Source organism: Elgaria multicarinata, chromosome 20 (genome assembly GCF_023053635.1).
Source record: "Elgaria multicarinata webbii isolate HBS135686 ecotype San Diego chromosome 20, rElgMul1.1.pri, whole genome shotgun sequence".
Lineage (NCBI taxonomy): Eukaryota > Metazoa > Chordata > Lepidosauria > Squamata > Anguidae > Elgaria > Elgaria multicarinata.
Window position 1 is genome coordinate 15933886 of NC_086190.1, and position 134683 is coordinate 16068568.

At 46.2% G+C, this 134683-nt stretch overlaps 2 protein-coding genes across 5 annotated transcripts; both read right to left on the bottom strand.

Moving 5' to 3' along the window:
- Window positions 1–5978: 5978 nt before the first annotated feature.
- Window positions 5979–78462, bottom strand: CLSTN1 (calsyntenin 1). 4 transcript variants are annotated; one of them, XM_063145542.1, is made up of 19 exons: window positions 78380–78462; window positions 59541–59663; window positions 46363–46392; window positions 44141–44336; window positions 38451–38659; window positions 37528–37677; window positions 36296–36481; window positions 34994–35242; window positions 32148–32269; window positions 30770–30932; window positions 27497–27547; window positions 24371–24528; window positions 22270–22418; window positions 20473–20699; window positions 19573–19743; window positions 17517–17662; window positions 16612–16753; window positions 7739–7923; window positions 5979–6368 (listed from the first exon to the last, which is right to left on the bottom strand). In XM_063145542.1, exons 1-19 carry the CDS (start codon window positions 78450–78452, stop codon window positions 6171–6173), a joined length of 2928 nt encoding a protein of 975 aa, XP_063001612.1. In that variant the 5' UTR covers window positions 78453–78462; the 3' UTR covers window positions 5979–6170. The 4 variants fall into 4 exon arrangements, with proteins under 4 accessions (XP_063001612.1, XP_063001613.1, XP_063001614.1 ...); XM_063145543.1 differs by lacking the exon at window positions 46363–46392; XM_063145544.1 differs by lacking the exon at window positions 27497–27547.
- A 17545-nt stretch (window positions 78463–96007) lies between these two features.
- CTNNBIP1 (catenin beta interacting protein 1) lies at window positions 96008–134365 on the bottom strand. The gene is made up of 6 exons (XM_063145281.1): window positions 133960–134365; window positions 119440–119522; window positions 116511–116616; window positions 115810–115931; window positions 114758–114848; window positions 96008–97888 (listed from the first exon to the last, which is right to left on the bottom strand). The coding sequence occupies exons 4-6, from the start codon at window positions 115903–115905 to the stop codon at window positions 97830–97832; spliced, it is 246 nt and encodes an 81-aa protein (XP_063001351.1). The 5' UTR covers window positions 115906–115931; window positions 116511–116616; window positions 119440–119522; window positions 133960–134365; the 3' UTR covers window positions 96008–97829.
- Window positions 134366–134683: the final 318 nt, after the last annotated feature.

Consider the following 134683-nt stretch of genomic DNA (forward strand, 5'->3'; position numbering starts at 1 on the left):
ATATACAGACACTTATACCTCTGTGTGTGTATTTGAACACACATGCACTTCCTTATAGATAGCACTGTCTGATAAGTGCATCTTCTGCAAGGCTGTTTCTGTAAGAAAGTGGGTATGTATTCAAATACAGGTCAGAAAGAAGAGAAACGGGTTCTCATGATGCAAAATAGTTATTTTCAAGAAGCCCGACGCGTTTTGGCCTGTTCTTTATTATCGGGAGATGTAACATTAATACAGTAAAGTACACTAAGTTAACATGTAATATGAAAATATATTTTTGCTATTAGGTTAATTTTGTACATTGACACAAGGGTCTATGCATATATGTTTGTTTTAAAAAATCTTGTGGTAATCTGGAATTTTAAACACTCCTGTGACTTAGGAACAATTTGCAAACACACACACCCCTCAAATAAGCAGTGGAAGATCTTGGACTTTTCACAACTACAGAGACACACCTGGCAGAACCCCCAAAAATGAACTAAGAATATAAGGATGGATTTGAGGAATACTCTTTCCAATTGCCATAGATTACCGCAGGAGACAATGATTTTGCTAGAGGAAATTCTGCAGACACTACCTTCTTAACAGGCAACAAGGGAGAGGGCCTTTTCAGCGGTGTCCCCCCCCCAATTATGGAATGATCTCCCCTATGAGGCTCACCTGGCACCAACATTGTTATATTTTCAGCGCCAGGTCAAGACTTTTCTCTTCTCCCAGGCATTTAACAACATATGCTAAGTTCGTTTGTTTTTTATTGGACCCCAGAACTGTTGTTGTTTAAATGGATACTGTTGTTTTAATATTTTTGATGGTTTTAAATTTTGTATACTTTTTAATGTTCACTGTTTTTAACTTTTGTAAACCGCCTAGAGAGCTTCGGCTATGGGGCGGTAGATAAATAAAAAATAAAGGTTTGCATTATTATTCTTTTGTTATAGTCCAGTTTCATAAGACTTTGTACAATACTATGCACGGCTAGCTCCTGCTGGCACGGCGTTATGTTAAAAGATTTTTAAAACAAACATATATGCATAGGCCCTTGTGTCAATGTCCATAATTAACCTAATAGCAAAAATGTATTTTCGTATTACGTTTTATCTTCGTGTACTTTACTGTATTAATGTCACAGCTCCCTGAGGAAGGCCGATAATAAAGAACAAGCCAAAACCCGTTGGAGCTTCTTGAAAATAAATATTTTGCATCGTGAGAACCCGTTTCTCTTCTTTCTGACTTGTATTTGAATACACACCCACATTCTTACAGAAACAGACGTTCAGAATATGCACTTACCAGTGCTGTCTGTAAGAAAGTGTGTCCGTGTTCAAATACTCAAACACTGGTGTAAGTGTCTGTATATTTACACATGTACATACATACGTTATCTGTGAGTTCTCTCTATGCCTGTATAGGTGTGTGATGCATGTACACACGCAGCGTGTGTATAGATATTTGTGTATGTTTTGTGCAGACGCGTATGTGTGTGAGAGCGAGCAAACAAATCTTATAGTTCTAAAGCGCACCAGCCTACACCCACGACCGCTGGCAAAAGCTGCTTTATGCAAAAACAAAGAGTTAAGAGAACTCTCCTATCTGTTACCTTATCCATTTGGGTCCCAAGGATATGAGGTTCACCTGAAGAGCTGCTGTCAGCTGCATTGCCAGTATTTATCTTTAGGGGCTGCAGTGGTTAAGAAATGTTCTAAATGAACTTTTACAGCAGTATGACAATGGAACCCATTACCTAGGGAGGTTGTGGGCTCTCCCACACTAGAGGCCTTCAAGAGGCAGCTGGACAGCCATCTGTCAGGGATGCTTTAGGGTGGATTCCTGCATTGAGCAGGGGGTTGGACTCCATGGCCTTAGAGGCCCCTTCCAACTCTGCTATTCTATGATTCTAATAAAGGCTAGCCCAGACTTCCACCAGAAACAGCCTTCCCTGGAAACAGATACCTGAGCAAAATGGAGAGAGCAAGGTACATTTTTATTATTATTATTTTTACAATTCCACATGGATGAATAAGTTTATTCTATTGCTGCCTGGATAATCTCTTACGTGGCTGTAGCGACAGGGAGAGGAAGAGAAGAATCCAACTTTCTTCGGGATAAATCCCTGCTGCTAGACCCAGATTTCTCAGACAAAAAGTTTTAAATCTTGGGCTGAATCTTTTTTGGTTTTTTTTTAAAGGTGTCTCGGCTCAACAGCCAATTCACACCACCACCGTGCTCTCTCCTTGTTCTAGGGCAGCCTTCCTCAACCTGGGGCGCTCCAGATGTGTTGGACTACAACTCCCAGAATGCCCCAGCCTGGCTGGGGCGTTCTGGGAGATGCAGTCCAACACATCTGGAGCGCCCCAGGTTGAGGAAGGCTGTTCTAGGGGTTTAAATTCAACATTTAACAGCAGAAAACGGAGGTAGAAAAGTAAGGCTACAATCCTATATGCACACTTACCTGGGAGTAAATCCCATAAGCGTCCCAGTGAATAGGTACAGCATGGCAGCTCCAGTGTCTTGCCTAAAGAAAGCGGATTGAATTCTACCTTTCTATGTGGTATATTCTGCCAGTAAGAGCTGCTTTCGCCTTTAAACAAAGGGGCAGGGGGGAAAACCACAGCAACACACAAATCGGGGTTGCACACTCTACATTGGGGTGCTGAAACTCAATTTCAGAATTCAATTTCGGAGAAAAATGGAGGGGGCATATTTTAGTAGCTGATGGGAGCCAGGCTAAAGACGAGAGGCCCAAAATATCACTATATTTGAGCTTTAAAGTCTTAAAAGACAGCAACTAAGATTGAGAAGAGGCATTTCGACATTTTAGAAAGGGGTGGGGAACTGTTCAAAACCGGGAAAACCCCTAAAGAATTGCTGGGAAAAGGAAGGGGGGAATTTGGCGAATATCTGAAAGCCGGTGTGGGATTCAACACTCCTGTTCTACACTCTGACGGTGCAACAATCATGGTGTTTCGTTTAAAAAACAAAAAACCTTGCTCAGCTAATTAATTTATTTACACATTGAGATGCTACTGGATTCTGTTGGTGCGCAAGACGATTCAATCCCAGGCTCCTTACAAAGAGGATAGAGAGCGAGATGGGTTTTTTTTCCTTTCTTTTTTTTAGAACCAGAAATTTATTGTAGCTCATACTTTCCAATCGCGACCTATTTACCAATATACACATCTGAAACGTTAGCTCCATGATGGCTACAAACGGCGTCAGAAAAAGTTTACAACCTTTCAGCATTAGCATTTAAGAAGAGAGAGAGAGATTGAGAGAGAGAGAGAGAGATGATCAGGTTTACAGTCTCTAAAATACAGCCGCTACAGTGACGGTATAACGGGAAAAGGAGCGAAGAGTTTTCTACACAGTGACATTGACACACAGGACAACTTGGACATCAGTTAAAAGTTCCTCCCGGTTGTTATTTTTTACTTAAAACCACCAGGTATGTTACCACGTCGGAGTAGTCAAAACCAGCTTCCCTTGCCCGTTTTAGAAATCTAATTTTTTACAGTTATAAAAAGAGATGGGTACGGGAATATAAGATTATTTATGTGGGCTGAAACTCCCTTGCTGTCAGATCCACCCCTATTGTTAAAAAGGCACTCCTGAGACCCGCTTTCCTCAAAGGACGTCCTGCTGCTAGACTGTATGCTAGGGGTGAGAGAGAGAGCCCGCTTTGCATTTGGGGAAGGAAAGAGTGGCCCTGGGCAGGATGCTTATCCCAAGTGAAACCTTTGGTCCATCAAACTCCATATCGGGGCTGTTCAGACAACACGCTAAGCCATGATTAGGCTGCTAACCCCTTCGCAGCAAATGGTGAGCGAGCGTGTTTAAACCGTGGTTAGGTAGCCAACCATGGTTAGGAATGGTCCATACGACAGACAGAGGGCCTGTTCAGATGGCGCACTGAGCCATGGTTAGGCTGCTCGTTGCCCACACTGGCGGGCAGCAGCGCTCCAGGCGGTTCTTTCCCCAGCCCACGCCTGGGGCCGCTGGGGTGCAAACCGTGCTCCATCACTGAGCCCCGGAGCCTGGCCAGCTCTTTGAGTTCCGTTTTCGGGGGCCCTCTCCCATCTGCCTGTACCCTGAAATCTCCCCCCCTGGAAGAAAAAATAAAGAGAAGGAACAGCACAGCAGTCTGCATTTTCTCCCTTTGTGCTTTTGGATCGGAGCCTCAAAAGCCTGTCCTGGTAGAGGGCGGCCGGGAAGGTTCTTTGCCACATCATCCCATTACTAGGGCGTATTTTAGTTGGCAAAATGGCGGAGGGAGCTGTAGTTTAGCCCTTCCGCACCCCAAGGAATAATCCACTGTTAAAAAAAAAAAAAGCAGCAAAAAGTGACGAACTCAAGGGTCTCTTAAGGAAAAGTTTAAACAGGAAAAAATCACCGCCACCCCCCCTAATGAAAAGCCCTCAGCTCACCTGCACCACCGGGGTCATTGCTCGCTTTCAGTGGCTTTCGCAAAATTGCTTTGGCCCCTCCCTCCAAACCTCGGGCGGCTTTCCCACCCACCCCGCCTCGGGACGCTTCCTGTCCACCCGCATCCTGAAACCGTGCGTCTCGGAATAAGCGATGGTTTGGTGTCGCCGTTTAGAACAGAGGAATGAATCACGCACATTCAGTGTAAACTATGGCATCACTTCCCGCCCGCCCGCCTGCCCCCCGGATCCCCACCCACCCAAAATAAAAGCTTATTAAGAGACCCATGTCCCAAGTTAGCTGTACAAGGAGAGGCAGGGGACGATTCGGAGTGCTTTGAAAAACAGGAACGACGCCCACCCTGCAGAAGTTGAACCGTCAACTTCACCAGCATTGTGTCGGCCGGCGAGTCTTACAGCCGGGCTGGTCCTGCATCGTGGCCGTTAAAATCAACTGAGCCGCCCGCTTGAGAAGCGTGAAACCGGAAAGCACCGAGACCTTATGTTTGTACAAAAGACACCTTGGCCGCAATCCTACGCACATTTAGACGGGAAAAAACGTCCTGCAACTCCCAGCATTCCCTGGCTAGAGTTGCAGGACATTTTTTTAAAAAAATTTTTTTGCCTAAACACGCATAGTATTGTGCCGTTTTCAGTTTTAAATTGCCCGTCCCGGAAACCGAAACGCAAAAGGACCCAAACCGCGAAAGGCAGGAGCCGTCGGGACGCAGAAAAGGGAGTCCATGAAGAAGCATTTCTCTATGCTAATGAAACTTGCCCCGTGCTTCTGCGGCAGGGATTTCAAGAGGACGGGGGGGGGGGGAGAAAGAAAACCTTATCACTACGTCATGCTGCATGATTTGTTTTTAAAACCTTAGCATGGGTTATGTCCCCCCCCCCCCACGCCCGTGTTCACTACCACAAGTGACATAATTACATAATCCCGATATATTTACAAAATATTAAAAAGTCTTGTTAATCTTCTACATAGTAACCTCATTCTGCCACTTTACACATGCACTAGAGTTCGGGGGGAGGAAGAGGAGAGGGGGGGGGGGGAGAGAGAGAAAAGGAACGTCTTTTATAAAGATTCACCGGGAATGAAATGGGTCACAAAACCTGCCTCAAAGCAAACCCCGCCTCAAAAAGAAAAGTTAACCTTTTGTCACTGAATGATCTCGGCATTATATACACACACACACACCGCCCCCCAGGAAAGCATGAGAAAGGAACCAAGCTGAAAGTATAGCACCCGGGCCAGAAATGAAATTCAGGACATAAACACACCCAACAGTCTAAGCGCATGTGCGATGGCCGTCGTGTCCCGTACAGTGAGAGGATGCCCGGAGTGCGCCCACAAGGCAGTCCCTTGCGAAGCGGGAAATAAAAATTAAAAGAAGAAGAAGAAGAAGAAGAATCGTCGTTGTCCAGTCGTTGCAGGAGAAGTGAGGGGAGAATAGGTGCTTAAGCTACGTTTCTAGAGGCCAGGGCTTTGGGTGGGTGTGTTTTTAGGAGACTAGCTGGGAAAAGAGAGATGGAGACATCAGGATGGGGGGGGGTGTCTTGTGTGTGAGGAGTGGGGGTGGGTGGGTGTCAGGCTGTGTCGGTTGGCTCTGCGGGAGCCGAGCGCTTCGCTTGTGCGCCCTGGATCCTTGGGAGCAGTGGAGTGTTTTTGCGGCGGAGTCTTCTAGAACAGAAGAACAAACAAAAAAGGAAAATGTAGACAGGACACAGCGTTGAGACCTGGGATCAATAGGTGAGAGTGGAGTCGTCCCATTCTAGCTGTTGCTGTCTATTAACGTTCTGTTGGTCTTCTTCCTGCTCTCCCTCCTCTTCCTCCTCGCTGCTTTCCGACTCGGCGCTCGTGATGTCGTCCTCTTCCTCGCCGTCTTCGCTCTCCTCCTCCTCCTCTTCCTCCTCCTCGCTGCTGTGCTGGTCCTCGTAGGTCTGTCGAAAGAGACGCCGAGTTAACATGAGCTACCCGGTGCGACCCTGGACTCCTCGTCCCTTCTGCGAAAGGGACACATCTCGGAAGAGGTTGGCAACATGCAGGCCCAACCGGGGGGGGGGGGGGGGGGAGAAGGAATCGAACCTCTGAAGTCTGGTCAGCCTCAGGACTTATAAACAGGCATTTCAGAAAAGACAGGAAAAAGGACCAGTGAATGGATAGACAGAGAGAGACAGACAGACAGACAAACACACAACACAGACAGGGACCGGCTTCATACAAAACACTAAGCCATGACTGGTGGGTTGAGTGTATGTTGTCGAACTGTGGGCTGTCTGTCGAACCATGATGTACTGAACCCTGGGCATTTTCCGCAGGGTGAAGCATGCCGTGTGGCTTCAGCTGTTGGGCGGTATAGAAATGTATAATTTTTTTAAAAAAAATCTCAAACGAGCCACCTTGAGAAACCGTGGCTTGTTGTGGGATTGTTCAGGGTGGTTTAACAAACCACACCGTTAACAAATCACCCCATGGAAAATGTCCTGGGTTCGGACAACACACCAACCCACGGCTCAACAAACAAATAACCCACGGTTCAACACACACACACACAAAAACCTACGTGCAACCCCTGAGTGTGGGTAAGTGTGTTGTGCGAACAGCCGGGTGGGGCTCCCTCTAAAAAGCTGTCGGAAACTCCAGCTGGTCCAGAACTCAGCTGTTAACTGGAGTCCTCCATCCTGAACGTTATCAATCGCCAGGACTTCTAGGTTTCTGCTGTCTTCCAGTTAGCTTCCCTGTGCAATTTGATGTGCCGGGTTTGGCTTATAAAGCCTTCAAGACCAGCCCCTCCTGGGCCGTGCAAACGTCCTTGCCAACGGAGATCTTCATGTGAAAGCTTTCCCCTGGATGCCCCTACTCTGGAAGCAAAACAGGCAGCTTCCGGGCACGGAGCCTTTTCGGTGGTGACCTCCTCACTGCAGAGATTGCATCCTCTCCCCAGAGGCAGTCGCAAGGGGGCTGCACTCTTTTTATATATTTAGCACGGTAAGTGAATGATTTATTTACACACGCAATCAGAGAGCAAAAAGTCGATTTGCCCGACTGCTCACTCTGTAGCGGATATTATTATTTTTTAGCATTTTATATGTTTACATTGAAGTTTTGTTTGTTTTTAATGCAGTCGCCAAAGGCTTCAGATATAGAGCAGTGGTGAAGAGATACAGCTGGCATCTCACAGAGGTCTGGTTGCATGAAGCAAACAGCAGGCCACCTATCAAAGTACAGGGCCGGAGGAAGCCCCACCCCGTCCACTGGACTAGGGCCTTGTCACTTGAAGTTGGAGAAAACGACGGCGTCGGAGCCTTACCTCCATGGGGTTAACGGTAATGGTCAACGCCGAGTCGTCCCAATCCATCTCGTTCTCCTTCCCAGAGTCCTGGTCCCGCATGGTTCTCTGGTGGGCGGCTCTGATCCGGAACACTCCCAGGATGATCATGAAGACCAGGAAGCTGACGCAGACCACAATCACCACTGTGGCGGTGCTGGGGACGACTAGGGATGGCAAAGGGACAGCGAGAGACAAGGCGGCACAATTAGGCGTGCCTTGAAGAGGAAGCGAGGGCTTGAGGTTCCAAGCAGGGCCGGCGGGGTTGGGCACCTGCCGGGGGACCACGCCCCAGCAGGGGCCCATTGAGAAAAGCCCCCTGGACTTGCTCCCCCTTTTCATCATCGCAACCTGCTTGTTCGCCTGCCTCTCGCTCTGGCCCAGGCAACGGTGGTGGTGGTGGTGAGAAGGTAGAGCAGGAGATGCCAAGGCCTCCTGGCTCCCTGGCTCTCTTTGCTCCCTGGCTCTCTTTGCTCCTTGACAGGTTGCCAATATATTAAGTTGATTGGGTATTACAGGGGGTGCAGCAACAAGCACACTTGTTTAAGAACATCAGAAGAGCCCTGCTGGATCAGACCAAGGGTCCGTCTAGTCCAGCACTCTGTTCACACAGGGGCCAACCAGCCGTCAGCCAGGGGCCAACAAGCAGAACATGGGTGTAACGGGACCCTCCCACCCATGCTCCCCAGCAACTGGGGCACACAGGCTTACTGCCTCAGATACTGGAGACAGCACAGAGCCATCCAGACTAGCAGCCACTTATCCCACTTAAATTTGTCTAATCTCCTTTTAAAGCCATCCAAGTGTGGGGGGCGGAGCTTGGCAGCCATGGCGGTGGCAGGTTTCTTCTGAGGCTCTGAGCGGCGTTGCCGGAAAAAGCAATTATCTATTTTTTAATGGGCATAAATCTTTGAGCAAACGACAGGAAATGATTATAAAAGCTATCGGAGCTGGAAAGTGTTGAGAAGAGCCGATGGGATGAGGTGAGCTTGACGGAATGTCTTTATAAACTGCAGAGGCGAAACCGAAAGTAACATGATTGATGTCGCAGTTTGAAAAGAAAGAACTTATGCTTGTTAGACGTTGATCTGATTTACAGCGATCCTCACTTCTCATCCTTTATCTTAAGTTGGAAAGATTGAAATACTGGCTTTGAAGTTGTTTGCTGTAATCTTTGTAAAGTGGAAAGTGGAAGCTGTTTGCGGTGTGCCGAGAAGGGGGGGGGTGAAGGGGAAGAAACAGCATTCTGTGAGGGAGATGTGGGATTTTGAGAAACTGTGAATGATTGGATCTGATCCCCTCTAGTGAATGCTGTTGTGAACTGAATATATTTCCTCCCCCTCGGGAAGAAGGTGGTGTGTTTGGCACATAGAAGAGAAGCCAGTAAAAGTTGCTAAGGAAGTGGGGGCTCTAAGATTTATGCCCTACTCAGAAGGGTCCTATGTCCAACATTAAAAAAAAGATTAAGAAGTGGGAAAAGTTGAATAGACAAAAAAAGAAACCTTCAAATCATAATTTAACCCACCTCTCCCACCTGGAAGATACAGCCCCTGGAACAGACCAGGAAGACGAAGTTATAGACCCAGTTTCTTTGGATACAGTACCAAATAAAGAAAAGAATATGGCTGAAGGGGGAAAAGCAATGGACAGCAACTTTCCCTCCCTAGCAGAAATTAAGGCAGTTATTGTAGAGAATAATATCATCATTTTTAAAAAAATGGATCTGCAAATGAATGAATTTAGACAACAAATGCGTGTTCTTTCGGATAAGACCGCAGAAAACTCGGATAAGATCAAAGAGATAGAGGCAAAAGCGGAATTGGACCAGAAGAAGCAAGAGGCCTTTGAAAAATCAACAAATATTCAATTTAAGGAATGGGAATTATGTCTGATCGCCTTGGAAGACCAATCTCGTAGATCTTCGTTTCGAATAAAGCAGCTGAAGCAGATACAAGGAGAAGATCTTAGAGAAATCATTCTGAACTGGTTCAAAGAGCTGATGCCGGACATCCCAATAGATGGATCGGATCTGGACCGAGTCCACCGCGTGGGGGGGCAAAACTACAAAGGGACTAGAGATATTTTGGTGAAATTTGGTAACTATTATAAAAAAGAGCAAATCATGAAAGAATTGAGATCTTTGACCCAGTTACAATATAAAGGCAAAGCAGTGCAAATTTATAATGATCTTTCTCAACATACATTAAATTGGAGACGGAGTATTAAACCAATAACTGGAATGTTAATGCAGAACAAAATTCCATACGCATGGGGTTACCCGGTTTTCTTAAGATTTACATATGGGAGGAGGGAACACAGAGTAACCTCATTGGATCAAGGTAAAGAATTGCTGAAGAGGCTGGATCTGGATGGGGAAGCAAATGGGGCTGGAGTGGGTGGGGGAGAGAATGAGGCTGGGACATCTGGAGAGTAAGAGAATTGTTAATTATGTTTGGAGATAATTGCAAATAGAAATGCTAATATAGAAACCTGCCGGCCAGGCGCAGCACTGCCTCCCCCCCCCCCTTTAAAGTAGATGGCTGGAGTACTAGACTCACGGGGATATGGGGGGGGGATTAGAGTGGGGGGGTGGGGAGGGGGGGAAGGTAGGAGAGGAGGGATTGGGGTAGGAGGGTGGGGGTTTTATGTATGGAGTTTGTTTTTTTATGTAAGCAAGTTTGAATTGCTGAGCACAAGGGATCGGAAGAGATTTCAAAAGGGTGATTATGGATAAAAAGATAAAGGTATCAACACTCAATGTTAAAGGTTTGGGGGCAGTCGTGAAAAGGAAGAGAATAGAACAAATGTTTAATAAAGAGGGATCAGATATTATAATGGTCCAAGAGACACACCAAGGCTCCGAGAATTCGAATATGATAAAATTAAAGTGGTTAGCCTATTATGAAAAGTCATTAGGGACATCGAAAAAAAATGGAGTGGCCACTTTGATTTCAAAAAAAAGTGGGTTTATATTAGAAGAAGTAAAAAAGGATGATAAGGGCAGATATCTTATGTTAAAAGGTAAAATTGAGGGAAAGGTCTATACTTTGATTAATGTTTATGCCCCAAATGAGAGGCATAGAGAGTTTTTTATAAAGTTGTTTAAAGAAATAGAAGAATTTAAGGAGGGGTATGCTATATTAGCTGGGGATTTTAATATGGTTATGGATAATAAACGGGACAGGTCAAATCCCACTAATGTTGAAAAGAGGAACAATATGACTATATTGAATAAATTAGTAAAAGAAAATGATTATTTAGATTCGTGGCGTTTACTTAACGGGAATAGGCCTGGATTTTCATACTTTTCCCCAGTTCATCATACATACTCCAGGATAGATTATATATTTGTTTCAAAAGATTTTGCAACGAGGATTTGTAAAATGGAAATGGGGGTAATAAAAGTAACTGATCATGCCTTGTTAAGTTTAGAATTTACAGTTAAGAAAGATTATAAAGAGGCATATAGATGGAAGCTGAATACAAAGATATTGAAATATAATAAAATAGTAGATAAAATTCGGAAGGAACTGTCGGAGTCATGGGAAATTAATGAAAAAGGAGGAACAGCTGGGTCAGTCATTTGGGACACCATGAAGGCTGTAGCAAGAGGAATCTGTATTAGAGAAACATGTAGTTTAAAAAGACAACAACGTGCAGAACAGGAAAAGTTAGAGATAGAAATTAAAAACTTGGAGGAAAGATATTGGCGAGTTAAAGATAAATATAAATTAGTGGAAATACAAGCTAAGAAGAAACAATTAGAAAATTTAAATATAGAAGAGATTCAAAAGAATTTAATGTATATGAAAAGGGAATATTTTGAAAACAGTGATAAGAACTCGAGGTTGCTTGCCAAGCTCACACAAAAAGAAAAAGGGAGGAATGGGATAGAAACGTTGAAAGATAGCCGAGGGAATTATTGTCATGCAATGAAAGCTAAAATAAAAATTTTTCAGGAATTCTATCAGGAATGGTATAAGGGTAAAGAAATTCAACAAGAAAAGGTGGAGGAGTATATTGGAAGGTTTATAAAGAAGGGAATAAAATTAGAATATAAGGAGTTAATGGAGTCAGTAATAACTCAAAGAGAAGTTGAAGAGGTTATTGATAAGTTAAAAGTTGGTAAATCACCGGGAGCAGATGGTTTGGGTCCAGAATATTATAAGGTCTTCAAAGACTGTTTAGTTCCAAAATTAATGGAACTTTATAATAGGATATTATCAGGAGAGAAGATACCTGAATCATGGGAACATTCAGTGATAATTCTGATCCCAAAACCAGATAAAGATTTGACTAATCCCGATTCTTATAGACCTATTTCTTTAATAAATCAGGATGCTAAAATTTTTACATCTATTATGGCCAAACGGCTAAATAAATTTTTGGCAGAATATATAGGAGCAGATCAATGTGGGTTTGTGGTAGGAAGGCATATGCATAATTTAGTGGGTAGAGTTTTAAATGTAATAAATGTAATAAAAAAAGCAAATATTAAGGCAGGTATTATGGCATTAGATATTTTTAAAGCTTTTGATTGTGTGAGCTGGCAGGCACTAAAGAGTATTATAGATAAATTGGGATTTGGAAATAAATTTAAAAATGTAATAGAACAGCTATATTCCCAAAATACGGCGGTAGTGGTGGTAAATGACGGACTTACTGAAAAGATACGACTAGCCAGAGGAACAAGACAAGGATGTCCGCTCTCGCCGGTCCTGTTTGTAATGGTTATGGAAGTTTTGGCGAAGGCACTAAGGGAGGATGAAGAGTTAGAAGGAATTGGAGAGGTAAGGGAAATAAAGTTAAACATGTTTGCGGATGACACTTTATTGACCATTAAGAATCCATTAAGAAAATTAGAAAGAATTAAATATCAGTTGAGGGAATTTGAGGAAATTACAGGGTTAAAAATAAATTGGTCTAAATCAGAGATGATGTTGTTTAACTATACCAAGAAGGAAGAAAAGGATGGGGAATTTAAGGGAATGGAATTGAAAGTTAAGAATGAGATTAAATATTTGGGAATTAAAATTACAAAAAATGTAGAGAATCTTGAAAAGGAAAATTTAACGAGGTTAAAGAAAGAGGTATTAGAGAAATTGGAGAAATATAAAAGATTAAATTTATCTTGGTTCGGAAGAATAGCCTTAATAAAAATGAAGATATTAGCTAAAATTAATTTTGTATTTAGAATGTTACCTATAAAAATATCAGAAACCGAGATAAAAAGTTGGCAAAATATTATTAATAAATATTGTAATGGAGAAAAGAGAGCAAGAGTGAATAAAAATAATTGGTACCTAAGCCAAAAAAAGGGGGGAATGGGTCTCCCAAACATAAAATTATACTACGTAGCAAATAGATTAAGACATGTTGTAGAAGCAATTATGGGAGTAGGAGATTTATATTGGATGGAAGAAAAAACCATAAATAAGGTAGAGATGAATTTGGAGAATGTTTTTTTTAAAGACGGAGGAAGAAAGTGGGTTGGAAGTATAGATAATCCACTCCTGAGGACTCAATGGGAAATTTGGAGTAAATTTAAAGGGAAGCTGCTTCCGAGCAACTCTCCCTTAGCACCGATAATAATGTTAAAGAATTTCCCAGAGGATCTAAAGGGTAGATTATGTAAAATATTAAAAGAGAAAAATAAAATAAGATTAAAGGATTGGGTAAGAGATATTAAAACAAGAGAGGATATGGAAAATTTGTTAAAGGAGAAGAAGCTATCTTGGTTAGAATATGGTCAATTAGAGCAATGGAATAAAAAGTGGATTAAAGATAATAGAATGTGCAGAAAGATGACGAGGTTTGAAGAATTAGTAGTAAGTAAGGAGGAAGGGAAAGGAGGGAGTATAGTTTCAAAAGGATTAATGAGTGAAATATATAAAATATTGTTAGAGAAGGAGTTTAGAGAGAATACAGAGAAAATGGTTTGGGAATCAGATTTGAAGATACAAATAGGGCGACAGAGCTGGGAGGGACTATGGAAACAAAGAGTGTTGAGAAGTTTATCAGTAAGAATAAAGGAGAATTATTTTAAAATCCTATGGAGGTGGTACCTAACCCCGGTTAGATTGAATAAGATAAGTGATCAACATTCAGCAAATTGTTGGAGAGGTTGTGGGGAAAAAGGAACGTATTTACATATGTGGTGGCAATGCAAATATGTACAAAGATTATGGAAGATGGTGTTCTCAGAAATTGAAGAAATAGTGGGAATGAAAATAGAACAAACACCAAAAATAGCATTGCTGTCACTATTTGAAGATATAAAGTGTGGAAAAGGAACTATAGAGCTGATATCGAATTTGTTGGTTGCAGCACGACTGATGGTAGCTAGGAACTGGAAGGTCCAAGGGGAATATTCTATTGAGGAATGGTACAAAGAAGTATGGGATATAGCCATTAATGATAAACTGACATGTAATATTAAGTGGAGAAAAGGCGTAACTAAAATAAATGAGTTCGAAGGAATTTGGAAACAGTTCCTAGTGTTTGTGTTTACTAAGGGAAGTGGGAAACCACCAGCAGAAGAAACGATTAGATTTTGGACTCAAGAATGATCCCGAGGTGGGGGGTGCACTTTTATGTTAAGAACGAAGATGTTGTAGTATGATAAGGTATATGTAATAGTTTTTGATATTTGTACTCAACAATCATTCAATATGTATGCAGCAGATATTTGATGTTTTCTTTTCTTATTGTGTTTTGTTTCAGTTATATTTTGGTAATGTATATCTATGTTTATATAGTGTTGAAAATGAATAAAAATTAAAAAAAAAAAAAAAAATAAAGCCATCCAAGTGGGTCTTGCGGTAGAGAATCCCACAAGCTGAACTCCGTGCTGTGTGAAGGAGTCCTTCCTTTGATCTGTCCTGAATCTCCCGCTGTTCAGCATGTCATTCCAGGATGATGAGAGAGGAGGAAATACCCAGCCCCCTCTCCACTTTCTCCACACTAGGCACCATGTTGTACACATCTATCATGTCTTCCCTTACTCAACTTCTTCCAAAGCTAAAGAGCTGTAACCTTTTCTCATGGGGGAGCTGCTAACATCAAGGGAAAGGAAAGGAACCTCTCGTGCCAGCACTGAGTCACTGCTGACTCCTAGAGGGACGCCTGCTTTCGCTGACGTTTTCTTGGCAAGCCTTATAGCAGGGTGGTTTGCCATTGCCTTCCCCGGTCGTTATTACCTTTCCCCCAGCTAGCTGGGTACTCATCTTACCAACCTCGGGAGGATGGAAGGCTGAGTCGACCTGAGCCGGCTGCCTAAGAATTAGCTTCCGCTGGGATCGAAATCAGGCTGTGGGAAGAGTTTTGGCTGCAGTAATCAACTCCTCAAAATTTCCCAAGTACCTCTGGGGCAAAAGCAACTCCAAACGGCTTCGCTCCAAGACACTTGGCAACATTGGCCTAAGAGGTTGCTGACGAGGCTGTGCCAGGCGGCCCGGGATGGAAAAAAATGGGATAACTGCAGGTGGGAAACTTGTAGGCCAAATCATGTGGAGGGCCAGCTTAGCCAACAGTGAGGCATGCTGGGAGTTGCAGGCCCAAACAACTGGAGAACCACAACTCCCAACAGCCTCAAGCAAATAGTGAGGCATGCGGGGAGTTGTGGACCTCCAGAAGTTTTGGCCTACAACTCCCAGCAACCGTAGCCAGCATAGCTGACAGTGAGGCATGATGGGAGTTGTAGGCCAAAGCATCTAGAGGGCAAGATGTTGCTCAACCCATGGTTACTTCAAGCAAACAATGGCCCCTAAGCTGGGGGCCTCCTGAATTGTTGGACTACAACTCCCATAACCCTCCTGCCGGCACGGTTGTAGTCCAACACTTGTGGGAGGCTGCGGGTTGGGGGAGATTTCCATGTGGTTAGAGCTTCCGTTGTCTGGGGTGACCCTATGAAAAGGAGGACAGGGCTCCTGTATCTTTAACAGTTGTATACATTTGTATGCATGCAGCACCTGGTGAAATCCCATCTTCATTACAACAGTTAAAGCTATAGGAGCCTTGCCCTCTTGACTGGATACAAAAGAAAGCGGGGCTCCTGCAGCTTTAACTGTTGTGATGAAGAGGGAATTTCACCAGGTGCTGCATGCATACAAATGACACCTGCTGAAATCTGTCAAAGATACAGGAGCCCTGTCCTCCTTTTCATAGGGTCACCCTACTGTTGTCCTCCTCTCCCAATGGATTCCACCGAGCTCAGCAGGAGGGAGCCCTTCTGCCAGGATCCAGGCTCGTCCCAAAGGAAAAAAGAGCGAGGCCCATCTTAGGTCAGGGCCGCTAAAGGGCAGAAGTGAAAAGGCCACGGCAGTCCCGTCGCGGGTGACGAATGTTCATTCCAGGCAGCCTTCAGCCGCTCGGGGAAGAATTCCGCCCGCCTCTTCCCACTCTCCCTGTTCCAGGAACTGCAGAACAACTCGCGCTCTTGTGCGAGAAACAGGGAGGTGGGTGAAGAAAGCTCAGCCTGTCAGCACCAACTCCACGCAAATCCTTCATCCAAATCCCAGCGGGGTGGCAAGCCACGTCCTCCCCAGGTTTGGGAATCATTCAAAAGGGGAGAGAGAAATTGCCTCCTCCTTTGAGCCCAAAGAGAAATGGGATGCTTTTCTTTTGACATCGCCCCGTTTTTGAAATCTAGCCAGCCGTTTGGAGCTTACGGCGGACTTGGAATTTCTCGTCCCCCAAGACATTAAGTGCTGGGGAGCCAGGGAAACGCCGATTCTATGTGCAGAGAGCGCCTCTCCAGAGGATCCGAACGGATTCAAGGGATGGGGAAGGAGGAGAGGAGAGGGAAAACTTGAACCGGGGGTGGGGTGGGGGTCAAGGAAGGGGCGCGTCCTCACCTGAAAAGCCGGGGTGAGGGTTAGCAAGGTTGTGGCCAGAGAGGTCGACGAAAGAGTGGTGGACGGGCTGGACAAACTGAGGCTGCTGGGCGGCGATGTGGTTGGCGTGGTCCGCGGGGTTGGCTGTGTGGATCACGTTGACCTGGCAAGCGGAAGGTTGGGTGGTAGGGCAGAAAGAAGAGGCAAAATGAAGAACTCTGCCATTGGCGCTACCAGGTTTACGAATGTCACAATGCTCTGCCAACCTTCAATAATGACTGGGTTCAGACAACACAATAACCCACGCTCAAGGGTTGAGTGTGGGTTGTCGTTAAAACATGGGGTTTTGTTGAAACGTGGTTTATCGTATTGTCTGTTAACAGCGAACAGCCCATGAAGAGAAACCATGGTTTATTGTTGGGTTGTGAACTGCGGGTTGATCGTGGTTAAACAAACCATGGTTCGTTATGGCCGCCGGGTCCAGACAACACAGTCTAGCGACAAACGACACTCAACCCATTCTCAACCTTGGAGTGTGGGTTGTCATGTCATCTCAACCCTGCAAGCAAGGGTCCAACGTATTTTTGTGCAGTGGCTTGCAATTTTAGATGCTTTATCAACAATCATGAAGGCTGAGATATTTCGTTGATCAATCGGTTGGATCAGCCCAGACTTCTCCAACTCGGTGCCCGACAAATGTTGAGGACATCAATTCCCAATTGCCCCAGCCAGCCTAATGAGCAGAATGCTGGGAGCTGTAGTCCAAAACATCTAGAGGGCAGCCAACTGGGCAAAATAGACCAAGCGGCTGGACTCTGTGTAGCAGGCAATTTGAACGCAAGTAACTTGCAACTGATGTGAGTCCATTCTGCTGCAGCCCAAATGCCAGTGAATGAACCCCGTTATCATGGAACCCCCTCGCGTACCTCCACTTTAAACTCGTTGCTGACGTAACGGCCGTTGAGCTCCGAACAGACCAGTTTGAACTTCCGGTCAAAGAGGGCGACGGCGTGCCAATTGCGATAGCGTATCAAGTGCAAAATCTCCTCGTAGCTGGCCATGGTATCGACCCCTAGAGGAAGAGAGACACAGATGCTAGTCAGAGCGCTTGTGGGCAGCTATGATATAAAGGGGGAAAAGCGCGGCACATGATTTCTCTCAACGGCTTTGCGGTTTCAACAGCAGCTTAAGCATTGGAAATCTGTCTTTGTGAGCCCCCAACTCAAGGGCCTGGATGAAATCACGTGCAGCTTAGAGCGCAATCCTAGGCGGTTTTAGACAGAAAAACTCCCAGCATCCCCCATGCTGGCTGGGGAATGCTGGGAGTTGTAGGTCTTTCCTGCCCCTCCATCTAAACATGTGTAGGATTGCTCCCTTAAGGGTTATTTCCAAGTGTCCTTTCTTGCTGAAGATTGTGTTGCATCCTCGGCTTTCTGAAATGCAACCGGCAACAGGGAAATGCAGTCGCTTACTTGCGTGTCTGACCCGAGGCTGGCCTCTGCAATTCTGAAAAGATAAACCTCTCTGGTGAGACTCTCATCTGCACGATCTGGGCGTCTCCACAGGGAGGGGCTTGATCTCACCTACAGTTCAGTTCAGGCATCAGAGCAAACCAGCAGACTGGAATTTGCTAACATTACGGAGAAGCTAATTGCATTACTTGATCTCAAATATTTTTTATTCTTTTGCATTTTGATTCTTTTCTTCTTTACTGTTCATCTTTGGGGATTCTTTTTTCCCCCCTAGCTATAGAGCAGATTATAAATTTTGGACATGAATATGAAAAAAAAAATCAAAAAGGTCTAGTTAAGTGGAGAGGGTGAACGCGTCCTGTCCTAACAAAAGCCTGTCCCTCACGCTGGCTGCTTGTGGAGTTTGGCTCATCAGAATACTGTTATAGAAGAAGGGGATACTTGGATTTCATGGGGGACCAACCTGTCTTTTAAGAGAGAGGAAGTAAAATTTCAATTCGTACAGATGCTTTTCTTCAGCCGTGCAAAATTAAAAGCTGACTTGCAGTAACGCAAATACTAGTAAAAGCCAGCGTGGTGTAGCGGCTAGAGTGTTGGACTGGGAGCCGGGAGATATAGCTTCTAGTCCCCGTTCAGCCACGGAAGCTCCCTGGGTGGCTTTGGCCGGTCACAGACTCTCAGAGCCCAGCCTACCTCACAGGGTGGAGACCTAAAGACAGTAGTGCACGCGCTGGTAACCTCAAGGCTTGACTTCTGCAATGCGCTCTACATAGGGCTACCATTGTACCTAGTTCGGAAACTTCAACTAGTTCAAAATATGGCAGCCAGGTTGGTCACCGGTACACCTAGGGGTGACCACATTACACCAACATTAAAATCACTCCACTGGCTGCCAATTAGTTTCTGGGCAAAGTACAAAGGGTTTGGGTCCAGGTTACCTGCGGGATCGCCTTCTCCCATACAGTCCACCCCGCACACTCAGGTCCTCTGGGGTGAACTTCAGTCAGCTAAAACTAGGCTGACATCAGTTTCCCAGAGGACCTTTTCTTCTGTTGCCCCCAGATTGTGGAACGGCCTTTCCGGAGGAGATTCGTAAAATTAACTCTCTGTGTGATTTTAAGGCAGCTTTAAAGACGAGCCTTTTCCGGCTGGCCTACCCAAATCAATGTTAAATCAAGAATTTTTAAGATGTGTAGATTCCTGTTCTAATGTTGTTCTCCGCCTCAATCCAAAGGGAGAGGCGGGTAAGAAATAAATATATTATTATTATTATTATTATTATTATTATTATTATTATTATTATTAATTATGTACGCCTTGGGTTCCTTGGAGGAAAAATGGCAGGATATAAATGTAATAAATAAATAAACAAAAACTTATTACCCTGACTCTAAAACTTAAATACGTTTACGATTTCAGCAGCCACTTGCTATCGCTTGGACCTTTTATTTCGTCAACACAATGTTGGGCGAGCAAAAATGTAAGATCCAGAGGGAGCAAAGGGCAGTACCGGTAATGATCAAGCCAAGATTGGAATTGCTCATCTCCATCCCCTTCTGCTGCAGCCGGACCATGTCCACCTCCAAGCTCTCTTGTTCCTGGCTGAGCTCTTCTCCCACCACGGTGACCTCGCAGGTGTCCAGGTTGTGCATGATCTCCTCGGACACCAAGGATTCTTGGACTGCGAAAAGGGAGGAGAAGGGGGTGGGGAAACAGATCAGGCGGGTAGGGAAGGAGGAAATGCGAGGAATGGGCCCGCTTGGCTCCTAGGATTGTGCTAGACACATCCCCACCCATTCAAGAGATTGTTTTCTTGAGGACTAGAACCTTGAAATGACACAAATGCCTTCTAGATTTCCGACGGATGTTTCCCCATCCCAATTCAGGGTTTGCGTGGGAAGCATAAGAATGTCAAAGCCCTGCTGGACCAGGCCAACAGCATCCTCCTGCCCATGTTCCCCAGTAACGGGTGTACACAGTCCTACTGCCTCTGATCCTGGAGGCAGCGATCAGGAATAGTAGCCACTGAAAGCTTTCTCCTCCCTGCGTTTGGCCATCCAAAAGGGTGGCCATCACGACATCTTGCGGACGGGAATCCCACAGCTTGTGTGAAGGAAGTCCTTCCTTTTATCTGAATCTCGCACCGACCAGCTTTATGGGATGACCCTACTGGGGCCAAATAATCCCTCCACACAACACAATAACCCATGGCGGGTTAAATACCCAACCGTCGACTATTTAAACGACCACTGGTTCTCGTGTCGTCTGAACCCAGACTTCGTAGCCTTCCCTCCTAGGGAGTTTTTCTTCCAACCCCTTGATCCTTTGGGCTCGCGTCACTCCCTGCAGCTGGTCCCCCGCTGGTGCCCGATGTGTCTGAGCGGCCTCCGCAAGGCCCCCAGGCTTTTACCTGTGGGGTCCTCATCCCCGTCCCCCTCCGGCTCAACCTCCCGGGTGATGGTGCTGATGATGCGGAGCTCGGGGAAGAGGGAAACCCCCTCGGGGCTCTCGAACTCCGAGGCCGAGCGAGCGAAGTGGTTGATGCCGCTGAGGCTGATCTTGGGCTCTTCGGGCTGCAGGACCATGACGTAGCCGTCGACGAAGGGGATGGCGATGCAGGCCTCGTCGTTGGAGCATCTGCCGGCGGGGGGGGGGGGGGGAGAAAGAGAAACGGGGTCGGCCGCCATCGAAGTCGGAGAGGCGCACGTCCCAGGAAGACCAATACGCAGCACACACGGGCCAAGGTTCGTCGTGATGCACGGTGAGGAACCTCAGGCCCAGGGGCCAAATCAAGCCCTCCCGATATCCCAATACAGCCCTCTGGCTTTCCCCAGATAGCCTGCCCCCTTTCCCTGGCCTCGCCCCCTTTTCCCCAATCACCAATAGGGTCTTTCCTGGTTTGGGGGGCAGTTCCCCCCCATTCCAAAAGGTTGAAATGCCTCTCCTAAGGCTGAAATTAAAAACTTTCAGTGGAGACATGCTGGTGGTTTTAGCCCCCGCCCCAACGGCGTTCAGCCCCGCCCACCACCGGAATGCTCCCCCTCCCCCCCGAGCTACTCCAAAACAGAATTCGGCCCTTGGGCTAGAAGAGGTCCCCTGCCTCCGTTGCGAGGGATGGCCATTTTAAATCCGGTCAGCGAGCGTCACCCAAGCTTTCTTGCTCTGGTACGGGCACGCGGGATCAGCCCCCGCCCCCAGTGCGTGTTTCAGAGGCATCTTCAGATTGTGCTGTGCCACATGCGACGGCAAGCCCTGGCCTTTGCGTCCGCTCACTGCACACCCGGGCATTGGCCTCTCGCCCACCGCTGTGAAAGAGCCGCCCTGCGGCAGCGCGGAAAAAGCAGCTCCCCGCGTAGAGGTCAGTTCGGACGTAGCGACAAACCGGAGTTCCGACTCGTCGGAAACGATGCCCGCCTGCCCCCTCCTCCCCAGCTTGCTGGTCTCCTAGCAAGCCAGCATTGTAAGCCGGGGTTTGTTCTTGGCTCGTGATTCCGGCTTGTTAAAGGGAGCGAGAAAGCCGGGAATCTCAGTTCGGATGAAACCCTAAACAAACCAGCGTTGAAGGTTTCCCATCGAACTAGCAAAATTGCTTGTTCCCGGGAAGACAGAATGAGGAGGAGGAGGGTTATAACAATAACAAAATAAATGTTTTCCAAATCGCTCTTAGGCCACCTTTAAGAGTGGAATACACCCAAGGCAGCGAACGAGGTTAAAGCAAATACCCAAACACGCAATACGAATGGAAAGGCAATAAAGAAATATCTAACGAAACGCTATAGAAAGCAGATCCCGCCGATAAAACTCACAGCCGACGGGAAGGCCGGCGAATTCAGGGAGGCCTTCAGAGCCTTCCTGAAGCCGTGCAAAGGAGGGGCCTGATGGAAATTGATTCCAGAGGTGCAGGGACGCCACCGAAAAGGCTCTCTTCTTTGTACTTGCCAACCTAACCAGCCTTGACGATGGGGGCAGGCTGGGAGGGGAGAAGGCAGTCCCCAAAACACTGAAGGTTTTAAAGGGTGAAAAACAGCTATTTAAAATAAACCCCACAACCAGCGCTACCCGAGATCTTTGAAGAGGAGATGCCAGGAACGGGGCACCCTCAGGCACTCCTACATCGCCACCGGAATTAGCCCTCCATCCAAAGAGCCTTCTGGGCTCCACGGGGAACCTTTACGGAAGCCGTTTGCCGCCAGCCGACGGGACTCACTTGACCGTGCTCGTGATTTTGATCCTCCGGATGCCTGGCGTGGGAAACTGGCGAGAGTTGACGTAGGCCACGTGCTGCATGGCTTTGTCAAAGCGGTCGATGTCATCTCCTTCCAGGCTCACGGCTGACTGGCTGGGGTTCATGTGGATCTGAAACCGCGGCAAGAGAAGCAGTGAGAGGCGGCTCGGGGCGGCGGAGGCAGAGATCAGGGCCGGGAACTGTGCAGACATCACGTGCTCGGTGCCCTTGGCTCTTCAGGACAGACATAAGGAGCCTTCTGTACTCAGGGCTAAATAGATACTTTATCAGGCCCGTGTTATCGTATTTCTTTGATTCGAAGACGCACTTTTCCCCCTAAATTAACAGCTCTAAAAATGGAGTGCGTCTTAGAATCGATGGCGTCTTAGAATCAAAGCAATACAGTAAGAGGAAAAGAGGAAGCTCCTGCAGCAGCCTCGAGCCGTGCGAGCGAGGAGGAGCTGGGAGGGTAAGCGCCTGGGTTTTTGTGAGTCAAATTTATTCATAAGTCCCATCGATTTCCATGGGACTTACTCGCGTGTCGCACAGACAAGTAAAGAGTGGGACTGGAGAGTTAAGCGTTTTAGCTCCTTAATCGTGTCTTCTCCTCTCTCTCCCCCCGCCCGAAAATATTGTTTACTCTTTGTTTCAACGCCCCCCCCCTCTTCCCGCGCAAACGGCTGTTTCTTCTCGCACAGAGGGGAAAAAGAAAAGGACCCAACCATTAGAAGAAAGAGCGGGGGGGGGGGAGGTTGGCTGGGCAGTGAGAGAAGTAGTATTTCTTCGATTCTAAGATGCCCTTTTTTCCCAAATAAACATCTCTAAAAATGGGATGCGCCTTAGAATCGATGGCGTCTTAGAATCGAAGAAATACGGTAATAGATTAAATGCCGGACTGCCCTTAATAAGCCAGGAATGCAGATCCCAGTGAGATGGGGGGGATACAAATGGGTTCCCCCCCTTTATTGTGAACTTTTTGAATGTTCACTGTTTTTAACTTTTGTAAACCGCCCAGAAAGCTTCGGCCATGGGGGCGGTATATAAATGTCATAAATAATAATAATAATAACTTCGCAAAACAGAACAAAAACTAAATTGTGAAAAGGGGGGGGAAACACCTACAAACATAGGAATGTCATCATTTTTTATTTATTTATTATTTATTTATTTAGAATATTTATATACCGCTCCCCATTGAAAAATTTCGGAGCGGTGTACAAGGTAAAATGAAAATAAAAACAGAATAAAAACAGTTAAAACAAAATTTAAAAAGAAGCAAAAACAGAAACCCAAGGCTGCATGTTAAAGAAAGGCTTTAAAGAGAGAGCTCCGGCTATTGGGCGGTATAGAAATGTAATAAATAAATAAATAAAATAAATTCTTGGAATAAAGATGTTTTCAGGAGGCGCCGGAAGGAGTACAAGGTCGGAGCCTGCCTGACCTCCAGAGGCAGGGAGTTCCACAGGAGGGGCACCGTCACGCTGAAGGCTCTTCCCCTGGTGGATTCCAATCGGAGGATGGATCTAGGTGGAACCACCAGGAGCAGGCCCTCGGATGACCTCAGTGACCGGGCAGGTTGGTAGGGGAGAAGGCGCTCTCTCAGGTATCCTGGTCCCAAGTTGTTTAGGGCTTTGTACACAAGTACAAGAACCTTAAACTTGGCCCGATATATACCACCGGTACATCTTCTTGGGCAGGGTTAGCGCCAATGGTAGGTGTTGTTGGGCACATGCCAATGTCGGAGCCTGCCTGACCTCCAGAGGCAGGGAGTTCCACAGGAGGGGGGCCACCACGCTCAAGGCTCTTCCCCTGGTGGATTCCAATCGGAGGATGGATCTAGGTGGAACCACCAGGAGCAGGCCCTCGGATGACCTCAGTGACCAGGCAGGTTGGTAGGGGAGAAGGCGGAGCTCTCTCAGGTATTTTTTCCATCAGATATACCGCTCATTTAAAAAATATACATAACGGTGAGTGTTATCCCCCTCATTAAAGTGACGGAAGGGGCAGAGAAGGCAGCTCGAATCGATCTTTGCTTTCTAGCGGGTTCAGGGAGCCGCCCCGTCCCGTCCCACGGCAAACCTACCTTCAGGCCTTTGCCGACGCCGTCGGCCGTCTGCAGGTCCAACCCTTCTTTGCAGGTATAGAGGCAGTCAATCGCTTTCTTGTTCTCCAGCTTGCCCGAGCGGATCATCAAGCCGGCGAGGTTGCCTCGGAAGAACTGGGCCATGCGGAGTTCGCCACCTTTTACGGAGCAAGGGAGAGGCGGACAGCCTGAGCATCTTCAGGTGCAGGACGGTTTGGGGTTTGTTAGTGATTTGTTTTCACAAGAAACAGCGGTGCGTCACGCTTGCTCTCAAACCGGCATGCAAGTGAGTTAGTGCTCATTCTTGAGTTAAACTTGCAGTTTTGATCAAGCACAACGAGGGGATAAAATAATAATAATAATAATAATAATACTAACAACAACTTAAAATAAGCTCATTCATGCAATATGGCTATTGAGAGGTGGGAATGGAATGACCCAGCGCAATCCTGAAGTCAAGGCTACGCTTTGCCATCATGAAAAGATGGCTTTCGCCCTTCGAAGGCTGCCTTCCCGAGCCGTCAAATGCTTCTCCTGCAAAAAATGCACCTCCCATGAGATAAAAGCAGAGAAAAGCTGGATAAATGACATGCGAAGTGGCCGTATACCGAACTGAAAGAATGTCCCAATTTTTGGGCCGGTGGGCGTGTGTGGGATGTTTAGAGAAGGTTGCGGGCGCTCTCGCAAAATGGCCACCGTGGCAATGGTGGGGGGAGGGCTCACCTGTTCACAAAATGGCAGCCGTGGCTGGTCACAAAGAAGGCAAATTGGCAAGACTCATTTAAAAAAGAAGAAGAAGACACTTGCCCAAAAAACAAAGTCTCAAGGCAGCGGTGGCGTCTGAGCACCAAAACGCACAAAAATGACTCTTTGGGACCGAAATAAAGACGGAGCTGGAGGGAGGCCCTTTGCTTTGTAGCGGGCAACCAATTGTAGAAAAAATATATATTAAGAAATAAGGAAAGGAAAGGAACCTCTCGTGCAAGCACTTGAGTCATTGCTGACTCCTCGAGGGACGCCTGCTTTCGCTGACGTTTCCTTGGCAGGCTTTATAGCGGGGTGGTTTGCCGTTGCCTTCCCCAGTCGCAGTTCCCTTTCCCCCAGCTAGCCGGGTGCTCATTTTACCGACCTCGGAAGGATGGAAGGCTGAGTTGACCTCAGCCAGCTGCCTGAAACCAGCTTCCGCTGGGATCGAACTCAGGCCGTGGGGAGAGTTTCGGATGCAGTAACTGTCGCTTACCACCCTGCATCACACGAGGCATTAAGAAATAAATCCTGGTCTTATAAAGACACATTATGAGGGGGGGGATCTGGATGCCCTCTTCCCAGCTAAAAACATTTAAGCGTTAAGATTGTCTCTCCAAGTAAGAGGACTGAAGAGATTGGTGGACTTCAAGAAAAGGATGCTGAGAAGATGCTTCCTTGGGGCTAGAAGATCTCCTGAAATTTTTTTCTCCATTTTCCTGCTGAAACGCCTTCTTTATCCAGGCACCTCCTCCCTCAACTGTCGCCACCAGCGGCCATTCCAGCAGGCCGTACCGAGGGAGATGAGAGGGGATATGGGGCCAATCCCACCATCCCTGCTGAAAGACAACCTCATTTTTTTCCCTCTTCCCTCCTCCCTCCCCTTTTTCTCACATGTTGCGACTTTTTCTATTGTAACCCTGCGGGCAGGAACTGTTTTGATTAAATGATTAAGCCACTCCAGGAACCTCTTTTTGAGGTTGGGCTGAGGAACGGCATAAAAATATTTCAAATAAATAAATAACTTTCATCCCTGGCCTTCTCCCCTGGTGGGGAATTTCTTCTGATTCTGAAATTCAATCCCTACTTAAACACTGAACGTAGCTGATTTCAAAGGTGTTGACTTCATTTATACCTGCTGCCCCAACCCAGGCTCACTCCAAATGTTTGTCTACAGCTCCATTATCCCTGGCCAGCATGACCAGCTATTCGGGTGGCTGGAGATGATAGGTGTTGCAGTCCAAGACATCTGGAGAGCACCAGATTGGGTCTATGTCAATATTTGTCCTCTAATGTGGGGCAGTATCTAATGCTAGCCCTACTTAGATTAAGGCCATTCACTTCAATGGGTCTACTCCACATAGGAGTACCACTGGATACTACCCAATGGTGTCCTTCTGTGGCAAACTCTTGTATCCGTGAAGTCTCACATGGATCTACCAAGATTTCTCGTGCTGAATGACAGCTACCATAGCAATCCTAATTATTTATTACTGTGATTTAACAGTGCTTTGAGATGGTTTTTAACTTCGCTGTTCCAAGTTGAGAATAATTACAGGGGATTTTTTTTTACTCTGCACTGCACTTTATCCAAGGTGCCATTTAAAATTAAATGAAAGACTCTGTTTGACTGTCTCACACTGAGATGCTAAATCCACCAAGCCATTTACTAGAGGACTAGAAATATCAATTCTGAAGTCAGAAGAGCATTCAGCCAGATGTGGAACAGACCCATGGGCATATCAGCTAACACAACGTCCCCACAACCCGGTGCTCTCCAGATGTGCTGGACTAGAAGTCCCAGTATCCCCCAGCCAGCATGCTGGGACTTGTAGCCCAGCACATCAAGTAGGGGAATAGTAGAACTAAAAAGTTATTCCCAACCCTTCCTCTCTGGGAGTTGACCCAAGGGGGGGTGATTCCTCTGATTGGCCATTTGGCTTTGGGGGTGGAAGCCCTTGTCCAATCAGCGTGGCTGGAACATGCCCCACCCACCCCGACAGTGATGGTGGAATCACGGAAGTCGCTGATCTTTCTGCAATAAACGCCCGATCCGTCTTCATTTCAGCGCGGCTGCAAACACTTTCTAACCTCGCACAGGGATGTAGATTTGAGAGTACCAAAGGGGGGGGGGGGGAAGAGAAAGACAGAGGTGAACTTACAAGACACAAAGTGGGTTTTGGGGGGGGGGGGTTTGTGAGTTCAATGGAATAAATCAAGTCCCGCAACGCAATGATGCAGTTTCAATGGCCATGAACACAAGGCCGGCATTCCATGCTATGCATGAGATGAAGCAATGCCTCAGCTTAAAAGTGGAAGAATTAAAAAGAACGAAAGAAAGAGGGGGGGGGGGGGAAGGAGAGGAAAAAAACCACCAGCAACCTGCAGGAGTTTCGGTCGCTTTTTCCGTGTCATTCTCATTTCCTGTATCTTCTGCAGAAGAAAGAAAGAAAGAAAGAAAGAAAGAAAGAAAGAAAGAAAGAAAGAAAGAAAGAAGAGAGACAAGAGAAGAGAAGGAAAGGACCCAGTGGTTAGGAGCGGGTACGTTTCATCTGCTGGAGCAGCCTTCGTGGACGTGCTGTGTTTACCCGGGGCGCTCCGCTCCAAACGGGAGACTGCCGGGTTTCAGAACAAGAGCACGTGAGTTTGCTAAACTCTCCGTTTGCCAACCGGCCCCTTTCCTTATTGATTCATCGCCTGAGAGAGCCTGGTGCCTCCACCACGGAACCACGAGCACCTTGCAGGAGCGCCCCCAAGGGCACCTTTCAGGAGAGCCGGATTCAGGCACACTGCGGAGCGAAGTGAGGACGGTGCGGAACAGCCATGGGGACGGGATGGGGATGGGACACCTCCTACTTGGGCGAGGGTTCTTCCACTCCTTGCAGCAGAAAAAACTCCCTGCAAGCAGACAGCAAGAGCAGCAGGGAGAGCTTTACGCCAGGGATCCCCAACCTTTTTGGGGGGGGGGGCGTGGGGCACATTTGGAATGTTGAGAGCGCCGTGGGCACCACAGGATAAAACCACGGCTCGGTTTCACTTCAGGAGATTCCAGGATGCTCCTTACATGAGAACCAGGAATTGTATTTTGAAATAAACTCTAGTTTGTTAAACAAGCTACTAAACAATCCAGGGTTTGTAGCTGGCTTGTTCAGCTGACTTTAAAACCACAATTCCTGGTTCGCACGTCACAGCAAGCCAGAAATCCCTTAAAGCAGCGGTGTTGGACCTGGGGCCGGATTCAATGTTGCAGAAGCTCTCAGGGGCTACATTTCAGATGTGGGTGGGGCCAAAAGGGGTGGAGCCAAAATATCAAAAATATCGTCCAATTTCAGCTTAACGCTCTTACTGCCGGTAACTAAGCTTCAAGAGAGGGATTTTAACCATTTAGAAAGCAAGGAAAACAAGAAACTATCAGTGGCTGGGGTGAAAGGGGCGGAGCCAGGGAAAGGGGGCGGGGCTATATGAGAAACTCCGGATGGCTGGATTAGGAAGGGGGCGGACTTGGGTGGTTTTTTTACACCTCTGTCCTAACGTGAATCTGAACCTTCATCTATTCTCCCCAAGCCATGCAGGAGGATAGCGTGACGCTTTTTCTGGGCTCCTTCCCGCTCATTCACATAGCACGAAACCACAGTTTAGTGTTACCGTGAGAACTCAGCCACTGCTTTACGTTCAAATGGAATTTCAACATTCAGAATATCCTGGAACCTGCCGGCTGAGCCTTGCAGGTCATAGACGGACCGAAAAGTATGAAGACGCTCTGAGAAGAAAGCTACCTTCTACCCACCACCACCGTTTTTAACCTGGATAGCAGGGAGTTCCGAATAAGCAGAAGACCTTTTAAAAAGGTGCGTTGAAACTTGGAAAGGGGGGAACAAATCACCCACTGCAGAGTGCGTTGGCGATCCACGTTCCCTTCCTCCCCTCTGAGATGCATCCGTAGATCCGTTTTCCTCAGGACGCTGACAAGGAAAAGCGTCAGCGGCCTGGGAGGCGATGACTCAGCGTTATGCAGCCTCCACGGAACGGCTGCTGGAACCTGCTTTGCATATTAAAAACCCTTTACTGCTGCTGCATTTCTTTTTACGGCCCTAAGCAGCAAAACCCTCCAAAAACCACAAAACGCTGGATGACTTAACTCTAAATCCTTAACAACAGCACACGCAAACACAAAATGTGATCAGAGAGGCAGACACAAAAACCACAGGAGTGTTGGTTTTCTTAGGCTGCAATCCTATGCGTGTTTAGACAGGAAAATGTCCTACAACTCCCAGGGAGTTGTAGGACTTTTCCCTGTCTAAACACGCATAGGATTGCGCCCTTCTAAATCCTGGCGCCTAACCCAGTTCAGGAGTGCGCGTTCTTTATCCCAGGGTGGGGTTTTAATCTTTTCCTTCCTCGGTGTTCTCAACGTTGTAACCAATGTTTATTTCTGAAGGAAATCCGGCCAACGGGCAAATATTCTAAATCAGTGTTCCCAAAGTGGGCGGCATTGCCCCCTTCGGAGCGGTGGGATTGCATAGGGGGATGTTAAGAGGCAAGGGGGCAGCAGGGGGGCGCTAAGAGGCAAAGGGGGGCGCTCGAGGTGGTCTTTTCCAAGAAGCACCTCTCCAGAAGGTCTTAAATCCCAGGGACATTTTTATGGGAGAAAGTAATTTGGTCCCAAGCCGTATAGGGGAAGAATCCACACATGTATTTCTTCGATTGTAAGACGCACACTAATTTCAGTACCACCAACAGAAAAAAAAAACCTAAGACACACCCGCGATTGTAAGACGCACCCCATTTTTAGAGATGTTTATATGGGGGGAAAAAGTGTGTTTTAGAATCGAAGAAATAGGGTAATACCGTTTAAGAAGAGTCCTTTTAATGGTGAATTGAAATGTTTCAAAAGCACCAAAACACTAATAAAGAGACCTACTCTGCTTGGTGTGCCCTGCCATGCCGGTTGCAAAACAGATTACTAAATGCGGTGATTTAAGACTCATGTTAAGTGACTTTAAACCAGACATTGAGAAACTAGTATCACTTCATCAAGCCCTTCCATCACATTAAGAATTTACAGAATAGTGAAGTACTCTACCGCCCAGAGAGTTTCGGCTATGGGGCGGTAATAAATGCAATAAATCAAATCAAATTAAATCTACCCTAGTTACTAAATGTGATATCTAATATACTTGCTAAACGACTATCAGACTTCGAAAAGATGGTATCACTGGATCAAGTTCATCAATTATGTTTAATTGAATCAACTAAAAAAATGTAATTGGATTTTGAATAAATATTCAATTAATTGTTACTGTTTTGAATTTTATTGTTATTATCTTCCTTAGCGGGTCATTGAAAACCGCTATTCTGGTAGGGAGTGCTGGGCATGAGTTTGTGGAACCAAGGGGGCGGTGACCTGAAAAAGTTTGGGAACCACTGTTCTAAATCATTAGGAATTTTCTCCTGGGCATCTCGAGTTGAAACGTTTGTTGTTCCTTTGCTCAGTCTCACTGAAGCGAAAGTAAGACACCTGCACAAGAACAGGTAATGACGTCCACGAGATGGACTCAAGCAAGAGAGTTGCGGACGAACGGAAACGCCCTTGACCAGGTCAAAACTGTTCTTCCGTCGTCAACGTGCCACAACCGGACCCCAAAGTGCCGTTACCTTGCCAACAGGCGCCGACCACGAGCTGGGATTCTATTTTGGACGGGTGAAGGGGATAGTCCTCGGTCACCGGGAAAGGATCAAAGGAGACGCCGTCAACATAGAGCGTGACCGTGGGAAATTCCACGTTGAGGACGTAGTGGTGCCATTCCTTGTCGCATACCTGGAAAGGTAGAGAGTGTTTAATGTGGCGGGAAGGGGTCAGCCTTCCCTGCACCTCATACTGAGAGAGCCAGTGTGGTGTAGTGGCTAGAGTGTCGGACTGGGAGTCGGGAGATCCAGGTTCTAGTCCCCATTCGGCCATGGAAACCCACTGGGTGACTTTGGGCCAGTCACAGACTACATGTGGACCTTTTGCAAACATTACGGACTTTCAGCTGGAGATGCCAGGAACTGAACCAGAGACCCTACTGCACCTGGGCTACTACAGAGCGATGGGCCCTACCAATAAATTGGGTGAATAAGCCCAACCATCGAGGGAGTCGAGACGCACACGTTCTTGGGAGCTTTTGTGTCCATAGAATCACAGAGCTGGAAGGGACTTCAGAGGTCATTTAGTCTAACCCCCTGTTCAACAGAAGCTGTGAACTACAGGATGCAGCTACATCAACCTGGCAGATGGCCCTCCCGGCTCCACTTAAATACCTCCTTCTCTTAAATACCTCCACTTAAATACCTCCTCCCGGCTCCACTTAAATACCTCCTTCTCTGTAGGAGAACTGGCCGCCTGTTCTACTGTTGAACAGCCCTCACTAGGAATGTTCACACAACATGCTAACCACACTCGGTGGCTGAGTATGGGTTGGACCTGGGTTGTTTGTTGAAGTGTGGGTTAGCATTTGTCTGAATTCAGGAGATTTTCTGCAGGGTGGTTTGTTAACCATGCCATATGGCTTATGGCATGGTTAACAAACCCGTGGTCTGTTGTTGAGTTACTCAGGCCACTCCGCATAAAATGTTTTGGGTTCAGACAACACGCTAACCCACAGTTCAACAAACAAGCCATGGTTCAACAACAACCCCCCACTCAACCACTGAGTGTGGGTTAGAAGTGTGTGTGTACCCAGTCACTGTTAGGAAGCTTCTCCTAATCTTAAACCAAATTCTGCTTCCCTGTGATTTCCACTCACTGATTCTAATCCTGCCGTCGGAAGCAACAGAGAACAAATCTGCTCCCTCTTCCACATGTCAGCCTTTCAGATATTTGAACACTCTTATCGGGTCTTCTCTTAGTCTTCGCTTCTCCAGGCTAAACATACCTGGATGCTCACCTAAACTCCAGAAAACAGGTATGACTTAACATGGCACATCGACAGAACATCAACTTGGACTTGGGTGGCAGCTGAAGAGTATCGAATGAGCCTCCTTTGACACCCACCTGGTTCAGTTTCCAGTGGAACTCTGCTGGTTTGTAACTCTGCCCCTCGGAGGGATCTTGGCGGAAGAGGAAGACAAGCCGACAATTGTGCACGTAGAGGGAGTAATGGTGCCGGTTCATATCTGCACAAAAAAAAAGATCAGATGTGTCACTACTCCATTTTCAACACAGCTCTTAGCTAGCTACTATTTGGATCCTATTAAACTTCTACCAATCAAACTTGTTACAGACACCTCCCTCAACCTGGGTCCCTCCAAATGGTTTGGACTACAACCCCCAGCAATCCTGACCATGGCTAGAGGGATTGTAGTCCAAAATATCTGGAGGGACCCAGGTTGGGGAAGGGCGTCGTCGCAGGTATAGGGAGGTGCTGAACAAAAGAAACGCACAACAGGATGAAGAAAACGGAGTTCGTTTTCTCGGAGAGAAATACCTCCCATTAGGGCAGTTTTACAGAAATTGTTCTTCGACAGCCCAAGGTTGGTAAGGCAGAGCTTCAGAAAAATGTCCTCTTGCTGCATCTAAATTTTACACGGGGGTGCAGTAAGAGGAAAGAGACCAGCGCGAAGCAAAAAAAGAATAAATCAAGGCCAATTTCCTAGCTTGCTAGTTCCATGACATCCTAAAACCTGGACCTTTTCGCACAAACACCTCCCTGTTCCATGTGGAACCGGCATGGGTGGACTTGCGCTAAGCGCCAAGCGCAGGACCGAAAAAGTCCGAATCGTAACCAACTCTGCAGAAGGCGTTATGTCCGACAAGCCGCAAAAAATCCACAGCTTGTTCCAACAAGCGCCAGCTAGGAGGACCAGGGGACGCTGGAAGCCTGCAGGCAAAGTTTGAACACCCAGGTCAAAGCGCACGGAGGGAAATCACCGTTCAGATGAATCCACTTCGAAGCGGCCACCGCCAAGACAGACAAAACCGCCACGTGAATCGACGCTCAGGCATTAAGTTCAGTGGCAAGGTCTTTTGTAAAACCGCATCGAAGACAGTGTGGTTCGAACTGATGATTCACCGGCATTTGAAAAGCTCCCTTTTTCCAGGAAAGGAAAGGAAAGGAACCTCTCGTGCAAGCACTGAGTCATTGCTGACTCTTGGAGGGACGCCAGCTTTCGCTGACGTTTTCTTGGCAGGCCTTATAGCGGGGTGGTTTGCCGTTGCCTTCCCTGGCCGTGATTCCCTTTCCCCCAGCTGAGTACTCATTTTACGGACCTCGGGAGGATGGAAGGCTGAGTCGACCCAAGCTGCTGCCTGAAACCAGCTTCCGCTGGGATCGAACTCAGGCCGTGGGGAGAGTTTCAGCTGCAGAAACTGCTGCTTTACCGCTCTGCGCCACACGAGGCTCATTTTTCCAACCCAATTATTTTTCAGGATCCCGGCCGAGCTCCCTTTCAAATGAAGGGAAACATCTTTAAATTGGCCTTAAACCAATCCACAGAAGCAAAGTGCGCGGCTCTCTGTTTGAAGCAGGCAATTTTTACTCCTAGGGCACTTTTCAAAAAGACCCCGCTTCTTACAGATGTCGCTTGATCTTTCCCTTACTGGAACTCATCAACAGTCGGACGAGATCCTTTTGTTGAGGGGTTTTTTTGGGGGTGGGGGCAGAGTTTTCCCTGCTCAAAATGCCTGTTTCAGCCTCTAGCTGATGAGACACACAATTCTTTCTTCTTTTTTTTGCTCTGTTGAGGTACAAATCACGAAACCCGAGATGCTGTGTTTCCTTTGTATCAATACCATCTCGCAAATTACTGTTTGCAGCGTTCACAGGCTGGCGCTATTTACAGAGAAAGCTATTCACGGGCGGAGAAGGTGCGGTGGGGGGCGGCAGGGGAGAAGGAGAGAAATACACATTTGCTCGGAAAAAAATCAATCGAGCCTTTTGTGCGCTCAGTTCTTCTGACGAAGATACCGAGGAATCGTATTGCAACACCTGCGACGGAGAACTCAGAAGCAAAATCGCCCACGTCTCAGACGGCCGCGAATGTGAAGCATTAGATCTTTTCCCCAAAAGCACAATATCGCAACAGGCTGTGCAGCGGCAGACTCACGGCCATGTTTCAATGAGGGGGGAAGGCAACATTGAAGGCAATGCTTTTAAGATTGTGGATCTTAACAGTGGATTTTGACAGTGGATCAAAACAAAGGTCCATCTAGTCCAGCACTCTGTTCACACACTGGCCAACCAGTGTATGAACAACCGACATGGGTGTAACGGCACCCTACCGCCCATGTTCCCCAGCAACTGGTGCACACAAGCTTACTGCTTCAGATACTGGAGGTAGCACACAACCATCAGGGCTAGTAGCCATGGATAGCCTTTGCCTCCAGGAATTTCTCCAACCCCCTTTTGAAGCCATCCAGATTGGTGGCCATCACTACATCTTGTGGTAGTGAGTTCCATAGTTTAACTCTGCGCTGTGTGAAGAAGTCCTTCCTTTTATTTGTCCTGGATCTCCCACCAATCGGCTTCATGGGATGACCCCATTGGGTTCTAGTATTTTGAGAGTGGGAGAAAAATGTCTCCCTAGCCACATTCTCCACACCATGCATAATTTTGTACACCTCTATCACCTTCTCTAGCATTGGGCAAAAGGCGGGATACAAATAAATATAATAATAATAATATAATAATATCACGTCTCCCCTCAACCTCCTCTTTTCCAAGCCGAACAATCCCTTTTCATGTTGATGCAGTCAAGACCTGCATTCGTGAATTCTCAGCCCCACTCCCCACCGCATCCGGAATGTTTGTGAACGTTCCGTGGCACTACAGTGGCTCGGCCCATGAGTAGGCCACGCGGTGGGTCGTAAAAGCAGGTAGCAGCCCTTGCTCAGCCTCCAACCTGTCTTGTCTGAATTGCAGAGGATGGTCTCCTTGTCTTTGGTCCCAGGCCCGTGCCTCATCCACACCGAAATGACAAACGGCTCTTTCATGTTGACGGTGACGACGTTGTCCGGAACCTTCACCGCTTGAGTGCCGTTGAACTCAAAGACCTGGTCGCTGTCATGGCCATTGTCTGTAGGAAGGCCTATTGTCCAGTTGGCAGTGCTGCTAGGAGGCGGAAGGAGCTCGGCAGTGCCAGAGGAAGCACCTGCAATTCAATCATTAAGAACACTGTGTCAGCAAATCCCCCGCAGGGGAAAACAAACGTGACGACCGGGCTGCGTGTGCTTGTGTGCCTTTGCTAAAAACGGCGAGCCCACGAGCGGTGAGAACCCAGCGCCAGAGGTGCGCTCTGCTTCCTTTACTGTTGCTTTTAATGGATGGTTTGTAACTTGTTTCACGCAGGAGCTTCGCTACCGCTTTAAAACGGTTTATAACCGTATTGACAACCGTTGGGGTCCAAGGACACACGCCGCGGCGTATACAGTTTCCAAACCGTTTTCAACGTGTTCTATGAGCTACGGGTGTAGATCTGGCCTAAGTTAACTTTTAAGTAAGGTTTTGTTTTCAAATCCGTCTATTATTACCGTTCGTTGCTGCGAGCGCCGTTTTTTGACAGAAAGGTGGGAAGTAAATTTAATAAACCAAATAAATGAATGGGAGAGCGCCCCTATGGCCCCTAGACACAGTCCATGGGGGGTGGGGGCATAGGATAGTTCAGATTCTTGGATCCATGGTCAGGGCCAATCCAAGCTCCTGGCTCCACTTCCGCTGCTCCTCCCGCTCTGCACGGGATGGCCGTAAGCCTCCGAATTCAGAGGCTTAGGCCCACCCCAGCGGACTACACCCTAAGCCTGCATGGGTATTTATTGGAGCAGAGCTGGACGGCATTTGCAACAGGTCTAGCCTCCCCTGTCATTTTACCCACGCACTGAGCAGCCTTCCCCCACCCTGGTGCCCTCTAAATGACTTGAACTCCCATCAACCCCAGCCAGCCCGGCCAAGGCTCCGGAATCCTGGGAGTTGTGGTCCAACCCATCTGATAGCGGAAGGCTGAGCTATGGGTCTTTCCTTATTTTAACAAAGGCGGCCGACGTGTCAATTCCCCATAACCAATTCCTACAGTCAATTCCTTTGCTTTTCTTCCTCCCCCGTCTCAACCTTTTTGCCCGGCGGGGAAAAGAGAAGGCGAGATTCGAAAGGGGAGGAAAAGCACAGAGACGCGTGGTGCGACCTTCAACCCAGGCCGGCGAGATCTCACCGCAAAGCCGGTGAAGGGATTTCTCGGAGTACGTGTCGCGGTCACATCCTTTCCCAATGTGGTTGGTCTCCAGCTCCACGGTGGCTTGCACGGAAGCGATGGGCTCGTCGCAGGTCTCCAAATGGATGTTGGGGAAGAGAGACAGCGCCCCGGTCCCGGGTTCGTACTCCATTCTTTTGCTCCAACCTGAGAGGGTAAAGACCAAAAAAGGAAAAAAAAGTTACGGCCAGCTAGCGATTCCTGGCGCATGAAAGCAGCAGAGGTGGGGAGCCTCTCTCAGCCGGAGGCTGAACTGGATTTGGGAGAAGCTCTTGGGGGCCGCGTTGCAGTGGTGCAGAGGTGCAAAAGGGGAGGAGTCAAAAAGGCAAAAGTTACTAGCTTAAAGCTCTTATTGCCAGTAACAAAGTCAAGAGAGGCATTTCAACTTTTTAGAATGGGGAAAAAAATGCACCCAAGCCAAAGGATCGTCTCCTGCCATATGTACCTGCCCGGACCCTAAGAACATCTTCAGCGGTCCTTTCATGGGAGCCCCTGCCGAAGGAAGTGATGCAGGTGGGTACCAAAGGAACAGGGCCTTTTCTGCTGTGGCACTCCAGTTGCGGAATGAGCTTCCCAGAGAGGCTCGCCTGACGCCTACATTGTGCTTTTTCCAGTGCAAGGGGAAGAACATAGGAACACAGGAAGCTGACTTATACGGCGTCTGAGCCTGCCTCCATCTAGCCCAGTATTGTCTACACTGACTGGCAGCTGGGATTTCAGGCAGGATTCTTTCTCACGCCCTACCTGGAGAAGCCGGGGTTTGAACCCGAGGCCTTCTGCATGCAAAGCAGGTGCTCTATTGCACTGAGCTACGGACTCTTTTATTTCCCCGGGCATTTCAGTCTTTTCCTTCTGGGGTTTTAAATCTGCTATTGCATTTTAAATCTCTGCATTGCTGCGAGGTCTTATTTCCGTTTGTCCTTCCACGCCTTAGTTTTTAAACTTTTACACGGCGTGCGTTTTGTGGGTTTAATTGCTGTGGGCTGCCCAGAGAATGGTAGAAAATGAAATAAATAAATGATCGGTGATTGAGGGGGAAAGGGAGTGGGGAGAAGGGGGCCGGGGGCTTTTGAGGAACTCTGGCGGGCCAGATTTGGCCCCTGGGGCCTGAGGTTACCCACCTCTCGCTGAAAAGCATGTCGCAGTATGATGAACGGCAGGCGATGAGGGGCGGGTGGTGGTGGCATACTAACCTTGCCAGCCTGGTTTGCACGTCGGCTTAATACTAATCTTCACGAGCACGTCTTCCGCGGCCCTCTTCTTCCCACAGTCGTAGGCCGTCACGGTGAGCTTATACTGGTGCTCCTTGGCGTAGTTCAGTTTCTCCGTGTTCTTAATGTAACCTGAGAGCAGCAGGAAAACCAGCTTTCAAAACTCTGCCTTCTGAGCAGGGCGGAATCTCGCACAGATGGAGAAAAATGCAGGACACGGAATAATGGACTCAAGTGACAGGAAGCCAGGTTCCAGCTGGACATCAGGAAAAACTTCCTGACTGTTAGAGCAGTACGACAATGGGACCAATTCCTTAGGGAGGTCGTGGGCTCAGAAAAACAACATGATGGCACCCTCACGTTGGGAAGATTTCAGCGAATAGATTCAGGAAGGAACGGGTATCATAGAATAGTAGAGCTGGAAGGGGCCTACAAGGCCATCGAGTCCAACCCCCTTCTCAATGCAGGAATCCACCCTAAAGCATCCCTGACAGAGGGTTGTCCAGCTGCCTCTTGAAGGCCTCTAGTGTGGGAGAGCCCACAACCTCCCTAGGAAACTGGTTCCATTGTCGTACTGCTCTAACAGTCAGGAAGTTTTTCCTGATGTCCAGCCGGAATCTGGCTTCCTTTAACTTGAGCCCGTTATTCCGTGTCCTTCACTCTGGGAGGATAAAACCTAGCTACCTCCCTTGCGAGGTAGGCACATGCTTTGCAGCAATTAGCTCCTTGTGTCTCTTTATTCTGCAGAATAAATGTTGTTTGACCCATACTTCCATATCCTCTCCTCCTTGCGTGATGAATTGGACTTGGTACACCAGGGAACGAGCTATTTTTGCAACACAGGGGCAGATTGGACCCGAACCCCACACGGAGCGAGAGCCAGAAGTCACTCCCCCTGGGCTTACCGTCTTTGTCAATAGCAAAGGGGACGTCCGGCGTCACGATTTCATAACTGCAGATCTGGCTGAACTGGGGAGAGCAATCAGCGTCCACCGCTTCCACTTTCAGAACGTTGTCGTACCTCTTCCCTTCGATAACGGCGGCCTTGTAGGACTTCTCTTTGAACACCGGCGCGTACTCGTTGACGTCGTTCACCTGGATGTGCACCGTCGCTCTGCAAACGGAGAATAGCCGATTGTGGACATTCGCCAGCCTCAAAACTCGTTGCAAGCCCTCCAACGGGTTTAATAATAATAATAATAATTTTATTTCTTGCCCGCCTCTCCATTTTGAACGAGGCGGGGAACAACAATAAACGATAAAATTCATAGTACTCAATTAAAACATAATATACATGTTTAAAAACATCCTAAAAAACATCCTAAAAACATCCTAAAATTCCACTGGATAGGCCTGCCAGAAGAGATCAGTCTTTATAGCTTTCTTGAATGCTAGTAGACCGTCAAGCTGACGAGTCTCCTCTGGCAGGCCATTTCACAGACTGGGAGCAGCAGAAGAGAAGGTCCTCTGGGTAACAATTGTCAATCTAGTTTTTGCTAGCTGAAATAGATTCTTCCCAGAGGACCTGAGTGTGTGGGGCGGATTGTATGGGAGAAGGCGATCCTGCAGGTAGCCTGGACCCAAACCATGTAGGGCTTTAAAGGTGGTAACCAACACTTTATACTTTATCCCAACTGATTTGGGATTTATGGGATACTACAAATATTCCGAACATGTTCCAATTCTCCTCCTCCTCCTACCCAGCCAGCAAATTCTCCCTACCACCTCTGTGAGGCTGCCATAATCTCCATTTTATGGAGACAGTGAGGCTGAGACACACATACGGTATGGGAGCTCCTGACGGAGACGAGACTTCAACCAACCCTGACTTGTGCCTTTATTTTCCAGTGCAATGGAATGGCTAGGAGGATAAAGCAGGCCAGCCTTCTCCACCCCGGTTCCCCCTAGATGTATTGGACCACAGCTCCCATAATTTCCAGGCAGCATGGCCATTGGCCACACTGGCTGGGAATTATGCGAGTTGCAGTCCAACCCATCTAACAGGCACCTAGCTGGAGAAGGCTGAACCAATAAAACAAGACAAGAAGACACAGCCTGGGTACACCACATGCTGTCATGTCTAACCCTACTGCCCCTGTTTTGGGAGAAGATGTTTCAAGTAATCAATCAGATTCAGATTCAGAATTAGAAGACGCAGCGCCAGACACCAGCCAGCCCGTACCAGTGGGGGAGGAAGCTCTCACGGGCGATTCCCCAGCTGGGAGTCAGCCCTCTCCAGAGCTTATCTCCTCAAGGCCAAATCCTACACACTCAATGGGAAGTGAGGTTTCTTCCGGAGGAGAGCCTCCCGACAAGCTAGCTGATGCTAGGGTCCGCCGGAAGCTCAAACGCACAGGGCGGAAGGAAGGTGTGAGAAAGTCGGTTTGATTATGCCAGAACCTGCCTCCGCACCAGGCGCTCTGAAGTTACGGGCATTCTTCTTGAATGGACAACTGTCTCACTTAGTTTGCATAGTTTTGCCTAGGGGGACGTTTCCAAGAGGTTAAGACTCTATTCAGGTAGAAGAGACTTTATTGCTTAATAAAAGCTTTGTGGATTACTTAGCAAGTCTCGTCATTTGCCTCCCATCGAAAGTAGGAGCGTTCTGAGAAACATGACACATGCAGAGTCTTGTGTCTCATGCCCCCATTAGAGGAATTCTCCTCTGACGAGGACCTAGAGTTCTCAGAGACAGCCAAAACAAAGGAGCCACCATGGCAGGAGAACTTGGGAAGCGTGGGCCCTCAGGGGAGAGGACCACTGTTCCGTCCCCACAGGATGAGGCAGAGGCTAAGCAACTATCTTGCCCCTGAGAGAGTTTTTGCCTCAAGAGGCAGGTCAGTAGGGATGTTTTAAGAAGTACTCGAATAGACAGAAGGCTTGTTCCCACTACAAGGCAAAAAGTACATCACAAGCTGCCTCATACGGAGTCAGATCCTTTCTCCATCTAGCCCAGTATTGTCAACACTGACTAGCAGCAGCAGATCTCCAGGATTTCAGGCAGGGTTTTTTCCAGCCCTACCTGGAGATACCAGGGATTGAACCTGGGACCTCCTGCACGGAAAGCAGGTTCTCTACCCATGAGCCATTGCCTCCCTCTAAGTTCTGGGCACCGCACTTCAAGAAGGATGCAGACAGTCTGGAGTGTGTTCAGAGGAGGGCAACGAGGATGATCAGGGGTCTGGAAACAAAGCCCTATGAAGAGACTGAAAGAACTGGGCATGTTTAGCCTGGAGAAGAGAAGGATCAATTCTCAATCTTTCCAGAGTGCAGGGCACGGAATAATAGGCTCAAGTTACAGGAAGCCAGATTCCAGCTGGACATCAGGAAAAACTTCCTGACTGTTAGAGCAGTATGACAACGGACCAATGACCTAGGGAGCTGGTAGGCTCTCCCACCCTAGAGGCCTTCAAGAGGCAGCAGGACAACCATCTGTCAGGGATGCTTTAGGGTGGATTCCTGCATTGAGCAGGGGGTTGGACTCGATGGCCTTGTAGGCCCCTTCCAACTTTACTGTTCTATGATTCTCTGGAGCTTTCAACTTTAACCAATGAGGAGTGATGTTATCGGGCAGCAAATGACGGATCCATTTCCAGATGTTAGGAAGATGGGAAGGAAAAGGACGTGCCTCGCCATCTCCCAGTCGGAGGATTCCAATTCACATTAGATAGCGACGCAGAAGGTTCATAAAGCAGGGAACTTGAACTCGCTGCGCCTGTTTAAAGCTGTTTTACAGATGCCACAGTGACAATGTCAGATACTCGTTTTTCCTACTATAAACGGTATCTTATTAAGCAATGAATTATGAGAGCTAAATGAAGGCAAGGCATTGGGCTTAGTCAGCAAGATGAGACGGATTTTATTACAATTCAAGATTTATTGCGCTGAAGGCCAAGTTGTCTCATTTCTTGAAGGCAAGGATTTAAAAAGGGGTCAGAGAAAGGGGCCAGTGTGTGTGTGTGTGATAATTTGTCATCATAATGACAATCCACCACCCTAAAGTCACCTACAGCATCTTATATTTAGGGGGAAAACCTATGAAGGAATCAGAGACTGTCAATCCTTCCCTCTGCTATATTTCTAATAACCTTCCCAAACGTACGTCCTTTATCAGTAAGCAAAAGCAAAGATCAATGGAAGATCATGTATCAGAAAAGCAAACCCTATCTGGAAAGAAAATGCCTTTGTTCTGCTACAGCATCGATTTAATTCACATGGCAGCTTTGTCTGTGGCCACTGCCCCGTTAGCTAGCTAAACAGATTCATAGAATCATAGAATAGTAAGAGCTGGAAGGGGCCTATAAAGCCATCGAGTCCTACCCCCTGCTCAAGGCAGGAATCCGCCTTAAAGCATCCCTGACAGAGGGATGTCCAGCTGCCTCTTGAAGGCCTCTGAGCCCACGACCTCCCTAAGAAATTGGTCCCATTGTCGTACTGCTCTAACAGTCAGGAAGTTTTTCCTGATGTCCAGCCGGAACCTGGCTTCCTGTCACTTGAGTCCATTATTCCGTGTCCTGCACTCTGGTTGTCTATATGCTGCCAGGCCTGGATTAAGGGTTTGATCCGTGTTTACAAAACCCTAAACAACTCAGGATCAGGACCCTTAAGAGATCACCTGCTCGGTTGCTGCGTTTGCCCTCCTAATGATGCCAAGGTTTCGGAGATCCAGTCCATCATGGTTCAGAATAGACCATTTAATTGTATTCATTACGCTAATTTCGTAGCATCCAGTCTCTGGAACTGCCCACCGCTACACAGCAGACAGGTGCCAACCGAAAACATATCCCCCCCCCAACAGACATTCCTAGAGAGATATTCTTATCCACTCCTCATCACTGAGAAATATCTTCAATAGGAGCAATCCACAAACATCATTCAATGAATGGTGCACAAAACGGTGCATGACGTATTTCTGATTTCTCGAACCTGTGGTTTGTTTTCCCAACAGCAGATGATGTATGGGTCAGCTTTCATGGAAGAGGTCATGGAAGGCTGGCCGGTATGCGCCCAAGGGGAAAAGTCTCATGCGCCATAGGGGAAAATGGTCCCCCAAGGTGTGTTTCCCTATGAGTCTACAATACCAGTCCCCCCCCTTGTACGTGCCAGAAAAGAACACCAATCCCTGAGTGCAACACTGCTTGATGAACAGAACGTCATGGGCTGGGCCCATGGTCCCTTTAAGAAAACATCTTTGCATTATCCCGGAGAGAAGGAGATGGGTTTCTCTGTGTCCGGAAGGGAGTAGCAAGCTAAATGCTAAGGCCGCGCTTTCGCAAGAAGCGCCTGGCACCTGATAACGCCTCCCCGGGCTGGTACCGGGGGAGAGTCACAAGTTGCAGCTGTGCAAAACCTGGGAGCATTCCTCCCTTCAGGTGAGGTGTGGGTTGCTAGGGGGTTTCAATCGGTCAGAGTGGGTCTTTCCTGTGGGTGTTAGAGTCCGGTGTGTGCGTGATGAGCAAGAGTATCCAGGCCGGGCCGGCTGGATGGCGGAAGCCCCACGTGGCCGCTGAGGGAAGGAGTCTAGTTCGAGTGGCGTGGAGACGAGGCGAAGTGAGCAACAGAGGTTGAGTCGCAGTGCTAAGTGTTTATTTTGTTTTAGAATAGGTTTGGGTACAAGTGGGCAAGGGACCTTGCCGGAGTTACGGCTGGTGGGTGGTTAGTGGAGAGCGAGTGCGAATCCAATTGGTCTGAGTGTTCAAAAAGGGGGAGGTATTAGTCCCTGCTGTCCGAAGTGTGTCATTCCTTTGTCTGTGATTTTCCCCCAGACCTCTTACGTGTTTACCTTAATGTGTGGACCCTTATGGAAGTGTGTTTGTGTGAAGAATAAAAGTGTTTTGGTCCCTATCTCCTGTGTGGTGTCGTTCCTTGAGAACCTAGACTCCTAACGGGTTAAAAAGCGGCAGTGAAGGGGCGCGTGTCTGGGCTGGCCGAGCTGGACCCCCCTTCCCCGGCCGGGGAATCGTGGAGTCAAGCCCGGCGGTTCCTTCACACAGACCGCTAGCACCACCCAGTCCAAGCTGCACAGACAATGAACCCCTAAGAGCGGGGCCAAAAGGAACACCTTACACAGGAGCAGGTGGTCTAAGGAATTAATGCGCTTCAACAATGCAACAGAAGGCCAGGTCTGGTCATAAATCCTGGTCATGGGTGACCTCTTCTCCTCAAGTTCTGCTTACCCACCAGATGCTGTGCAGATTTTCACCCGCGCCACCCCCGCTCCAGAGCTGGTTTGGATGCTGGCCTTTAAGTAGCTTTAAAAAAAGCCTTCCTCAGCTGGCCAGCCACTGTTTTTATTGGTCCTTCATTTTAAATTAAATCATTTGAATTTGCTGGGGGTGGGTGGGTTGTAACCTCCTTTCTTTTTACAGTTTAATTCCTACGTGCGCCATTCCGGAATCTATTTTAGATATGGAGAGGTCTATAGATCTAGTAAATAATAAAATAAATACCCCCCACAGCTGGTTTTCATTCATCCATCCAAGAGCAGGAAGGAAAAAAACACCCCACACATCAAGATGCAGAAACCACATCCCATCAGGGAACGATCACGCTTCAATCAAGACTTCCTCTTCCTCTCCACCCACACGGCACTTACTTGTGGGATTTCTTCATATTTGCTCCATCTGGTCCCTTTCCACAGTCGTAGGCTTGGATGGTGAACGTGAAATCCTTCTGCAGCTCACAGTCCAGCTTCTCTTTGGATCGTATCAGCCCCTCTCCGGTGGATTTATCCACCACCACCGCTTCAAAGGGGACATTTTGCCCGTGAATTTTAAATCCGCAAATCTCACCTACGAGATTCAAAGCAGCTCCAGTTAGCGTTTTCAGGCCAGCAAGGACATTAGTTACACGTGCGTGTGTAGTGTGTGTTGGGTTTTTTTGGCGTGTGCGTGCATGTCTGTTTTAAGCAAATATCACTCAACAATTTTGCAGCCAAAGGTTTGTGAGGGTCTGTGGATAAAGCAAGAGGCACTGTGCTTTAAGATGGGTGAATTCGGGGAACTCTAGTTTGTTTGTTTTTTAAAAAAAAGGAAAAAAGAAAGAAAGAAAGAAAGAAAGAAAGCATATGTTTTGCTTTTCAAGCAACTCGGTTGATTTTGCATCCATTCATGCAGGAATACAAAAAGAGAGAGACAGAGAGAAAGAGAAAGATGCAGACAGGCATTTCACAGGAGTACTTGAGAAACTCTAGGGCAAACGAGGAGAGATCTTAGGAGGGCGAATAGCCAAGGCCACACGGAGCATCTTCTAGACCAAGCTGCCGGGGAAATAGCTGGGCAGCTTGTTTGGTTTTTGACCAGAGCAGAAGGTTAAAAATGCAAAGTTACAAAGTTGGGGGAAGAGAGGGCGGGGGGGGGAGGGGGGAAGGATGGAAAGAAAACTTCAAGGTATATCGAAGATTCAGCACTATAATTCACAAAAATTCTGTCAATTGATCAAAAGGACAAAGTCTTCCTGTGCAATGTACCTGGCTTTAAAAAAAAAAAAGAGTCAGGGAATCAAAATGAGGTATTGAATGCGAAAGGTAGAAATACCAACTTTTCAGGCATCCATTTCAACAGCTACCTACTAAGTTGGGACTATGCATTAAGCCAAAATTTCCCTCGACAATTTGCTGCGTTTCATCCTCCGGACAGCGCTACAGTCTAACATCCCTGGAAAGGAACGATAGAGGCCTGGTGCAACCACACAGTGGGCCTGTTCAGACAATACGCTAAGCCAGGGTTAGGCCGCTAAACCTTTTGCAGCAAGTGGTTCGTGTGCATGTTTAAACCGCGGTTATGTAGCCACCAGGGTTAGAAATGGTCCATATGACACACAGAGGGCCTGTTCAGACGGCACACCAAGCCATGGTTAGGCTGCTAAACCTTTTGCAGCAAGTGGTTAGTGAGTGTGCTTAAACCATGGTTACGTAGCCACCAGGGTTAGGAAGCATTCATACGACACACTGTCATGGTTCACATGACATGCTAAGCCATCATGTTTAGCTCAAAACCACCATGGTTTAGCGTGTTGTCTGAACAGGGCCAGTATTTCTAGTATCCTAACCAGGGTTACAAGATTTGGCATGCCACATATACTCCTTCCCTTGCTTCGTCCTGGCAAGCCAATCCCCCATCGCTCCTCCTTTTTTAAAACTGTGGCACAGCGTTAGATCCCCATAAGTATTGCCAATGTGGTGAGTTTCAAACCAGGGTTTTCAAACCCACTTCAAACCCGCAGTTGCACTTTTTCAAAACTAACCATGGTTAAGAGGCACAGCGGTGAAGATGCAACCCTGCACCAGGGTTAGTTCTAAAAGGGGAGGGTGTGCCAGAGTGAACAGAAACATGGGATGCTTTGTAATGAGGAGTATTACCTCCTCTGGGACATAATATTTCAATGCAATTGTATTTCAAGATAATCCACAATCTAGGCTGTGAATCGCTGGTATACAATTCAGAGCTTCAACTTGTACTTGTTCAACTTTTCTTGTTTTCAAAATACAACTAGCGCATCCTCTGAAAAGCAAGTTATTGAGAGAATGCTAGGGAAAACCATTTATTGATCTATTTTTAAAAAGCTACCCAGTTCAAATGGATGTCTGATTTGCAGATATTTCTAGCCAAGGGTTGGTTACATAACATTTTTATATATCAATATATTTTGAGAGAGGGAGCGGGAGAGGTAAGAGGAAAAAACTGGGTGGGTGGAGGGGAGATAAAATGGGGTCAAAAAGCATGACAGGATCTTCTGTTTAAGTGCTGATTCCCCATTTCATAACCAAAAGTTAGTGGGTTAATATTCATAAAAGGGATAGAAAGAACCCTTTATCACCTTCTTTGGTGAATGTCACCTCAAAACTCTCTAAAGGGAGAAAAGATAAACCCAAGTCAGTAATACAGGAAAGACTGGAAAAGGAGCAAATAAGGAAAAGGTCAAAGATGTAAACATTACACAGAAAACCTCTGAACATTTCTTTTTCTTTTGAAAATCAAAAGCCAGTGGTCAGCTGCCATGAATGCAAAAGAACTAGATCTTCAACGTATTTCTCCCCTCGCCCGGTCTCCATTTTCAACTTCAGAAACACGGTATGTGAACGCACACTTTCAACTTCAGTTATCATAGGGTAGATAAAAATATAAATCTCAGTTCCACTGATAGAATACAATTCACCAGTTCCTCCCTTTTTGTGATATATTTGTCTCGAACTAGGGTTTTGAAAAAGACCTAGGCTGAAATCCTATGCCCACTTATCTAGGAATAAGTCCCACTGAACGCCGTGGAGTTTCTTTCCAAGTTCGACGTGCGCATAAACACCGTGAAGTGAACTACATTAATGACATCGCTTCCCTATTGTGGTGCGCTTGTCGTGGTGAACACAGACTGGTTGAGCACAGAATGCTCGGCTGCTCAGGGTTACTGAACCGTTCGCAGTCCAATTTCTGTGAGGGACAGGGAAGTTGTCAGTTGTCACAACTGGGGTACTCACTGATTCATCTTTTGTCACTGGAGGCACGGATTGCCTCTACCAGCTGCGGTGCTATCCGACAGAGACAGCCTGGCCCCCAGGGTTCCATGCTCTGGTAACCTCCCAATTAGACTGCTGTGACATACGTCGCGTGGGGCTGCCTTCGAAGACAGTTTGGAAAGGACTACTGCTAACTGCGCTTCAACAACTGCAGAATTTGTCCACTCTGATTGGCAGTGGGTTTCCAGTATCTTTGGCAGGGGGAGGTCTCATCATTTGCTCCTGAGCCTCTTTAACTGGAGATGCCACGGATCTAACCTGGGCCCTCCGACCTGACAAACTGGGGCTTGAGCACAGAATGCTCAAGACAGAGGGGATGCTAGCTGACCTTACGGGGTGCTGACTGAGCAGGGTCTGAAGACCAACCCTCTAATCCGGGAGTGCAGAAGCTCGGGCCAAATCCAGCCATCTTGGGGGGCCACGTCCCCTTTCCTCCAATCATCAATGATTTGTTGGCTTCCTCGTGGTTGTGTAGTCCCCGTCCCCCCCAATTCTAAAAAGTAGAAATGCCTCTCTCCAAAGACTTTGTTACTGGGAGTAAGAGCTTTTACCTAAAATACACTGGCGTTTTCGGCCCTGCCCTCTTCACCTTTGACCCCGCCCACCCCAGAACGCGGCCCCCGAAACCTTCTCTGAAGCGGAATTCGGCCCTCGGAGCTGAAAGGGTGTGGCTTCTTGCTCCCTGTCCTGGCTACCGGAAAGCAAGCCACAAAACGTGGCACAGGACCGAAGGAAAGGGACAGCTGCCGGGCCTGCAAACATGGCAAGGGCTCAGCAGGGTGCAAACGCTAGCTGCCAATCATTGGTGGCCCGTTGGCCCGTGGCCTGCTGGACCTCGGCCCAGTTGGTTGTCAGGCTGCACGACTGCCAAGATGGTTGCGGGGAAACGAATGCTTCCTACGCGCTCTTCACAACCCCCCCTTATCCATCAGTGGCAGCCGGCTCTCCTTCTGCTCCCAGAACACCATGCCCAAGGAGGAATGAATAAATAAATACAAGCTGGGATGATGCACCAGCAGCAACCACATCCGCCTTTCCAGCCTGCCTGCCTTCTCTTTAACAATTAAAAGGTTGCAGTACTAGTGAGGCCACCGCTCTTTAAAGAGGTTAGGCCAGTGGTTCCTAAAGGGGGCGGTGGGATTGCATAGGAGGGCGTTAAGAGGCAAGGTGGCGGCAGGGGCGCGCTCGAGGTGGTCTTTTCCAAGAAGCGCCTCTCCAGAAGGTCTTAAAACCCAGGGACATTTTTATGGGAGAAGGTAGTTTGGTCCCAAGCCATATAGGGGAAGAATCCACACATGTATTAATACCGTTTAAGAAGAGTCCTTTTAACAGTGAATCGAAATGTTTCAAAAGCACCAAAAAGCTAATGAAGAGACATACCCTGCTTTGTGTGCCCCGCCACGCCGGCTGCAAAACAAAGGCATTCGCTCTCTTGTTCCTCCCTCCCTTGGCAAGCCTGCGGTGAGTGCTTCCCATTTAAAGGGGCCAATTGAGCTACAAGATGACATTGAGCTGAAGCCAAAGTTTAAGAAATCGTACCAGGAGTTTTGGTAACAGAAGGAAATTTCTGATCGCTATCCTGCACTGCGGAGAGTGATTCAGAAGCTCCTGGTTGTATTTCCAACATCGTATTTGGCGGAACGTGGTTTTAGTGTGGTCTGCTTACTTCTCTCCAAGCAAAGAAATCGACTCCAGATTACAAAACGTGGTGATTTAAGACTCATGTTTAAGACTTTAAACCGGACATTGGGAAACTGGTATCGGTACTCTATCTACCCTAGTTACTAAATGTGATATCTAATATTCTTGCTAAATGACTATCAGACTTTGAAAAGACGATATCACTGGATCAAGTTCATCAATTATGTTTAATTGAATCAACTAAAAAAATGTAACTGGATTTTGAATAAATATTCAATTAATTGTTACTGTTTTAAATTTTATTGTTATTATCTTCCTTAGTGGGTCGTTGAAAACTGCTATTCTGAATAATGATTTTTATAGGGTAGGGTAGGGGACACTGGGCATGAGTTTGTGGAACCAGGGGGGCGGTGACCTGAAAAAGTTTGGGAACTACTGATATAGGCTATTTAAACACTGAGCAAGTACCAACTTGCATTTACTCCAGGGTGGATAAAAATCAATGATTTTTTTTAATTGATTTTTTAATTTAAATTGTTTTTTTTTAATAAAATGCTTCTTTGAGGAAGACTCTATCTAAAGATAGTTTTCTATTTAAAATGCATTATAGTCCAAAGGTTATTCATCATGAAATAAGGATTAGTTTTTAATTATGTCGCATGAGGCTGTATATTAATGCAATGTTTAAATTTTGGGGTAAATGAATTCCATTCATCCATTCACAATGTCATGCTCTTCCAGAGGTTTCTGTAAGATTATGGGGCAATTTTTCTATCTAGAAGATATTATCACAGATGCTTGGTTTTACACTTCTCAAAACAGTGAATTTGTGTCTTAGAGTGCACTTTGGGGGGGGGGGAAGTCACATGATTAAATTGAGTCTTTCTGAGTAGCGATTTAAATCGTGATTTAAATCATGGTTTAAATCAAATCCACCCTGATTTACTCTATAGGGTAATGGGGGACGGGACGATGCATGGATAACGGCTGCATTTTAATCAACGGTGCCTCTCTTGTTACAACAACGCTCTCTCTCACGGGACTCTCTCTCGAGTGTATTTAAAGGTATTTATAACTAGATGCTTATTTTAAATACAGGCCAAGTTCAATGTCTCAAGTCTCTCTTTCTGTGCGTGTAAGTGAGACACGTATTGCATTACATCAGAACATCAGACGAGCCCTGATGCTGGAGCAGCCCAAGGGACCATCTAGTCCAGCGTTCTGTTCACACAATGGCAGAGCAGCTGTTGACCAGGGACCCACTAGCACAGCCTTCCTCAATCAGGGGCGCTCCAGATGTGTTGGACTACAACTCCCAGAATGCCCCAGCCAGCAGTCCAACACATCTGGAGCACCCCAGGTTGAGGAAGGCTGCACTAACGGGACACGAGTGCACCCATGTCCCTCAGCAACTGGTACATATAAGCTTACTGCACAGATAAAAGTGAAAGCTCACTGAAAGACGCTCATTTGCCTGGCCGCACACAATTTGTACCGTATGCCCGGCATGTGTGCTGGCGCTAATAACCACGGAGAACATTTTAAAGAAGGAAAACGCCTCTTTTAAATGAAACCTGGATGCTCATCTCTGATGGTTAGACACGTGGTCAGCAGAAAGCGCAATCTTACGCATGTTTCGACGGGGGGGGGGGGGGGGAAGTCCTACAAATTCCCAGCATTCCCCAGCCAGCACGGAGCTGCTGGAATTGTGGGAATATTTGTTTTCTGTCTAAACATGCATAGGATTGCATTCACGCTTCCAACGCACAAAGCTAGGAATGCCGCAGGTGGAACCTCTTTCCTTTTAATGAAGCCCTGTCCACTTAGAATCATAGAATAGTAGAGTTGGAAGGGTCCCATAAGGCCATCGAGTCCAACCCCCTGCTCAATGCAGGAATCCATCTTAAAGCATCCTTGACAGGTGGATGTCCAGCTGCCTCTTGAAGGCCTCTAGTGTGGGAGAGCCCACCATCTCCCTAGGTAAGTGGTTCCATTGTCATACTGCTCTAACAGTCAGGAAGTTTTTCCTGATGTCCAGCTGGAATCTGCCTTCCTGTAACTTGAGCCCATTATTCTGTGTCCTGCGCTCTGGAAGGATCGAGAAGAGATCCTGGCCCTCCTCTGTGTGACAACCTTTCAAGTCTTTGAAGAGGGCTCCCATGTCTCCCCTCAATCTTCTCTTCTCCAGGCTAAACATGCCCAGTTCTTTCAGTCTCTCTGCCAGACCCCTGATCATCCTGGTTGCCCTCCTTTGAACACGCTCTAGCTTATCTGCGTCCTTCTTGAATTGTGGAGCCCAGAACTGGACTCAATACTCTAGATGAGGCCTAACCAGGGCCGAATAGAGAGAAACCAGTACCTCACGCGATTACTTCTATTAATGCAGCCCAAAATAGCATTTGCCTTTCTTGCAGCCACATCGCACTGTTGGCTCATATTCAGCTTGTGATCTACAACAATTCCAAGATTCTTCTCGTTTGTATTATTATTATTATTATTATTATTATTATTATTATTATTTATATAGCACCATTAATGTACATGGTGCTGTACAGAGTATTCTTGCAATACGTCGGCCCACTGCAATCCGGTCAGATACACCATGGAGCTACTGATATGCTAGGAAGGGAACTCAGGTGTATGTGTATCCAGTGGAATTTTAGGATGTTTTTAGGATGTTTTAATCATGTATACTATGTTTTTAATTCAGTTTTCTGTATTTTATACTTATTGTTGTTTCCTGCCTCGATCCAAACGGAGAGGTGGGTAAGAAATAAATTTTTGATGATGATGATGATGTCTGGGAGACGAAGGCACCGTTGGTTGCTCAGGCATCACCCGAATATGAAAACAACCACAACCAGGAAAACGCCAGCTCTGCCCCGGAAGCTTTTTTCAACAAGAGCTGTCGGCGCTTCATGAATGTGCAGCTCCAGTTCTAGCAATTCCAGCTTCCAAAGTCAAACACTCCCACGGAAGGATGAAGATCCAACCTAGGTCGGCGGCTAAAGAGGCCATCATGGCCGAAAGCTCAAGAAAGAAGCGGGAAGGGGGGGAGGAGAGTTTTTGTTTCTCCAAAACTGGATCTGGTCCCTCAGGATGAAAGGAGCTCCCCACTCATGCTATAGAGAATCTCAGGGGGCCCCGTAATGACCTTCAGGCAATGGATTTGCCTTCCCCTTCAGCTCACCAGTGGGAAGGATGTTCTCCCAAGTTCACTGCTGCCCCACAGCACAGAGGTTGGCTTGTTTTCTTGTGCGGGGTTTTTCCGGAGAGCCAGATGGTCCACAGGCACCTTGAAACCAAAAGCGCCTTGCTCGTTCTGCTCCTCTACGGACGGCACGGTTTGACCTGCTTTTGCACCATTTAATCCGCCTGGGGCTGGTGCCTGGCTTATCCCGCCTCAGGGCACGGATGGGATTCAATGACCCAAGGCTGCTCTGCTCTACAGCATCTGCACCGAGCAGATGCGTGAGGCCCCGCAGACGGCAAACACATCTCTTTCCTGCCTTTCTTCCAACACAGGCAAGAAATATGATGAACTACGTTGCATGGTTCCTCACTAGGTCAGGATGCCCCCCCCCTCTGTGCAAGTCCAAAGCCCCCCTTTGGGGGCACGTTTCTCTATCAGCACCCACTTCCCCAATACTGCATGGCAAGACACATCTGAAACCGAGGGGGGAGGTCTCCAAAGCAGTTGGCAATATGGTCCGGAGGTCTGCCGTTCATGCTTAAAATCTCAAATCCTGTCCGAGTCCTTTGACCAACTGAGAGAAGTTCTTTGGAACTCGTCCTCAGTTCCGTCGGACCTTGCCATCGTGGTTTAATCCGGGGTTAAACAACCTACACGTAAGCAAACTACGAATCAAGGGTTGTTTAACCTTTGATTAACTAGGGTAACCGTATGGAAAGGAGGAGAGGGCTCCTGCATCTTTTAGAGTTGTACAGAAAAGGGAATTTCAGCAGGTGTCATTGGTCTGCCTGCAGCACCTGGTGAAATTCCCTCTTCATCACAACAGTTAAAGCTGCAGGAGCCCTGCCCTATTTTGGCTCGGGTCGACTCAGCCTTCCATCCTCTCGAGGTCAGTAAAATGAGTACCCAGCTAGCTGGGGGAAAGGTAATCACGGCCGGGGAAGGCAACGGCAAACCACCCCGCTATAAGGCCTGCCAAGAAAACGTCAGCGAAAGCTGGCGTCCCTCCAAGAGTCAGTAATGACTCAGTGCTTGCATGAGAGGTTCCTTTCCCTTTCCTTCCACTCTAGTATAGCTCTAGCAAGCAAACCTGGCTTAAACTCAGCCTTGACGCAACAGATGCGAGGGGCCTGATGTTACTGGCTTGAAACCAGGTGTGATGCGTTGTCCGAACGCATCGCCAAACCCTGTTTTCGCAATGGACAATCCTCCACTTTGATGTGAAATCCACCACCAAATGGAGAGGGGGGAAAACAGCTTGAGAAGATTTGAAGTAGAGGGCCTGGAGGATTTGAAGTAGAAATCCGTCTTTGAATTGCTAGCATCAGCCATCTCATTCCAGCCCCGTTCCGCAGCGACGGGAGTGGGTGGATTTGGGGGGGGGGGGCGGGAGAGCGAGCATTTAGCCTGATAAATTCCAAGCATGTCACATTCTTTAATTGGGCTTTGAAGTGCGTGTCGCACTGGCTTGGCCACTCACTGCTCCACAGAAAGGGCAGGAATTTCACCCAAACAAACATTTCTGAGTGCCATGAGAAAGAAGGGCATTGAAGGAAGAAGAAAAATCAGTTCACAGAAAGGAGAGCTTTGTTGACGCTCTGCATATTCTGACGGAGCCCAGTGGCCGCAGTTTAAGATGCGCTCTGTATTTCCAGGCCATGGCTCATGGGTACGAAATGTTTCCGCTAGAGCTGCGCAAAGCATCTTTTTGCTTTCTTTTTTTCAATGCCAACCAAAAATAATAACACAGCAGTCCTGCGTTAAAAGCACTGCTTTTCACACACCATGCAGAAAATGCTGGCTCAAGGCTGGACCAGATGATGCTTCTGCAGTCCACAGATGAAAACAGCTGCCCCGTTTTGACGAAACTGCCGGTCGGCGAGGGCGTTCCTCGCAGATGTGATTCAAGTGATGTGGCCACAACCAGCGTGTCCCTTCCATTGAGTGCTCAGGTTTTGCACCTCCATGGTGTTCTTCCAGTCACAGGAAGCTGTTGGGACTATCAACTCTTCTAGTCCCATTATCTAAGGTCTTTTTCCCATCCCCTGCTACCTGATCTTTTTAATGGAGCTGCTGTGGGTTGGGCCTAGGAGCGGCTGCAAGCAAAAGCAGTATTGTTCAAACTTCCTACTCGTCTTTCAAGGCAGTTTTGCCTACTGCTATTTATCTTCTCAATGAGGAATCCTGGACACAATGTTTGAAGATCACATGAACCTTGGGGGTCTCAGACAGGCAGAGGAGGGCCTGACACCCATGGGGGAGTGATACACCTGTCCCAGGCATGGCTCCGAGGTGGGCAGAAAAAATAATGATATAATTATTATCTCTCTTTTCTTGCTCCCTCTCCAGAGGGAGAGGCGGGTAAGAAATAATCATCATTATCAACATCATCATCTCTTACTCATGGCGGTTTTTCTAGACAAATATGACCGGCTTTGCCAAGTCATGCCGTCAATTTATTATTATTTCTTCCAGATGGACGTGACAGCCTTTGCCAGGTCATGCTGTCTTTTACTGATTCAGGAATTTCCTGAACACTGGGCAGCTTTCTGGATGTTGGTATGGATGTACTTTGGGAGGCCAAGTTTCTGAAGATTTTCTATAAAAAAATTTGATGTGATGTCAGGGACTGATGTGACTAACGGAATAACTGTAACTTTTTCCTGCTGCCATAGTTCTTTAACTTCCATAGCCAGCGGTGTATATTTTTCTCTCTTCTCTTCCTTTTCTACAACATTCTTGTCATTAGGTATCACTATGTTAAAGAGGTAAGTGCCTTTTCCTTTTTTGTCTATAACTGTTACGTCTGGTCAGTTGCAGGGTATTGTTTTGTCCATGTGAACTGTTCTGTCCCAGTATATTTCACGATCTGCGTTTTATTTATTATTTATTTATTTATTTATTTATTTATTTATTTTATTACGTTTATATACCGCCCCCCAGCCGAAGCTCTCTGGGCGGTTTACAACAATTAAAAATAGTAGACATTAAAAACATTTTAAAGACATTTTCCAAGATTGTTTCGGGTGAGTATGTAAAGTAGGGTGTTTGTTTGATGGGGTTGAATCTGATGGCCAGTTGTTGGTGAATTATTTTTGCAGCTGTATTGTGTCTGTCTGCATAGTCCATTCCTGCCAGAATTTTACATCCTCCTGTTACATGGTCTATTGTTTCTTGGAATTGATGACATTTCCTTCATGAATCTGTTGTTACACTGTTATTTTTAATGCTGTTGTGGTTACCTCCTTTTCCCCAATACTGGGACTCAAGGTGGCTTTACTAATTTAAAACATATACAATTAAAACATAGAAACAGAAATGTAAAATATCTTGGCCTCTGGGTGTTCTTCCTGTGCTCCAAACTCCATCCATGTTGGGATACAGGGAAATAACAGATGACTGGAAGCCACGGACCTGCTAATTTACACTTCTGTTCTGCCGTTATACTGAGCAGACCTCCCGCAACGCTCTTGCTTGAGTCATGTCAAATGTTCTCTCTTCTCAATCAAGGCTGACATTATACCAATTTAGAAATTAGCCAGCAAACCTACTTACAGGAATTTGTCTGATTCTGTCTGTTAATTGGATCTGACAAGGCCAACGCCCCTCTCTGATCACTGACTCAAGCAGGGCCCATTCCGTTCCTCCTCTGCCGATCAATTAAACTCCCATCCAGCTGAGCACTCCATTACGCACTCACCAGCCACAGCCCGGGTGGCAGCTCCGTTCCCTGCTCTAAACAAACAAGGACCGGCAGTGCAGCAAGAAGACGCAGGCATCAGCAATCACTCATCGGAACATGAGCTACACTCGGAACATGAGCTACACTCGGATCTAGGGTGGGTGGGGAAAAGAGGCTAACAGAAGGACTGGATTTGAAGGGCTATAAGCCCCAGGCCTAGTGATGCTGCCGGAGGGATTTTTATATCCTGCATGCAAGCACTTTTCTTAAAACGGAGACTTGAGAGCCTGTGGAATGGCCAAATTCGGCTTCGATAATGCAGGGCAACTGGAAAAATTCACCCGGCAAAAGGCGTTTAAACCTGGCTATAACATAAGCAATGTTGCCCACGCACTATATTAAGGCTGCCGTTTAACCCCAGGGGATGTTATAGGTGTTTTTTGCATTCTTGAAACAGCAAAAGCAGGGCCAATTCCATGACTGGGTTCGGACGACACAATAACCACTGGTGGGTTAAAGAGCCAACGATGGGTTAAAGAGTCAACGGTTGGTTAGTGTGCCGTCTGTCGGGACTTTCCCACTCTGAAATAACCAACGCAAATAACCAACGAAGTACAGAGTCGATTGTTTGAGTAACCGCTGGTGATCGTGTCGTGTGTTGGGCACCATTGACTATTTCATCGCACACAGTTGGTTATTTTCGGTGACTAAAGTGTCCCCTGACAAAGCAGCAGCTGCCACTCTAGTCCAGCCGGCAGAACTCGCAATGGCTGATGGGATACCAGTGGGAGGACTGAGGGGGGAGAGAGGGGGGACGTGCCAATCAAACACACCATTGACTAATAGTCAACTTGACGCTGGCCTTAATCCACACCACGGTTGATTATAATCCTGTCGTGTGAGGAGTACCCTCAATAATCAACCGTGGAGTTGGCTATTAATGCACCATTGACTATTGTGTTATCCGAATGAGCTTAGTGTAGCACAGCCTTTCTCAACCTGGGGTGCTCCAGATGTGTTGGACTACAACTCCCAGAATGCCCCAGCCAGCTCTGCTGGCTGGGGCATTCTGGGAGATGCAGTCCAACACATCTGGAGTGCCCCAGGTTGAGAACCACTGGTGTAGCAGGTACAAGAATTTCTGAATGTGGAATGTGGAAGATTTGCCATTAGGATTCTAAAATGGATTGTACAACTAAGGCTGCAAGTACTTCAGGTATCATTATTTAGAACAGTGGTCTTCCACTGGTCCAGACCCGAGACCCACCTCGGAAGCCCAACCTGCAACATGGGACCCACTTTCACAAATTCAGTTACCCAACCCGGCGGCAACAGCTTTGCCGCGACTCATCCGGACTGATCTCGTGACCCACTTTCGGGTCGCGACCCAACAGCTGAAGACGACTGATTTAGAAAGCCCTAAGGAACACCCGAAAACAGGGCGACTACTCTGAGCATTCACTTGCAACAAAGCCATCTTTCGTTTCGGTGCACCAGACGCCAAAACGAAGTACAGAAAAACAGTTTCTATTTTTGTGAGAATTAAACACACATGAAGCTTCCTCATGCCAAGACCACCAATCTTTATAGAAAAGGGCGGAGGGCAGGAGGGCAGACTTTAAGCTTATAGGATCTACTTTTCTGTTGTTAATAGAACCCTTAGATCTACCATCTGGAGCCCGATGCAAAAGACATACACGAAGAATTAAAGAATTCTAAGCCTACGCATTTGTTTCCACTACCAGAAGTGAACGGAGCTCACCGTCCTTCTACTGACTTATTTTATTTATTTTCTGTGCTTTTAAACTGCCCAATCGCCAAAGTTCTCTGGGCGGCGTGCAATACATTAAAAACACAAAATTGCAAACATGAAAGCAAAAGAATAAAAGCAGAACAGGATAAAACCAAGCTAAAACCAGCAGCAAAGAATAAAACCATTCACGCACATCAAGCCAAATTCAAACCACCCGCAGAATAAAGAACTAAAAGGCAGAGCATATCCCATAGCTTGGGGGGGAATACAGAAGAAAGTCCTTGAAGAAGAACAAGCTGAAGAAGATCAAGGTCATCTTCTTCAAGTTCTACAGTCAAGCCAGAGAGTCTCACCAAAAGACAGGCTATCTATTGAGCTGGTTCACATGACACAGCAGCTTACTGTGGGTTCATTAACTCACGATTAGTGCCGGTGCATGCAGGACACATGAGGCCACCATTTTGAATATGCAATCTCCGATCAAAGTTGCAGCGTATTAGGCAAACCTGCCCATCACGGGTTAATCAAGCGTTAAACAACCCACACTTAAGCAAACGACTAATCAAAGGTGAAGCGTGGGTTGTTTAACTCTTGATTAACCCACCACGGCTGGGTTTGGACGATATTCCACAACCCCCAAACAGGGATCACATATTCAAAACGGTGGACACATGAACTGCAGCTAATCATGAGTTAATTAACCCACGATAATTCACTGTGTCATGCGAACCGGGTCATTGTGTGTTTGCAGCCCAATTGTGGCTGTTTTATGTAAGGCAAAATAGGAAGTGTAACAAATTTGTTCTCCGACATTTCAGCTCGCTGTGAATATTCCGAGATTTGCTTTCCAATCAAGGACTTGGCCCTTTGAACAATTGTATTAAGTAAAAAAAGGTCGATGCCAACAAACCGCTAATTACAAGCTTACATTAATAGTAATAAAGAGACTTAACACCAAATGGTCCCCTGCACATAATCTCCTTATGGCAGGCCAAGATGCAACCTGTGAGGTGTTTTACATCCTTTTATTTACTGACTGAACCTGACTTTAATGCAAGCTGCTGATTGCTGGCAGAGACCGATCAAAACAGAATAGCAGCAAAAGAAATTCGCCTGGAGCTGCAAATATCTCTCAGGCAGTTCGGCATCTTCACCCAGATATACAGTAGCACAGCCTTTCCCTTCCAGACGTACCCAACCCGATGCCGTCCAAATGCTTTGGACTTCAACTCCCATCAGCCCCAGCCAGCATGGCCAATGGTCAGGAACCCTGGGAGTTGTAGTCCTTAATATCTAGAGGTCACCAGGTTGGCAGCCTAAGGAAGAGCTGCTACGTTTTAAACCATCCATTTTAATTAAGGTACCCCTGATTCCATTCTTTCCATTCCATTCTGCACTGCAGCAAGCAGCCCTGCCATTTGAAGTCCAGCTTCTTATGAAGGATAACCTCCAAATTCTTTTCACAAGTGCTGCTGTTTTACCTGGTTGCCCTACCGTGCACATGTACATGGAGTCTTTCCCATTACCGGGCAACAATTTGAATTTGTCAATGTCAAACACTGCCTCCAACAATCTAATCATTTGGGATGTTCAGTGTGTCCTTAAGCAGGGGTGTCGAACCTTTTAAGTTGAGGGCCGGATTCCATTCTGGAGAAACTCTCGGGGGCCACATTCTAATGGTGGGTGGGGCTGAAGACAAAAGGGGCGGGACCAAAAAGATATCACTATTTTAGCTTCAAGCTCTTACTGCCAGTAACTGTGGCTTAGAAGAAGCATTTCAACCCTTTTAAAATGGGGGCAAAACCACTAAACAAAGATCAGAGGTTGGAAGAAAGGGCCATGGTCCTTTGGGGGAGCCTGGAGGGCCGGATTTGGCCCCGCGAGCCTGAGGTTCAACACCCCTAGCTAAAATATTTGCAACACAGCCCAGTGTTGTGCGAATTAATTCTGCAGTATTCTCCACTCCTTCCTGGAGAAGCACGAGTGAAGACGCTCAGCTGATTCAGATGAAATATCACCCCGTTTGTAGACCCCATGTAAAACCCCTTTCCAATTTGGTGCGGATCTACTGAAATGACACAGTTGGCGTAACACCCAATTCTTCCCGAACCCCAAACAATAAATTGCACATAGCCAGGAGTCCTATTTAGCCCACACGTCTCAGGTTGTTCTGAGTGGGGACCATTAGCAAAGAAAGACCAAGAAATCCCCATACCTGCAAAACGGAGAGGTGCGTCTTTATCCAGTGCTATTAACGGGGGATCCAACAGTACTGTGTTGTCATTTTCTGTAACTATGCCATGGTACGTGGTTTCTATCCATGGTTTGTGCTTGTTAACTATAAAAGAAAGGGAAGGGAGAAAGCAAGGTTAATAATGGCGTGCTCCAAACTTTGTCTCAGTGTATAGTTCCTCTAAAAGAATGATATTTAGGATGCGATCCTGCCACCTGAGGAGGCCGCGCTCTCCTGGAGGCTTCCAACCTGCAGAAGCATCCTTCAAAACAAATGAACTTCCGGGTTTTGACTGCAGTGTCTTTTTCTCCAGCATACCAAAGAGAACTTTATTGCGTGCACAGGGACAACCGTTATACTGGCAGCGTGAAACCATGCACCAAGGCTAATTTGGCCAAAGTTTTGTGGCAAGATGAACATTCACACAGACGGATGATACCTTTCGCCCTACTGCGGCACTGTCTATAACCTCTTTCAGGTTAACGCCCTTGCTGCCAGTAGCTCAGCCTGAAGGGAAACATTTCAACCTTTTAGAATGGGGGAGAAATGCACAGAAACTGGGACGCCACAAAATGATCCCGGGGGGGGGGGGCAGGGGCAGGCCCAAGGGCCAAATTGGGATGCTCAGAGGGCCGGATTTGGCTCCAAGGCTTGAGGTGCCGCACCCTTGCCCTACAGAAAGCAAGACGCCCGCTCAAAATGCCATTACGTTTTGTGCTTACAGGGGTCCTGCCTCGTCTGTTTGAACTTGTAATTTTTTCATTTATCAAAAATATTCGTAAGCGACTTGCAATAAGAAAATCCCAAACTGTAAAAAAGACACAATGATAAAACAGCAAAAAAATGCTTGAAAACAAGGAACGGCAACTATAAAACACCTGGCCTAGACAAGACGAAAAACTTACAACCCAACTGCAGCTATGAACAAAATGTTAAGTACGTAATCAGTCCAGTAGTACATAATCAGGGGAAGGCCAGAGAAAAAAGCAAGTCCTGAGGGCCAGCGTTTGCAATGATGGGTCCTGATGGCAACCCATTCCAAAGGTGGGTTATCCTCCCTGCTATATGGACCTGGTTCACATAACACAACAAGCCAGAGTACAGTTTGAGTATGAGTTGAGTGTAGGTTGTCATTAAACCCTGGGCTGCTGAATTGTGGGTAGCTGTGTTGTGTGAATCCAGCCACGCTAACAAACCATGGTTTGTTAACCACAAACAACCCGCAAGCAGTTCTCAACAATCCACGATTTATCTTTGTGGTGTGTTTGTAGTTAACAAACTGTGGTTGGGTTCACACTGAAACCCATGATTCAACCCATACGGTGACTTGTTGCGTTGTGAGAACCCAAGCACTGGGCTGATTCACACAATCACTGATGCCCAATCGTGACTCATTTAAACCCACAGTGGGTTGCGGAGTGTGCAGACAGCCATTTTGACTATTCAATCCACAGTGGGGGTTGCCATGGTTGGTTGTGTCATCTGAACCCAGCCAGCATGGGTTATTCCAGGGTTAAATAAACATACAGCAAACCACAGCCATGCATGAAAGAGAAGCCACGTTTGAAGAAGACTTGCAAATCAGGGTTTGCAGGCTATAGCAGTGGAGGCTGGTAGCCTATCCCCAAAATAGGTTGGGGAAGGGAGCTCTAAATCGTGTCTTGCCTGTTGTACATTTGGAAGCTCCAACCACAGCTGAGGTTCTGAACACCAATCACCGTAAACTATGGTTTGCTATGAATAAAATGAGCCACAGTGGAATGAAGCCTTAAAGACAAATGCTGTTTCCCCTTCCATCCACAGTGGGCAACATGCACGATGAATCCAATCTTTCATGTACAAGATAATTTATATTCTTTATGTCATTAACGAACACGTGTGTTGACGACAGGGTTTTTTCCTCCCCTACATAACAAATGATCTAGCTGACGTTTCCTACAGTGGAACACTAGAACGATTCCCTATTATGTAGAAATACTTATCTTAGCCCTACAGTTCGATTAATAAGTCATCTTTTTAGAAAGGTTAATATGATTAAGTGCTTTTCAGGACAGATAATGAATTTAAAAGAACCAGATTTTTTCCCCCCGGTTATTGAAATTGGATTAATATTTTTAAGCTTTTGATGTTTGCAACAGAAAGCCAGTTAAAATGCAATCTGGATATTAATACAGAGTAGGTTAATTATAACATTTCCGCATTTAAAGAATAAGTATACAGAATTTTGGACTATAGCCAAATCTAGCTTCCTATGTAAGGAATTATCAGAAGAAAGTTTCACTTTTGGAGGACAGAGTTATTAAATTAGGCTCGGGTGGGAAATAACCATTGTCTAATATTATAAGAGGAACTTCTAGATGGGTAAAACAGATTCAAATTTCAGAAGACGACAAAGCTAAGCTTGTAGGAGAGCCATAATGAAAATATGCAAAGATTCTAAAATAAAATAAAAATCAGAAACCGATCGCTTGTTTCAATTTGAACAAGGTTTGAAATCCAACTTTGAGGGATACTTTTAGGAAGACTTAGGGTGAGGAGCACCCAATGGAGTCCTTCCCCTCCTCTGTTGGCCTACGCATGGTTGCACTAGATCAGAGGTGTACCTAATTGTACCTATATGGCTCGGGTCCAGGTTATGTAGCTGAAAGACCGTATTCTCCCTTATGAGCCTGCCCGTGCTTCGAGATCTTCTGGAGAAGCCCTTCTTTCAGTCCCGCCATCTTCACAGGCACACCTGGTGGGAACAAGGGACAGGACCTTCTCGGTGGCTGCTCCGGTGCTCTGGAACTCTCTTCCCAGGGAAGCTAGGCTGGCTCCCTCCTTGATGGGCTTTCGGAAGCAGGCAAAAACTTGTTTGTTCCGGCAGGCTTTTGAAGAATAATCTGGTCCTCCATCTATGATAAGGACTTGTAAAATTGTTGCGTATTTTAAACGTTTATGTTTTAATATTGTAATTTTTAATTTTTGTACATTTCTTTTCCTAGGTTTAAAATATGTACGTTTTAAATTTTGTAAGGCCGACCTGAGGCCCAGGATTGGGCACAAATAAATATAATAATAATAATAGTTACAAAAGATCGGGGTGGACAACTTCTGGCTCTCCAGATGTTTGACCCTACAACTGCCATTAGCCCTAACAGACATGGTCAGTGGCCAGGAGGCATGGCATTGTAGGCCTAAATATCTGGAGGGCCACAAATTACCCAGCCCTTCAGAGAGTGGAAGGTCAAGTTAAAGTAACTTGGAAGCCAACATGCCAAGGAAAGAGATGACTGGTTGAAAGAAGGAAGGAAGGAAGGAAGGAAGGAAGGAAGGGTGGGTGCATGGAGGTATGCAAGAGCGGTGCCCTTTCTTCTGCAGTAGCCAAGCCACTGCAGTGCACAGGATGCAAACATGCACCAAGGACCAGCCAAGGATGGCAAAGTGCTGGTATTAACATTTAAAGCCCTAAACAGCTTGGGGCCAGGCTATCTGAAGGAACGCCTCCTCCCATATGTACCTGCCCGGACCCTAAGGTCATCCTCAGGGGTCCTTCTCCGCAAGCCCCTGCCAAAGGAAGTGAGGCAGGTGGCTACCAGGAGGAGGGCCTTCTCTGCTGTGGCACCCCGGCTGTGGAATGAGCTCCCTAAGGAGGTTCGCTTGGCACCTACATTATACACCTTTAGACCCCAGGTGAAGAACTTTTTATTCTCCCAGCATTTTAACAGTCTATAAATAAATTTTAACTTGGTGTTTTAAATTTGTAATTTTGCATTGCTGCTGTTTTTATCTGGGTGAGCTTTTATATTGTATTTTATATTATAGTTTTATACTTTGAATGGTTTTAATTTTTGTGAACCGCCCAGAAAGCTCCGGCTATTGGGCGGTATAGAAATGTAATTAATTAATTAATTAATTAAGGGTCCAGGGGTGGGTGGGTGCACGAGATACTTCTATATTACTTTATCTAGTTTTTTAATTTTATTATTGCGGTATATTAAGTTGATGTAACGTGATTATTGTATGTGTAATAAAATTCAAATAAAAACTATTAAAATAAATAAATAAATAAATAAAATAAAGGAAGGATTGGAAGAGCACTAGGCCTTATGCCAATTTCCATCATCCCCCCTGCCACAGGAGGAATCATCCCCAGAGGAGCAGCTAGAGTTCACGGAGATCAAGAGAACTCCAGAACAGGCCATGTGAGAAGAGCAGGAGGAGCCTGGGCCATCAGGTAAGATCGATGCAGGTCCATACCTATGAGGGGCAGAGGACTCTGACCCTGAGGCAGAGCGATGTCCTGGCCCCCAGGAGCATCGTCACCTTAAGAAGCAGGCCAGTAGGGCTCCTTTGAGAAGGAGTGCTCGATTACAAAGGAAAACACCTCATGAGCAGGACTCCTGCCAGAGAGCTACAGCTGAGCCCTGGATGGGGCTCAAGAGGCTCTGGCTATGTAAGCCATTAGTTTCAGCCTAGCCGTGCTGGAAAAAACACTGTTCCTGAAGCTCCTGCACCTTGACCTTGACTTGTGTTCTGGCCTTCTGGTTATTAACTTTTGAACCTATGCCTGGCACTATGCTTTTGGAATTCTGATTTATACTTCACTGATATCCCGTACATTTGACCTTGGCTACGTCTCTGACGTCTCCCAGGAAAATCCATGTTTGCCTAGTAAACAGTATTTGCCTGGCTTAGAAACCTACCCAGGCACAGCGGGAAATCTCGCCCTGTGCGCAGAGCTGTGCCTGCACAGGGAAGCCCTTAATTCTTGAAGGTGGAGTGAGGTGATCAAGTTCCCAAATTACATCAGTTTTATCCCTTATCCAAAGCCCCAAAGGCTCAGTATCTATAACTGGTTTACACTGCAGGAAAAATCAAATTAGGACACTGCGGGCAGTATCCAGCACTGGCAGTCTGCTAGTGTCAATCACGTTGTGCTAGCAGGAAGAGGCGCTAGAACCATAGGAAGCTGGTACTTGATAGCATAACCCTGGAAATAAGCACAAATTAGTGCTTCCTTAACAAGACACATCAGCGGAACTCCCTTCCACACGCTTCAGCGACGTCTCCCATTCTGGAAGCGCTAGTTTCCGGGGTTAGGCTATCAAGCATCAGCTTCCCGTTGTGCTAACAGTCGTTCCCACTAGCGCAACGGCAACACTGGATAGCACCACGTCCATTTGATATTTTGGCAAGCGAATTGGGGAAACCTGCTTGAGAAATCTCCATTTTATATGCCCAACCTTCCAACAGATAAGAAAGGTGGTGAAAATGTTTAACAAGAGACCCCAGAAGTACAGCAGGCTCTGCCTCAAAAGACACTCACCAAGTCACTTAGTCGCTGTTAATCTTCTGTCACATAAGCAAGGATAAGTTCCGCTGGTTTTCTTGAAATACAATATTCTGCACTAGCTTCCAGAGAGCCTGCTGGAATCAGCTGCAAATCCCATGATAAGATGCGACAGCGTTACAGCCTAGCTCACATTTAATCCAAACGAGGAAGAAAATGTTCCTTGACAGACAAGAGAACATAACCTAAAAATGACGTCCGTTTGGAGGTGACAATTTTGAAAGTAGTTTCAGAACTCGATTGATGAAAAGCCTGACTTTATTCTTAAATAAGTATTTAGAGGAGAATGATACACACACACAAACACTCGAAAAAACTTAAGGGAAGGAAAGGAACCTCTCGTGCAAGCACGGAGTCATTACTGACTCTTGGAGGGACGCCAGCTTTCACTGACTTTTTCTTGGCAGGCCTTATAGCGGGGTGGGTTGCCGTTGCCTTCCCCGGCCGTTATTACCTTTCCCCCAGCTAACTGGGTACTCATTTTACTGCAAGACAATGTCCTGATGACCATACCAAGCAAGGGTATATTTTATTTTCAGGATTACTTCTCACCTTTCTTTTAAAGACACCCCAGGCGTTCACCTGGGGGTTAGTAAAGATCGCCTGGGATGAGTAAGGATCAGGAAGGAAAGATTTCGCTTTCTGACTAGCAGTGTGCCATAAATGGCTAACACTGGCATCTGTGTGGAAGCAGGTTAGTATTTATTTATAAAAATGGTGCACAACCACAAAATATTTAACAGTGAACACACTAGGAAAAACTAACAGATTAAAAGCAATGGCAGAGATAGGGGATCCATTAAGGCTAAAGAAGCCTTCATACAAAGTTTAATTTCTCCAAAAAAAGAAAAGAAAAGTGGACCCAGAGAAAAGACGTCCTATAGAATTCAAGGTTTGGGGGTAGCTAAGGTGAGAGGAGAGATGCTCCTAAAGGCTATTATTTTGGACCAAGGTGTTCAAAATGTCGTGTGCAAGTTCTCAAATTACACACTGCTCCGCCTTGGGCCGGATGCCCAAGCAGTGTGCGTTGGGACAAGGAACTGTTTCTCTAGCAATCTGTGTATTCCTAACAATGCTGGAAATACAGGTGTGACCACGCCCGCACCGCAGGGCCGGCGCTACCATTAGGCCAACTAGGCAGCTGCCTAGGGTGCAGACCTCAGAGGGGCGCAGTACTGCCCTTTAAGGGTCACAGTTTTATACAAATTAGCTTTTCTAAGGAAAAAAACATAATAAAAGGAAAGTATACTAGTTCAGAAACTCTTCTTGAACAGCAGAATCAAAGTTGGCAATTTTGGGGGTGGGGGGGTGGGCAAGCAGCTTGCCTTGCCTAGGGCACAAAATAGTCTGGCAACGGCCCTGCCCGCATGTGCCAGTATTTTCTAAATGAGCACACTTTTAACACACTGCCTTGATGAAGGGACCTCTAACTTCAAATTTTATCAAGTGGTCTGTCAATCAAGACATGGTATCTATTCTGAAAATGGTGTCTTTTGGAGTTGCTCAGCACAGACTTACAGGTCAGTTACGGCATTTGAACGGTTGCCAGTTCAACAGATTGCCAGTTTCTACTTCCTAAGTCTGGACTATAAAAGATTGGAGCCATAAAACCAGTCGAGTAGCAGTACCCAGGAAGTTCAAGTGATTTATGAGGTTTCCGGTGGTGGTGGTATCTATTGTAAACCAAACCGCAAACAACTTTCTTATCATGATTAACCTGCACATCTGAGGATACAGTTTCCCTCACATCTAAACTTTCTTCAACTTTCTCTTAGACATGCCTTGAGATTTAAGTAACTGACCAGATTGTATTGTCTCCAAAATGTTGGCTGCCCCATAATGCTGAGAAAAGATGGAGTTCAGAAAACTTTGTCCATTCAAAGATGGAAAGGTATATGGGTACCATTGGGATGAACTGGATAATGCAATGGTGCTAGCTGACCGTAAAACTGAACGAGATGCTTAGAAGGGTACTGCAACAAAAGAAAATAGTGATGGATACACTTGCCCATCATATGTGAGTATGTGAGAGAGAGAGGGAGATCCTCTCTTCTCGATCCTCCCAGAGTGCAGGACACGGGGCCTACAAGGCCATCGAGTCCAACCCCCTGCTCAATGCAGGAATCCACCCTAAAGCATCCCTGACAGAGGGTTGTCCTGCTGCCTCTTGAAGGCCGCTAGTGTGGGAGAGCCCACAACCTCCCTAGGTAACTGATTCCACTGTCATACTGCTCTAACAGTCAGGAAGTTTTTCCTGATGTCCAGCTGGAATCTGGCTTCCTTTAACTTGAGCCTGTTATGAAGCTGATTGGTGGGAGATTCAGGACAGATAAAAGGACTTCTTCACACAGCACAGAGTTAAACTAGGGAATTCACTTCCACAAGGTGTATTGATGGCTTTAAAAGGGGGCCGGGCAAATTCATGGGAGGATGAAGTTATCAGTGGCTACTAGTCATGATAGCTATATTCTACCCCCAGTATCAGAGGCAGTAGGCCCATGTACACCAGTTGCTGGGGAGCATGGGTGAGAGGGAGCTGTTGCCCTCACGCCCTGCTGGTGGTTTCTCATTGGTGCAGCTAGTTGGTCACTGTGTGAACAGAATGCTGGACCAGAGAGACCCTTGGTCTGATCCAGCAGGGCTCTTCTGATGTTCTTACATTCCCACCCCTGTTTCAAGCAAACACACACACAGAGCTAGGAATCTCAGAAGCTGCCCAGGGCCATGACAGCCCCCCCCCCCCCCAAAAAAGCATACATCTTTGTGTGAGCGTTTTTAGAACCAGCTCAAACTCTGGAAAACATCTGACAGCTGCAAGTTCAGCCGCTGTAGACCACTACCCAAGGATCAGTAGCATCACAAGCCTTTGTGACGTACTACAGGGTGGATCTTCACAAGCCCTTACACAGTCTTCTGCTGCTGCTTTTTTGCAGTACGGCGCACCTAGGCTTCACTGCTTTAAAGAAGACGAACCGTTTCTATTCACTGTCCCTGCTACCGATTTTTGTCTCTCTCTCTCTCCCCAACTGCAATCTTCTCAGACACAAAGCAGGCTAGATTAACCAACTACAGTAGCCAGCACAGGTTTCCACACAGAAGGGATCATAAATACGTTCTTAATATGATGCGCCAGCTGAAATACTGCAGCTTTTGTTACTAAAATAGGTCTTGGAGATTAAAGCAGAAAAAAAGAAGAAACTCTCAGACCCTGCAGATATGTTCTGTAATTAAGATTTAATGACATTTTTGGAAGTGTGGCGGGGGGGAATAGATCACATCATCCAAAATGTTCTTAACACACTGAAAAGAACATGAAGCATTATCTTTTTTCTCTCTTTTTTTTTTTAAAGGTTAATGCAGCTCCACTGGAGAGGTGAAAACCCTTATTGATTCGGTTGAATACTGGACGGTTTCCAAGGGTCAAGTGGATCAGAACTCCAGTTTTAGGTTTTTTTTCCCTGGCAAATGAAGTATGTTATTTCACTCCTACAGCTGAAGATGCCCTTCCATCTCGCTTGCAAATCCGACACCTGGAATTGGATTTGTCAAACCACCGCTTCAAAGCCTTCGCCCTCCACCAAGGCTGCCTTTTGAGGGTCAACCCTTCCTGGATTTCCCCCCAGCCTAAGTTAACTCTTTGCTGCACAGATCAAAGGAAGGGGTGCTTCTGTGAGTTCAGCTAGCCCCCCAATACATCTGCAGCTCCATTGGCCCCCCCCCTCCCGCTGGAGCAAAGAGCCTGAACCTGAGACGTTATTTAATTTATATCGGTATCCCCTTTCCCCTCCCACAAAGAGCTTAGAGAGGCAATACATGGATTTTCTTCCCATTCCAATTTTATCCTCACAACCAGGCAAGCAAGCGGACAACTGACCCAAGGTGACTTAGCAAGCTTCACGGCTAAGTGGGGATTTGAACTTAGGTCTCTCCCCAGTCCTAGCTGCTCAGCCACAACCCCAAACTGGATGGTCAACTACCAGAAGAGACTGCTCTATACTTTTATTATTTTATTATTTTAATTTTTGTGAACCGCCCAGAGAGCTTCGGCTATTGGGCGGTATAAAAATGTAATAAATAAAATAAATAAATAAATAAATAAATAAATACATAAAAAATACCCCCCACCCCCCAGATCCCTATTCTAACTGCACTCTTGAGAAGGCTTTTGCTAGGAAGCTGCATTAGCTAAAAAGGAGAGGGCCTTTTCAGTGGTGGCCCCCCAATTATGGAATGATCTCCCCGATGAGCCTCGCATGGCACCAACATTATCTTTTTGGCACCAGGTCAAGACTTTTCTCTTCTCCCAGGTGTTTAACAGCATTTAACAACATATGCTTAAGTTTTTGGGTTTTTTAATGGACCCCAGAACTGTTGTTGTTAAAGCGGATACTGTTGTTTTTATATTTTTGATGGTTTAAAATTTTGTAAACTTTTTTAATGTTCACTGTTTTTAACTTTTGTAAACCGCCCAGAGAGCTTCGGCTGTGGGGCGGTATATACATTTAATAAATAAATAAATAAAAGTGGGGTATGTGCACATTCCCCATCTGCACTGTCTTATTACAAGTTACCCTTAATTTTAGGTTTCAGCCGCCGCACCCAATGCAAGCAAGGCAAACAGATCCTGCCCTACCAGTTTAAAATGGCTCCAAGCCGTTCCTTGACAGTGCAACATTGCCTCAGCTTGATGGGCCCAGGGATGCCCATTCTGGCACTGACTGCATGCACGCAGGATTAGGCCACTGCCCAAGTCAGTTGAGGGCGCAAGACTATCGGGATGTCTGTCAGCCTCCGAATCCTATGCAGGGATCTTATGCAGAGTGGGAGGAGTGCAGAGGTGATCTCCACCTCTGCATTCTACTCATCTGCATTTGTGCTAGATGGGCACTTGGTGCTAGACGGGCACTTTGCGCTAGACGGGCACTTTGCGCTAGACGGGCACTTTGCGCTAGACGGGTTCTGCGGAGCGGGAGGGAAGGAGGCAGGGGTGGCTGGCGGATTCTTTATAAGCTGGTCACCCCAGTTTTCTCCCCTCCCACAGAGCTGTGCCCCTTTCTCTCCTCCCATAGGTTCCCTTTGAAACCTCCAAGAGGCAACTGGCACGGTTCTCTCATGCCAGCTGTAAGGGGAGGGGAGCTCAGACTCCTGGATTCAAGGTCTCCAACCTCTGATCCAAGAATCCAAACTATCTTATGCTTGCCCCCAGATACTCTCTAGGGGCCACAGGACTGCTCTCTAAAAGGTTACTCCTTCTACTATAACCCTTGGGCCGAAGAATAAGAACTCAAAAGGACAGTGGTATGCATATATCTTTATTTATTACATTACATTTCTATACCTCCCTTTAGCCAAAGCTCTCTGGGTGGTTCACAAAACAAAACTTAAAGCCAACAAATACACAGTCAGACATAATACTAAAAACTTTAAGTTTAAAACAGAATCAAACCAAAGTAAAAAAATAATAATGATAAAAGCCAGCAACAGTGCAAAGATCTCAAAATGCATTCATTCTCTGGGGAGAGGAATTTTACAATCAGGACACCACTACTGAAAAGGCCCTGTCCTTTGTAGCCACCTGCCTTACTTTATTCAGAGGGAGCACCTAAAGCACCCTAAGATAATCTTAAGGTTGGGGCAGATATAATATATAAAATATGTACCTGTTCGTGTGTGTACACACACACACACACACACACACACACACAGACCAGGCAGGTATTTATCCTCCACTATTTTCTTTTGCTTCAGTATCCTTCAAAGCATCTCATCCAATTTTACCAGTCAGGTAACAGCATTGCCTTATCCAGTTCATCCCAATGTGTTAATTCTATATATGTTTCAATAGAGGCAATACAAGCTGATTAGTTACTTAAATCTCAGGGCACACCTAAGAGAAAGTTGAAGAGAGTTTAGGTGTGAGAGCCAATGTTGGTGTAGTGGCTAGAGTGTTGGACTGGGAGCATGAGATCTGGGTTCTAGTCGCCTCTAGGCCATGGAAACCCACTGGGTGACTTTGGGCCAGTCACAGACTCTCAGCCCAACCTACCTCACAGGGTTGTTGTTGAGGATAAAATGGAGAGGAGGAGGAGGTTTATGTATGTGGGTTCCTTGGAGGGAAGAAAGGCAGGATATAAATGTAATAATAAATAAATGTGAAGGAAACAGAGACGTGCAGGGAAATCATGATAAGAAAGTAGTCTGTGGTTTGGTTTACGACAGAAGCCGCTGCCACCGGAAACCTCAGAACTTGTTTAAGGTCTACGACAATTTCCTGGGTACTGCTATTCATCTGGTTTTATGGCTCTAACCATTTAGGGTCTAGACCGAGAAAGTAGAAACTGGCACTCAGTGTTGAACAGGCAACAGTTCAAATGGCCTACCTGATCGGTAAAGTCACTGCTGAGCAACTTCAATATCATCTATCACTCATAAGAACATCAGAAGAGCCCTGATGCTGGATCAGACCAAGGGTCCATCTAATCCACCATTCTGTTCAGCAACCAACCAGCTGTTGACCTAGAACACAGGAGAGAGTGGAGAGTCCACAGGAGAGTCCACTCTCTCCTGGACTAGCTCCCCAACAACTGGTGTACATAGGCTAATTCAACACGCCAGCTTTTTACTGCCTGTGAAAAAGCCATTTTTCCTTCCAAGTGCATTATCAACAAACCTCAAATAGCATATGTAATTGCTTTCCCAAATGCAGAATGTTTAAAGAGAAACTTGAACAATTAAGACAGCGGTTCTCAACCTGTGGGTCGGGATCCCTTTGGGGGTCGAATGACCCTTTCACAGGGGTCGCCTAAGACCATCGGAAAACACATATTTCCGATGGTCTTAGGAAACTGTATTGACTGAACTATGTCATGTATCATCTTTTGTATTATTAAAGCTATTGTTATGTATTATTTTCATTAGCAAACCATCCCATGACAATGGATCGTGTAGGGAAGAACAAAAATAATTTTATGGTTGGGGGTCACCACAACATGAGGAACTGTATTAAAGGGTCGCGGCATTAGGAAAGTTGAGAACCACTGAATTAAGAGAAGACCTAGTTAATCAAAGCTCATCACAAAAACATGGAAACTGTCCAAGACCTATTCACCTAGTCGCCGGTAGCAAGTAAGAATCCCCTCCAGATAACCAGGCACTGATGTTTTACAAATGTTCACTTCGTCCTCTGCTTATATCGCAAGGAACTACCACAGGCACATGTGAGTAAAACTTTCATTTGCACAAGGCTATATAAAAAGGTAAGTCTCTCGTTTTATTGTAAGCCTCGTGAGGGCAGAGTTATGCAACCGCTTTCCAATAAATTACCTCTGCGCTGTGTGGATTAAAAGGAATACTCAAGACTTTCCCCTTTAAAGTGCATTTTAAAGCAAGTTTCCCAGGCCCAAACAAAAGCATTCTCCTGCAGTGTTCCCACTGTGCTAAAAACTGCAGGAGCAGAAACAAAAGGGGCGAACCTGAGAAGAGCTGCTTTTATCTGCACAAAGAAACGAACAGTGAGAAGGGCCGTCCATTTAAAAGTGTACAAGTCTTGCTGGTAATTTAGATCCAGCAGTCCAGGTTTCACAACCGGCTTTAGCAATGCACCAAACTGAGAGAATATTACTGAATCCCAAAATGGAAGCTTTTGAGAAGGCGTGGTTGCATAGCATCAAAACAAAACGCAAGCCCTGTAGGATTGGAAGCCATAAACTATTCACCAGTTCCATCCAGTTAATTCCTAGGATTTAAACGCATAATGCATCTCCAAGCTTCCAGTCTTAAATCAGCAATTCTCCGCAGCAGTCCTGAACACAGCTACAAACATACCAATGAATCGAAGGCCTGAGTAGTTTTAAATAAGCCGAGCAAAGCTCCAAACCCTGACAACTGAAGTAGCAGGCATCAATTCAGCAAACCATCGGAGGGGCGAATCTATACGTGAACAGCATTAATCCAAACTGTGCTAAATGGGGGACCGGAAGTGGTTGATACCGGAAAATCCGACACAGCCGTGAATCTCTTTGTTGTGAAAACGCTGTTTCAGCACTTCCAGGTTAGAAATAAACAACCCGGCTGCCAACTGGACACAACCCTCATTAAAAACCAGGGTAGAATTTTTTAACAGCTTTGCCATTAGCCGGCGGGGTGGGACGGGACGGAATATAAATATTTACATTTTGATAGTGAACTAAAAGAACCTGTTTGCTCACAAAACTCTTAGAATATGAATTAACTCTTCAGGTATGCACCAAATAAACCAAGGAGGGAGGATCAGATCAGTGATATATGTAGTATCTTTGCAGGTGAGTAGGTCAAGCAACAAAATTGATGCAAGTACCTAGGTTCACTTGCCCACATATATCTACGCTTGCCATCTGTGGTGAACTGCCCACTTGAAGAAACTCTATTTATTAAAGGCCCCGTTCAGACAACACGCTAAACCATGCTGCTTAACCACAAAATGGTTAACGGAATGCATTAAGGTGCCGTTAACCATTTTGCGGTTAAGCAGCATGGTTTAGCGTGTTGTCTGAACCAGGGCAAAGCTTCCTTATCTGGTCGCCTGGAAGCAATCCTTGCTCACCATAGACAACCAAGCCTAGATTGGGTTTCCTCCTCAACAGCCTTCAGTTTTCACGATCAAGCCGCTTAAAGCACTGTGGAAAGGATGGACTTTTATATTTTTTTAAAATGCATATGTGTGTCCAAAGACTCTTAATCATTACCTTATTGTAAGTATGGAACAAAGGGGAGCATATATTGCAGTCTTACAAATTAGTCCAAAAAGGTTACTAGTCCATAAGAAATCCTAACTAGACTGCCTGCCACAAATACATATATTACGGGATAATAAAAATGTGGTGAAAGCAGTGATGCCGATGGTAATCAACTTATAAAAGCTTCCCTGCTTGGGTTTCAGCAGGAAATTGTCACTAGTCTCCAGCGGATATTTACTAGCCTGGTGATTCCCAAACAGAACATGAGTATATGGCCCTGTTCAGATGACACACTCAGCCATGGCTAGGCCGCTAACTCTTTTGCAGAAAATGGCCAGTGAGCACATTTAAACCATAGTTATGTAGCCACCACGGTTAGGAATGGTTCAAAAGACACACTACGCCATAAAGTTTAGCTCAAAATGCTGAACCACCGTGGCTTAGAGTGTCATCTGAACAGGGTCAATATATACATATGGCCTCAAAGTATTTTTCCGGTGTCAGAGTGCTAAGAACATTTCTAAACTGTCTCAGCACCTTCTGTCCTCCGAATGTCACACATTAACATAACTACTTTTCTGGAATTTGTCTTCATCTTTATTACATCCATAACCTTTAACGGAGGACAACATTCTAGTGCAGGCTCGCAAAAGGTAAATAACTAATGAAACATGCATGAGAGTGTCACAGGCAGAAGCGGTGACTATCCTTGGAATAAGTTTTGATTGGGGAAATATAGAACAGAGACAGCTATCTTGCAACTACTCAGATACGCAGAGCATGAAATTTAAGATAAGGAAGAGTCCTGTGCCATCTTAAAGAATAACTATTATGGCATTTCATAGACTTCCAAATGTTTTGGACTACAAGTCCCAGCATTTCATGCTAGCTGGGGCTGATGGGACTTGAAGTCCAAAACATCTGGAAGATGCCAGGTTGAGGAAGGCTGGTTTGTTTCATCGCATGGAAAGCTTATGCCATAGTAAATTTGTTACCCTTTAAGATGCCACCAGACCCATTATACAACAAACTAACATGGAAATTGTTAGCATGAAATTTAGGAAAAATAAGCCCTGGTTTCCTGTGGATCCATTAGGGTAAAAATTAAACATTTCCACAGATGATGGAAAGGTAAAGCTACATCCCAACGTCACCTGCGTTACCTTGAAAATCAATAAGTTTTTAAGTCAACAAATCCCTTTTAAACAGCACACTAGCAGAGCAAGCAAGCTATTTTACAAGACTGTTGTTTTGGGGGCGCTAATTCCATGTTTGGGATCCGCAACGCACGCCCTTCCCATCTTCAAGGCCGAAGGATTTCCGAACGGATTCAGAGTTTCAAAAGGTGAAACGGCCAAAAAGGTGCTAGAAGGATCGCGTTGGGTTGAAGACCGCCCCAAAGCATTCTCGGTAAAACTGTCAGGGTTAAGGTTCCAAAGCATTCAATGAAGTGTCCGATTTCCTGCGTCTATTCAGAGCTGGTGATCAAAGAAGCCATTCCACCAGCTAAAATGCCATTACTGTTAGGGAGCTCAGGTGGGGAGGAGGAATCATACTCAATGTACACCTGAAGACAAGCAACATTTATCCCATGCAAGAGAAGCTGGACTATTAACCTTGTTAACATGTTTTAACATTTCCTCCAGACTAGTCGCTCTCTCATCCTCAAAGGGACAACAGAAACAGGAGCCTAGTGAGAATTTGAAATAATTGGAGGGGGGGGGCGGTGAGGAATGATTTATGTAACAAAAACAAGGAAAGGGAGAGAGAGCTCTGTGTGTGTGTATGCCATTCCGCATGGCTGCTGCAAACTCCCTCCCTGCCCCAGACACAAGAAAGTAGCCCTATTGTGCCCCACACATTCCATTCCTCTCTGCTAACCCAGATTACGAGCCGTAGCGGTACAGGGCCCAGCCTGCCTTCCACTCCCGGGGGTGGGGGGAGCCCACAATCAATCGTAGCATTGGCCTGGCCAAGAAGAGCTTCAAGCTTTTTGCTGGAAAAGGGACGGGGAGGGGGGTGAGCCTTTAGCCGTCAAACAAGTCTCCGCGTCAGACAACATGGCCAGGCAGTGCAGGGGAATTTTCTCCTTGTTGATGAAAAAGCCCGGCGGTGGGGGAGGCAGAGGACTGTACCGAATCCAAACACACCCTAAGGGAACGGAGTGGAGAGTTCAACACAAGTGCCATGTAAACATCATATTCCGTCCTCTACAGCATCACCCGCATGCTCAGGGCCAGCGGCTGCACCCCAAATGCCTCGCCCTGCCGTCATACTTGGGGGTCACCTTCTAGAAAGGACACACACGCTTCCTCCATCTGCTCCACCTGTAGACACTTGAAGGGATAAGAAACACACGCCCCCCCTCCCCCCAAGGAGGCGGTCACCTCCCCCTCCCCGATTGCATCCTGGTGATTTGGAGGGGGGGGGAAACGATTATGGCGAGTTAAATCCCTATGGGGAAGAAGGAGCTTAATGTATAGGCACACAGGGAGGGGCGTAAAGGCACAAGGCATGCAGGGAAGGAAAGAGGCATCCCTGGAGAAGAGTGGGGGGGAAGCAACTTTAAACCCCAGACAGGGATTAGAATGGGGACCCACGATTAAATTGAAACCCTGCTAAGCTGAGGGCTGACCCCACTTCCCCAAGGAGCAAGCACCTGCAGAAAGGAGATTCAATCCCTCAAGAGCAGGACAGGAGGGGGAGAGATCTTTGGAGGCAGAAACAATCCCCTTGACAGGACGAACAGGGAATGCCAGCTCTCGGCGGGGGGCTGGGGGGGGGGAGCGTGCCTCCCAGATAATGTTTATTGTCTGGAATATAGTTTCCTGCATAGAGAGTGGGCAAAATTGGAAGAGGAAAGAAGTGAGGGGTGTTTGAAGACACACACCCCACGCACTGTGGGGCAAGGGAACAATTTTCGGGTGTACGAATGACAGGTTGGCTCTCTACAGAGAAAAGGAAGAGACAGAGGGGAGCAAAAGGGTAAAATTGGAAGAGACAGGGCAGAAAAGCTCTGGGAACGGTTTCTCTGGCCCAGAGGGAGGACCGAAGTCTGTTCCCTGAGATATATGCAACTATGTCCATAAAGGGGGCAGGGGGAGGAATCGCATTGGAGAGAGAGAAAAAGAAAGAAAAACAGTGGAATATCAGAAAAGGTATCCCGCATCTGGCATAGAGAGTTACTAATTACAGAATTATGACTCTTGCACATTTCATAATACAAGAAAAGAAGAAACCGAAGCGATTGAAAAAGAGAGAAGGTCTTCCCCTTAGACAGAAGGGGGGGGGGAGGTTGTGGTGTTATTATGGCGTGGGAAAGATGGAGTGAAAATAGTGAGGGAATTGCATCCCCCTCCCCATAAAAGGTAAGCATTAATAGAGGAGGTGGCAAGAAAAAATACCCTTGAATTAAGTATATGATTAAGTAGCAATGCAACGTTCTCAATAACCTTAATGTATAATAAAAGGGATATAGCTACTATACAACTGCCAATAAAACGTAGGATTACACTGCTATTTAGCAACACAGTATCACAACATCCTTGTTAAATAAACCTATGATCAAGAATGCATTCTCCTGTCACGTTACAAGGATAAAAATATTGCATTATAAAATAAACGGCAATATTGCTGATATGCTATGGCATTAATATAGCTCATGACCTGCATTACCAAAATAGCAATGCCAGATTATATATTGCAGCATTAATATGACAAGCTGCAATATTCTGAAGCTATATTACATTCACAAGTAATGCAATAGCCCTATAACATAAGGGATGTGATATAAATGAGGTTATTATGTCATTTATTGTATGCATGTACATATTACACACATAGTGTGTATTCTATACAGTAACACAAGCAATGCAATAGCCCTATAACATAAGGGATGTGATATAAATGAGGTTATTATGTCATTTATTGTATGCATGTACATATTACACACATACAGTGTGTATTCTATACAGTAACACAAGCAATGCAATAGCCCTATAACATAAGGGATGTGAGATAAATGAGGTTATTATGTCATTTATTGTATGCATGTACCTATTACACACATACAGTGTGTATTCTATACAGTAACACATCATGTAATATTTATAATAATGCAAGTACGCACCATTACACAGAACATATATTGATATTACACTTGCAATAAGAAGACGTATCGCACCCACCTATTTATGTGATATACTGCACCCAGTACATGACATTTGTTATGTTTATAATAACGTAAATGTATATGTGTGTGCATATGCATAAATATGCATGTCAACACAGAAAACAGTCCAACTGAGGTCAGATGGGCTTCCTTCCAGGTAAGTGGATATAAACACTTACCCAAAACATACCTATAAATACACACATAAGAAATCATACTATAACAGTGATCTGTAGCGTTATGAAACAATGCAACGTTGTCGTATTGGCATTGCAAATCCTAACAATTGGTATTGCAATTCCTCCTGTTGCAAACCCTAATAAATCCTCCTAACTGCACACATCCTGCTCGTGAGGAGCCTCCTAGCAAAACGACCACCGCGCAAATCCTCCCATTGCAAACTCAGGTATACAAATCCCATCCATCCCCTTGCAAAGGAAGAGGATGCAAAAGGGGATGGTAGGAGCAGCAGAGGCGTCAAGGGCATGCACGGGGCAGGGCGAGCGCCCCTCGTTCTCCCAGCCCTTTCGCAGGAGACTCTCCCTCCCTCCACCCACCCCACCTATGCCCACCCACCCCCTCCCGCCCCAATTGCCCCGCTCACCTCGGGCAGCGCGGATCCCGGCGCAGAGCAGCGCAGCCAGGAGGCAGGCGGGGGCCAGCGGCGACGGCAGCATCTCTGCGGAGCCGGGCTTCTCCGGCGCCCCCCGACCCACCCCCAAGACACGGGGCGGGGGCGCTCGCACCCCCTTTTTCTCCCGCCGCCCGGGCAATAATAATAATAATAATAATGGCAATATCAAAAATAATAATGTGGATAATAATGCGTCTGCGGCGGGGAGGATGGACTGGGGTGGAGAGAAGAAGAAGAAGAAGTGGTGGAGGAGGAGGAGGAGGAGGAAAAGAAGCCGCCGCGTCTCCTTCCCCTCAGCCCAGCGCAGCAGCCCTCGGCTGGCAGCGAACTAAGATGGCGGCGCCGCCGCTCGCCGCTCCTCCCGCACCGGTTGCCAGGCGAGGGCGGGAGCGACCAACTGGGAGGCGGGAGAGGGGTGCCCAGCGCGGGACGAGACCATCTGGTGCAGGAGGAGGCGGCTGGAGGAACCACCTCAGCGGGGAGGAGGAGGGGGAGGAGGAGGAGGAGGAGAAACCATTCCTCGCAGGGAGGGAAGGGGGAAGAAGGGAGGGATCATTTGTTTGTTTGTTTGAGCATTTTTATGCCGCCATTCAGCCAAAAAAAAAAAGGCTCTCGCCGGCGGCTTACAAAAGTATTTCTTGATAGCCCCTGCCCAAAGGCGTACAAGCTAAAAGTCATGACACAAAAGGAAAGGGGATTGGGAGGGAGGAGGAGGAGGAATCATAGAATCATAGAATAGCAGATAAGGCCATCCAGTCCAACCCCCTGCTCAATGCAGGAATCCACCCTAAAGCATCCCTGACAGAGGGTTGTCCTGCTGCCTCTTGAAGGCCTCTAGTGTGGGAGAGCCCACAACCTCCCTAGGGCACTGATTCCGTTGTCGTACTGCTCTAACAGTCAGGAAGTTTTTCCTGATGTCCAGCTGGAATCTGGCTTCCTTTAACTTGAGCCCGTTAGCCTCTTGAAGGCCTCTAGTGTGGGAAAGCTCACGACCTCCCTAGGTCACTGGTTCCATTGTCGTACTGCTCTAACCGTCAGGAAGTTTTTCTTGATGTCCAGCTGGAATATGGCTTCCTTTAACTTGAGCCCGTTAGCCTTTACCAACCTGGTGCCCTCTGGATATTTTGGACTATAACTCCCATTGATGCTGACCGCGCCTACGCTCCACGCCACTGCCTAGGGCGGCTAATAGCAGTTGGTAACCAGATCCGTCACCGGTTTCTCCACGTCTTCATGAAAACTGTCTCAGGTAGAGCCCATCACTTCCAGTGAATAATTGGACTGAGAATCACCCACACCCGCTTCAGGGAGGGCTGATGCATTTCTGCCAGTCCAAGGGGATTTCTGTCACTGTGTATTCCTCTCGGTGCCTGGGGGAAAGGATGCTTTGAAATCTGCCTTCAGAGCCAATGTCAAGGGTAGGTATGTCTGGGCGCCTGCCGGGGGTCCACATCTCCGCAGGGGCCCACTAACAGCCCCGTGGAGTTGCTCCTCCTCTTCTCCATGGCAACCTGCTCGTTCACCTGCCTCTCGCTCTGGACCAGACACGATGGAGGTGGCGAGGAGGAGGAGACACCCCACGCCTCCTTGCTCCCGGCCTGCCCAGCAAGCAAGTGGGAGCCATGATGGGTAAGAGGAGAAGCAAGAGCAGCTGGTGACCATGACGGTGAGAAGGTGGGCTCACCCAGGGAGGGGTCCCATTTAGGGGATTGTGCCAGAGGGCCCTCCAAATCCGGAGCAGCTACTGTCTGCCTTCTTCATAAACCCTCTTCTTGGCTGTTCCTTATTTTATTCTGTTATTGGTTGTTATACTATATTATTTGTGTGTGCTTTTTAAAATCCTGATAGTAGCCGCTTCCAGCAGCTCTTGAATTTTTAAATCAGTAAATATATATTGTGCCGGGAAGCAGCTTCAGCTGAGATCCCACCCATCCCCAACTGTCACTGAGCCCTTCCACTGTTTCGGGCTCCAGGTCCACAGCCTACTAAACTTTGCAACGGAAAATTGAGCGGCAGGATTTTTCCTCCTCCCTCCCAACCCCCTTTCCTTTTGTGCCGTGTCTTTTGGCTCGTAAGCCTTATTTCTTTTTCTTTTTTTGCAAGCTGCTCCTGGGGCCGAAAGGCAGGATAAAAATAATAATATAAATCACTAAACCTTGCGGCTGGAAATCATCTACATGAACTCTGGATTGTGTAAAGGAATACATCCTTCGTCGTCTGGCCTGACACGGCAGCCAAACTGCTTCAGCGGACATCAGCGGCACCAAGCATAGAACAAATCCATTTGTCGTAGGTAGACAACAAACCGGTTTCGGTTAAGACCGAGGCCTGGAGTCTTATTAGAGGGACCCATCCTGTGTTTCACGCACTGCCACCAGCTTGCTCATATAAATAATTAAGGTGGCTACAAGTTGTTCATTAGCAAATGAGCACTTTTGTCTCTCCGTCTTCTTTAATGAGGAGCGAAAGCGATGGGAGGGGAGGGGAATCAATTTGGCTCGATAACTGTGCATTGACTCCCACCTTTCCATTTTTCGGGGGACTGAACCCACCCTTTTCTTTTTCCACTCACATCCTGATGAGCCCTGTTCCTCCCTCGGTGAAATGAAGAAGAAAAAAGAAACACACACACACACACAGAATACGCTTCAGAGCCTCTGGGATGTTATTGTTTCCAGCTTGAGTTTTATTTTTAAATTTGTCACATGGTCTTTCCTCACACTAGGGAATGGCAGAAGGCCCCCAGGCAGGCTTTTTTTAAAAAAAAAAAATCATCAAAAATCAATATAACAGATAACTTCCTCTCACTGTCCTTTCACTGCATCTCCCCCCACAAGCAAATGGGAATTGTTTGGAGTTTGAACGAAGCGAGAGGACGTCACTTCGGCCCTGTTTGTTCCACGTTTGGGCCTTGCTGCTAGCAGTCAGGATGGGGAGAAGCAGCCGGGGGGGGGGAAAGAACGTCGTTGATATCTGTTGATTTATTTACAACAGGAGTTGGGAACATTTTGCATTTTTATACGGCGCAATAGCTGAAGCTCTGGAACCACTGCCTGCATATGGGTCCATGTAAATTAATGGAAGAATGTATTTTATTTGATGGGGTACGGATGAGAAATTAATTGGCTCGGCCTCTAGAAAAAACAGAAAGAAATCCTACATTTGCATATACAGATATAAAATAGCAGATGCGCGTTTAATTCAAAGGCCTGGGGGTCAAATATTTTAAGACCTCACTTGGTCCACCTTCGTCTACAATTTTAGAACCTCCTTGGAATATTTTTCTGGGACGGGGAGGAAGACGTAGGACCTTGTTTTGTATCACTCCTGTGCAAAACAGACAAAGGAAAAGACCTGTTTGCCATATTTTCAGATGATCTGGTTTTTGCCTCCAGAAGATTGGGGTGTGTGTGTGTGTCTTATGCCAAAGAGGATTAGTCCTGTGTTCCACCTACCCTTCCTCTCATACATCTGAAACTTTCCCAGCTCCTTCTTTGATCGCGTCTGTGGACTGGTTTAGGGGGGATGCAGATCAAGGTCTCTGCAATTGGCAAGGCAAAAAACTGCTCTTCCTTGACGATTTGGGGAGTGTGCTTGGGGAATTCTCAAGCAGCCATTGAAGTGCAGGGTTATCAGAAGAAAGAAAGAAAAGGGAAATTCAATAAGACAGGGACAACAAAGGACAGAAAAATAAGTTGCATTCATTTATGTATGTGTGTGTATGCGCACGCACGTGAGAATAAAACCGCAGTAACCAAATCTGCTTTAATGTTCCTTTCCGATTTTCAAGCCCACTTTTCACAGTCTGCACTGCAGTCTGCAGAGGGCTGGAAGATCAGAGAACAGAATGTGGTGTCCAATAGAGAAAGGGGGCGTCTTGAGAGCCCAAGGGTTCATCCACGAAACATCGGAAGGAAGCCTCTAGTCCTCATGGGTATAGCTAAAACTTGATTACAAGTGGGGGCAGTATCTAGCAAATTGTTCCTGGTTTCCAGCCAGCTTCCACATGCTGCAATGCAGAGCGCATGAATGGCTTTGGACAGAATGTGGGCGCTGATAGAAAAAGGGGCATCTGGGAAGCTGGTTTATACCGAATCAGACCATTGGTCCATCGACCCCAGTATTGTCGACACTGACTGGCAGCAACAGCTCTCCAGGGTTTCAGGAAGGTATTTTTCTAGCCCTACCTGGAGGTGCCAGGTTTCAAACCTTGCAAACATGTGCTCTACTGTTGAGCCATGCCCCCTCCTCAAAATCCGAAGGCTGGCCTCAAGATGTTTTGCACTTCAACTCCCATTAGCCACAGCCAGCCTGGCAGATGGTTGTGGATGATAGGGGTTGTAGTCCAAAACAGTAGGAGATTTATTTATTTATTTATTTATTTATTTATTTATTACATTTTTATACCACCCAATAGCCGAAGCTCTCTGGGCAGTTCAGAAAAATTAAAACCATGAAGAGCATAATAAAACAACCAACAATCTAAAAACACAAATACAATATAAAAAGCACAACCAGGATAAAACCACACAGCAGAAATTGATATAGGTTAAAATACAGAATTAAAAGAGCAAAGTTTAATTTTAAGTTAAAATTAAGTGTTAAAATACTGAGAGAATAAAAAGGTCTTCAGCTGGCGATGTAAAGGAGTACAGTGTAGGCGCCAGACGGACCTCTCTGGGGAGCTCGTTCCACAGCCGGGGTGCCACAGCGGAGAAGGCCCTCCTCCTAGTAGCCACCTGCCTCACTTCCTTTGGCAGGGGCTCACAGAGAAGAACCCATGTGGATGGTCTTAAGGTCCGGGCAGGTACATATGGAGGAAGGCTGTCCAAAGGACTTGTTTACAAACTTCCCAAATCATGTGCCTAGTCCTCATGAGCTCACTCTGCAGCCACCTCGCTCTGCCTAATTGCAATTTGGCCCTCTCTAGATGTGTGTTGGATTGCAGCTCCCAAAACTGGCTGGGGAGTTATGGGAGATGTAGTCCAGCACATCTGGAGGGCCTTCTCTGCCACACACTGAGGTCCCATTCCAACATCCTGCAAGTCAACACGGAGTGAGCTCAGACAAGCCCGAAATCTTGAGGAAAACAACAGAGCCAGAAATGAAGGACGCTTCTCCCAAGAGAGGTGGGGAGGAAATCCTATCAGACCTGACTGTCAGCTTAAGGATGGAATTAGTCTCTTTCCCCAGCTCCTTTCTAGAAGCACATTCCACCAACTTCTCTTAAATAAACCACAGAAAATGCATAAGCAGGAGCCATATGGCATCTATTAATAGTCTGTCTCTTCCGAGTCCCGGAATTTCACCTGAGAGACTAGAACCCCAGGAGTGTGGCTGATTGACACACGTTCTTCACTGCCACTGCACCCTACTGTTGATCGTAGGGAGGGGGTGGACGTCCTGCCTCCCACACACTCCAACACTGGAAAGAGAACAAATGGTGGATTGATTTATGGCATTTCTCACCCTGCTCTTCAGTGGGAAAATGGCTCCCAGAACGGTTGACAAAGAGGAAGAATGAGACTGTGCTTGCCCACAGGCTTATAATGGAAAAGACACAACATAAAAGGAAAAGGGATTGGGAGGGAGGAGGAAAAAAACACAGCAAAGCAAAACTCGGGCTTTGAACTGTAAACTGCTTGCTGTTATCTTGTAGTGTAAGAATTCTTGCCTGCACCCTGTTTCCTTGAGTAGTGACAAGTTTCAGAGGCATTGCTGCTGGGGCTGGGGTTTGTGTTGAAGCTCTGATTTCCCCTTCCCCCCTACTATATTAATGATGGATTTTTTTGTAGCGTGTGTGTAAGTCATTTTGAGACTGCATTTCGCAGTGGGAAGTGAAACATACATCTAAATGTATTCTTTTATCATCAACGTTTATTTACCTGCAGCCCTAATTGAGCCAGTGTGGTGTAGTGATTAAGGTGTTGGACTGGGAGTTAGGAGATCCGGGTTCTAGTCCCCACTCGGGCATGGAAACCCACTGGGTGACTTTGGGCCAGTCACACAATCTCAGCCCAACCCACCTCACAGGGTTGTTGTTGTGAGGATAAAATGGAGAAGAGGAGGAGGATTATGTACACCGCCTTGGGTTCCTTGGAGGAAAAGAGGTGGGATATAAAATAAATAAATAAATAAATAAATAAATAAATAAATGGCACAAATTCAGCTGCGATTTGCACCAATGGCCAAACCTTTTTAAAATGTACAAAACTCCTAGAAAATCCTCAAACTGGACCTGACTTTCCACAGATCAAGCCGGCCTCTGCAACAGGAACTAAAACGAAGTCCGGGTGGTGGAGGGGTGGTGGGCGATCCTAGGAAACTTCGTCAAACTACACACACACACTTCCCTGTGCCTGTTTGCATTCTCCTTCCCTCTTTATTGTTTACTACAACTTATTAGATTGTAAGCCTATGCGGCAGGGTCTTGCTATTTACTGTGTTATCTGTACAGCACCATGTACATTGATGGTGCTATATAAATTAATAATAATAATAATAATAATAATAATAATAATAATAATAATCGGATATCTCTAGCATCTCTACTCGTGAGGGCAGGATTGATTCCTAAAGGTGTCTCTTGTCAGGTAGCAAGTAGCACTGGTCTGGATTACAGGACCCTGGAGAGCTCCGAGCAGCCGGCTTACTCAAGCAAGGTCTGGCACTCAAGAGAGGGCTTTTATTGAACCTATTAGCTCCCAAAGGAAGCATTGCTCTCCGGCCCACGGTGCAGGCATGATGCCCTGGACAGACCCCCTCTCCCTATTATTATTATTTATTTATATAGCACCATCAATGTACATGGTGCTGTACAGAGTAAAACAGTAAATAGCAAGACCCTGCCGCATAGGCTTACATTCTAATAAAATCATAATAAAACAATAAGGAGGGGAAGAGAATGCAAACAGGCACAGGGTAGGGTAAAACTAACAGTATAAAGTCAGAACAAAATCAAGTTTTAAAAGCTTTAGGAAAAAGAAAAGTTTTTAGCTGAGCTTTAAAAGCCCTGGCCCCGGATGTCACAAGGGTGTTTCTCCGTGCCTTTCTCCCTGCAGGAAAAAAGCAGTCTCTCTCTACCTCCGGGAGAGGAGACCACTGTTATCCCTGAGATGTAGTTGGACCAGGACTCACAGGGACGTGCTCTCAATAACCTAGCCTCAGCTCATTTGTAACTGTGTACAGTTTCCCCAGGGCTGGCCCTGCTATAAGGCAAGGTGAGGCGGCCACCTCAGTAGCTGGTTTTGCGAGTCATGAAAAGGAAGCAAATTGTTATTTATGCTGTTGTTGTTTTACTGCCAGGGCTTGAGACGCTTTCTGCCTTGCATGTGCCAAAATAATTTGGCTGTTTCGGGGGACTATGTTCCTTGACTCAGGTGTGTGGTGGCAACCTTTGAAGTGGGTGGAGCTGCCGTTTTGCCTCAGGTAGGAAAATTTCTTGGGCCAGCCCCAGGTTTTCCTTCTGTGATTCAGTAAGGCTTCCTTGGACATTTATTTCAGGGGGACCTTGTTTTTATTGCATTATTATCTTTAGATCCCAATTTTCTTTCCTCCTTCAAGGGTATCCCACATGATTCTCCTCCTGGCCATTTTATCCTCACAACACCCCTGTGAGGTAGGCTATGCTGAGAATCAGTCACAGGTCCAAAGTTACCCAGTGAGCTTCATAGAATCATAGAATAGCAGAGTTGGAAGGGGCCTACAAGGCCATCGAGTCCAACCCCCTGCTCAATGCAGGAATCCACCCTAAAGCATCCCTGACAGAGGGTTGTTCAGCTGCCTCTTGAAGGCCTCATGACCAAGGGGGGTGTGTGTGTCTAGAAGCTGGAATTCCCAAGCCCTAGTCCAACACTCTAACCACTACACCACACTCTCTCTCTTGTCACACTATTGTACAGGAAGATCTCTCTCTCTCTCTCTCTCTCTCTCTCTCTTTCTTTCTGTACGAGCTGTGTAAGCACTCGGAGGGATCGTCTACCCCCATAGCTCTGCCTGGGGACAAGATCTACTCATTTGTGGGCGTTAATTTATTCCATGTTGCTAATTTGAAAAGGAGCATAAACATGAGCACTCCGTCGTAGAGCCCACGACCAAGGGTGCAGTTTAAGCCCAATTATGCTCTATTATTAGCATGTGTGCCCTTTATTCCTATGGCATATTAATTGCACGCCTTGCTAAGCTGCTTATTAGCACAATTATAGCCTCCCCCCCCGCTCTTTTCCATGCTGCAGCCTCATCAGCCCTCCTGCCTCACCTCATTTTTTTCCATTTAATTCAGTCAGAAAGATACCATGTCATCCCAAGGCGCCTTAGAGCATTATTATTAATTAAGGAATAATAGGAACTTTTAGTAAGGTTTCCTCTGGATAAAATAAAAATAAAATAAAAAATATGTCATGATTTTTTTTTTATTTTTATTTTAAAGAACACTCACATGTACAAAGCTTGACGGGAACTGGCAGACTTTCCCCCAGTAAGTGAAAAGACTATAGTAGTCTCAATAGTAAGCCCTGTGCTACCTCGCAGGGCTGTTGTGACAATCATGCATTTATTAATTTAGCACAGGGGTATGGAACCTCAGGCCTAAGGGTGAGATCTGGCCCTGTGGGTTTCCCTATGCCCTTCCCTGGTCCCACCCGCTTTACTCCCAATCTTTTGGAAGTTCCCTGGCTTTTGTGGTTTTTTTAAAACCATTCAAAAAGGTTTAAATGCTTCTCCTAAGGTTTTACTATTCTGGCATTTTAGTTCCACCTTCGTTGCCTTTGGCCCCGCCCACCACCACAATGCACACACACCCTCCCCGAGAGCTTCACCATAATGGAATAAGACCTTCGGGCTGAAAGATGTTCTATGCCTGATTTAGTGCCATGTATGTTGGTGGCGTTTTGCAAAGAACTGTGCCCAAACCTGGTGCCTTACAGATCTTTTGGACTACAACTCCCACAGACTCCAGCATGGCCAATGATCAGGGATGATGGGAGCTGTAGTCCAAAACGTCTGGAAGGCACCAGGTTGCTTACCTGCACATGATTAGAATATATTGTGTTACATGGGCGCATATTTGGCTAGAAGGACACATATTCTGACCTGGAAGAAAGGCAACTCCCTATAGAACTGTTTTACTTTACTGATGGCATTGGTGTGGGGGGGGGAGGGGGGAATCTATGATGCTATATCCCTAGTGAAGGAGCGAAATGAAGGCTCAGCAGGTGAACAAAATACCAGCAGAGAAGAAGGGGGGGGATTGCATTCCCTTTTCTAGAAAAACACCATCTGCGATGACTTTTCCTGCCTCCTTTTAAATAATTGGCCGTCCGCCTGTGCAATATGTGAGAAGCGCACAGCATCAGAATCACACACACACACGAAGGACCACACATTTGTAATTTCAGTCCCTGTGGCTGAAGTGCCAATGCAACCACTGCCCCTAAAATACGGGAAAGCAGAGTGAATTCTCAAGGTGAGTTTGAAGGGCATGGGGAGTGAGCGATCAAAATTGGGAAGGAACCAACGTGCAGATTCACCGGGTTCTCATTCATGCCAGAGCATCGGCCCTGAAGGCTTCCGTTGGAGCTGGGCGAAGTGCCCAAACAGAGATCCGTATGCAGCCAAAACGGCACCACCCACACACAATGGAGGTAGCAGCAGGATGGAAGGGAACCCTCAAGGTTTTCAGTAGCACAAAAAATATTGAGGGGGGGGGAAAAAACCTCCAAACAGTTCAGTGCAGATGGATTGTGCTTCCTGGGCACAAATTGCTGACTAACTGTTGGGATGGGGAAGAGGAACGGAATGTTGTGGGAAAGGGCCTGGCTGGCGGCACTCCACGCCAAACAGGAGCATTGCAACATTTTGACCGTCTTCCAAGACCTGGCCCTTGCTTCTGTGTTTCTTCCTACCTGGTGTGGGAGGGCAGAGCTCTGATTGACCGACTGCAGCTACAAAGGTTGCTGCCCTTGTGGTTATTTTTTGTGGGTTGGAGTGATTTCTCCTTTGTTTGACCTTCATGGAATTATTACCGGATTGTTTCATCTTAGTATTAATGACCCTGTTCAGGCAACACACTAAGCCATGGCGGGTCAGCATTTGGAGCTTAACCATATGGCATAGCATGTTGTGCAAACCATTTCTCACCATGTTAACTACTTTCTCCGCTGTGGCACCCCGGCTGTGGAATGAGCTCCCCAGAGAGGTCCGCCTGGTGCCTACACTGTACTCCTTTCGTCGCCAGCTGAAGACCTTTTTATTCACTCAGTATTTTAACACTTAATTTTAACTTAAATTTCAATTATACTGTTTTAACTCTGTATTTTAACCTTATATCAATTTTGCTGCGTGGTTTTTATCCTGGTTGTGCTTTTTATACTGTATTTTGTATTTGTGTTTTTAACCTGTTGGTTGTTTTATGATGGTTTTAATTTTTGTGAACCGCCCAGAGAGCTTCGGCTATTGGGTGGTATAAAAATGTAATAAATAAATAAATAAAATAAGCTACATAACCACGGTCTAACCCTTGCTTAGTGTGCTGTCTGAACAGGCCCAATGGGAGATATTTTTATGTGCATGGTTATTTAAACCTTGCGATTTGTAACTATTACTAGATTTGTCGCTGCTATCTGGAATGGTTCTAATTCATAAATGTTTTTAAATTTTGTATACTTTTAATGTTTACTATTTTTAATTGTTGTAAACCGCCCAGAGAGCTTCGGCTGTGGGGCGGTATATAAATGTAATAAATAAATAAATAAATTATTATTATTATTATTATTATTATTATTTATTTATTTATATAGCACCATCAATGTACATGGTGCTGTACAGAGTAAAACAGTAAATAGCAAGACTCTGCCGCATAGGCTTATTTTATGTTATTGTAATGACAAATCTTGATAAAATAGTTAAGAGCAGAGACACCACACTGACAACAAAGGTCTGCATAGTTAAAGCAATGGTTTTCCCCGTAGTAACCTATGACTGCGAGAGCTGGACCATAAGGAAGGCTGAGCGAAGGAAGATAGATGCTTTTTAACTGGGGTGTTGGAGGAAAATTCTGAGAGTGCCTTGGACTGCAAGAAGATCAAACCAGTCCATACTCCAGGAAATAAAGCCAGACTGCTCACTTGAGGGAATGGTATTAAGGGCAAAACTGAAGTACTTTGGCCACATCATGAGAAGACAGGATACCCTGGAGAAGAGGCTGATGCTAGGGAAAGTGGAAGGCAAAAGGAAGAGGGGCCGACCAAGGGCAAGATGGATGGATGATGTTCTGGAGGTGACAGACTTGACCTTGGGGGAGCTGGGGGTGGCAATGGCCGACAGAAAGCTCTGGCGTGGGCTGGTCCATGAAGTCACGAAGAGTCGGAAGAGACTGAACGAATAAACAACAACAAAGCCACTTTTGAGCTTGGCTTTTCCAGCTGCTGCTATTGTAGGTCCCACTGGCAAGTATTAGTCTTGAGGACAAACGGAACCTGAACATTCAGACCCAGTGTAAAGTTGGCTGAGGATGAGCCGGAGAAGGTCCTGCTTGTGGACTTGTGGTTGGCTACCGCTGTGAAGAGTTAGGAGTACAGAAAGCGTGCGCTCAAGTGCAGAACCAGCACTTGCACAGTTAGGTTCTGCGCTCCACCAAAGTTGCAACGGATTCATTCTCAGCTTTGGTATCTGGTCCCCACTTCAACAGAGGGCTCCGTTTCCCCTCGCACATGGGGCGCAGAAGGAAAAGGATACAGTGACGCCGGCCACCCTGCCAGGGGTAGGCCAACCGAAAACATCAGATTTGCAGATTCCGGGCAGTGGTGCGACATTCCAACCCACTGAGCATAGTTCTCATGCGCGCACCCGTCTTCTCCCACAGTGCTGTCACCCCAGGGATGTGTTACCCACCAAAAGGGAAGATGCTTATGGGAGATGACACGGCCCTTGTTGGCAGTCCCGCTTAGCCAAGCTGGTATCCAGCGCCTCAAGGAAGAGCTGGTCTTCCTCTCCCGGCAACAGCGAACTGTTAAAGGGTAGAAAAAAATGGGAGGAAGTCAGCAGGAGGGGGGGCAAGCAGCATTAGTTTTGGCGATGGAAGCCAGGGCTCAGCTGAGCAGGAGTCCCTTGCAGGTCACACTTCCTACAGAGAATTTCAAATTGGAACAGCAGGAAGGGAATTGCGCTTTTGGAGCGTGCATCTAATTGTACATCAGGTTGATGGTGTGGTGGTGCTCCAAGCCACCTATTTTGTGGATGTTGGTTTGGTGGTTTTACATTCAGATCCCACCTTCCCCGTCTGATGGAATTCAAAGGGCACATCTGCGGCATTCTGAAGCAGTCTCCTTAGCCAAGCACTGATCGAAACCCAAACCTGCTTCGATTCAGCAATGCTGCGGCCTCACGTGCCTCAAGGGAATGGTGCCATTCCCACCATTTAAGATTGGGTGTACTATAATGGATTGCTTTTGGGGAGTTCTAAAAAACCCAGTTGCCGTCCTTCGCTGGGCTAGTTTGCCAGGATAAGAATTTCAGACCAGCTTGCCCTGCCACGGTGCCCTCTGGACATTTTGGTCTACAGCTCCCATAAGGGCCAGCCAGCATATCCAATGGTAAGGGATTATGGGAGTGGTAGTCCAAAGCATCCAGCCCAAGGCACCAGGTTGCTTGACCCTGACCTAAAGGGCACAAATGTTGCGAAGGCGGCTTGAAATTGTATTTATTCGATGCTTCTGGTTGAGGCTTTTAAAGCGGCATCGCCCTGCCATATTCGCGGAATTTTAGCGGTGGTCCAGATGGCAAAGTCTTCTGAGCGTAATCCATGTTTCCCCACCACTTCTTCTATCTTCCCCTCCCTTACTGCCAAAAACCCGTTAAGGAAAAGATTAAATTGCGACGCAGCTTGTACCGCTAGGAGCCCTTCATCTGGATGGAGCCATTGCGCCAAGAAGATCTTGTTGTTCCAATTTAACAGAGGATAAACTCTCTTCAGTAGACAAGGATGAAGTTGGTGTCTAATGCCCAGTTCCTTATGTTGGAGTGCAAACACAAGTTTCTTGCTTTTAAGCAGCCTTTTCCAACCTGGTGTAGTCCAGCACACCTGTAGGGCAACTCCCAGCATTCCCCAACCAGCCAGAAAGACTGGAAATAAGGAACTCTGGGCGAAGTATAAAGTGTTGGCTATTACCTATAAAGCCCTACTTGGTTTGGGTCCAGGCTACCTGTGGGATCGCCTTCTCCTGTACAATCCACCCCACACACTCAGGTCCTCTGGGAAGGATCTACTTCAGTCAGCCAAAATTAGGCTGACAACCATTACCCAGAGGACCTTCTCTTCTGCTGCTCCCAGACTGTGGAATGGCCTGCCGGAGGAGACTCATCAGCTTGACAGTCTTTTAGCATTCAAGAAAGCTATCAAGACCGATCTCTTCTGGCAGGCCTATCCAGTAGAATTTTAGGATACTTTTAGTATCCTAAAAGTACCCCTAAGGAGGTTTGCTTGGCACCTACATTATATGCTTTTAGACGCCAGGTGAAGACTTTTTTATTCTCCCAGCATTTTAACAATCTATAAATACATTTTAACTTGGTGTTTTAAATTTGTAATTTTGCATTGCTGCTGTTTTTATCTGCTTGAGCTTTTATATTGTATTTTATATTATGGTTTTATACTGTTGTTTTATACTTTGAATGGTTTAAATTTTTGTGAACCGCCCAGAGAGCTCCGGCTATTGGGCAGTATAGAAATGTAATAAATAAATAAATAAATAAATAAATAAATAAATAGTATGCTTTTAGGATGTTTTTAACAGTGTAGACTATGTTTTTAATCAGTATTTTATGTTTGCTGTTGTTCCCTGCCTCGATCCAATCGGAGGGGCGGGTAAGAAACAAATTATTATTATTAACTCCATCTCATAAATAGCTCACTCACTACAATTTCGCTTGTCCCTACAACGTACAGTTTTGGTCTGCTTTTTAAAAGGGCGGCGGGGAAAATTCAGCTTTCTTCTCAGGTTTGTGAAAGGCAAGGCCAGACACAACAGGATGGCAGACAGGGGAGACTAACTTGGGAGGCTTCCACTAGATCCCCATCTGGCAAAAGAGCAGCTCAAATGTGGCTCAGGACCAACACTTGGCTGCATCCCTTTCAGATGGGCGCTGCCGCTGGTGAAGCTTACGACGCTGTCCAGTTTAATTAGGATCTTTTCCCCCAAGCTCAAAGCGGTTTATAGAAAGGCAGCAGCACGGAGACTTCTTTTAAGACTCCTCAAACTTCCTAGCACTTCAAACAGCTGTTTAGAATTTTAACGTTCTTGAGACGACCGGGCAGAACGGGGCTGCAGGGGGAGATTTCCTTCGACACAACCTAATTAGGTCCTACACAGGATGGGAAAAGATGCATCCGCATGGCATCAAGGGATACTCTAAACTGGGGTCAGGGTTTAAATCAAAGTAGCTGGGCCTGGTGAGGAAGTGCTTCTTCTGCTCTCCATAGGAAGTGGAACAATGACCGTTGGCGGTCTCTTCTTGGGTCAACTGGATTGCCTCATTAAATCGTTCTTCACGTTCCAACCTTCCTGTTTGTCTCCTTCTTATGGTACTATGGATTTTTAGGTTTTATTTCAGCCTTCTCTAGCTTGGGGCCCCGCAGAAGGGGATTTGACTCAATGGGCTTATAAGCCCCTTCCAACTCTACGTTTCTAAGTGTCAGACTGCAACTTCCATCATTCCCAGCAAGTATGGCCCATGGGAACAATGGGAGTTGCAGTCTAAACCATCTGGAGGACGTAACAGCCCTGCTGGATCAGACCAAGGGTCCATCTAATCCAGCACTCTATTCACCAACCAGCTGTTGACCAGGGACCCATAAGCGGGACACAGTGCAACAGTATCCTCCCACCCATGTTCCCCAGCAACCGGTGTACATAGGCTGACTGCCTCTGATGCATCAAGTCGGGGAAAGCTATTTTGATGTCATTTCTTACACGTATATTCTTCTAGGGCTCCAAAGAGCCCAAAGCCAGCATCCATGGTTTGTTCGACCACCATTTTGTACCATTGCCCATGTACGTTCAGAAAAAGCCGTATCACTGAACAGCATTGGAGGCATTTCTCTCTGCCCTTGCTGGGCTTCTCATACAAATCAAAAGCAGGGCACACAAAAGAAAAAGATGCCGAAACGAAGTGCTTTGGGGCTTAAGATACCCCGACGCAGCTAATAAAATAAAATTATGCGACATTATATTGTTCACAGCATTATACTTTTTTTTTTTAAAGTGTTCGGCTGCAACCCCATTGCAGGGCATAGGGTAGCTAGAAGGACTCAAGACAAAGGAGTTCAGAGCGGAAGGGACAAAGTGAGCTTCAGCTCCAGTTATCTACTTCATTGTGTGCAAGGCCATTTTCTCAGTGCCTTCAATTAGGTAGTCACCGATTAACGCCGAAAGCAGATTATAGTGCAGAGTCAGCAGCAAAATAGGCTTCTGCTTCATGCCACGATGAACGGTTCTCTATGTAGCCTCTCCTCATGCTGGGCATCAATTCTATCAAGAGCCCACCTGGTCGTAAAGTGCCTTTGCCTCTCGCCGTACAATCAAGAGCCTACCGCTGGACTCCCCAATTCCCTCCTCCTTTTACAGCGATTGCCTACATGCTGACGCGACGGTGGACATTTGACTTGAGAAACGTGACGGGGTTGTGTAGCGTTGGAACGGAGGCTATTTCAGCCAGCCGCAGGGAGGCAGAGGTAGCGAGGCGGAGGAAATGTTGAACAGGCTTGAGGCCTGCTTAACACGCACGCACACAATTGCCGCTGGTTTGAGTTGGCCCTGCAGCGAAGGCTCCTGCGTTTATAAGAACCGGAGGAAGAGCTTTCTGAGAACAGAATGGTTTCCCATGGAGCCTGTTCCGTCCGTCAACTGCTCATCATGGGATAAGCGTCTTTCTCAAATCCTGAGACTCAACGATTGCACCATCTCCACAGCCTTCTTCACAGCAGGCATCAATTCTGTTGGTTTTTATGTTGATCTGCAAATCCTGTCCAAAGTTCTAAATCCCCAAAATGATTTGTCAGGAAGGAGATATAGATATATATATATATATATATTCAGGAGGGAGGGTTTGATCCTGAACAAGAGAGCTTGTGTTCGGGGACTCAGACTGCACTTCTGCCTTGTTTTCACGTTTGTAGACGAGTTACTTATTTAGCCTCACGAATTGTTTTGTGATTGGCAGCACTCATCATGGCAGCCACTTTGTGCTAGTACCCATGACACTTCCTCACAACTCCAGATGTGTCCACCATCCCATAACAGTTAGAGAATCCTGCTTTACGTGCATGTTTTGTTTACATTATTTTTTGTGAACCGCCCAGAGAGCTCCGGCTATGGGGCGGTATAGAAATACAATAAATAAATAAATTTTGAAAAAGCTTGTTGAGTTCCAGGGTAAGTGAATATAGGAGTGAGGCCCCAGGGCACAACCATATGCAGGTTTAGGCAGAAAGAAGCCCTACAACTCCATGCTGATGGGGGAATGCTGGGAGTTGTAGGATGTTTCTCTCTCTAAACGTGTAAAAAGGTTGCACTCAAGGACTGCCAGCGTGGTGTTGAGAGCCAGTGTGGTGTAGTGGTTAGTGTTGGACTGGGAGTCGGGAGATCTGGGTTCTAGTCTCCGCTCAGCCATGGAAACTCACTGGGTGACTTTGGGCCAGTCACAGACTCTCAGCCCAACCTACCTCACAGGGCTGTTGTTCTGAAGATAAAATGGAGTTTTGATTCTGGAGAAAGATGGGACAGCGTGGAAACACCACACATCCAGGGAACACGCACCCCAGCGAAACAGCAAGGCTGCAGCGCCGTTGCCCTGTTCGATTCAGCAAACTCACCGTTTTAACAGTGCAAGGGGGCTTTCCGGAGGACTCGATTTCCAGAGAGCGTTGCCTTCTTTGCATCAGCCCCAATCCAGGAACATCTCACCACCCACCACCCCCCGGCGGAAGCAACGGATGTTTGAATGGGGCTGGGGCAATCAGCAGCACCGATGCAGGGTAGAATAGCTTTCGTACTGCTTTGCGAAGATATTGGGGAGTGGAACATCTGTGCAGGAGGGATGGGAAGGGGAGGATGGAGACAGCATCTTGGGGAGAGGAATGCATGAAATGTTGGGCCATTGCTAAAGGGGGAATTGGGATAGTATCCTTTTGTTCCCCCAAAGCACTCCTGCACCTCAGCTAGGAAGTGCTCAGCCTGTACAGTAGTATTTCCTTTAAAAAAGAAAAAAGTGAATGGAATTCAACAAGTGGCACAGTGGAGGGTGGGGAAGAGAGGTAGGGATACCCACAGTCCCAGTTACATCAGCTATTCAATGGGAGCGCTGGCTGGGGGGGGGGGTATTCCCCCAACAATACACTGCATTTTGAGCTTTAGGGAAATGAGAATTCCCTATCATGGAAAAGTCTGGAGAAAGCATCTGGATTTTCTTCAGCAAAGGAGCAACTGCTGAAGAGTGGCCATGTCAGAACACTAATCCCCTGGAAAGACCCTCAAGGTGATCTCCCGAGGAGCTGACTTTGTGCACCTATTTCCCCCCCCCTTTCCTTGGGGAATAAAACTTGAATTGAAAGAGCGAACTGCCTTTATTGCCGGTTTCATTTAAATAGGTCCCGAGAAAGTGAGGCTCACTCTGAGAACTTTACACCGCTGCACATCAACGCTCAATATCGCTTCGCTGAGGAGGAACTGCTTCTGTTGCGGGTAGATGGACGTTTATTTCATTCTGGATAATTTCCTCTCCTGCTTTCTGTATATTCCCTCGCATCTCAGTCTGGTGGGAACTCCAACTTCTCTCTCTCTCTCTCTCTCTCTCTCTCTCACACACACACACATATACACACACAGATTTCAAAAGCACTTGCACCCTTACAACCGCAGGTCCTGGGGAACTCATGACTGTCACAGCCAGGTCCTTAAACGGTTTGCTCTAGATAATGATTTTTGCCCCAAAGATAAGGGAACGAGCAAAAATCAGTTTCAATTTCTCGTGTTCCTGGACTACTTTATCAGTGCAACCCACTTAGGTGGCTTCCTGGAAGTACTGTTAAAGTTCGCGGCACACAACGGGGAGGCTTGGATGCCGGCAGCAGCACACGAAACGTCGGGATTAAGTAGTATCGCTTCCTGCCAAGTCAGGGTGTAGAATCAAGAATGCCACTGTCTCTGCTGTTACCACCTGCAGTAACCGAGACTGGACCTCTTCAAGGCAGAGAATCCTCTGCCTCCAAAGGGATCAGCAGGGCCAGGAAAGCAAGCCTGATGCGAGGATCTTCGCAATTACACCCAACCAATCAGTGCAGGCCAGTGCTATGACTGGCTGAGGTTCACCCCGCACCCATCCCGATACCAACCAGTGCATGGGGAGGAAATTTGACTGCAGAGAAGAAATCCGCTTGCATGGCACAGATCTGGGCACCTGCAATGCCCACACCCCCCGGGGGGAAACAGGGCAAAGGAGCCTCGCTCTCGTTTTCACGACACGCAGCCACAATTCTACACAAGGCGGCAGGGCTTCTGGCCACCTCCTTCCTGCCTGGACAGACGCAAGGAAAAGCCGACATGCTTTCAAAGCACCAGTACTTTGAAGGGAACTGGAGAACCCAGAGCAGACCGCCAGGTGTTGCATCAGCTGCAAGGCCGACTCGGTAGCCAACAGGAAGTCAACACTAAGCCAGGGCTGATTGGTTTCTTGTTCGTTTTAAAAAGGCAAGCAAGCACATAATAAATATGGCAAAACGTTTCCCCCACCCACCATGACAATTAATGTGAAGCAGTAACTAAATACGTTAATCCCCTCTCCCCTCCCGCCCTCCTTTTTAACCAAGGAAAACACTGACGGCAGCAAAACACCTGCAAGCCATTCACGTTGCAAACAGTAGCCACGGGCCATTCCCAGCCTCGCCCAACCAAGCCCCTCTCTCTCCAAAAACACACACACGCACGCACGACCTAAAAAAGCATCAGAGCTTGAAGGCGTTGAGAAGCGGGGATGTCAGCAACAATTCTTAAAAATACAAAATGTAAAAAGTTAGGGGGGTGGGGAGTGTTTCCACTGGTCACGGTTTCTCCCTTTAGCCAATCAAGAGTCCACCTTTTTTGGGGTGGGTGGGTGGGGAGAGCCAATCACAAAAGCATTCCTGGGGTCGTCCTGGATTGACACAATCCCGCCGAGACAACAGCGGATACAGAACAGGCTGTGAAATGCATCGAAAGGTTGGGCAAACAGGGAAACTGAATTCAGGGCAGGGGGAGGCTACCACAAAGGGGGGGGGGAAACAAAAATCAGGGGAAAGCAAAGGAACTCATGAGTGTCCGGCCATCTTCCGTGATCTCCGAGCCTTGTTTGCCCCGTCCAGCTCTGTATTTGTTCAAGCAGACCCTTCAAGTTACTGCCTTCTGTCTTCCGTCTCCGATCTGGAAAATGCCATCACTCCGTCCTCTGCACCTGCAGCACAAAAGGAAAACAAAAACGGTAACTATGACTGGACGGGGAGGCTTAATTTGTTTGGACCAAGGACAAAGAGACGCTAACCAGATTCTTCCACTGTGAAAAGAACGATTTCCTTAAAGCTAGAAGGGACGTAGTGAGGGAGACATGGGGGAAACAAGAAAAATGCCTGCATCAGACCAAGTAACTAGTACAATAACCTTTATCATTTATCACCTCTTAACCTCATTTTTCCTACAGGGGTTGAAGTGACCTTTAAATTATTGGCTATGAGGTTGCTGTAGAGGGACCCACCATCTGGAAAACCCTCTCTTGTGCAGTTTGGGAGGCGGAAAATGTAACGCCCTTTAAACGCCTGGTGAAAACACATCTTTTCACCCAGGTTTTCCCAGGGCTGTCACTGCAGCTGGGTTTATTTTGGTTTTACATGGCATTTTTTTTAAAAAAACTTTTACAGTTTTATATTCTGTTTTGATTTGCTGTATTTTATGGTTTTAATTGTGAACCGGCCAGAGAATCTTGGCTATTTGGCAGTATAAAAATGGAAAGGAAGAAAGAAAGGGTTACATACAAACTTTTAACATTTTATTTTCAACTTGTGCTCAAAGGAATTAATGCTGTTCCCAAACACTGATTATAATTAAGGCCTACGGTGCACTCCGAGAGGCGGCTAGGCTGCCTCCTTTTAAAGATGACTAAATGTGTTAAGCGACTCAAATCCAAAAGAACAGAACAAAGGTGACATAACCTAGGCCCGGCAAGCACAAACAAGCAGCAGTGTGCATGTATTATACAGCTGATCTTCCCATAGGATGCAAATGCCCCTTGCATTCTCTGCAGACATGTGTTGATCCACTCTTCCTATTGGCTAGAAAATCCAGTTGCGTGATGTAACATACAAGGCGCATGGCTGCAGATGTGGGCTGTCTTCTTTTTTTTTTAATGTCGCGGAGGGGCAAAACTACCAACCATCACCAAAGCACCAGCCCTGACCAATTCAGAAAGTAATTGATATGGAGAGTTCCACCCTACCTCCCTTTCTTGGCCCGTGAAATGACCTGGAAGCAAGGAGAGACTCCTGCCTACCCCATGTCAGAAGTCTAAACAAAAATCAAGACCAAAACCTAGAAACAAAAGCCACCGCTCCCAGGTTATATCTCTGGGCTGTTTCTCCCTCAACAGGTGAGTTTTGGGTTCAGACATAATGGAGAACAACCCAGGAATGGAGCAGCCCTGGGCTGTTTACCGCATTGGAAACGGGTGGGCGGGTGCCAGCGTGCTAGTGCAGTCTCGCGTACTCACGAAGAACCCACAGTGTGTTAACCATGGGTTGTTTGCTGTGTGGAAACGGTCTGTGGCAGCTAGCATATCCAAGCTTCCCCTCTGGAGTATTCTGTAGTCAAGTCAGTTCTCGCTCCACTGCTGAGAATCCCTGCAGGATGACCATGCTTTAAGCACCGGAGAGAAAAGACGATCCTTCAAGCCTCTCTTTCGAGCAGGCTTCCGGGCAGCGAGGTGGTCTTATGGGGAACGTCCGTGCCATGTTTAATTTGTTGCAGAACTTCTGGACTCCCAAGGCTGACACGGAGGAAGCTGCTTACACTTTCATCTACAGATCTTCCAGCGGCAGTGTGCGGAGCCAAACTGAGAAGCTGCCTGTGATCCAAGAGTCCCCGCCCACACGACTGCGGATGTTTGGCTAAGCACTTGATTGATCTCGAGTTTTTAAAATGATCTTTGCCGTTTAAAGTACAACTGATAACAAGAAGCATTTTCTTCCTGGCCCCACACAAATTAATTAGGCCTGCACGAACAGATTATTTCCTTTAATAAGGCTTCCTTTGAAGCCTCTTGGTTAAAAGGATTAGATAGCAGAGAGAGCCGTTCCAAATACAATAAACGCAGGTTTTGTCTTCATCCAGAAGAAACCCGCAAGGGCGCCACTTCCCAGTTTTTGTTGACGTGAGATTAATGTACCCTCTTCCCCAATCGGTCAAGCCGCTATCTTCTGGCAAGTCGGTTCAAAGCACCACACTGCCTCTGGATACAGATCAATAGCAAGGAGATGAGTTTTATGCCGTGCAAAGTTGCTTTCATTTTGTGTTGGGGAAGCGCCTTCCAGACCCACCACAGTCTATGTTGTGGTCAGAGCACAGCACTTTGGGTTTAGAAAGGAGCAGGGTTGCTAAACCTCAAAGGGGGGTGGGGTGGAGTTTTCCTTTCCAACATGGCAGCTGAGAGAGATGTTCACTATAAAGGATACTCAAGACAGTTAAACATCAAGATCTCAGGAGCGACTACTGCGGCTGAAGATCACCTTCAGCAGTCCTTCTCTGGGAGCCCCTGCCAAAGAAAGTGAGGTGGGTGGCTACTAAGGGCCTTTTCTGCTGTGGCACCCCAGTTGTGGAATGAGCTTCCCAGAGAGGTTCACCTGCGCTCATTATTCTCCCAGGCATATGAGGTTTTCAGTTTGTTTTTATCTGGTATTGCATTATAATTTGTTTGCACTGCTGCTAGCTTTTGTTGCTAACAGCCAGCAAGAGAGATCGGCACCTTGCTTCTTCGTAAATAAGACAGTGGTACAAATAGTGGGATAGATCCTCCATTACGTTCTCCCCAGAAATGCAAAATACTAGATTAAATGGAAGACTGCAATAGGTACCTGTTGGAAGCATCAAAAGCTCAGAGTCCTTGATAGGAAACTTTGAGTGATATTTAACAGACCTCCTGTATTAAGCAATTGTTACACGGTGGTGGATTTCACATTTGTGAGTCGGGACTTATTATTTATTACATTTGTATCACGCCTTTTTTCCTCCTCAAGGAACCCGAGGAGTCATGCATAATCCTCTTCCTCCTCTCCATTTTATCCTCACAACAACCCTGTGAGGTAGGCTGGGCTGAGAGTCTGTGACTGGCCCAGTGAGCTTCCATGGCTGAGTGGAGACTAGAACCCAGAACCCCCGACGGCCAGTCCAACACTCTAACCAGTACATCACACTGGCTCTGCGATCAATTGATGGTTGACCATCCAGTGAATACAGCGCAAGCTGTTCAATAGTATACAGGCAGGAAAGCTCCCCACACACCAGCAAATTGAGAGAACTCTGCCCTTGAAGATAAGAGTTTGGGCATTAATGCAGACGTTCTGCCGCTACTGGAACGTCCAGACGCCAGCACTCCTGAAGAACAAACACTAATGAGATTAAGCAAGCTACTTGTTTCCTGAGTGCTGCCTTGATCAAGCCAAGTTTTCTCCATGAGAATGCACAGAATCTTAAGCTTATTGGCTGGGGAGTAGGGGCGTGGGCCAGCTTTTCTCCAATTCCCGAGAGAAAGAACGGGGGAACCCTAAGGAGATGGGGGCCACGTTGACATTTTTAACAACAAACGGTTAAATAGTTACATGAACCGCAACTACGGGTCACCTTTATTCTCAACATCAGAGCCCACCAACTATTTTGTCTCGCCTGCACCTTTCAAACTGACGATGAATAAGTATCTGGCAGAAACCACTCTCTGGACTAACATTATGGAAGGTTTAGGAAAGCTAAGAAGCTTAGCATGTTGGGACAAATTAAGGGCAACGTCTTTAAAAAAAAGAGAGAGAGAGAGAGAGAGAGAGCTTTAAGGAAAGAAAAAGGAAGTCAAGACAGTAATCTTTCAGGCATTCTGCAATGTGCCTATTAACTAGACAGAACATCTCCATCACGCAAAACATTTCAAAATTCCCTTAAAGACCAGTGTCCAAGTGCCAAATTAAACGAGAGAGATGCATTTACTTAAAATCATTAGAACTGCAGGGGATAGATCTGAGAGGAAACGAAGAACTCAAGCTTCAAGAACAGCACGCAGACGTGTGGTTGGTCAGAGCTGAAGGCACGGTATTGACCGCATTAGCCCTGCAGACTACGCAAACTGTATTGGGTGGATTATCTGTTGTGGTGGATCTTCTGCATTCGTTTACTTTTCTGTCCTCTTCATGCAAGTCCCAGGGACCAAGTACTTAAAAAGAAAAAAAAATGGGATTAACAGCCCTCTGCCTAAGCAATAAACTGAATTCATGAGTAATAGTTCCTCTTCCTATACGCCACATAATCTGTATTGGTTATGCTCTAAGGCAGCCTTCCTCAACCTGGGGCGCTCCAGATGTGTTGGACAGCATCTCCCAGAATGCCCCAGGGCTGGGGCATTCTGGGAGTTGTAGTCCAACACATCTGGAGCGCCCCAGGTTGAGGAAGGCTGCTCTAAGGGAAAAGAGTACATAAGAACATTAGAAGAACCCTGCTGGATCAGACCAAGGGTCCATCTAGTCCAGCACTCTGTTCACAGTGGCCAACCAGCTGTCGACCAGGGACCAACAAAGCAGGACATGTTGCAACGGCACTCTCCCGCCCATGTTCCCCAGCAACTGGTGCATATAAGTTTACGGCCTCTGAGACTGGAGGCAGTATCAATCAGAAAGAAGGCCAAGCGCAGCCTTCTACATGCACTACCTTTAAATCTAGAGGTGCCTTTGCTGGGGAAATTCCATGGGAAGCAGGGTTGCCTAGCAACAGCAAGATCACAGATGACATCACAGTTCACAAAGGAGATGAGTCGAGTTCCCTAACAGGCAGCAGGTGCTGGTTTCGCGCCGACCCTCCTCCCTGACCCCAATCCTCGTTCTCTTCCAAAAAATCATTTGAGTCAATGAGACTTATTTCAAGATAAGTCCTTGCAGCCCCATAGCCGATTTCAACGGCCCAAATCAGTTCTTTCGTCATATAGAGATTGCAATGGCCAGAGCAGTTTACAAAGCCACATTCCAAGAACGCTGTTAGATTATCTAGAACACACACAAGGAATCTAGAGCAAAACAAAAACAAAGGGAATTGGTTCAATTTTTTATTATTATTGACATCGTTTGCAGAATCTTGGTCCTCCAACGTAAAACCCTAGGTGGCTTAGACTCTGAAATATCAGATACTGAAAGTTATCAAAAGCCAAGAACCTTTCTTTAGATAGTAAAAATAATACAGTTCTGCAAGTAGCCAAGACAATTTCACCGATCCCTGAACGGCAGGGCAGGAATCACTTCCAGGAGACATTGAGTTTTGTTGTTTATTCATTCAGTTGCTTCCGCCTCTTCGTGACTTCATGGACCAGCCCTGTTTCAAACAGGACCCCGAATGTTCATCCATACAAAAATTCCCTCCACCTAGAAATATAAATGTCAGGGGGAAAGGTTCCAACTTGGCCTCCTCCCCATCATGCTAGCCATGAAGGACACGCTATACCAATCCTGCAAAGTGGGCAACTTGCCACACTCCTATCTTAAACTTTGCCACCACTCTTCAGTTACCATCTGGCTTGTGGGGTGAAGGGTGGTTAACCTGGGTGTAGACCCACTGCCAGGTGAACCCCAAGGTTTCACTGGAGGAGTTGCAGCCTGTTTTCCCTTACCTCCCTCGGATCAAAACGCATGGCGTAAAATCGAGCAGTCTGGCATGTGGGAGAATATTATTCCTTGGGTGATCAAAGTATACAGTCAAACCCCAGATGCCAATTAAGAAACTTATTAAAATTAAAAGAGGGAGGAAAGAGAGAAATCAAGCCTGGTAGCAGTAAGAGAAACTGGTAGTCCCTACTTAGATGAACTGTAAAGCTCAGATCCAACTTACATCATCATCATTATCATCATTACTTTATTTGATTTATACTCCGGCACTCAAGGTGGCTGCAAGTAGCATGGGTGTTGAGTGAGAGGCCACATCGGAAAACAGACCAACCTTTCAGAAACGCTGGAGGGCGTTTGAAGAAAACATCATGTAGGCAGGCAGCGCCTAAAAAGATGGCTAATTTAACACCTCTCCATCACAAAAAGGAGGGAGAGGGGAGAATTAGTTTAACATGTCACCGATAGGAGTGACATTCTGCAGGTTTTGGGAGAACTTAGTCCATAGGTGTAGGGATTCTTAAAAGGACAAGACTGTTATGTCCTACTACGTCACACTATTTTTCATTTTTGGTATGCAGGAACACTCCATCTCGGTCGTCCCAAGTTCTGGACTGGTTCAATCCAGAAATAACTTCCCTGCCTCATCCCATTTTCTGAAACTTAAGACCTTATTTGCAACCATATCTGGGGGTAGCAGAGGAGGCGGGGAATAATTTGCCCATTAATCAAAAAGCAACGCTAAGCAGACAGTGTTCTGTGCCCTGGGATCTTTGAGGCTAGCAGTCTTAAAATTTAGAAGGAGAGCCGTGTTATGGGGGCCCCATAACTCACCACCCAGGAACTCAGGTGGGGTGGTTGCGATTTGCTCCGTCAGCGGATGAGAAGGATGAAATAAGGAACCTGCAATGATCAAAGTGAACTAGGGTTGCTGGAGGATGGAGACTTCGGCTCATTTCATACATCAGTTAAGGGATCCACACCCATGACTGACTCACTCGAGGTGTGAAGATGACATCACTCCAGGGCTTAAGTCACCGCTTGTTCACCACTCCGAGCCTAAGGGAGCTAGCTACTACACTGAAGAGATACCAATCCTTACTCAGGCTTCTAAATAGCCAACTGCCTGTGGAGACTAAGATATTGCTTCCAGGTGATCAGGTAGAACAGTTACTTATTTCTCCTTCTAGGTCACAAACGATTACCAATGATGTGAGAGCAGGTGGGCTATTTCTTTAAAAACAAAAACAAAACAGACTTTACAATGCTGTTCTCAGCACATGACGTGCGCTCAACCTAGCTTTTCTACGTTCGGGGATGGGGTGTAACCATTTTAACGCTTCAACTGGCCATAACCTGTCCTGATCCCACGAAGGCTCATATCGAAAGGATACATGCCGTTAACGGGGAAGAAGAGCCTGTGGCAACGGGAAAATGGCTGTGGATGTGAACTGCAGCTGCCATGAGTAGCCTTGTCCCAGACAGCAGGATCTGAAGCTCTTCCGTCTGCAGTTCTGTCTCCAAGCATAAACTTGCCTTTCCTCACCCACCCCCACCGGCTGACAATCCAGACTTTGATTTTGACAGTAGCCCCAAGGTTTGTTAACAGTCCCAACCTTCTTTTCCAACGCAGCGGCACCCTCCAGCTATAGTGCTCCCATCTGTTCTTCCCATGTTTCATTCCCAAAGGGAATTTAATTGATGCTTCCGCACTCCCTCAACAACAACACACACACACCCCATCACCCCTGGGTGGGCGAGGGAAAGCATGCCCCAACAAAAGCAGAGGTATCGCCTGGATCACGTCGTGGGGTGGAGGAATTAATGTTTGAAGGTGATACAAGGTGAGGTAACTTGGATGCTAGCCTTTCACAGACGAAGCTCTAATTGTATTTAACTTCTTCAAAGTCTCCTGGGTTATACAAGAATAATTGATCAGGAAGCACACACACGTAGACATCGGGATTGACTCACTGTAACCTCAGTTGCCTTCAAATGGTAATCGGTATCCCCACAGCCCAGGGCAGCCTCCCTCCGTCTGGTGCCCTACAGATAGGTTGGACTGCAACTCCCAGAATTCCCAGCCAGTAGAGACATTGGCCTTGCTAGCTGTGGGATTCTGGAACTTGCAAGTCCAACACACCTGGAAGGCGCCAGTTTGGGGAAGTCTGGTCCGGGGAGTATATGCAACTATATATCCCTCAACCGATAATGATAGTTTCCTCTAAGACAGCCTTCCTCAACCTGGGGCGCTCCAGATGTGTTGGACTACAACTCCCAGAATGCCCCAGCCAGCTGGCTGGGGCATTCTGGGAGATGCAGTCCATCACATCTGGAGCGCCCCAGGTTGTGCTCTAAGACATTTAGAATGCAATCCTATGCATGTTTAGGCAAAAAATGTCATACAATTTCCAACACTCCCAGTCAGCCATTCCTGCTGGGGGTTGTTGGGAGTTTGAGGATGTTTTTCTGTCTGAACACGCATAGGACTGCCCCCGTAAGCGGTTAGCCTTGTGACTTGTAGGCGAAGTATGATAAATTCATCACTTGATCAGTTGCAGTTGCTATTGCTTGCAGACCATCGCAGTAATTCTTATTAATAATGATGCCAAAGACAAGCACTTTGCCATGGTGAGGCAGACAGGAAGGAGAAAACGAAGACCTAGGTCTGCAGCCTCGGGAGGCCTTATTTAGAACGAAGGTTGCCTTCTTTGAAGGAAGAAACACAGTGTGTTTGCGTCAGAGGATACAGCTTTGAAAAGAAGCAGACCCTTTGCCGCATGCCTGAGAACCAGGGCTGAACCAATATGAATGCTTTTCAGGGGACGCCGTGACTGCCAGTATTAAGATACAGCATGAAGAGGAGCTGGAAAATAACTGAGCGAACCCACTTGCGATCTCGTTGCTATTTAAGCCACCTGTTCACCAGATCTCTAGTATCTAATCTGCCATTTTCTACAACAGTCATTTCTCCAGAAGAACATAAGAGCCCTGTTGGATCAGACCAAGGGTCCATCTAGTCCAGCATTCTGTCCACACAAGAACCAACCAGGTGCCCACGGAAAACCCACAAGTAGGTCATGAGTGGAACAGCACACTCCCACCCACGTTCCTCAGCAACTGAGATACATCGGCACACTGCCTCTGACACCGGAGGTAGCATATAACCATCAGGACTAGTAGTTGTTGGCAACCTTATCCGCCATGCATTTGATTAATCCCATCTTAAAGTCATCATCATTGGCGGTCATCACTACATCTCGTGGTAGCGAATTCCAACCACGAAAGCGTATATTGTGCTTTTATATTATGTGCAAAGGTCCTTCCAGTATGCAAAGGCGAGAACCCAATGCTTCAAATCGACTAACTCCGAAACAGGACAAAAGTTCTACAAACTGCTCCAGTTCTACAACTGCATACCCAAAGCGCACTCTCTAAGATACCTCAAGACGGTGGGCAGAGCTGGGGGCTCCAACGACCAAAAACAGCATTATGAGGAGGGGGAGCAACAGGCTTTTTTTAAATAAAGAAAGAAAAAAAAGAGGGGGGAACCTAATTCAAAGGATAGGGAAGGGAAAGGAAAGGACCCTCTCGTGCAAGCACTGAGTCATTACTGACTCTTGGAGGGACGCCAGCTTTCGCTGACGTTTTCTTGGCAGGCCTTATAGCGGGGTGGTTTGCCGTTGCCTTCCCCGGCCGTGATTACCTTTCCCCCAGCTAGCTGGGTACTCATTTTACCGACCTTGGAAGGATGGAAGGCTGAGTCGACCCGAGCCGGTTGCCTGAAACCAGCTTCTGCTGGGATCGAACTCAGGCCGTGGGTTGAGAAAAAAGCAGAAACTGCTGCTTTTACCGCTCTGCGCCACACGAGGCTCGATAATTAAAAGGATAAGGCCTCCTCTTTTTCCAAGGCACTTTCCAAGGCATTCTTGGACCTCAATGCAGGGCAATCTCTCTCTCTCTCTCACACACACACACACACACACACACACACCTCAGAAGTAGAACTTAACGGGACATTTGATTCTATTCATTTGGGGAGCATCCTGCTAAGATGACTGTGTTATCACAAATGCTGCTTTGGATGGTGACTGTACTTCTTCGCATGCATTTAAACCTTTCCTCTGCACCCGTGTGTCTATAACGTACCTGCCGGCTGAGAACAACAATACTTCACATGGCTGATGAAGTGGACCAAAGTCCATAAAAGCTTGCACCACAATGCGTTCGTTAGTCTATTGCAGCAAAACACAAAGGGTCTTAAGGCACGCTAAAGACGAACAAAGCTTCTTTTAGTTTTTACGTTCTCGCAATTTGCGCTCCTTTTAAAGAAACAGAGTAGACTTGGAAGGCCTGCAAGAAACTGGGAAATGGAGTCAAACAGCAGAGAAGGCTGCAAGCTGTCGCTAAACTCTGCATTCACCGGTGAAAGTGTCTGCTGTTCACAGCAGGAGCAAACACAGACTTCACTCAACAGAAGAAACCAAGTAGGAAGCAACTTGTGAAAATGCATATTCAGTGATTCATCCTAGCGTGTCCCAGTTTACACAGGCTTGTTTTAACTGCTCAGTTCTGCTGTAGTCGAGACTCCCAAACGATGCCCAAAAGCGATGCCAAGTGATTCACACAAACGGTGTCTGGGCTAGAAAAAGGCAGATGTGACAAATCATGGGAGTCACAATTATAGCTCAGGAACAAAACAGTTTTTAATGTGGCTTTAGCTTCTTGTGAAGATGATCTGACAATAGGAATCAGGCAGAGTTCTCTATAGCACGGCGTATGCTATTGAACCAATAAAATTCATCTCTGCCTTAGAACCATGGCCACAAACCTACATTTTCACGTTTCTTTTGATATATATATATATTTCTTTTAAGATAAGAGGAGCGTAATATGCCCCTCCCAGCCACCTTCTTTACAACCACCCTAGTACAGGAGGCTAAAACATAAGGCTTAAGAACATCAGAATAGACCTGCTGGATCAGTCCAAGGCTCCATCTACTCCAGCATTCTATTCACACAGTGGCCAACCGACTCTCGACTAGGGACCCACAAGCAGGACACGAGTGCAACAGCACCCTCCCGCCCATGTTCCCCAGCAATTGTATATAGGCTTACTGCCTCTGATAGTAGCATAGAGCCATCAGGACTAGTAGCCCTTGATAGCCTTCACCTCCAGGCATTTATCCAACCCCCTTTTTAAGTCATCCAAATTGGTAGCCATCACTACATCTTGTGGGAGTGAGTTCCATAGTTTAACTCTGACCTGTGTGAAGAAGTCCTTCGTTTTATCTGTTCTGAATCTCCCACCGATCAGCTTCATGGGACGACCCGACTGGGCTTTAGACTTATGAGAGAGGGAGAAAAATGTCTTCCTGTCCACATTCTCCACACCATAAAAGAGTCAATGGGCAGTAAGTTCCATGGCTGAACAGGGACTCGATCCAGCATTTCCCCAGTTCAAGTCCGACACTTAAACTACTACACCATAACGGATCTCTTGTTCACTGGAGGTATTATAAATCGATAGGCAGCTATTGGGAAATTTTTGTGTGAACCGCCCAGATTTTCGGCTATTGGGCAGTATAAAAATGCAATAAATAAACAAAATAAATAAATTTTCAGTAATGGCCTCAAGTTAGTCCTATTTATGTTGTGCATTTTTGCCCCTTTGGGATGTATCTGCAACATTTCAGCAATGAGTGATGAAAGCATAGAGCGCGTGACGCTCAGAGGATCTAGAATTATTAGGAGAGCAAACTGCTTCCTCCCCAGCCTTCCAAAGACCCTTTGCCTTTGTGCGTATCAGTGTAAATATATATATATGAAAATATAGACTGCATGCTAGAAAGGAAGAACGCACTGCACAGTATGGCTGCATGCCACCGCCGCAAAAGGAGGCCGCGTAAGACAGAACCTAAATCTTCACTGCTCCTCCTCTGCTCTCAAACCGCAGAACAACTTTCTCCCTCTTAAATAGTGCAGGCTGAGTGGCTTTATTTTTAAACGCCAGCCTGTCAACCTACCTGCACAGACCATGTTTGCATCTCAGCTCTGTGCTCCCTCCCCAGGGATCCGGTTTTCTTCCAAGAACCAACAAGGCACAGTTGCTATAGCAACCAGAGGCAGCAGAGTCGCCATGGCTGGTGTGATGGACCACACGGACCCAGTTTTCTGGACGCCTCGCGCAAACAGGCAACAGAACAGCTGAATCCTATCCTCTGCATTTGAAAAAAGCAAAATGCCAGGATGTGCCCAACTCTCCGTTGCACAAGGCAGCCTACTTGGTTTATCTGACAAACGGCAGCTTAGCACGGCCCCCATCAAAAGCTGCTGCTTTTCCTTCCTCTTTAATAGGCGGAGAAGCTAATGCAGAATAGATCAAAACAGTTGACAGGGAAAGAAGGCAGGCAACATTTCCCCCAGGCATGTACTTACATAGATCAATGCCTTCGTTCTTTAGATCTTTCCTACTTCTGAGTCCATGGAGAAGAGCAAACCTTGGAGTCTTGGTTTCAAAATATCCCTCAGTGGCAAAGTCTCCAAGAGAGACAGCTCGCTTTATAGAAGTACTGCACTAATTATCTTCCACTGTCACAGGGATATTTCCAGAGCTCCAAACAGAACATTCTAGAGCTTTCCTGTCTGAATCCATTTTTCTAGAATAACTAGTCAGGCGGCTCACTTGGACTCCTCCACTAAACTTTAGCTTCCTTGAGTCTATTCCTTTTCACGTGCCTGGCAAATATCTAAACCTCATGGAAACAGGGCTGCAACTATCCCTTAATAATAATAAAAATAAATTATTTCTTACCCGCCTCTCCACTTGGATCGAGGCGGGGAACAACAGTAATATAAAACACATTACAAACTGATTAAAAGCATACCATACATGTTTGGCCCATACCAGGCCCGACTGGTGCCAACGCTGATTTTATTCCGGCACCAAGTGAAAACATGGCTTTTTAATAAAGCTTTTAATGGTTAAGTTCACTAAGATGGCACATTGTTTTAACTGTTTTAATTGTTTTACTGCTTTTAAATTATATATTGTTTTAACTTGGTTTATGGTTTAATTTGTTTCTAGCTGTGTATATTTACTGTTTTATACTGTATGCTTTTATCTGTACGTCGCCCTGAGGTCTTAATGGTATAGGGCGAGATATAAATGTTTTAAATAAATAAATAAACAACGGCAAACACATGGAGACAAAGCACCAGAAGCAAGGCTAAAGGTCTGCCAAGTCTATTCTGCACGCAAGCCACCCACATCTATGGATACCTGAGAGAGCGCCTTCTCCCTTACCAACCTGCCCGGTCACTGAGGTCATCCGAGGGCCTGCTCCTGGTGGTTCCACCTAGATCCATCCTCCGATTGGAATCCACCAGGGGAAGAGCCTTCAGCGTGGTGGCCCCCCTCCTGTGGAACTCCCTGCCTCTGGAGGTCAGGCAGGCGCCAACCTTGTACTCCTTTCGGCGCCTCCTGAAAACGTCTTTATTCCAATGCGGAGCGGTATATAAATATATATATATATAAATATATTGTCTCTGCAGAGGCCACCAGTGAGGGAGGAAGCAGCAGCCAGGCACCTCTCCACCGTGCCTGGGTCCAGCTCCAGCTGAGAGCCCCCTCCTTCCTCCTACCAACTGTCTCTGCAGAGGCCACCAGTGAGGGAGGAAGCGGCGGCCAGGCACCTCTCCACCGTGCCTGGGTCCAGCTCCAGCTGAGAGCCCCCTCCCTCCTGCTGTCACCTGTAACTGCTGAACTTTCCAACTAAGATTGTAGTGCCTGAGTTTGCTTTCCTTTTCCCCCTCCTCCTCCTCCCTCCCAATCCCCTTTCCTTTTGTGTCATGTCTTTTAGATTGTAAGCCTGTGGGCAGGGACTGTCAAGAAATACTTTTGTAAGCCGCCATGAGAGCCTTTTTTGGCTGAATGGCGGCATAAAAATCCTTAAATAAATAAATAAATATAAATATTCTAAATAAATAAATAAACAAACAAATTGGGGCATGTGACAAAGTAACCCTACATGTTGGTCTCTCAGCCAAGATGACCCCGGCAACCATCTTGGATTGCCTCCACCCACTAGGGCAGGGGTGTTGAACCTCACGGGCCAAATTCCATTTCGGAGAAGCTCTCGGGGACCGCATTCCAGGGGTGGGTGGGGCTGAAGGCAAAAGGGGATGAATAATATTCAAAATAGCAGCATATGTTAGTTTAAAGCTCTTACAGTAATTAAGTCTGAAGAGAGGCATTTCAGCCTCTTAGAAGAGAGGCATTTCAGCCTGCACATAAGCCGAGAAACCAACAAATTATCGATGTGGGGGGGAGGGGGGGGGCAGGACAAGGCGGGGCCACCTAGGGATGCTGGAGAACCAGACAGAGAACCCAGCAGGGCTGGATTTGACCCCTGGTCCAGAGGTTCTGCAGCCCTGCTCTAGGGACTAGAAAGAAACCGAACCTGACTGCCAGCCTTGAGCATACACCTTCCCCTTGCTAGCCAATGGGAGAGCCGAAGAATTGTCACAGAATCCAAATGCCTCTACAATGGCAGAGGGCTGTTCCGGACAAGAAAGGAACATATAGAAAGCAAAACACACGTGTAAAGGGGGGAATGGCGTGAGGACTCTTAGCTGTGCAGGAAAGGAAATTAGCCCCATGAATATAAATGGCCGTGTATGATCGAGTTTGCAAATGTGAGTATGGGAATTCCAGAGTGAGGGTCCAAGGAACCATGGAATTCGTGCTGAGAAACGAAAGGGGGCTTTGATGGATCTTTGCTGCCCAAAGAGTTTTTGAAAGTCAGTTTTCACACAAGATGCAAGGAGACAAAGCCACACACCTATCTGCCTTTAAACAGTTTTCGGGGGGGGGGGAGGGGTGTATTTAAAATTCAAGCCAGAGAGAGAGAGAGAGAGAGAGAGAGAACACACGCTTGGAATAGGTTTTCTAGGAAGATGCTGCCATCTAGTGGCTAAACCTGCTGCTCAGATTTCTGTTTGGCCATTGAAGTCTCATGAAATATACTGAATTTTAATTTACCTCCATGATGTTCTCTTCCCCCCATCCACAGACACAGCTACTGTGTAGTTCAGAGTTAGGCAACATGGTGCCCGTATGCACCAATGCGCCCCCAGACACCTTTCTTGGCAACTTTAATTCACCAAAGAGACTTGGTGATTTCAATACACAATTTCACTTCAGCAGCATTGTGCTTTTGTGTTTATGGAAAAGTAGTGGTGGTATTTCAGTCTCGCATTTCGTAGAACAACAAAAAAGCTGGCACAACCGGTTCCATTACAGCAGTGGTTCCCAAAGTGGGCGGTACCGCCCCCTTGGGGGAGGTGGGATTGCATAGGGGGGCGTTAAGAGGCAAGGTGGCGGCAGGGGGGCGCTAGAGGTGGTCTTTTCCGAGAAGTGCCTCTCCAGAAGGTCTTAAAACCCAGGGACATTTTTATGGGAGAAGGTAGTTTGGTCCCAAGCCATATAGGGGAAGAATCCACACATGTTTTAATACCGTTTAAGAAGAGTCCTTTTAACGGTGAATTGAAATGTTTCAAAAGCACCAACATGCTAATGAAGAAACATACCCTCCTTGGTGTGCCCCGCCACGCTGGCTGCAAATCAGAGGCATCCGCTCTCTTTTCCCTCCCTCCCTCGGCAATTAATATTCAATTAATTGTTACTGTTTTGAATTTTATTGTTATTATCTTCCTTAGTGGGTCGTTGAAAACCGCTATTCTGAATAACGATTTTTATAGGGTAGGGTAGGGGGCACTGGGCATGAGTTTGTGGAACCAAGGGGGCGGTTACCTGAAAAAGTTTGGAACCACTGCATTATAGTGACGTTTAGATAACTACAATGGACTGGTTCGCATGTAACCACCACCCATGGGTTGTTTAAACAAAGGATTCTTGGAGCCACGTGCAAGCATTTTTACCCATGGTTTGGTTTTAGGTAAAATTTTGTGCTGTTTCTCCGTCAACAACTCAGAGTGCTGAGTTTGGATGTCACACCGAACAACCCAGGAGCAGGAGATTCCTGGGTTGTGAGAAACTGGATGCAACGCAGAAGCACTGAGCATGCTGAAGGCAGCGCATTCGCTCTCAACGGTGCAGCCCCACAAAAGCATGTGGTCACAACGGTCACTCCTGGTTGCTTAAACTATGATTTAATTTAATTAAAAAATTTAAGTCTGAACTAGACAATAACCTAACTTAAATATTTCTTAAACTCTCAAACTGAGATGTATATTTCAGTTTGTTCTGTGAATCTGGTTGAAGATCAAAGAGCTAAAAGCAGGCATTTCATAAGCTACAGGGCTCATGATAGGATCGAAAGTCATCCATTTCAACCATTTATATATGGTGTTGGTGCCTCAATGGGGAATCCTCCTCCTCACCCTCAAGAACCTTTAAGTAATAATGCACTAAGAATGAGCTCATTTGTAAGCTCCCCGCTAACAGAGGGCATCACAGGTCTCTTACTCCAAGAGTTACTTCCAATTTTAGAGCTAGAAAGAATTCCATGCAGTGTCAGACGGCTGCTAACACCACATAGTGAGGACATGGTGTCTGAATTAAGAATTCTTTCTGAGACTGCACTTGCAATTTTGCTCAAGGCCAAGAAAAATGATCAAAACCAAGTTCCGTCATATGAAAACACGGGACCTGCGACGGGCCTTCAGTGAGCTTTTGAAGTCTTTGTGGCTTATGTCACTTCACATTCCTCAGGCATCTCAAGGACATTTAAATCAACTTCATCCATCATTAAACTGCACTGGACAGCAACATCATTGATGGTGCTATATAAATAAATAAATAAATAAATAAATAAATAAATAATAATAATAATAATAGGTTACGTCTCACTGACAAGCTGAAAACAAGATTGGTCAACATGCATATGTTTTCCTCGGGCTGTGTGTATTCCATTAAAGCAAAAAAAATGAAGAACTTTATTCCATGCTCAGAACTGAATGGCAGGGTTTTTAAAAAGCAAGTTTCTAGCCCTTATGACTGAAAAGAAAATAATGTGGGCAACGCTTGGGACATCTCCCAAGCCAGGAGGAGGAGCACATTAACCTTCCAGTCGCATGAGTGAGGCTTCATAGACCCTCTACAGCCAACAGCAGCAACAGCTCAGTGTAACACATGTAAAAAGATGCATATTGAATAGTTTATGGGGGCACAATAATAAGCTTTTTTCTTGGAATTTGGATCACTCCTTCTTGCAGGATTTTACATTTCCTTTAGGGCTGGGTTCACAAAGCTGTTCCCTTCCCTCAACATATGCTCAAAGAGAACCAAGTCTTAGAATTCTACCACTTTGAGGTTTAAAAATCAATTAAAAGCCACTCACTTCCGTGCAGGTCATTTATACCAGCAGGGCTTGAAAGCTTACGCATCTCTTTCCCCTGCTACTCACCCTGATCAATCGAATGCTGAGGAAGCTGGCTAAGTTGGCTATTCACTACCCCTGCGTACGTCCGCAAGAACTCCTCTTCGCTGGTGGTTAACTGGAAAAGGACAAAGCAAATAGAATTCACAAATGTGGCAGAAAATGAACTGAGTAGCAGAGTCCAAGTCTAGTTACAATTCAGTTTAGTTTTCTTTGCTGTCATTTATACCCATGCAGTCACATATGCAGGAGCTAGACAACTGCCCTCTTTTCATGCAAAGGTGCATGGAGCGCACACCAAATGATACGAGACGTTTAAATGTATTTGTAGACTCTTGCAGTTTATTAATCTAGCTATGCGAGTATACGTTGATTATCGTTTTATCCCATATTCAGAGGTCCTCATGCATCCAAATAAGTCCCAAATGCTAGCATTAATATAACCCCAAGTGCACAAACATCCGTGCATCTGGCCGGGGACTAAAGCATGCATTACGGAATTATCTGTATTTCTCAAGTGCTATCGTACGATTTCATTTAACAGTTTTATGTTTCAAAAATCACGGGGCAGAAACATTACTGAAACCTAGACGCAATTAGCATCCACAAATTATCTGCATTTTGGTGTACAGGTCAGGAGGCAGGAGTTTAGTACTATTTTACATAATTTAATCAAGCTGCAATTACCCTTTGCCCACAGAGTGGTCCAGACGTAAAGCCGAGTAAGAAGTGATATAATCCCGCACAACAAACCAAATGGGACTTGCTCTAAAAAGCCCACGATCAGGCATGTGAATAGTCACTCGCTCAGTCGCCTGCAGTAAGAAACCATCTCCAGGCAACAAGCAGGAAAGCTTTTGTACACTGGAAGGCGGCTGTCTCTCTCTCTCTCTCTCTCCCTCCCATCAGCCACAGCCAACATAGCCAATGGTGAGAGGTCATAGAAGTTGTAGGCCAAAACACTCAGGAGGGCCACAAATTACCCATCCCTGTACCATAAACATGGGCACTGTGTTCTAGAAAGCTGGTAAAAATTCGGGACTTGTGAGCTTGTCCGCAAGGCTGCCCACAATACTTACATTTGATCCCATCTTCCGAAGCATAAGCAGGACTCGCACTTTCTGCTGAATATACATCTCCTCCGGACTCTTCCCGGGGACACCCTCACGGTTCATTCCCCTCTTCCCAGTTCCTGAGACTCCTAGATATTTGACAGCAACAAAAGGGAATGGGAAAAACGGTTTGCTATAATGAGCAACAGACAAGGAAAGTTACTGAATCTTATTGTTAAAACCATCATTATCCTGCCGATAGAAGCTGACTCGTCAGAACTAGTTCCTCCATGGAAGCTGTTCAACTCTGCTAGGGAAAGTCATGGATAAGTTAATTATGCTGGATCTCCTGGGAGGATTCAGCTAGAACGGCAGTCTCATAAAACCAACAAGTTCATTTTCCATAGGGAGGAAATGTTTTACAGCTCCTTCTTGGGGAAAGAAAGTATTTGGCAGGAGATGACAGGAGAACACGTTACAGTGTCACAGCCCTGAGTGCACACCAATAGGGTCCAACACCTAAAGCAAGTGAAGTCCCTTTACTGGGCAAACAGGAGCTTTCCCAAAGCATTTAACCTGGTTGCTAGCTCGATCAAAGCCACCATTATGAATTCCTAATGGCCCAATTCATGCCACCTTTCCATTTCTTCAAACCACACAGGACTGATCGCAGTTCAGAGAGAGGAAAGGAGCAAAGAATGGTGTGACAGAGCAAGTGCCAACATTACCTGCTCGCCTAGTAACCTCAGGCTATAGGAACGTTCAGTCAAGAATGGCCAGGAAGGAAGAATCAGAGATGCAATACGGACCGTGGGAAAGCATGTAGGGCACCACCTGCAATAAACACACAAAGAGGGACTGAAACAAGTATCCGGTGTTGGTTTAGATGCCTTGCAATTTCTACAGCATTTCCTTAAAAAAGTAGAGTGTTATTACAGTCTGACAAACTATGTACAACTATTTAAACCAATGGAAAATCATGCCCATTGGTCTCCTGTTTGCCAATTGCCCTCAGCTAATTAATCTCTACCTGGAATAAATTACAATATCCTTTCTGTAGCAGGGCTGAGCAATTTATAGGGGACAGAGACTGAACCGCACTCCTGTATTTGTCACCATGGCAGCAGCAAAAACGACAGTGATTTTTGCTGTCGTGGGAAATCCAGGGGTGGCAGCAGGGAAATACAGTGGGGCTACATGCATCCTGCATCCTAGAGAATGCATATTTGGAGATAAAGATGGAAATTTCTTTTAAAAGAGTATAAATATCCATCAAAAGCCCCATCCTGAACATTTTGTGAACAGACCACAAGAAATTCAACGAACAGGGACCTAGACACGTAGACCTATCACCTGATAAACAAACTCTCCAACGGCATCAAGATGGGCTGGATCTTAGAGGAAGCATTTCTTGCCAGAAACACTGCAAGTTACAGCAAGATGGCATAGGTTACACCTTCCTGGCACCATCAGATGTTTTAATCTGAACTCCTTCAAGGCCAAGCAGCTGTTTCTCATGTGACCTAAGAAACTTGACTAGACTACCCAGGATCTCACTTTGTCCAACAATGACCCAGGAAGTGGTGATTTCAGTGGCTGTTCCACAGTTATGAAACTCTCTATGTTGGAGAACTGCTAACGTCTAGGTACTTTTAAAACGCCTATTGATTTATCCCGTGTTTAAAATCTATTATGGGAAGGGTGGGGAGAAAAGATGTTAGCTGTACAAGTTTTCCAAGCATATTATATATCCCAGCACATTATAGTGGACATTACTGAACAAAGTTACTTTGAAAACTAATCAGTAAGGCACTTCATTTCACAAACAGGTGAAAACTAAAATAAATAGGTATGAAAATGAAAAGAAAAGAATATTTCTTGCTTCATCTTCCAGCAGGTGGCAGCACCTACAAGGACAGCCCCCCACCCCAACTAATTTTGCACAATGCAGCAGGCTAATTTAAGCTGAATGCAGCAAACCTTTTCACTTCATTTCTAACCAGGGACAGGTTGAAGGCATGAAAATAAGTGTAAAGGAGAAGGTAAGTAAGGACACTGAAACCACTGTAGTTATGATTCATTTCAGGCTGCAGCTGGATAGCATTTTTTTCCTGCAGTGCCAACATGTTAGTCCGATAAAGATGATAACTCAAACCCTGCACCTCAAAGATATACTAGATCGTGAAGTAATCACAGGAGAACTTTTACAACATTATTCCAAGTCTACCATTATTTAGACAAAAGATGGAACTTTTTCTAATACAGAGACCTTGAAGCACGGTCTATGCAAGGGCAAAAGTTGCCAAAAATAGACCAAAAGGTCGCCCCGAGGAAGACTAATGATGAACACTCATGCTAATCCACCTCCTCTGGTCCTTTTAGCTATATGGGTTCTGACCATTTTGAGGGCACAGCAAAATGGGAGTAGGAGGAGATAGTGGGAGATTAGACATATGCATTTCAAAACATGTTTCATGGCCAAATATTATCAAAGGATGCTATCCCATTCTGCTCTTGGTAGACATTTTACATCACTTTCAGAAGATACTCAAGAACTCTTGCTACGTTGAGCCTTCAAGGGAAAGTAGTCCTGTAACTGTAGAACAGTAGATCTGCTGGCTGTGTTGCACGCCACAGAGTTCCGTGTCACACTGACATGGAGACAGGTCTTCTTTTCAGTGGCGCCCGTCTTGTGGAATGAGACCCTCTCAGGTGTACAACAAGTTTCAATGCTGGTGTGTTTCAGGCATTCAATAAAAACATCTTTAGCTATCCCCCCCAACCGTGAACTATCTCTGAACCAGCCTCGTGGCACTATTGTGAGTGTATACGTGGTCTGTTTTCATTGTTTGTTTCCTTGTTGTTGGCTTTTATTCTTTGGCAACCACTTTGGGATTTGTTTCAAATGAGAAGCGGTATATGAACATTGTTAATAATAACAACAACTGAAGGTCAGCCACCACAGCATCTTTCTACACGCTCTTGCAGTCCTAACTGGGTGCATGTACTTAAAAGGTCATTACTAGTCTATTTGAGGCATCGATATGGGGCACAGGGATGACAGTGGTATCTTGGATATGTACTGCCCGAGTCATTTCAACCAGCACACTGAAGCCAGCCCCAAGGACAACATGAAGCCAACACAGACGCTAGAGCACTGGCATAATGCACTCCCCAGCCACCTGTGCGAAGGCTAGCTGGCCACTGCCTTCTAATACAGAACACATTGGAACCAAGTTATATTCTTGGCATTGTAACAGCAGTGCTGCACAAAAGGAAGAGGGAGAGAGAGATGCATGGCTGGGAAAGCACAGATCCAGTCCGTGGGCAGATCCTCCTGCAAGCTCACCTGCCCAAGTCTTTTCTCTACACCACCCCCGTAACATGCATGATGGACAATAATGGAAAGACCACACTTACTGATCACTTCGAGCCTTGAAACTTTATTTCTATGACCAAAACGTTCCTGGCCCAGCTATTTCTACAAAGGCAACGACATGCTTTGAGGGTACAGACACACCATTAATACCTAGCATTGTAGCAGAGTTGTTTTACAAGAGGTTGCCTCAAAGAGTAATAACCACTTTGGTGCTGGGCACCAGAACTCAGGACAAGATATTGGGCTCAGGCTGTTAAAGAATATTTAACACAGCTTACCTGGCTCCGTAAGGTGGGGAAAAAAGCTTGGTTCTGATCTACTATCCCAGCCTGGAGACACCAGCAAAAAAGAAGAAGCCACCCTGTGGAGACAAAGTATTGATGTTCAGATACAACCTAAAATAGATCAAGGTACTTTAGGTATCCTGGATTCATTCCAGGGTTATCGTAATGCAGAGCACGAGTTGCCTCCGCCCTCTTCGTACCCCAGTTTCAATACGTTTTGTTCTAAAATGCAAATTAAAATGTCTCAGGTACTGGAGGAAAGCTTCCATCACTAGAAATCAGAGGATAATCAAACGAAGGTAAATTCCTTTATATGCAACTCAGCAGCCAAGCAGGAGGAAAGAGATTCCTGTTTTAAAGCGACATTTTGCTTACAATCGCTCAACAGAGCAGTCAGACATATGACACAGCAATAAAATGTCTCTTAATTTTTGTCCAGAGATTATAGCCCCAGATAAAGCTTAAATACTGGCTATGTGCACGTTGAATATGGGTTCTTAGTCCCCACTAAGGAATATGTTGAAGTCTTAACGGAAGTGAGAGCATTCTAACCTTTACAGCTCAACTTGTCTGGGGGTGGGTGGGGTGGAAGAGCTAGCTATCCTGTTGTTATTTCAAAGAAGGCATGCAAAGCACAGACTGAGATTTCAGGGGCTGGATGCATTCATACACTTCATTTGATACCCTGCTCAACTCTTTCACTCTCTATGTGCATTCCCATATGTGGATGTACTTGGTCACTTGGGTGATAGTCAAACCAGTATGTAGTCCATATAGCTAGGTGGCTTCCTGCTTTCAGCATAGGGACAATCCTGGGAGACAGGAGCATTTTCCTTTCTGACTGACATTCCATATTTCAGTGCTAGAACATGCTAAGATCAGGCGTAGTTCAAAAGCATGAGCTAATCCCCTTGTTAAGAGACACCAGGCTTGAGACAAAGGATTGTTGTGGTAAGTTGCTGTAATGACATGAAGAAATACTTTGTTCTCAGAACAGCAAATGAGGAGGTAAACCCACTTCTGAAGAGTACAATTTCATATGGCAGGTGGGGGCTCACATGATGTGATGTTCCATGCATACACACACAAGATTCCCCACACATATCTGAGACACTGTTGTGGTTCTAAGACTCTCCCCAACAGGCTTGCTTTCTATGTGTGGGGAGCTTATCTTCGCATGGATGGAAGTTCTATTAAGTGAGCCCCTATCTGCAGCCTGAAGTGGTATAGTCTACACACAAGTTTGCCTCAGCCACCAATGTTATATCAATCACCATCAATTATAACTATAGGACACACCCTGTATTGCCACTGCAAAGCAAAATCTAGAGGTCTGGGATTTAAATCAGTGAGTTTAAAACATCCTCTCTCATTTCCCCATCCATTTGTCTGCCTAGGAAACTTCTGTGTTCCCGCTGCAGAACCACTGTGTGTTCTAGAAGAGGATGTGAGGCACATTCATCTTTGGCCAAGCTTGCTAGTAATTTGCAGGGTGACAATGAGACCAGAGTGCATCTCCTAAACCACACCCAGAGCTCCACTATAGCTATAAAGCTCAGGGAAGTTCAGTGGCAGGAGGGCAAGCTGTCACCCAGGCAAGCTTGTCTGCCGTTATTGATCAGTTAACTGAAGAAGCTTCCAAGCAACCTCAAGGCTCCTCAGAACACACTTTTTTTTAAAAAAAAAAGACTGATTTGAGGAAAACACACATGTTGGTTTTAATCAGAAGGCAGAGATTGGTAATCCCAAGTGTCAGCTCATTTCTTCTATCCCACAAACCATCTGGAAAAGATGCCAAACTAATCCCCAGAATAAAGAGGGGATACTGCAGCAGGGATTCTTGCAACAACAACAACATCAACAAACAAAAATCTCCACAGCAGAACACAGGAGGAAGGACTAGAAGTAAATAAACTAATCAAGCACTCCTTTAAAACAAACAAAAGAAGCATTAACTTGCATTTCCTTAAGTAAGAACAGGAAAACTTCACTTGAACCAACAACCCACAGCATCTACTAACAAGCAAACATTTCCCTGTCTATAGCTAAATAGCAAAGCATCTTAGATATAAACTGCAGACTGAGATCCAGCCTCAATGCAACAGGACAACAGTCTGTTGATTAAAGAGACTTTAAAGAGACTCACACATATCTCGGAAAGACAAGTCCCAGACAGGTCCCAATACATCTGGCTAGGAAAATGACTACAAAAAGATGGTCAACCCCTCCTCTTCGCTGGATTCAGTTTTCGGTTTGTTAAAATATATTGGGTCAGATCCAGACTCTGTTAATCCATGCTTTGGTCATGCTGAAATCAGTGGGACTGAGGTTAGTCAGTGGGACTAACTTAAGCGTGAATCCAACCCATTTACCTGCATTTTCTTGTCCCAGAAATCCATATGTTACAAGTGGGAAAAGTGAAACCCAGAGTTCCAATGGACAGATTCAAAGTCACAAACCTAGTCAATTACAGAGTGAAGCACAAAGCCCCGAGTCCTTGATCCCAAGGACTCGAAGGCCACGCTTAAGGATTTTCATTTCAACTAAAAATCTGAAATGTTCCGCTACACATGTTCTCCCAAGGAACGGAATCCAAAAATACTCCGTAACAGGATATTTTGGGGTGGGGGATATGGGGTGTGTTTAGATGACTAAGGTCTCAAAAGCAAGCAGCAATGCTTAGCAAGACAGCTGTACAACAGCTGAACCGCCACCGGGGCCTGTGGCTTTGCTCATTATACAGTTCACAGAGAGCCCTAGCGGGAGTCAGAGCTGAATTCCACGGGGAGCTCAGCCGTGGATTTGCTGGGTAACGCCAGCCTCAGTTCTCCATTTGTGGAATCTGGAATTAATGGCCTGCTAGTACTTACCGATATTTCGATAGCATCAGTGAAGTACTAGCGACCACCTTGCAGGACATTCAGGTCAGGATGTGCAAAATAATGTTTTAAAGAGATTTTGCTTTGTCATCATGAAGGAAATTTATTTTATTTATTGCATTTTTATACCGCCCAATAGCCGAAGCTAATATTTAAAAAACACCATTTCCGGCACAGTAGCATTGTGCGCGCTCTCTCTCTCTCTCTAATGTTGTAGATCAGACTTCCTCAACCTGGTGCCCTCCAGATGCAATGGACTACAACTCCCAGCATCCCAAGCTTTGGAGGGAGTTGTAGTCCAATGCATCTGGAGGGCACCAGGTTGGGGAAGGCTAGTCTAGGTCACTGAGTTGTACATGAAAGGTGTGTCCGTGACCACTCTGCTAGTTGCCGTGTATCACAGAGCGAAGCAGAACTAAGTGTGCGCATGCAGTGAAGTGATTCAGACTCTTGGCGCAAATCCTGGACAAAGTGGACCTGACTAAGTTTGCAGGACTTCACCACAGGTAGGTCACCCTCACCTATTTCGCATCTGGTATTTTATGTGCAGCAAATTGCCAGTCGTAAACTGAATATACAAAAAAAAAAGTAAACATATTAAATGCTTAACATATAACTTTTAACTATTTAACCGTGCTGTACATCTATTGGAAGTGTGGGCAGCCTGTGGCCCTCCAGATGTTTTGCCCTACACCTCACATCAGCCTTGGCCACCCTAGCCATCATGGGAGTTGTAAACCAAAACATTTGGAGGGCCACAAGTTGCCCACCCTTGATCTATTTTAACGAAGCCAAGCTACCTGTAATTTAAAAAATGCCATTTCCCCTGTTTACCCACAGCTCCGTTTCCCCCTTCCTCTGCTTTACTGTGACAGTTTTGGATTATAAGCCACTTGGGGGAGGGTCCTATCTTACCTGTTCTTTGTAAGGCACCAATGCACATCTCCCCCTCTTTCAACTCCACCAAGAATACCAGCTGTTTAAGAGTATCCACAACTTTTAGATGCTATTCTAGAGTAGAGATTTTCCAACCTCCAGAAAACCCTTTCTACACTGACTTGTCTGTGGAGGGACTCCTGCCACATCGGTTACAGAATTCCACCATGTTGCAGAGGATTCTGGGACATATTCTATGGCACACATGGTTCATGTGGGACACTAGACATAGTTGCTGGGCCCTCCAACCAAGAGCATGCCCTAGAAGCACTTTCCTGCAGCTGCCTATTATCTAGAGATAGGCAACAAGTTTTTAGGGAAGCTTGCCTGATATTACTGATATCTTCACAGAGAGATTCCGGGGAGGGGGGGGAGAATCTCAGTTGGGAAGCCATTTGTCTAGAGCAAAGGCTTAACAGGCAATAGAAGCAGAGGAAAAAGAAAAGAGTAATTTTACAAGCATCATGCAAGTGTGAGTTAAAAAACCCAGCTTTGAACAATTCCTTAAACTGGCAATGTTGTTACACAAGATTAAAAGAGTGTGATCCTAAGGTCTCTGGGGAGTGACCCAGGGACCATAGGATGGCTCGTAAAATCCCTCTGAGATCGGAGAGAGTGCTCGGACATTGAAAGGGAGAGGCGGATATCTGATCCCAGATTACTTCCTCTTGTAGCTGCTGTGAAAAGAACCATGCTGGTTGCCTCTCTGAACATGGAAACACAACCTGGGTGGGGAGGGGAAGAGACTAGCGAAGCCAGGGTACAAATTATCCTGAGCTTCTTCCAACCTCCTTCCCTCCCACTTCGAAGCAGCCTCGCTAAACAGGCAAAAGAAGCCCAACTAGCAATATTTGCAGGGCGGGAGGATGAGGAGGTGAAGAACGCCTCTGTCGCTCTTCCTGCCTTGCATTGGATGAATGGATGCTTCCGAGATTGCGGGCATCCGCTAAGATACCTTCCATAACCTCTGTAGCAACACAGGGAGCTTTAATGGTTACAGGATGGTCAGACTGAGAGGGTACAAGAGGATGCTGCACCTTTAACTTATAAGGAGATCTTTCAATGAACGTTGGAGCACTGAAATGAGAAAACCCATCTCCACACTTCCGATTATTTTGTTTTTATTGAATAAGATTCATGACCTTCAACCACAGGCAGCTGGAGACTGCATTAATTCACCTCCCTGGAGGGATGCCAGTGATGCAGAATCCATAACACTTATCCATTTATAATTGAACAGTAAGATCTGGAATATTTAATGTCTTGTCTTTTTTGGAATATGTCAAGCTTCTCAGGGACTCTCAAGCCTCTTGGTGTAAGATTGCAGTTACATTTGACTTCAAACTGAATTCTCCAATGGTTGCTTCCAACCAGGGTCCTCAAGTGGCTAATTCAGGTTTTAGACAAAGCTTTTACAGTTCTCATGAAAAGAGGAAGGGGGGGGGAAACCTGCAGCCATCTATATCTTGCAGTTTATAAACCCAAATAGGAAAATTTTTCCTTTCCTGCTTATGATCTTTGCATTTCTATAGCTTCTTTCATGAAAAGATTTCAAAACACATCGAGAACATTAATGCAGTCAAATTCAAGAACTCCCCTAGGTAATTTTGTCTGACCACACGGAGTCAGGTTAACTGTGAATTATTGTAGAACTTGTTACTCTCTTCTGTCCTTAAGACATATGCAGCCTATTACATTTTTTGCCAACATCACGCTGTCAGCAGAGAAAGGCTGCTTCTATTATATTCCACCAGTGTTTTTAGCGTTTTAAAAGCCGGTGTTAATTCCGGATAAGAGAAGTAGAACTTCAGGCTTAAATATGCAACCGGAATACTTAGATAAAACAGAGCTGCATTTGTACCATATTGTACGAGACACACCAGGTGCCATTTCAAAGCACCCGTGCAATATTTCAGTCTATTCGGGTTTGTTCAGCTTTCAGACATTTTTGGTAAGGGACGGGATATCTTGTCACAAATCAAAGACAACTATGCTTCTTTAAAGAGGAATTTATGCTACATTCTATGAGAATGACAAAACAGAAAAAAAGTGGGACAGAGCCCAATATTGTATTTGTAAAGCCAAGTTCTTTCTAGCCATTACAGTAACACCTGTAATTGATACACCACGACGCCTGCTCTTTTAAGAGTTACCATCTCGCAGAAAGCCTCAAAACAGGTAGGAGAAATACAAATCGTTGCCACAATGAGCGGAAGCCCAGCAATGGACTGGTGACTCTGCCAAAGTACCTTCAAACATATGACCATGTAATCTTTCAGGATTATACACATATGCCCTAAAACAGTGGTCTTCAACTGGTGGGTCACAACCCAAAAGTGGGTCGTGAGATCAGTCTAGATGGGTTGCAGCAAAGCTGTTGCCACCATGTTGGTCATGGAGAAAGTTGTAAAAGTGGGTCCCATGTTGCAGGCTGGGAGTCCGAGGTGGATCTCGGGTCTGGATCAATTGAAGACCACTGTCCTAAGTCGATCACGCAGATACATTCTAAAATTACAACCAGGATGCAAAACGCTACTGTAAGCATGCCTGTGAAGGCACACATATGCAAGAGGATTTTTCCTGCAAAGGGGATATGGGACTATGAGGAGATGCACATAGTGAGAAGAGATAACAGAAAACTTCCAGAAGTATACAGAAGAATCTTGCCCATTTATCAGTCTTATAGACAAGAACAAAAACATTTCCCAGCACATAATGGACAGTCTCGTTTACTCCCATTTACCTATGTATCACAGAGCAGTTAGAGTAAAGGTCTTGGCAAGTGTCTCACCTGAAAAGACTTGGCAGCATGCAAGCGCATGAGATAAGCGCATAAGAGAGCTTCAGCTATTGGGCGGTATAAAAATGTAATAAATAAATAAATAAAAATAAATAAATGAGCCTTGTTTAGAACACAAAAATGAACACAACTGTGAGATTTGTGACCTGTTATGAAATATCCAGAGGGATTTGACAACTTACTTTGATTTTGTCCACAATGGTAAAAAAAATGGCAATCAAGGCTTTTCTAGTGGTCCCCTTCCATTTTGGGGGAGGGGTAATATTTCTGTTCATTTTTACAAGCTGTGCATGTGTTATACTTTACTTCTGGGCACATCGAAGGTGCTCTCAAATAGTTGAACAGCTTGGAAAGTATGTACAACAGCTTAATTTTCTTGCTGACATCACAGAAGCAACTGGGACGTATTTTGGTTGCTCGTACACATATGGCAAATTATTAATCATGCCAAAACCTTAAAAAAATTGATTCTGACAGATACTACTAAGAGTTAATCAAGAAAGCCATAAAACCTGAGGAAGGTCAACATTCGATGTGAGCAAAACATGGGCACACTTTACAACGGATTTAATTGTTTTTGTGATAGATTTTTTTATTATTGCACTTATCATTGCATTTATATCCCACCTTTTTTTTCCTCCAAGGAACTCAAGGTGGCATGCATAATCCTCCTCTCCATTTTAACCTCACAACAACCACCCTGTGAGGTAGGTTGGGCTGAGAGGCTGTGACAGGCCCAAAGTCACCCAGTTGGTTTCCATGGCTGAGTGGAGACTAAGAACCCAGATCTCCCATCTCCCAGTCCAACACTTTAGCCATTACACCACGCTGGTTCTTGCATTGTTCCCTATAAAACATGCCGGCCATTTTAATTGTTGCGAACTCATTCCTTTACCTCTCTCCAATATCTTTTGAAGTCGTTCAGACTCCAGTTAGAAAAGGTATTTCTAATTCCTAAACAATGAAGTTATGGGCCCCGGAGTTTTCCAAACTAACTAAAGCATTCTACAAAGTTCAGCATAATTAGCTTCAATACCTTGACACTATTAAAACGAAACAGGAAGCACAAGACACTTGTTAAACGAATTAGAACAAGCTATTCATTGTTGATTTTTGGATGGCTGGAAGTTGATGCCACATGAATCTCCTGAGTGCTCCACTAATTCAAAAGTTTACACCTTAAACTGCAGACTAATCTATCAGGTACGCTTCAGGATGGATTCCTGCATTGAGCAAGGGGTTGGACTCAATGGCCTTATAGGCCCCTTCCAATTCTACTATTCTATGTTTCTATTGAAATATTTTCCCACCTGCAATTGTGTGTTTATTAATATTAACTACAACCAAAAAAGGCAGGGAAGGAAGTATCCTAAGCAGGGTGTAGTTTCCTTCCTTTCCAGACATGTTACGTGTACAACTGTTCTGCAACAGAATAAGCCTAAAGGAATAGCTTACTTTGCAACAGAAATTTTCTTTTAACAAACTTGTTAGCACCGAATTTAAAGATACACTGCTGAAATCTTCCAGTCAATGGCTATACAAAGGCTTAATCAATGCTAAATTACTGCATAAGTATTGGAGGTGGGGAGAAAGAGAAATTGATATAAGGCTGAAGAGTCATATGAGTGACTACTAAGCTTTGTTCCATAGCTTGCAAATTAATCACTGCATAAACTCAATTTATGCGGGATTAACATTAATTATGTTAAATACTTATCAGCTTGACTTATTCAGGGGTGTCTATGTCCAGCAGAACATTTGCCAGACCAGTCTTGCACAGTAACTGAGCAAAGATTGTTCAATGCATACCACGATTAACCCACATAAACATCTTAGTTACCAAAACTTCATTGTGCATCAGTAATTACACTTTGAGGATTTCTGGAGGCTTAATGCATATGATTAAGACAGACCCTTTCTCCAGTGTTTAATCAGAATTTAATACAGCAGTTACTCTTTAAAGGTTTTACTGATGAAAAGAATTGAGTTTCACTGTCTCATATACTGAAGGAAAATGCCTTTATGAAGCCAGAGCTGCTTTTATTTTAACAATTGATCTCTCTGCCATCGTTATTGTAAATGGCGCAAGACAACTTAAGTCTGTCCTCTGCGACTGGATAATGCCTTCCTAATGTAAACAGTTATTTCAGGGCCAATGTTTACATCAACACCAGCTGAAAGATGCTTGAAAATTAAACGATTACACTGATCTAGACAGGTATGTGAACCATACGCAATCATGTTTTATGTTTGTAAGAGCATTATGTGCTCTTACAAACATAATTAGAAAGCTTCAGCTATGGGGCAGTATACAAATGCAATTAATAAAGTAAAAATTATATAAACGCAAGTTATACCACAACTTCAGACTGCCAGGCTAAAATTGGAAAGTTAATGCCGACTTCTGTGGGCTTTTGATGTTGGAATCTCCTGAGTAGCAATTCCCAAGCTCGAAAGATGCAGGTTTGTCTTGCCAATCTACCTCTCACTTCCACATCCAGTGGAACTCAGAGGCAGATCACTTCCCCAATCATTTGCGTTTTCTTCTCTTTCCCCTGCTGCTGCTGTGAAGCAAGCATCGCAAACAAGCTTCCCCCATTCATAGCTTAACATTAATCAGCCACTTGATAATAAATTACTGTTACCTGTTAAAACTTACACAGCCTTGTGAGAGAAAAAAATTGAGTTTATACACATTCCATAACGTAGATTATATGGACAGCAAGTGTCCAAAATGGATGCACTGCATATAATAATAATAATAATAAATTTATTTCTTACCCACCTCTCCCTTTGGATCGAGGCGGGGAACAACATTAGAACAGGAATCAATACATCTTAAAAAATCATGATTTAACATTGATCTGGATAGGCCTGCCGGAAAAGGCTAGTCTTTAAATCTGCCTTAAAATCACACATAGTGTTAATTTTACGAATCTCCTCCGGTAGGCCATTCCACAATCTGGGGGCGACAGAAGAAAAGGTCCTTTGGGAAACTGATGTCAGCCTAGTTTTAGCTAACTGAAGTAAGTTCACCCCAGAGGACCTGAGTTTGTGGAGCGGACTATATGGGAGAAGGCGATATCATTTATATTTTTATAATAATAAAAATATCATTTCCAATGAGTCTTTTTGAACATAACAAGAGTAAACACAAGGGCGCTGCTTGAATTATTCATGCATACAATGAAAACACTATTGTACGCATGAGCCAAGATTTACTTTCATATCCAAAAATTTGACCAGAATGCGTATATCAAGCATTATAATGCCCATCTCAGTTTTTCAGTAGGTGAATTTGGTTCAGGCTATAAAACAACACATCTCATATCTAATACTAAGCAAGGGGGACATTCTGCATTAACCTTGTGAGAAAATATCATTGATAAAAAATGTAGTTATTGGGAGAAAATGAATGTGGCATGGCCCAACTAAACTAAGTAAATTTGAGTAGGCATGATGAGCTCTAAATAATGGGGGTGGGCACATATTTACACCACATACATGACCCCCCCAGAACCACAATTCCCTGCTTCCATACTGACAGTTGCCAACTAGGATTAGAGCACCTACTTTCCCATAGACTATCTCCCCACCACCATACAGGGTATATCCCTGCTTGCTACTTTTTAATCAACTTAAATTTGCACGCCAACTCTGGCGTGCAAATTAAGTGTATAAAAAGTGGTTAAAGGGGACTAATACATTAAATAGTCTGAAGATGCACCCTAAGAGAAATATGATGGTAACTGCCTTAAGAGCACACAAGATTGTCCTGTGGTGTGTGTATGGGGAAGGGGGGACGTTTAAGTGAAAGAGAATGAGTGACTAAGAGCTCCTTCACAGATTTATCAAAATGCATGTTTCCATAGTGCAGTCTTCCTCAACCTGTTGCCCTCCAGATGTGTTGGACTACAATTCTCGACATGCCCCAACCAGCAAGGCTCAGGCATGCTGGGAGTTATAGTTCAACAGAGGAGGGCAGCAGGTTGGGGAAGCCAGTTTTTGGATCTGGAATGGGGGATATATGAATACCAACATATAAGAACAACAGGCATGGGAACTATGAGGTATACCTTTGCAGTACATTTGTACGCATGCAGAACGCGTAATATTATGAGTTTGAACATTATGGGATTGTCAATAAACTGGGGGAGAAACAAGACCACTCTTTTCCTACAACACATGAGATGGCCATTAGGAAGTAGTGCCTGAAAGTGAGAAAGAAGGAATGAAAAATTAAAATGAGGGTAATTTTGCATATTAAGCAGGACACCCTGAGTTTAACACCAAGTGAAACTTCAGCAAGGATTTTCAATCCATCAGAGCGCCCTGTGAAGTGATGAGACATGCCTTTGACAAGTTTACATTTTAAACGTACATTCAGGTGTTCTAAGTGTACACCTAAAAATACAACAGAGTGCCAACATGCTGGAGAAGACTGGGAAAGGGTGTGGCAAGAGGCTGCTAGACAGGAACACAGGAAGCTGTCTTGAATCAGATCACTTGTTCTACCACTGACCTGTGGGCCTTCCCCAAAAGGATCCTTTCACTGGTATGTGTGCGGTTTCCTAGCCAAGACTGGCACCTTCGTCTTTGGGAGGCCTGTGCCTTGACTGGCTTGTGCCATGTAGCTTGGTTGTGTGAGAATCCACAGATGCAGGAGAATCCTAAGGCTCCATATGAGCCAAGAGACCTTTCTCACCCTGGCGTGCAAATATGCACGAATCGCAGATTGCTCAGAGCAGGTTGCTCCATCCACGGAGGAGTCTGGCAGAGCTGCCAGCAAGCTCAAGCAAGCGTGGAAGTGGGGCAGTGCGCTAGCTACCAGGGGATGCAGAAATGGGTTCTCTGTTCTACTGCAGTCGTAGCCCCAAACAGGGATAGTTTCTTTTGCCAATAAAGGAGAAATCTGGAGGGTTTTGCAAAGAGGGGAAGAACCTTCCATCCCTTGGAAATAATGTGCATATGTGTGGCAGCTGATATACCTGGGTTTGGCAATGGAAAGTCACGAAGGAATGCGGCAGCCACATTCCTTAAGGTCAGCTTGTGGCCTGCCTGCCATATGTTTCAGCCAACAACCCTCATCAGTCCTAGCCAGCATAATCAATGGTGAGGGCTGATGGGAGTTGATGGCCAAAACATATGGAGGGCCATCCCTGCTTTTAGGACTAGGGCAGAATGATGGCTTTCAGGCAATTATGGCAAAGCTCAATGAGAACAGCACGTTGAACCAGTTGAATAAGGTTTTCCCAGCCAGCCCTCCACAAACAATACATAAACAGATCAATAGAAAACACTGCTATAATAATGACGACGATGATGGTCATTTTACCACCGGCCGCCCTCAGATTTTGGGGCGAGAACAAGAACTGAAGGAATAGGGGAAAGAAGAGATGAAAGACTGGTGCTCCCTGTGTGAACTCCACAAATGAAGAAGCAAGACTGATTCCATGACAGCTTTGAAACGATTTTACTTTGGATGAGAGTGATTATGAGGTTCTTTCTGTAACGCAGGGGTGGGCAACATGTGGCCCAACTCTAAGCCAGCATAGCCAATGGTGAGGGAGTTGAAGGCCAAAACATCTGGAACACCACATGTCACCTGTCCCTGCCTTAAAGGAAGGGGGAAATAATCTTTTAGCATGCAATCCTATGCATGTTTAGACAGGGAAAAAAACACCCTACAACTCCCAGCATTCCACAGGCAGGATGTCTGGCTAGGGAATGCTGGGAGTTGTAGGACTTTTTCCTGTTTAAACATGAATAGGGTTGCACACTAAATGATAGAAGTGTATGAAATAATGTCTGACGTAGAAAGGGCAGGAAGAGAGAAGTTTTCCTAACTAGCATAGCCAAGGGTGAGAGCTGAGGGGAGCTGAAGACCAAAATAAGTGCTTCAAGGACTAGAATGATGGTTTTGTAGGAGCAGAGCTGAATAGAAACAGCATGTTAAGAACTTAAGTGCCATACTGAATCAGACCAAGGGTCCATCTAGTCCAGCGCTGTGTTCACACAGTGGCCAACCAGCCATCAGCCAGGGGCCAACAAAGCAGGACATGGTGCAACAGCACCCTCCCACCCATGTTCCCCAGCAACTGGTGCACACACAGGCTTACTGCCTCGAATCCTGGAGATAGCATAAGGTTTCCCCCTGCCAATCCCTCCACAAACAACACATAAAAAGGCCAATAGAAAACAATGAAATAATAATAATAATAATAATAATAATTATTATTCAGAGGAGGGCAACCAGGATGATCAGGGGTCTGGAAACAAAGCCCTATGAAGAGAGACTGAAAGAACTGGGCATGTTTAGCCTGGAGAAGAGAAGGTTGAGGGGAGACACGAGAGCACTCTTCAAATACTTAAAAGGTTGTCACGCAGAGGAGGGCCAGGATCTCTTCTCGATCCTCCCAGAGTGCAGGACACAGAATAACGGGCTCAAGTTAAAGGAAACCAGATTCCAGCTGGACATCAGGAAAAACTTCCTGACTGTTAGAGCAGTACAACAATGGAATCAGTTACCTAGGGAGGTTGTGGGCTCTCCCACACTAGAGGCATTCAAGAGGCAGCTGGACAACCATCTGCCAGGGATGCTTTAGGGTGGATTCCTGCATTGAGCAGGGGGTTGGACTCGATGGCCTTGTAGGCTCCTTCCAACTCGGCTATTCTATGATTCTATGATAATATATTTATTTCTTACCCGCCTCTCTGATTGGATCGAGGCAGGGAACAACATTAGAACAGGAATCAATACATCTTAAAAATTCATGATTTAACATTGATCTGGATAGGCCTGCCGGAAAAGGATAATCTTTAAAGCTGCCTTAAAATTACACAGAGAGTTAATTTTACAAATCTCCTCCGGCAGGCCGTTCCACAATCTGGGGGCGACAGAAGAAAAGGTCCTCTGGGAAACCAATGTCAGACTAGTTTTAGCTGACTGAAGTAAGTTCTCCCCAGAGGACCTGAGTGTGCAGGGCGGACCGTATGGGAGAAGGCGATCCCGCAGGTAACCTGGACCCAAACCATTTAGGGCTTTAAAGGTAATGACCAACACTTTGTACTTTGTACTAATTCCTGTGGAACTCCCTGCCTCTGGAGGTCAGGCAGGCTCCGACCTTGTACTCCTTTCGGCGCCTCCTGAAAACATCTTTATTCCAAGAAGCCTTTCTTTAACATGCAGCCTTGGATTTCTGATTTTTGCTTCTTTTTTAAATTTTGTTTTAACTGTTTTATTCTGTTTTTATTTTCATTTTACCTTGTACACCGCTCCGAAATTTTTCAATGGGGAGCGGTATATAAATGTTCTAAATAAATAAACAATAAATAAACTCATTGGCAGCCAGTGGAGTGATTTTAATGTTGGGGTAATATGCTCACCCCCCCTAGATGTACCGGTGACCAAACTAATAATAACAACAACAACAATAATAATGGTTATTTTGCCACCAGATTTTAGGGAGAGACCTGGATTGGAGGGAGGAGGGGGAAGGAAGAGGTGGGAGGCTGGCGCCTACTGGGCGGACCGCGGGGAAGGCAGAAGAGCAAGAGTGACTCCATGATGGCTTGTGGGGGAGGGAAGAGAACGTTGAGTTGAGGGACGGCGGTTGGCGGAGGGACGCGCGCGCGCGAGAGAGAGAGAGCGAGAGAGAGAGAGGGAGAGCACGCGCGCGAGCTGAGGGGAGTGACGGTTACGGGGTGCGGGTGGAGGGGGGGGAGAGAGGAGGAGAGGGAGGCGCGCGCACCAGCGAGCCCACCAACTAACCAACCAACCAACGGGCAAGCGCGCGAGCGGCCAAGCGGACCGAGGGGGGAACCCGTCGCCTTTTGTTGCCAGGCAAAAAAAAAAAAGGAGGGGGGAGAGAGAGAGAGAGAGAGAGAAGCGGCACTTACCTGAGGCGGCGGCGGCGGCGAGGCGAGGGGAACCGGGGCTGTTGGGGGGCTCCCGTTCGAGCTGGCCCCGGGCTCCCTACCCGCCTCGGGAGAAGGGCGGATGGGAGCAGGGCTGAGGAGAAACGGCGGCGAAGGGAGGAGAAAGCGGCAGCCCCGGCTGAGAGCGGTGTGTGTGTGCGTGCGTGGGTGGTGTGTGTGTGTGTGTGGAAAAGCGTCCGCCCCTGCTCCTCTTCTTCTTCCTCCTCCTCCTCCTCCCTCCGTCGTCGTGACTCACAGCGGCGGCGACCGAGGGAGGGGAGCGGAGGAGGCGCCTGGGCGACTCCGGGTGGGAGGGACCCGCCGCCGCTGGCCGCGTCCCAACAGCGCCCGAAGCCGCTGAGAGGCGGCAAGCCGCGTCGCCTCAGGCAGCAGCGGCGGCGGGCCGACGCACCTGAAGTAAAAAAAAAAAAAAAAAGGCGGGAAAAGGGCGGGGCTTCGCCGAGCTTATGCAGTTATTGTCTCGGTGTGTGTGGGCGGGGCCAAAGGGAAAGGCGGGGCCAAAGGGTGAGTGGCGGGAGGAGCTACAAGGAAGGCGGGGTCGGGCGGAGCTTAGGGAGGTGATGGGCGGGGCGGGCTGAGGGGGCGGGGCGTAGAATCCCTGCGGGCGGGGCGAGGCGCGCAGGTGTGTCGCTGCTTCTCCCCCGCTGGCCGTCTGGAAAAGAGACAATATTCAACATAGGAAGCT

Coding starts and splice junctions, on each gene's coding strand:
- CLSTN1 (XM_063145542.1), bottom strand. CDS start 78,452: ATGCTGCCGTCGCCGCTGGCCCCCGCCTGCCTCCTGGCTGCGCTGCTC. Junction 27,548..30,769: donor GGTCGGCGCCTGTTGGCAAG/GTAACGGCACTT, acceptor TTTCTTCTGCAG/AAGATACAGGAAATGAGAAT. Junction 7,924..16,611: donor CCCTCACCCCGGCTTTTCAG/GTGAGGACGCGC, acceptor TGCCATCCCTAG/TCGTCCCCAGCACCGCCACA.
- CTNNBIP1 (XM_063145281.1), bottom strand. CDS start 115,905: ATGAACCGTGAGGGTGTCCCCGGGAAGAGTCCGGAGGAGATGTATATT. Junction 114,849..115,809: donor TTCGGAAGATGGGATCAAAT/GTAAGTATTGTG, acceptor GTCCTTTTCCAG/TTAACCACCAGCGAAGAGGA. Junction 97,889..114,757: donor TCAGCATTCGATTGATCAGG/GTGAGTAGCAGG, acceptor TTTGTGCTGCAG/GTGCAGAGGACGGAGTGATG.